At 38.1% G+C, this 144179-nt stretch overlaps 2 protein-coding genes across 2 annotated transcripts; both read left to right on the forward strand.

Annotated features, from left to right (window-relative positions):
* The first annotated feature begins 23752 nt into the window (after positions 1-23752).
* LOC149180698 (putative methylesterase 12, chloroplastic) lies at positions 23753-103791 on the forward strand. Its single transcript, XM_089416234.1, has 5 exons — positions 23753-25165; positions 76097-76336; positions 76511-76654; positions 76807-76941; positions 103167-103791. The coding sequence occupies exons 1-5, from the start codon at positions 24878-24880 to the stop codon at positions 103443-103445; spliced, it is 1086 nt and encodes a 361-aa protein (XP_089272360.1). The 5' UTR covers positions 23753-24877; the 3' UTR covers positions 103446-103791.
* On the forward strand, positions 31946-70300 carry LOC149180699 (uncharacterized). Its single transcript, XM_089417961.1, has 5 exons — positions 31946-32104; positions 40949-41828; positions 41943-42084; positions 42209-42469; positions 70228-70300. Exons 1-5 carry the CDS (start codon positions 31946-31948, stop codon positions 70298-70300), a joined length of 1515 nt encoding a protein of 504 aa, XP_089274087.1.
* Positions 103792-144179: the final 40388 nt, after the last annotated feature.

Here is a 144179-nt window from a genome sequence, read left to right on the forward strand (position 1 = left end):
TTCAAAATACGTGTATAACCTTTAGCGTGCTCAGCATAATGTGGAATGAACCTCCTTAGAAAGTTAGCTTTCCGTTGGAGTCTCTAAATCTGAAGTAAATTTGAAGGTGGAGGCATGTCAAGGATTGCCTAAACCTTAAATGGGTCGAGTCGAATTCCATCCTTAGAACTACAAAACCAAGCAGTCGACCATAACCAACACAAAACACACATTTGTGTGGATTGAGTCGTATCTTGTAGTGTCGGCAATGTAGAAATATTGCTCTCAGATGTTGCGGATGGTCAGTCTGTTTTCACGAATGAGTTGGCATATCATCGAGATATGGTTGAATGATGTGTTTGATGTCATGGAAGGCGTAATTCATTGCCCTCTGAAAATTTTCCCCTGCGTTCTTCAAACCGAATGGTAATTTACGATATGCGAATGTGCCCCACGGACATATAAATGCAGTTTTTGATTGGTCCTGTGGGCGGATATTGATTTGATTGTATCTAGAAAATCCATCCATGAATGAAAATATTTCGCATCCAGCACATTCATCAATAATCTAGTCGATAAATGGTGTAGGATAGTTGTCCTTCGGACATGCTTGATTTACATCCCTATAATCGACGCACACTTTAATCGTTCCTTGTTTCTTCATTATAGGAACAATATTCGATACCCAATTAGTGAGAGGAACAGGGTAAATGAAGCCAACATGCAAAAGTTTTTCAACCTCTGCTTTAATGGCAGCAGAGTTCTTCGGATGGATAGGTCGAAGTCGTTGTCGTACTGGTTTGACATCTGGACACATCTTGATTTCATGTTCAACAATTCTCAAGTCAATGCCTAGAATTTCTTCATATGACCATGCAAAGAAATCTTTGAATTCGCGAAAAAGAGCGTAGTAAATCTCTAGTTTTGATGGAGAACAAGATTTGCCAATGTGAATATTCTCTACAATATTAGGTTTTGTCGAAATATTAATGGCGATAGTTTCTTCAATGTTGGACAGATTTCACTCGGAATCTACTGTATTTACACAATTTAATAAAAAATCAAAAATTGAAGAATGATTGAGGTCGTTTGAATAATCTTCATTGTCATCTTGAAGGTGGGAACAATGGTGGTAATCTTCCCACGATGTCTCTCCTATCATCATTGATTGGATGATTCCTTCGTCTGTACAATGTATACGAGACCAAGGATCAGAAGAGGTACCATATTCTAATGACCTATCTACCCAAACACTCGTCGAGTGTTGATTCGGGTTTGCTGCCCAAGCCCAAAATATTGATTGCTACAAATATTCAATGGGGCTAGGTGGTAACACCTCGCGATGATCCTCACTATCAAAATGGTCGGAGCTCTTCTTAAACTCAGATGATGTAGAAGAGATCATATGACAGGTTTCCACTGTGGCCACTTCCGCTAAACTAGAAGGAGGCGGGAGGGCAAAAGTACCCATTAAGGACGCGTCTTTTAGGAGACCTACTCCAACATTTTGAAGCAATTGCGAACTTCCAAGGATCAATGGAATGCTTCCAGTAGCTTGTGAACTGTTAGGAAAAAAGGCTAGTTGGTCAATGATTGTTATTCCACCTTGGAAGGGAAATGCAATCTTTCTAAAATATGTAGACACAATGGCAGCCATAGCATAAATCCAGGGCCTTCCTAATAAAATATTGTAATCAAGGTTTCCATCAATGACCTCAACTTCAATCTCTATTGTCTTGCCCCACAGTTCAACTTGCAAGTTACTTAAAATCCCATACGGGGTGTATGTTCTTCCATCGAACACTTTTAATGTTGTTGATGATCGTGACAAGGGTGGTGAACCAAGAGTTTTCCAGCAAATCATTGACATAATATAGGTAGATGCCCCCTCATCAATGATGGTTCGATGAAAATCTTTATTGAGGGATTTTACCTGTATAAGGAAAGCGAGTTGGGCTGGTAATTGAGGTGTATATCCTTTATGATTAAAGGCCACAAGATTGGAATCTGTTGGATCAATCCCACCCTTTGCTGATAACAAAGCCTGCTTTTGGGAGGGACAATTTTGCAATACCTCAAGTGTCGACATAGCGAATGGCGATTGAGCCAGATCCTCCACTATATTATAATATTGAGCAGCTCGAGCACAAGGATTAAATGTCGATTTATGTACAACTCCCTTTGGCGACTTTATTGTTAATTCAGGAATAATGGGCGGAACAACTTCTGGTGAAGTTGTTGTCGAACCGTTAGGTTGATATGTAGCCTGGTTGTTTGACAACGATGGATTCCCATAATCTTTATTCCTTGTCAATATCAAAACATCATTTTTCTTATTTGAGATGGATAACATAAGCATTTGGGATGTGGAAGCATTATCGATAGCAACCGGATTAGTTTCTGGGTTTGGAAACGAATCAGTCAACACCGCTGAGGTATTCGAAGCCTTCAAAAGTTTCGAAATCTCAGATCGATGTGGACAATCTCTCGTATAATGCTCCTCATTACATATCAAACATGGAAAATGAGGAGGTTTCTTTGGCCTAGTAGGGTTCTCAGATGATTTTTCAGGAGTTGAATTCTCTTGTTTCTTCTTATTATTTTTCCCTTTCTTCTTGCCCCTGGTTGCTTTGGATTCTTGCCCTTGTCAGATGACACGGCATTAATCTCTGAGGCAAGAGTTTTGTCATTTGCATTTTGACTAGAAACAACAATAGCTTTACCAGATGGACCTCTTGCGGTTTGTGTGCTTGAGGCACTAATCACACCGTCATCGGCGTGAGAGTCCCTATTCGATTTAAGAGGAGGTGGAATGGAAAATTTTGATCTAGGTGCGTCAGGAATTTTGTCGTAGAGTGTGCCAGACTGAGTATAGATCAAGTCTAAATATTGGGCACAAGCAATGACTTGCTCTTCAGTGACAACTCCTCCTTTCGCCACGTCCTCAGTGATAGATGGCAATAAGGAATTAATAAACCACTAAGCTAAAAGCTGATCAGGAACATACGTCTTTACCATCCGACGATGACGTCGCCACTCATGAATATCATTAGATATGTGAGTGGCCGTGGTCTGTTTAAAATTGGTAAGGAGTTCTGTTCCTGTTTCGTACCTTATGGGTAATTGAAAGTGGGTAAGAAAAGTAGTGGCAAGGATGCTAAAGTTATCGAACGAAACTCTAGGAAATTCAATATACCATTTCGCTACTAGACCAGTGAGGGTTCTTTGAAAAAAGCGAAGCCTAATCGAATCATGATTCAGGGTGTTATATGAGCACCACAAATGAAAAGTCATTACGTGATTCAATAGATCTTCACCTGAATTTCCATTGAATTTAGGAATATTGGAGGGAAGTTTATGAGGAATCGTTGGCCACCAAGGGGCGTATGCAATTGGATCATTCATCAGCCGGTTCAAATCTGGTAATTCTAGAGTTGCTACAAAAGGCAACTGCTAATCCAGTTAGGCGGAGCATACCCAGGATAAGATGGAATCGCCTGAGCAGTAGGTCTTTGAATACCAGCGTAATGTATCTGATGCTGGTAACTTTGATAAGGTTGTTGGACATAACCAGTATAGTGTGTTTGTTGATAAAAAATGTGGTTGTCCATTACCTACAAAGCCTTGTTGCTCAGGTCCTCGGTAGGCTTGATATTGACCAAATCCAGTTTGAGCTTGTAAACCAAGCCCAAAATAAGGTTGGGTTTGCTAGAATTGTGGTTGTTGGTATTGTACCAACCATGGTTGTTGGACCATTTGTTGTTGCCCAATACTGGAAGATTGACCAAGATGCACATTGACAATACCCGTTTGTGCCTGAGTCGTTAAGGAAGCACTAACCTGAGGTTGTGATTGAGTCGTAGAGACAAGTAGTTATTGTATCGCAACCTAAGAGACTTGAGGTTGAGACACAACAGGTTGTGCTCGTGCTTGCGACACAGTCATAATAGTAGGTGTAGTGGGAATATTCGACACAGGCTGGATCAGTTGCGTTGGATATACAACCCTTGGTTGTTGTGGCAGTATTGGTATCCAACCACTAGATGTAATTCCAGTCTAACCTGAATTTTGTTGGAAACTCTCATATGGTTGTTCCCCGGGAGGAAACAGCGAAAAAGCATATTTCCCTCCATATGGCGGTAGTCCATTGTTTAAAGGATATATCGGTCTTTGAAGACTAGTCTGCCCAAATTGATACTAGCATGCAGGATCGAATTGTTGAGTTTCAACATAAAAATACCAGATGGGACTCCGGATGAATAAATAGTGGCAGACCATGTTGCCGAAGCAGCCCCTGAGTGGACTCCAGCTAGTGATTCATAACTAGTTGGAACAGATGTTGTACCAACAAACATTGTAGGAATGGTAGCAGGAAGTTCCACCGTAGCTGCATCAGATGACACATTCCTAGATATTGATGGTTGTTCAAACATGTTTAGTCTATCCAAAAGATTTCCTAGCGATTTGATAGGGACTTGCGATGAAGGATGATTAAAAGAACCAAACTCAGGAGTAGAAGGACACAAATGAAACCCAGTTCCAAAATGTAACAGGGTCCTAGATGGGGGATCCTCTACTATCTCCTCTATAGCAATCAGACCAGGTGGAAGAGGTAGACCGTCAGGTCTGTAAAAGATTTTTGGAGCTGAAGAAGTTATAGCTTCTGCAATGATAGATACTGGAAGGGTGACACCTTCTGAATTCTAAAACTCAACCTCCAGATGTTTAGGTAAGTGAACTTCAGTCTCAAAGGGAGGTTCTTGAACAACTATTGGTTCGAATGTAGCCTCGGTTTGAACTGAGATGGGTTCTGGATCGACTCTAGATGGAGTTGTTTCATGTATAGAAGTGTCTACCGTTACACTAGGATCAGTTCTAATGTCCTCTTATAATTGCGGAACTTCTTCTCTAATGGCAGATGTACCAGAAATCACCGGAGTAACTGTAGTCTCTGATGATGTTGAAACAAAAGTTTCAAATAAACCAGATGAATTGGACTCAGTTAAACAAGACTGCTTTGTCCAGATTGGCTTCGCTTTCGGAGTCAAAGACAGTTGACTCGTTAGTCTCCACAAACGACGGGGTTTTGATTGACTTTCTTCCACGATTGCGGATTACTTGATCAACTCAAAATTAAAGGGGAAAATGATGTTATTCCAAATTCAATTAATTTTAATGACGCTTTGACACAAATTTGCTTTTTTAGTTTTTAAGAGTCGAGAAAAAGCTAAAGATGACTCTAGTCTCCTTTGATTTTTAATGAGCCTGAAGTGACAAGTGCTCAGATGGACCTTTTCTTTTAAAGAGACGAAAAGGAACGAAAGTGACTACTTTGGAAAATTTAGACAGAGGGATTACCAAACCAATCGCAAAACTGAAATATACACCTTGGTGATAAATTAAAGAGAAATTACCAAGGACTTATGTACGGCAGTCAATATTCCTGAATGCTGTGTTTAGTGCATTGCGCTCAATAAGGCGGCAGACTCAGCTTCCTATGGATTAAGGATATAAGCCTATTGTGGTCTCCCAATATATACGCGACGGTATGGGGAGCACAAGTTCGTGCTAGTACTTGTCGTATCAAGGAGGAGGAATCACCCAACCTTCAATGAAAATGATAGCCACTAGTTTTAATGACACCGAAACACGTCTCTAGCCTAGACCTCTAGATGTGTTGCGTTAAGTTCCAAAGCGTTGTTAGGTTCATTGAAATTTATTTTAGAATTGATCTTGTTTAGAGTTTGCCTTTCAATGGTTCACCATGCGATGATGATTTTGAAATTCCTAAAATGCAATCTACAATGATAAGCAATCTTTGTTTATTTTGAGCAATGAAAATCCTAGCTACTAGGAAAAGAAGATTACAATTCTTTCAAACAAAGAGCAAAGAGCACACACTAGTGCATTTTCCTAAATCATTTTTTGCACACAAATTAAAAATGCTAAATGAAAATGCATGTATTTGTTTTTTGTTCTCCTTAATGTGAAAAATGCCAAAAAGGAAAGCTAAATGCAGCAAAGATCTAAAATATTTTACTCAAAGCAACATTTTGGACAATTTCCTTTTCAAAAGAGAAAGGAAGACTAAACGACACTTTTCAATTTTGAATAAAAAATGCTTTCGACACTTCGAATATCAACAAATCAAACCAAATACATGAAGAAAAGTTCAATCGACTATCAAGGGAATGAATAATGCATGACACTTCTCTTTTCGACACAAAACGACAATTACGACACTTTTTGTACCAAAGCGACAGATCGATTTAAACAACCTTTAGACAAAGGATTGTAAATGATGAAAAAATACAAAAAAAAAACATTCACTAATCCTAATCTAATGGAGGCTGATCTATGTGATGCAAGTAGGCTTCAGTAAGGAGTCACTGTTCATAAGCAGCAAAACAACTAAACAAAATTGAAAACAAGGTAAAAAAACCCCCAATTTCTAGAATGGAAAAAGGTTCAGTCAGTCATCACACCTGGGCTTCACAGAAACAGGGATGCATCGCACTTTACACACTCCTGAGGTGCGATGCATACTAGGTTACAGTGACAGACAGTGCGATGGCCCAGGGAGCGCAACTGAAATGGGTTTTGGCTCAGATATGCAACTGTTTTTTGTGAGTTAAGTTGAACTTTGATGGATAGTAAAGAGCAAAGTATAGAGGAATGTCTTGAGAGGTTACTGAGCTACCAAAAGGGCATCTAGAAGTGCTTGTAAGTCAAATGTTTAATTCATAAATTAAACCAGATATTGACTAAAGCAGCATTCATCTACTATGCAATTGCAGAGCAAGAGCAGTTCGAAGGCTACCTAGCTGACTTCAGGCTCTGCCTATAGTTTATAAAACAAACAATAACAAAAAACAAACATCTATTCGATCCCCAGCGAAGTCGCCAATTTGTTTCTGGGAAAACTAGTGTCTTGTCGAACGACTAGCCCTCTAGGTTTGGCAGCTACCTTAGAAACAACATTTTAAAGCAATTCAACGATTTCTTCTATGTGTAACAGATAAGAGAAAGATAATGGAACCAACCTGGAACTTCCGCTTAATCCCTTACTTGATCTCTCTCCCCCCTGACAAAGCTTGCAACTCCTCCCCGTACTTAACCCGCTTGGAGAGTACCTACACAAGTACAGCAACAAAGAACTGTCAAAGCATCGTGATCTATTACAACATAAACATTACAAAATCAGATATATAATGAACAAATGATAGCATTCACAAATGATAACATTCACAATTGCACAATCATATGGAAGAAAACTTGAAGAACTTTATTAAATAGAAGGGAGAATTGCAACCCAGTTGTCTGATCCAACATCATCCTCCCAGCATCAATCCCTCTTCACCTCATGAAATAGCAAGATCACACCAACAATACAATGCTCCTTCCTCAATTACAAACTATCAACACTTCCTTGCAATTCACAATATTCCAGCATAGGAGAAGTTTCTAGAAGATTCCATGATCAACCACCTAGCAAACTGTCTCGGACATTTGTCCATCCTCGCCCATCACACCCTATAGAAGGCCCAAACAGTATGCATCGCACCCTGGTAGTGTACCACTCAGTATGCATCTCACTTTGCCAGTGGAGCAGTTAGTATGGTTCAGTTTAGGCCATTTCTGGATGGTTTCTCAGGTGGAACTTTTGGGGAATGATGTAATTAGATGACTATGTTCTTTTAGGGTATGAAACAACTCTTTTAGGGGTTGATGAGCCATAGTTTATCGACATATAAGCTTGGGGTTGATGTGCCCAAAATATGTCTATAACACCTTCAAACCCTGTGACAACACAAATTGTGTGCCAACTTGGAGAAATGCACATTTGGCATGGGTCAGGTCCAATGTTTGGGCTACATCATTGATGAGCAAGGTGTGCATATGGATCTGGCTAATATCTAATTCATTCGGGATTGGCCAACCCCGACCACTCTAATAGAGCTTCGAAACTTTTTGGTCCTTTCCAATTTCTGTCAGAGGTTCGTGTTGGGATTCTCTCATATCATTCAACCTTTGAGTCAAGTTACCAAGGGTGAAGAGAAAGCAAATTTTTTCGAGTCCAAGTCCCAACAGAAAGCATTTGTTAAGATGAAGCACCAACGGAGCTCAACCAGTGCAAGTGGCTCACCAAGAACCAAGTTCACCATAAGTTTCCCCATCTCATGGAGGCACTCAACGTAATGGGGACCATTGCTTCCTAATGGGGGAGGACTTATCTAGGTGGATATTTGTGGCCTCCCATATATTCCACTTGGACCCTGACCATTGTTTCTTTCAATTTCCTTAATTATAGCACAATTTATTATTTTGGGCAGTTTTTCAGGTCCTAAACTTCCAGAGTCGTTTTGAGATCCTAAACGATGTTGTTTTGGAAAGCGAACAAATTTGTGGCATGTAACAAAATATTGTAATCAAAATTTGTATTCCTTAGTTAGATCTTTCTAATGAGGTGTCGTATGTGTCAAACGAAGATAGTATGCCAAACTTACAACCCCAGGAACTTGATGTATCAATTTACCCCAACGGGGCCCACAGAGTTTTGGTGCTTCATCTCCTATGGTTAGGTTTTTGGATGTTTAGGGTTTTCCACTATTTCTCAATAATAAATAGGAATTAAAGCTTCATTGTAACACAATTCAGAATTCATGTAGCTACTACATATCTTCTCAGAGATAAGCTACCATCACCTGAGCTCGTTTATTCCCATTCTGCATGTAAACAATTTTTAGTACTTTGTTATTAATGAATTGAAATATTATTTTCACTGTATATTTGTGTTCCTATTTATATTTGTATTTCATTTCATTCCTTCATAAATATGGATTAGTTGAGATCTTCGCATTAGACAGTAGTGCCACCTGTTAGAGTCGGTCTGGTCATCCCTTCGTCAGAGATCAAAACTCTTTTTGCATTTCATTTTTAGGTGTCCCATCTCACTCGATCAGTTGCATTCCACTAGGGGCATGCCATAAACTCTGTCGGAAAGGCTTTTGTCATTCATTCCCCTCATGCTTTGCATTGCTGGCTCATGTTTATCCATCAAAATCAAGCTTTAAAAGTTATTTGCAGTCCTGTTTCAGTTTCTAGATCATAACAGTCATTTTAGTCATTAGGTCTAGGGTTAGTCAAGCTGTGTCTTCACAATGTCTAATAAAGCCAGTAGGCCAGAGGGAGGTTCTTAATAAGTTATTATTTTAAAGATTTTTATCGTCATACGGATGGATTATGACTTTTCTTCAAAACTCTGTTTTGAAGACAAGTCGACATTTCCTTTTTTTGTAATAACTTTCCAAAATTTTCAGTTCTTGAAATCTTCAGGCGCACCCCTGGTCTCCTTTGCCAAATTCTATGTCAGCTATTCCTGCAAAAAAATTCCAAGAATTTCATCATTTCAACCAAAAAAATCAAGGAGGAAACAAAAAGACAGAGTTGTATTAATTGTGAAAAAGTGCCAATTTCAAAACATTACAAAAGTGGGTTTTGAAGAAACAAAAATCAAATCAATGTCTTTATAAAGGTTTTTCTATGAAGATCAATGTCATTCTGCATGCCAAGGTCAAAGAGAAGCATTTCAAAGTGAATTGGGTGAGCAAGTGCGTGTTTTGGGGTGAAATTGTTTGCAACTAGCCAGCACGCGCACAGAACAGGTGGCGCGGCGCACTAGGCGAAACTGCCCAATGTTATTCTGAACGGGCGCGGCGCACTGGGTTCTTGGTGCGGCGCATAGAGGTTTTTTGCCCAATTTTTCACCTTCGAGCTTAGAAATTCGGCCAGTTTGACTAGTTTTGCTTTGTGATGTAATTTTTGATTTAACTTGATGTAATTGGATAAACATGATGTAATTTTGGCACTTATTTACTTGTTCTAGAGGATTCATTCACCAAAAAGTGAAAATTTAATGAATGAATTAGTTTCCTACCTTATAGAGGCAAGTTGTTTTGACTGCCTAGATTTTAGTGCTTTGTTTAGAATTGGTTCAAACAGCTCCTAGAATGATGAGCTCAACCCCTAGAGGCAAGGGAATAGGTTTGGCTTGACTATATTATGTAATTTCTAAGTCATTTTCAGGGTTGGACTCTTGGGAAAATTTTGGCACTCTATTGTACATTCATTTCTGCATTTTTGGCAAAGGAAAGACTAGGGTTTTGCAGCACTGTTTGGGATCCATGTGGCTTTATGTTTTGATGGTGTGCTTCTCTGAGTAATTGTAAGTTCATTAGTGTTATGTGTATCATTTTATTGCTTCTTCTTCTGAATTTGAACAAATGAGTGATTAAGGTAGAATCCATAACTGCTATGCTCTGCCTTTGAATTTGTTTAAATTTTCATGTTTTCATCTGTTTAAGGAGAATTCTCGAGATTCTCTTGCTCTCCTTAGCTCCTCACCAGTCTGATCTATCCATCTCACTCACTTTAAAGCATCAAAACGATTGCCTTCCTTGCCCCAATCAGAACTCTGCAGAAACTGTGCCTCATCCCCGAGCCCAAATTTGCCTTTCCCATTTTTCCAACAAAACCCTCAAAAACTCAAATCAAAACCTTTGCACTTAATACCTAGCCTAAAATCAGTTGCTAAATCAGTCATCTCCAGCAAGCCCCATTGATTATCTTTCGCTAAGATTGACCCGGAGAGAGCCCTCTCCTGTCCTCGTAGGGCTAGCTATGAGGCTAAGCGTGGTTTGATGTGGACCTAGAACCTTGTCTTTTAAGCCTGAGGCAAATCTAGGCTCTAACACCACCTTCCCTACAACATCACACCTTTCATGAATGAAGTATTGTGTGATGATTCTCCCCTTGAAGTTCGTGATGTTTTATTAAGCCAACCATACTTGTGGAAGTGTTGTGTTGTGTATGAGTCTAAGCCGTGCACTGTTATTATTACTTTGGTCAATAAGGTATAAAGGATACCGGAGGTAGCCTCGCTTACCACCATTTTTTTATTATCTATGCTAAACAATGTATTAAGATCACCTCCCAAACTTGGAAATTTGTTTTCTTTTTTATTCACTCTCAAAGTAAGGGGAAGATCTTGGCCACATCCATGCCCCCCAAAAAGGGTTCCTCCATGCAGAAGAAGCAAGTTAATAATGTCATGGAAGAGTACAGGTACATCTTCTCCTCACTCACATGGGTCCCTTTGCACTGTCGGGTCAAATATTCAATCGATCTGACCCCCGGAGCACCTCTACCTAATGGACCAATATATCATCGCTTTCTTCTAGAAAACAAGGAAATCAGATGGAAGATCCATGAGTTGCTACAAAAGGGCACATCCGACCCAGTTGATCACCTTTTTCAATCCCAATTGTACTTGTACAAAATAAATATGGGACATGGAGACTTTGCATTGATTATCAGGCACTGAATAAAATCACTATCAAGAACAAATACCTAATCCCATGGATTGATGACCTTCTTGACCAACTCAAGGGGGAAATGTACTTCAACAAGATTGTTTGAAGTTCGGCTAGCACCAAGTCCCAATACAACCCATAGATGTATGGAAGACCGCCTTCAAGCCCAAGGAGGGTCTCTTCGAGTGGTTAGTCATGCCCTTCAGATTAAGGAATTATTGACTAGCTCAAGGGGGCTAAGTACTTCAAAAATATTGTTTTGAAGTCCGACAAGCACCAAGTCCCAATAGAGCCCACATATGTATGGAAGGCCGCCTTCAAGTCCAAGGATGGTCTCTTCAAGTGGTTAGTCATGCCATTCAGATTAAGGAATGACCCTACCACTTTTATGAGGTTGATGGATGATATATTGTAGTGGTTCACCAACTCATTTGTGGTTGTGTATCTGGATGACATCCTCAGATTTAGAAAGAGTTGGGCAGAGCACTTACAACATATTCGATAGACCCTTCAAACCCTGTGGCAACACAAACTATGTGCCAACTTGGAGAAATGCTCCTTTTGCATGGACCAAGTCCAATATTTGAGCTACATAATTAATGAGTGAGGCATGCATATGGATCCAACTAAGATCCAAATCATTTGGTATTGGCCGATCCCGATGACTCTAACATAGCTTCGCAGCTTCTTGGGCCTTGCCAATTTATATGGAATATTCGTGTTGGGGTTCTCTCATATCGCTCAACCTTTGAGTCAAGTCACCAAGGGAGGAGGGAGAGCAAATTTCTTTTGGTTCGAATCACAACAAAATTTGTTCCATGAGCTAAAACACTGCCTTTTCTCTGTGTCAGTCCTCATAGTGTTAGACCTGCAACAACCATTTTAGATTAAGACAGATGCTTCTGACTATCCTATTAGTGCAATTCTTAACCAGCAAGGACATTCGATGACCTATCAGAGTGAGATGCTCTCTGATACAATTCATAAATACCCCACATATGATAAGTAGATGTATTTCACCATGAAAGCTTGCTGAAAATGGAAACATTATATTTTGGGGAAGGAAACAATCATCCATACATATCACCGACCTCTCAAGTTTATGTAGACACAAGGAAATTTGCAGAAAGATCGTCATCATAAATGGTCTACATATCTGCAACAATTCCATTTGAACATTAAGTACAAGAAGGGCAACGCCAATAATGTTGTAGATTGCCTCAATCGACCACTGGATGTGGCACTGACCACTATTCTGAACTCTTGTGGTTGCAAGACTTCTGGAGAGTCCTAGTTTTACAAAATTTATCTAAAATTTTCCACCACATAACAAATGTTGACGGATGGCAAGGAAGTTCTAGACTTCCACCTTTGAGATGCATTGTTGTGCCACCTAAGACACCTTTGCGTTCCTTCAAGTGAGCGTGCCAAGATGATTTGGGAGGTATAGTACAGTTGCGTTGAAGAACACTTTGGTGTAGAGAAGATAGTGGCAGTACTGCAAATGAGTGCTAAGTGGACTATTCAAAAATCATGAGAAATTAGTCAGTTACAACTACCTCTCATGGAAATTGTCATAGATGAATGACTTACTTAACACATTTGAATCCCAAAAAATGATATCTAATATAATGCACTACGAAAACCCCCAATATTTAATTCAAAAGAGTGAAGGGAACTCTGCTTGAATGGTTCATGAGGCACAGTACTTGTTAAGGTTTTGCAAATGAGGTAGTAAGCTAAGTGGGCTTGATTGTGGGGAAAACTCCACAGTTAAGCGCGCTTGAGCCAGAGGCGATATGGGATGGGTGACCTTCCAGGAAGCCCTGGTTACCGGGTGCAAACCCCGGAAGTGATGATTGATGATATGTGATTTATTTCACTAGTTTCAATCCCACTTCTTCACCTTTCTGAGCATCATCAGATGCAATGAGTGCTAAGTGGACTATTCAAAAATCATGAGAAATTAGTCAGTTATGACTACCTCTCATGGAAATGGTTATAGATGAATGACTTACTTAACGCAGTTGAATGCCAAAAAATGATATCTAATATAATGCACTGCGAAAACCCCCAATACTTAATTCAAAAGAGTGAAGGGAATTCTACTTGAATGGTTCATGAGGCACAATACTTGCTAAGGTTTTGCAAATGGGGTAGCAAGCTAAGTGGGCTTGATTGTGGGGAAAAATCCACAGTTAAGTGCACTTGAGCCAGAGGCGATCTAGGATAGGTGACCTCCCGAGAAGTCCTGGTTACCGGGTAGTCTCGGAAGTGATGATAGCTAGTTTCAATCCCACTTCTTCACCCCTATGAGCATCACCTGATGCAATGAGTGCTAAGTGGACTATTCAAAAATCATGAGAAATTGGTCAGTTATGACTACCTCTCATGGAAATGGTCATATATTAATGACTTACTTAACGCAATTGAATCCCAAAAAATGATATCTAAAAGTATTTGTATTGGCCAAAACTTCAACAATATGTTGCAAAATATATCAAATCTTGCATTGTTTGTACCATCGCCAAGTCAACTGTTAAGAAGCATTACTTGTACACTTCTATGCATAATCCTAGTCGACCTTGCAAATTCATCTCCATGGACTGTATGTCTTACCTTCCTTCTACTAAGAATGGCACGAATGTGTATTTGTGGTTGTCGATAGATTTTCTACGATGGCCATATTGGCAGCCTGCAGGAAGAGTAACACAACAAAAGAAACTACCAAACTCTTTTTTGAATGAATGTGGGTACATTTCAGGATCCCATAAACCATTATATCATATCAGGATAACGAGTTCCTAAGCGCCTTCTGGTGGAGCCTATGGTCATTGTTGGACACCAAGCTCACCTAATTGACTGCATTCCACCCCCAAATTGATGGCTTGACAAAGGTCGTCACTAGGATGATAATGCACATACTATGCGTATAAAACTCTAAGCATCCGCGAACATGGGATGAGATTCTTCCCTACGTGCAACACAACTATAACATAGCTCTCCATAGATCGAATGGCCACAACCCCTTTCAAGTGGGCCTGGTATTTCAACCATTATGTCCCATTGATGTTGCAATGCCTCTTGCAACTACACAGGAAGAATCTACACATGTTTAGTATGGAGCTAGTAAAGCCACTAGGTTTATTGAATGCATTTAGCACATCCACCAGTAGGTTTATGACACCTTCGATAAAGTCAATACCAGGTAAGAACAACGACATGATCAACATCGGGTGCCACATAAGTTTTAAGTGAGCAACAAAGTCTAATTGCATTTACAGAAGGAACACATTGTCAGAGCCCATAAGAAGCTTCAACCACTCTGATACGAGCCTTACACCATCACCAAGGTTGTGGGAGACATTGCTTTCGAGCTCAGTATCCCCCCATTCCTTGTCCTGCACCTAGTATTCAATGTGGAATTCCTTCAACCATGCTTTCCACCATTGTTGGACACATCAGACATTGTTGAGTAACTGACACCAATAGAGCTCAACCAGGACTACATTGAACATGCCACAATTGATCGAACCATGGACATACAAATTAAGAACACTTGCCAATAGAGGATCCAGCTATATCAGGTTATCAAATTTGTCGAGCTCTTGCACCAAGGAAAGTGGCTCATCAGGGACCAAGTTCAGCAGAAATTTCCCCATCTCATGGAGGCACTCAACACAATGGGAACCATTGCTTCCTAGTGGGGGAGGATTGATCCAGGTGGATATTGGTGGCCACCCACCTATTCCACTTGGACCCCCAACACTATTTCTCTTCAATTTCCTATTTTTCAACACAGTTTCTATTACAACAATTTTTTTTTTTGGTAGTTTTTCATGTCCTGAACTTTTGGAGTCGTTTGAGGCCTTAAGCGACATTTTGTTGGGGGAATAGGGTACGTAGTGGTGGACAATCCATCATTTGCAATCAAAATTTGTTTTCCTCGGATATATCTTTCTAACTAGGTATCGTGCATGCCAAACAAAGACCGTATGCCAAAGTTATGACCCCGGGAAGTTGATGTTCCAACTAACCCGAGTGGGGCCCACAAGCTTTTGCTGCTTCATCTCCTAGGGTCAAGTTTTTTGGATATTTAGGGGTTTCCATTATTTCTTGATGATAAAAAGGCCTATGAGCTTCATTATAACACAGTTCAGAAGGCATGTAGCCATCACCTCTTCTCGGAGATAAGCTACCATTGCCCGAGCTAGTTTGTTTCCATTCTGCATGTAAACAATTTTCAACACTATTTATTAATTAATTGAAGTTCAACGTTCACAATATCTATGTGTTTCTATTTAAATATGTATTTCATTTGTTCCTTATAAATTTGGATCAGTGATACCAAAGTGGTTTGCTCTTTCTCTATTTTTTTGTGCATGTCCCCAATGAAGCCAGGGTACAAGGAGTTGGGACTTGAACTAGTTGTGCCCTTTTAAGGCTAGCCTCACCGATCCCAATGGCCTCCCATGGCAGAAGAGAATAAAGACGAGGGAGAAGGAGATCCTTTCAAACTTTTGCTCAAAGAAACTCTTAAGCGACCAAGGAACGAGATGATGGATAATTTTTCCTAGATCCTTCAATGGATACTAGTGGACAAAGCATCTTCATCTAACAGTCACTTTGAAGGCACCACCCCATTTAAGGTACAAGTTAACTTTGACATTCCTATATTTGAAGGTCAGATAGACGTAAATGTTATAGATAGATAGTTAAATCCGATGGAAAGATATTTCTCAATCCATAGTTTTTACGATAAGGAAATGATTACTTTTACACTCCTCATGAATGCCCCCATGTCAAGGACTAGTGGAAAACTCACTGTGAGAAAAAGGGCGAGGAGGCACCCTCACTATTTTTAGTCACACCCTCTTGGGGTTCTTTCTGAGACGTCATCAAGGAACTATAATACCTCGTTGGAAGCTATGATGGCAAGTATATAAAATGGACCACTCTACTACAGGAAAGGGGATAACAGGTGTCAGAGTTCACAAATATTTTTCATACCTTACGCAAAAAATCGGGTATCAAGGACTTTGAGCAACATCTGGTACTCGAGTACCATGGTTGTCTGCACAAACAAATCCAAGCATAAATGGAATTATTGGGCATCTCCTCACTTGGTGCAACGTACTAATATGTTGTCAAGAGCGAGCATAAATTTAAACAAAAGAAGCGAGACTTTGGATTTGTGAATCCAAAGCAAGGCAAAAGCACCTCCAAACTGCAGAACAAAGGATTGATCCAAGGAGGAACGACCTAGGACAACCCATCAAATCCGCAATCAAAGAAAAACAATAGGAATATGAAGAAAGACATAGGAAAGTGGTGTGAGTTCCATACGAGCCTCACACACAACACAAATGAGTGTCGCACAAAGAAGTCACTAGTGGCCCAGCTAAAAGCTTCAAAGTCATATGTGTGTTCTGACTCAGAGCCAGAACCTGAAAAGGGGAAACAGATCATAGATACAGAACCCAGTGCCACTGTTGCCACCACCAAGGTTGAGATGATTGAGCCCGGAGATCCAAAGGAGGGTGAGTGTCTCTTCCACTCAAAATATGGGTGAAAGGTTTGTCGTTGCAGTTCATAGTCGACAACAGAAGTTAAAAAAACCTCATATTAGTCGAGGTCATGAAGTGGTTGGGCCTACTGACAACACCACACCTGTAACCATACACCATCGGGTGGCTCCACCAAGGGAGAGATCTTTGCGTCAGCCCGTAGTGTCGCCTTCCCTACAACATCAAGACTTTCACGATGAGGTATTGCGTGATGTTGTTGCCCTTGAAGTTTGTGATGTTTTATTAGGCCAACCATACTTATGGAAGCGTCATGTTGTGTATGAGTCTAGGCCTCACACTGTTATTATTACTTTGGACAGTAAGATATACATGATACCGGAGGTAGCCCCACCTACTATCATTTCTTTGATCTCTTCTAGGTAACTCAATAAGATATGTTCCCAAACCAGGAATTTTGTTTATCTATGTAGGTATTGGTGTCCTTTTTATATTATTTGTTGTTGATTTATTCTTCATTAGAGTTTATTTTCTTGATCCTTTGTGTTTTTTTTATGTATTTTATTATCCTATTGGTTCTTAACTCCTTTTAGTATTTTTGTTATTTGTTTAATGGGCATCGGCCCCATATTTTATTGTTGACCCTGTTTTATTTATTGATTATTATTTTTGAATATATATAGATCTGAGTTGTCTTTAGTGCGACTTTTTAGACTTTCCGGTGTCGGAATCCGGTGGAACAATTTGAGGTGAAATTTTAATTTGTGTTATTTAAACTAGTTTTTGACTGTATATATGGATTCAACACCTTGGAAAACCCCTAGGGCACTTCGATTGCATAGGATTACCCATCAAGCTTGTGATTCCAATAAATTCCTGACGGATTTTAGAGAAATTAGACTGGAAAAACCCAACGTAAAAGTTTCAAAAAAGTCGCACTAAAGACAACTCCTATATATATATATATATATATATTTGACTTATGTATATTTTTGTTTTATTTTATTTATTTTTTCATTAATTATTTTATTTATTAAATGATCTTGTCTGGATTAGGGTCTTGACTCGTTTTTATAATTTTTGACTTCCCTCTTTGTTTAGAGTTTGACTTTGATTTTATATATATATATATATATATATATATATATATATATATATATATATATATCATTTTTCAAAAACTAGCTGCACTGGTTACTTATTAATATTTGTTGTTAATAAATTAATAAACTAATATCATAATTTAAATATTATTTTTCAAAAACTAGCAGTTTAATATAGCGGTTACTTATTAATATTTTTAATAAGTTAATAAACTAATATCATTATTTAAATATTATTTTTTAAAAACTAGTAATATTTGGTTTTAATAAATTAATTTAAATATTATTTTTCAAAAACTACCCATTTAATATACTAGTTACCTATTAATATTTTTAATAAATTAATAAACTAATAAGATCATTATTTAAATATTATTTTTTTCAAAAACTAGCCGTTTAATATAGCCGTTACTTAATAATATTTTTTTAATATATTAATAAATTAATATCATAATTTAAATATTATTGCTCAAATATAGAATTATGTCTCTACATTGCTCTCTATTTAAGCCTTTGCCATGGTCTGCCTCTTCATCTAGTCATGATGATGAATCACACTTGTTCGTTCGAAATGCACTGGCCAAAAATTTCTCTTATGTGATTTCTACTGAAAGGTTTTGCTTAATTCATTATGGATCACAGAAGAAGCTTGAATACAGAAAGTCTATAATCTACACAACTTAGAAAATTGAAGACTAATTTCATTTTCTTTTAAAATACCATTTATATAATGACATTAAATGTACTCATAATACTTACAATTAAAATTTATCTTATAAAATTACAAATTAAAATAACTAAACTTAAATATTAAATTTTAATGTGAATTTAAACTCACATTTGAATAAAAGTTTAAATAAATAACTTATAACTGTAATTTAATATTCTTTTTCTTAAATTTTCAATTCAATGTTTTTAAGACATTAAATGACATCACCACTATCACTATCAATAAATTTTAAATATGTATTAAATATTTGAATTCAAGTTTCTGTGATCCATATCATATTGTATAAGATTTTTTGGGAAGAAATCACATTGAAGATTTTGGTTGACGCGTTTCGAATCAGCGAGTGTGGTTCATCTCTCGGTGGTCGAACCAGCGAGTGTAGTTCATCTCTCGGTGGTTCAAAAAGCGTCAACCAAAATCTTCAATGTGATTTCTTCCGAAAAATTCTTATACAATATGTATTAAATAAATAAATAGAATAAAATAATTAAAATATTACTAAGCCAAGAGGCTCATTGTACAACCCAATATCATGTGTAAGCCTGTTTGTCATCAAAGTTGATTTTTTTTTTTTTTCATGTCGGCCAAAATAAAAAATTTAAAAAATCTAAAAATTAAAAAATTAAACAACTATACAAGATCTAAAAATAAAAAAATTAAATAACTATACAAAACATTTAAACAATGTCCGTTCATAAAAAAAAAAAATTGCATGTGAAGAAATTTGATCCCTCTCTGCTCATGTTCATGTTAGATCCATATGATGGATCTATGCTAGCAATAATAAAATAAATTATGCTAAGGCAAATCTTTTTCTAAGAGATTTGAGATTTCCACAATTATAATGTTAGAAATTTTAGGAGAAGAACTGTGTAATGGATGGTTCCTCCATCCATCATCAAGACCACAAGAGAACTTCATGAGTGAACCAGGGCTTGAAGACCTTTATATAGGAGAAATATATAGGAGAAAAGAAATATTAGTCGTTAGGGAATGGGTCAAAGTTAAATAAAATGAACCAAAAATAATAATTGAATTTAAATAATTCACATAAGAAATGAACCATTGCTGGAAAATCGAGATATAAAATTAATAAATAATTACTTAAGAATTGAAATATTGAGAATGGGTGAAAACATATAATAGTAACGAATTAAAAATCAGAGATAAGTAATAATGTAGTCAACCTATTAGTTAAAGATTAGAAAATTTAAAATCCAAATTAAATTTTCAAAAATTAAGAATTAGGAATTAGAAATTATTTGAAAACCAATAATTAGTAAAAAAAATATAATAATGCAGTAAAATAAAAGATTAGGCAAAAATTCAAAATAAATAATTTTGAATTTATTTATGATTATAGAATTTGAAAAATTAACTTAAAAAGAAAAAGTTATTAGATATTTAAATTAGGAATGAAATAAATATTTAATTAAACTAAAAACCAAAATAATGATAAAACAAGATTTTAAATTTTTATTTTAAAATAAAGACTTCTAGTCAAGCTGACCAAATGAGAGAAAATTGAAAAGTTTCAACAACCCATAGGGTCTAAAAGAATAAAGATAATAGGAGGTTGGAGTTCAAATTATCAGAGGGCAAGATGGTGGATGACAAGCTTCCATGATTAGCTAAGTCTATAGCCATCCTCTCTATTAAAATTATTAGGGTTCTTCTCGATTTCTAGGGCCTCTCGGATAACCCTAGAGTTATAATAAGGAACCGAAGCTAGGATTTTTGAATGATCAAACTGAATAAGATGTTTGGACTTAAAAGAGTGGTCAACGATGACTGGTTTTTATAGACAATTGTGGTTTGTATCAACAATGTGCTCTTTTAGCCTAGCTTTGAAAGGGCGTCCAGTTTGGCCAATATAGGACTTCCCACATGAACAAGGAATTTCATAAACCCTTGATCCTTGCATCGGGTCTGATTTGTCCTTGGCTGACCAAAATAATTGCTTGAGGGTTTTATGGGGTTTGAAAACGGTTTTAATGTTCTTTTTGGCCAAGATCTTTGCTATAAGATCTGTGGTTCCTTTAATGTAAGGGAGTGTGACTTGGCCACAAGATGGAGAGGGATCAATATTAGTGGATCTAGGGTGAGAAACAACTTGAAAGGCTTTTTTGATTTGAGCGGTGGAGTAGCCATTGGATTTGAAGGCTTGGACCAAATGGGATTTTTCAGCTGAAAGGAATTGGGGGGCAGAGATTTTTAGAGCCCTAGAAATGAGGGTTTTAAGAACACCTGAATTTTGGGCAGGGTGGTGATGTGAAAGGGCGTGAAGATAACAGTCAGTGTGAGTCTTTTTCCTATAAACCTGATGGGATAGAGATCCATTTGGGAGACGAGTAACAAGGACATCCAAGAAAGGTAGGGATTTATTTGATTCAATTTCCATTGTGAATTGAATATAAGGAGAAATATTATTGAGATGAGAATGAAAAACATCGAGCACGGGTCAACTGTGTTGCTCGATGACAAATGTGTGGTCAACAAATCAGAACCAACACTTAGGTTTGAGATGCCAAGAGTTTAGGGCACTGACTTCAAAGTGTTCCATAAAGATATTAGCAACTACCAGAAAAAGAGGGAAGCCTTATATTGGATTAGGGGTTTATGAAATTCCCTGTTCATGCGGGAAGTCCTATATTGGCCAAACTGGACGGTCTTTTAAAGTTAGGTTAAAAGAGCACATTGCTGATACAAACCACAACCATCTATCAAAATCAGCGATCGCTGAACACTCTTTTAAGTCCAAACATCTGATTCAGTTTGATCATTCAAAATCCTAGCTTTGGTTCCTTATTATAGCTCTAAGGTTATCCGAGAGGCCCTAGAAATGGAGAAGAACCCTAATAATTTTAATAGAGAGGATGACTATAGACTTAGCCAATTATGGAATCCTGTCATCCACCATCTTGCCCTCTGATCATTTGAACTCCAACCTCCTATTATCTTCATTCTTTTAGACCCTTGGTTGTTGAATTAGTCATATTTATATACTACTTCTCAATTTTCTCTCTTTTGGTCTACTTGACTAGAAATCTTTATTTTAAAATAAAAATTTAAAATCTTGTTTTATCACTATTTTAGTTTAATTAAATATTTATTTCATTCCTAATTCAAATATCTAATAACTTTTTCCTTTTAAATTATTTTTTCAAATTCTATAATCATAAATTAATTCAAAATTATTTATTTTAAATTTTTTACCTAATTTTTTATTTCACTGCATTATTATATTTTTTTACTAATTATTGGTTTTTAAATAATTCCTAATTTTTAATTTTTGAAAAATTAATTTGAATTTAAAATTTTCTAATCTTTAACTAATAGTGGTTGTTTCACTATATTAATAATTATTTCTAATTTTTAATTTCTTACTCTTATACTTTTTCACCCATTCTCAATATTTCAATTCTTAAGTAATTATTTATTAATTTTATATAAATTTTCCAGGAATTATTTATTTTTTATGTTAATTATTTAATCCTTCAATAAAATTGGTTAAAATTCAATTATTATTTCTTATTCATTTTATTTAACTTTGACTCATTCCATAATGGCTAGTATTTCCTTTCTCCTATATAAAAGCTTTCAACTTTCTTTAATGGAGTAGCCATCCCAAATGTTAGACGAATTATAAATCCATGACACCGCTCTCCTCCTTAAATTTATAACCTTTTTTTTTCTTTTAATTATGGACCATAACCTCAAAAATGTTAACTAAAGCAATTTAAACTAACCCTTAAAACTTATCTTAAAATATCTAATTTTACTTTCCAACCACAAAAACTAAAATACTATAATAAAATCCAAAACTATTTGATAAATAATATTTATGTTACCTATCCATTACGTCTTTATTTTTATTTCAGCATAATATAATAAATTTTAAATGAGTTGAAAACGAGACAATTATGCTTTTTTATTTTGTTTTTTCTATGATCTTTCTCTACCCAAATTTCTAACACATATACTTTAGGTATATCCTTCTATATGTATCCTTTTACGTATCCCATGCTTTTTGCGTGCACTTCGTAAAGCCAAATTTCAATACCTATTATAATAATAATATATTATTATTATTATTATAATATTATGCCATTTTTATATATACTTTGTATATATTATTTTCTATTCGTTAGAGTATCCCAGGTTAACCAGAAGGGCAGTAACCGCCACATTAAAAAAAACAGGGACGTCACATGCAAGCCGAGCCTACCGGGAGAAAATTATTGGAATTGATTATTATTTCAAAACTTACGTGGCACAAGAAGCGGCCTTGTTGAGAAAAGAACTTTTGTAAGGTCGGAGGCCAGCATGCGGTTTAGGACAACGTGAGACTTGAGAATCCATCGTCTGATCCTTATCAAGATCTTGGACTTTCAAAGGTTAAAAAAGAAATACAAACCAGTCTTCTAGAATCACAACTTTACCCATAAGGGCTTAGCTGGAAGATACCCCCTGTTTGTCTTAGCTGTAAGATACCTTTAGTTTACCCAATAAGGACTTACCTCTAAGATTACTTGCTTTCCGGCACAGTGGACGAGAGCTACATCATTGTCAAAGTTGACAAAACGTTATTAAAATATCAAAAGTTAGCGTACAAATGTTTAAGTTTTAATCGACTATTTAATAAAAGATCGTCATCTATAATTTAAGAGTTCTTTAGAAAAATAGAATTAACGTGATTTTTTATCATCGGATTCTATGCCATCTTTATAGGAAAAGCTGCATCTTTAAATTTTGACAGAGAAATGTGACCAAACATTTTTGTTTTTCACCGTGACTCATCTTTTTAGTTTAAAGCCAGAGACGTGACTGAATTTTGGACATTCAGTTGAGCAAGGACCATTTTTCACATTTTGGACATATTTAATGTTAATACAGGTACGGTCCGTTGAATACATTCAAAATACGCTATATATGCAACAAGCATACGCATACGGTGTATCGCTGCGTCACAGCCGGAGGAACGAGCATGAGACTCCGGAAAAGAACTATTCGGAGCTTAAAGATGCGTATTTTTCACTGCAGATGGACGAATGTGCTACTGGATCGGCCACGGAGAAGGCTGTATAAGTAGTTGATGCATTTTTCCCTCAAGAAATCGGTCAGGTATTCAATCTTTTTACGGCGTTGCCCCTTGAAATGGAATGTTCCACTAGAGGAGGACAAAATATTGTAAATGTGAGAAATTTCAGCGGGATTTCTGGTCAAGTGTGTGCAAGATTTTCCTGCGTTGAATATCGGCTGGGATCTTGCTAAGTTTGGACCAAAGACATAATAGACGACAAACGCGTTCTATTTAATTTCATTTAATTGCCGGAAGGCAGTTGATAGAACATTTATTTCATCTGGTGGAATTCATGAGTAATTCTTACCCAGAGATCTGTGGCGACAGTAGAAAGGAGCGAAAAATTGGGCATTTACACAACTTTGATGCACAGAAGTAAAGTCTGTCCTGTTTTTATCATCTTCTACACCAAAGAGAAGGGTAGATTTGAAATTTTGTCCACAGCGGCTACAATTTGACCGCACTAATTGTGTCCACGTGGAGGGATGGTTGGCGCAACTGTATCCATTGATGCTGCCATTACATAAAATGTTTTTACGGACATAATTATCTGAAGTCATTAATATATGTGTTGCATAATATCTTTATCAGTGTTCAGCCATATTTCGGTAGCTAGCGAAGAAAAGAAAGTGAAAAGCTCCCATCCCATGCCTCCAAGTGTGACATTCAAGTTTTGTGCAGTAGCCGGTGGACTGTATTGATGCCGCATATCCCTTTTCTATGTTCTTTAAGGCACTAGATTAAGCTGTTATGATTTTTCGAACCACGGGTGGTGCCGATCTGATCAAACTACTTGTTGAAAAAGAAGAGCTTTTTCTGGTTCTTCAACCACTCATGGAAAGCTGGTGGTTCGCGCTGGAAAAAAACTCTTCTGTATTTTGCATCGACGCATGCCATTCAATGCAGTATTTTTGCTGTACCGGTGGAAATGAATGAAAATTTTCACCATCACTTGGACTGCCTCATAAAATAATTCCCCGAAGCGTTCATGGTTTAATATTTATTTTTTTGTAGTACAATTGGAAGTGGTGTTTGCTGGGAAGGCTTGCTAGATTCTCAGATTTGAGTTTCTTCAGTGAAGAATCATGGGAAATCAACTAAGTTGCATCCCCAAGAAGCGAGAAAAACATGTTAAAACGGGAAATAAGGTCAGGGTTATGTCAAAGAGGAAAATGGGATTGGAAGAAGAGCTCTTGCATCAGCAGGCTTTAGCCATGGCTCTGTATCAACAACAGATGACACAGGTGAGATCGATCTCGCAGCGTTTTCCAGCCCCTAGTTCCAAGCAAGGCCTTCCTAGAAGTTCAAGCGCGCGCCCTAGAAGTCATTCAGATCTTCTTGTGCCTTCAGACCAGCTGTTGAACAAAAAACAGGTTATCTGCTAACACTTTTTAATTTTATTTTATCATGAATTGCTTTAGGCCTCTGCTGGTCATCGTGTTAATTCATAAGAAGAGGGATTCCCCTTTCTTGTTCTTGCTTTTTGACTGCCAGGGTTCTCATTCTCTTGTAACTACAGCCGTAATTGGTTCTAGTCAGTACTTATATTAAGGTGTCCGCCTATTACTCCCGGATATCCTGGATTTAACATGTATGCATCCGAAATACTAGTAATACAGAGGCTTCATAAGCTTAAAATGATTGGCATCATTATATAAATGTCGTAGAAATAGTAGAATTATGACAGGATGCTAAGGAACTCCCAGCTATTATACAAGGTTGAAACTGCTTGTGGCATTCCTGCCCGGATTCCTTGGTCAGTGGGTACCCACTTCACCAAAATTATATCAAACTGTAAAACCAACTTTAACTCTACCCAAGAGCTTCTAACAACTCATAAATCGGATTTATGCAAATGTAAATGTGGAATAGAGAGCGTACACATTATATTTATATCAGCAGCAGTTAGTCTGGAATTTTATGCATAGCAATAAGGGTATAGAGCCCTTGAATGTGAGAGAGGGTAGGTGTTTGACCTCCCGATGTTGGTTTCCCTATGCTAATAAAAGGAAATAACACAGTTCCCAGAAACCACATTGGTTTAAGTCGACGCTAATAGGATGCTTTATCCTTCTTCATTTCATAGACATTTCAGGTGGATTTTCCCATACAATTTTGGATTCAAGCGCAGCATTTATAACATACAAACATTAACAACATAATACAAATGATCGTAAAACAATTATCTTTTATCAAATCTGTGCGTGTGGAACTGACTGCTTATGAGCTATTTTCCTTTCAGCCTTAGGTATGCATTCTGGATACCAGCACTGAGCTGGCGAGACCACCTCTGTGCTGGGAGATTAGGCAAATGTCTGCATACAGGTAATCTCAATCAGACACAGCCCGAAAACAGTGCTGCGTGATCTGAGCTGGACAATAGCAGTTGTCATTGAATTCTAACGCTGGCCAAACTTGTGCAGTTTGATGTAGCACTATCTACCAATAATCACTCAAAGTACAAGACTCACCCCATGCCAACACTCGCACTAGCCTGATGATTCCACCATCAAAACTCTCACTGCACCCCATGCGACACTCACACTAGCCAGATGATTCCACCATTGGAACTGTCACTACACAAAGGAAACCTTCTTAGCTGGGCTACAATTCTGATGCAAAGATTTCAGCGAATCTACAAATCAGTAAAGATTTTACTCAGATAGTGTGGTTAATTAAGAATCCCATCACCATATCCCCTACTGAGCAGATTTGAGCAAAAGTAACAAATCTAGGATGATCAAGAACTCAATAAGGTTTGTGTCAATGGTCAGAACCCCTCCTAGGCTTATATGCTGACTAAATGGCAGTCATATCTCAGCAATAAAGTAGTATCAGTTTCATTACTACCAAGAACCATGGAATCACCTTGATGGTTGGCATTCCAAGGCAACCTTATAATAAAGAGTGCTGCTTAATGCAAAAACCGACCAAGGGAGAATTGAAGCTTGTGAAAAAGAAGGGCAGTAGCATAAGAAGCGGGCATGAAGAGGCAATCTGCTGAAAGATTGAAGGATGAAGAAGATGCTGAGCCTGTCCATGAAAAGCAGAAGATTGTCCATGAGCCAAGACCTTAGCTTATCTTGCTACAGCACTAGCATGAATGTATGGCATTCTTGCTTGGGTTCCTCATCCAATGTGAGATCGCCAGTACCCCGGTTGGTGAGATCTCCGGCATACTCTTGCTCTGCTTACCTGCTATGGAACCAAATGTTAGAGCTCAAAATGATATGGAATTCCCTTTATTTGAATCATACTGGCACCCACAGGCCTATATGTTGGGTATAACTGCATTGAGCTTACCACAGTGGCAAAAACATTGCATTTGCCAGTTCGTTCCCCACAGAAGCAACACAAATCGGCTTGGATTGTGCTATAGCAAGCTACAGCCCAATAACTCGCCTTGAAGCTTGTAAGTGTAGGCATTTATTACAGCAACCCCATACACATACATATAATGCATTTACGTTTATTCTAATAATTGAATGCTGTCTTTTTGCCATTATGCACCAAGGAGCATGTAAATCTTCCATCTCCTAGTGAGCTGCAGTGCTAATAAGCTACAGTCACACACTGTCAACAAATAGCTAGAGATGGTTAATACGTTGCTGATTTTGAGCAGCTCATTATAGCAGAAGATATGTATATGTATATATTCACTTATGTTGTGAATGAGGAGATGTGTGTGCACATATATTTGCAACTAAATATGCATATACTCAGCTGGTGCGTTGTTCACAGAGGGCTTGAGTATATGCAGATATATCAGTTGCATTGATGGAGTAAGAGATCTGTTGTTGTTTGACATATTGCACAGCAGAATATTATTTTGTTTTTGGCATTAACTGAATGCAGTTATTTTCTACTGCTGGCATTGGCCTTGGCATTACAAAGCCATTAGACCAAGCCTTGAGCCAAGAAACAAAAACTCTCTTTTCTGCCTGTTGGTGATTAGAAGCAGAGGAGGTTTGTCCACAGAATCTCACAGAGAACAAAGAGAAACGATCTGTGTTGGTGAGGCATGTGGGCTATAAATATCGTGTTTACCCATTGTAAAGTCAAGGTTGGGTTTTGTATCAAGTGGCAAGCCATGCATGCCCAATATGAGGTGTTAAAAACACCCCCAAAGGTATTTGAACACTTTTCCATGTACTGAAGGGAAGTTCTCATGTCGACAAGTGCTAGGGTCAACTACTCACTTGATCTCTCAGCCCCCTTCCCCTCTGGTCGCACATTAGTGCGAAAATTCCTAGACTCAAAGGAACCCCTACTACAGAAAATCTGAATTTACTTCACTTACTTGATTTTTAAATTACATTCAACAAGTTATTCTTCTGAATACTGAAGCAAATTACTTCTGCAGCCTACACTAACTAAATATTTGATCTCATGAATCAGAAAACGGAGCAAAGAACAAGATACATAGGACACACTTATTTTTGGACACAAGAATCCCGTAAAAACCCAATGCGGGAAAACCGGTGCAACAGTTCTGAGGGTTTATTATTATGCAGGAGAAATATCTGAATACAAATCTAGGATGCTCATCTAGCAATCCTTTACAGAGAAAAATATTGGCAGAAAATCTGAGTGAGTTTTACCTCACTTCACCTGGCAGAATTCCCGCTGATACGGCACAACAATGGCTAACCCTAGCTATTTCTGCGCTGGCCCTGCGTCAGCTCTCCTCGCTGTTCTGCCAGTTCTAGACAGTTCCGACAGTTTTGGATTCTGCGTGACAGGCAGCTTGTCTGCTCTGCGTGGTCCTTCTGGCTCTGTGTCAGGACTGCGTGGGCCCATATTGGCCCAGCGTCAGCCTTTTCTGGCTACTGCGCTGCCTCTCTGCAAGCTCTCTCCGCTTCTCTGTCAGTATTCTCTAGAAAGTCCTCTCGGATTCTCACTGCTCCTCTGCTACTGAATGATCACTTAGTTCAAATTTCTCAGCTTCTTAGCCCTAGAAATCGAACTCCAGATCAATTCTCTCTCTCTCTCTCTCTTTCCAAATGTTCCAAATGAACCCCAAGCCTCCATTTTATACTTTTCCTGTTGAGTCTTCACCTGCCGAGATTAAGTCTTTAATCAACGGCTAAGATTAAAACATGACTTGATCCGCCTTCTAGATCATTCTCACCTATATTTTGATTAATACCCATTAATATTTTAATTTCCCTAAGTTTAGACTTACGAACCCCATTAAAAATATTAATTATTTTAATAAAATACAATCCGGGTGGAATTTCACCAAACAGTTTCTGGGTTCTTTAGAACTCACATGCCTTAGCGTCTCCGATGCTACCAACAACTAACAATTAGCTCCGTCTTGCTGCTAGGCAAGTCAACACCACTTGCACTTTATGCCATATTTCATGTCTTATCTCTTTAAATCATAATCACTTTTTAATATTTGAAGTTTGAACTTAGGAAGAATGCAAAATGCGCAAGTCTAATGTTATCTAGTGGGGCCCTAGCCTTTGGTTCTCACTAGGAATGTTTACAAACACATGTACAGATTTGCATCGTTGGTGTTTATATGTACAACCTGAATGGCTTGACATCCAAACAAAATGGCACTTATGATTCCACACTCACACTAGCTTGTGTGATTCCACCATCAAAACTCTCACTGCACAACGAACCCTCCATAGTGAGGCTACAATTTTGGTGCAAATATTCCAGCCAAGTTACAAATGCAGTAAAGCTCTTACTCAGATGGTGTGGTTTATTAAGAATCCCATCACCAGATCTCTTACTGGGCTGATTTGGGCAAAAATAACAAATATAGGATGATCAGGAACTCAACAAGGATTTGTATCAATGATGACAATCCCTCCCAGGCTCATATGCTGACTAAATGGCAGCCATATCTGTCAGATTCATAACAACCAAAAACCATGGAGTCACCTTGATGGTTGGCATTCCAAGGCAGCCCTATGTTAAAGAGTGCTGCTTGATGTAAAATTAATCCAGGGAGAATTGAAACTTGGGATGAACAAGGACAGTAGCATAATAAAAGGGCTCAAAGAGGCTGTCTGAAGATTGAAGGATGAAGGAGATGCTGAGCGTGTCCACAAAAAGCAGAAGATTGTCCATGAGCCAAAATCATCTGCAAATATTGCTAGAGAGTAAGAATGCACCAAAGTCACCATTGAGAGTGCATGGCCCGCCCTTTGTATATACTATAATTTCCTGAGTAAGAATCAAATCGCAGTGAATGCTGGTTTTCCAATTTGGGTTTCCATGGTAAAATTCCTGTTGTTATAGTGTTGTTCAATTACTGTGTGATACAGTTTTTATGATTTTTATGACTGATTTAAAATATGCTTGTGCTCTGTTATGTCAATAATAATCACTTGCAAGAATTGCTACAGAACTGACATGAATGTATGTGGTTGTTGCTTGGGTTCCTCAGTCAATTGGTAGGTTAGTGAGATTGATGATATCCCCTTTCTCTGCTTACCTGCTATGGAATTTTAGAGCCCAAAATGGCATAAAATTTCCTTTATTTGAAATTTACTGGCACCCACAGGCCGCTATGTTGGGACCATCTGCATTGAACTCTGTGTATTGCACACTACCATTTGCCAGTTCATTCCCCACAACAGCAACACAAATTGGCTCAGGTTGTGCCATAGCAAGATACAGCCCAATGACTCACCCAGAAGCTTGTGAGTGTGGGCATTTATCTCTGCAAGCTGCAACCCTATACACATACACATATATGCATTTACATTTGTTCTTTTAATATTGTGCTGTCTTTTTGGCATAATGAACATAGGAGTATGTAAATCTTCCATCTCCCAGTGATCTGCACTGCTAATAAGCTACAGTCACACGCTGTCAATAAATGACCAGATATGGTTAATGCGTGGTTGAGTTTGAGCAGCTCATTATATCAAAAGATATGTATATGTAGTGAATGAGGAGCTGTGTGTGCACATATAAAACTACATAGTGCATGTTACTTGCAAGTTTGCAACTACATATGCATATACTCAGCTGTTGCATTGTTCATAGAGGGCTTGAGTACATGCAGCTATATCAGTTGCATTGACAAGGTTAGGGATCTGTTGTTTGGCATATTGCACAGCAGAATATTATTTTGTTTTTGGAATTGACAGAGTGCAGTTGTTTTCCACTGTTGGCATTTTGTTAAAATTGGCGTCTAGGGCCAAACCCCATGTGGGTCATCTTATTTATGGCAGCTGATATTTTTTTTTGGATCCCTCTCATCAAGAGGTACAGGATTGATCTAAAGATCATCCGATTCCGATAAGTATTCATGGAGTTATGAATTTATTTGTGTTATAAGACAATTCGTCAAGGTCGGCCAGCAACTAAATAACACCCACATGTGTTCAACGTTTTAGTATAAAAAGAGATGACTTGAGAGTCATTTCACACACACTTCTCTCTTGATTTCTCTCCACTCGCTTTGGGTTTTAGTGAAAGAGAAATCTAGAAGTGGAAGCCCTAGATGTTGGAGGAAAGGAGGCTTCCCTAGCTGCAGCAAAGAAGATAGGCCAGCGAAGCTATGGAAGGGATCTAGACGCAGTCCTAAAGAAGCCCTAGACACAGTCCTAAAGAAGCCCTAGACGCAGTCCTAAGGTAACCCTAGCCGCAGTCCTAAGGATGCCCTAGCCGCAGTCCATTGTGCAACACACAAGGAGGAAGAGAGCTCGTTGAAGGAGGATAATTCTCCGTGGTAGCTGCAACAAGAAGAGGCCAAGGCAGCGAGGGAGTTAAGGCCTGTTTCAGGGCTAACCGAGTTGCTGTTAGAGGGTTGAGAAGCTGAGCTTGGACGCCGAGTTGAAGAAGGGTGAATGCAGGTCTGTTTGGGGCAGCGAAAAGGTAAGGGAAGTCCGTTTTGAGTGGGCTGTAGGTGACAGCGTGGAACTGTGGTAGGCCGCAGACCTAACCACTTAAAAACAAGGACAACGTGGAGAGGTTTTGGGCCAGATTTGTGCCCAGAACAGCAGCACGTATGTGGAAGACTCTTCCATAGTGGGGCCACAAAGATTAAGAGCTGTTTTGGTGAATGGTTAAGGGCTGTTGCTGCATGACCAGAGGCCCTAACCAGTCACAGTATAAACAACAGTGAAAGCAATGACGAACAATGGGACAGCTAGGCAAGGGTGCTTAGTACAGCATGGTAAATGGGACAGCTAGGCAATGGTGCTTGGTGGAGCATAGAAAATGGGTCAACAAGGACATGGGGCTTAGTGGAGCATGGTACATGGGACAACAAGCAATCACAGTGCAACAATGAGATGCAACATGATGGGCATGGTGAGGAACAGGATGAGGCAGCATTGGTGAGTGCACTGTGCAGCAAGATGATAAGGTACAGCAAGATGTTGCAGTACCGAAAGGTGTAGCATAAGGTGCAACAGTATGATGTGTGCAGCAGTATGTTAATGAGGTCCAACATAGTGATGATGGGTGCAACATGGTGCAACGCAGTGAGGTGCAACATGATGACGAGGTGCAACACTATGATGTGTGATGAAGTCACCCGGGAGAATCGGTTGAAGTAGTATGTCTTCAACTGAGTTCAGCTACCTCATGTATCATCTTCTTAGAGATGATCTATGCTATTATTTAGATAAGTCAAAGTGTTGACTTCTGTTGTAAATGTACAATCTCTCTCTATTTGTTGAACTATTGAAGAACATATAAGAAGAATTGATCAAGGGTTTCCCCACATTGGGGTTTGTCCCTGGCTAGCGCCACATCTTGTGTCATCTTGTCTTGGCTTGTTTTCTGCGATCTATGTTGATGTTCTATTTGAAATTTACTTTAATGCTGATGTGATTGCTAATCTGGAAAAGATATTGAGCTAATCGTAAAATTGAAATAAATTGCTCTAAGCATAGAACATACCTAAAATTAACATGGTATCAGAGCTGAGGTGAAGACAAAGCCCAAGCAAGAGTGAAAGAGCAATCACCGAAGACAGTTGGGAAAGGACAAAAGGATCAATGGATTCTTCATCCCTCTTCAAATTCACTAAGGGTGAAGCCGAAGTAGAGAACATTATCAGAATGGCGCAACGGAAGCTTCTGATCGCCTACCTAAAGATCACTTCAATGGGAAGTCCAGGTCTAAGGGTGGAAGGAAAGGCAGATGCCTTGTTTGTAATAAGTTCGACCATTATGCGAAGGAGTGTCCGAATAGCAGGGACACATCACTTGATGAAGATAACAATCATTCCAGGGACATCTTCAATGATCGAAGGAATGACAGGTAATGCAGGTCATCAAGGAAATAGCCGACTCTTCAAAGAAAGCAAGGAGCCCCAGGTATGAAGAATCAAATTTTGTTTATGATAAGATAAAGAAGCATTATCTTGTATTGACCCTCTCCTTCAGACTCTTTGGGAATTTGGCTTATTGATTGTAGTGCTTCAAGGCACTTCATCGGATAGAAGGGTGCTCTCTCCAATTTGGTAGAGATGGAAACAATTGTGGGATTATACTTGGAGTCAATGCCACCTATCCCGAAAATAGTGTAGGGAATGTTACGCCTCAATTGAATGAGGGTAACTCGATTATTTTACTAGAATCTCTTTTATGTACCTGATCGCAAGAAGAACCTGGTGTCCATTTCGGCAACGAAAATCAAAGGTTTCTTGGTGGCATTCATCGATGGAAAGGTATGTGTTTGAAAATAGAATTTTCAAAGATGCTTTTACTCATGGGTTCAGGGTTGGCAATTTGTATCAAGTTGCAGGAAGTCCATTGGGGACCATGTCAGTTGACACATCTCATCTATAGCACCGGAGGTCTACTTTATGGGGCCCTACCCGATGTGAGTTAGATGGTGACAGGGATGCCTGAATTCAAAAAGAGCATGAAGGTACATGTTTGAGATGTACCGAAGGAAAATCTTACAAGGGGACCATTCCCCTCATGTAGCAGGTCCACAGGTTTGGAACAACCCGAGGGGTTTGAGATTCATGATCAGGAATCTCATGTATGCAAGTGGAAGAAAGCCCTCTATGGCTTGAAGCAAAACACCCCGGGCAGAGTATGAAAGGATTGATAGGTGTCTGATGAAGCTGAGATTCACTAGGAATGAAGCTGATCCGAACCATTACTTGAAGGTTGTGGATGATAGACCTCTCATACCGGCACCTTCTGAGGACGGCCTCTTTTTGACAGGTGCAGACCCTCTCATTTGCAAAAGTAAGAGGGAGTTGGATTCCAGATTTGGAATGGTAAACTGCAAGCCTGTGACTACCTCGATGGATATTAACTTTCAGAAGTTATGTGGTAGTAATGCCGGACTAGATTTGGGAAATGCCTCTGAGTTTCATAAACTCATTCGCATTGATGTTCTTGGTGAACTTCCGTCCGAATATATGTTTTGTAGTTAGCATGTTGGGCTCATATTTGGTTGAGCCTCACTGGATTGGTGCCAAGAATCATTTGAGATATCTTCAGGGCACAATCTCTCATGGATTAAGATACACTGCCGGAAATGTGAAGCTGCATGATTATTCTGATGTTGATTAGGCAGGCAGTGTGAAGGATCACAAGAGCACTTCTGAGTGCTAGTTCTCTTTGGGTTTTGCTCGATATCCTAGATGAGCAGGAAGCAGAAGACGGTTGCTTTGAGCATCGCTGAGATCGAATACATAGCTACGAGTATGATCTCGTGTGAAGCTGCCTGGTTGTGGAAGCTCTTCAGTGAGCTGTTTATACACATGATGGATACCACCGTGTCTTCTGTGTCAACTAGGGGGGATTCAATTGTTGAGGACTCCCGTATTCTATGATTGCTCCAAGCATATAGACATCAGATACTACTTTATTTGGGATATGGTACATCGATGAGCGAGAAGGCTTCATCGCATTGGGACTGATGTGCAAGTCGCAGAAGCCTAGGGAAAGGTCAAATTAGTGACTTTCCCGAACGACTTGGAGTCATTGAGAGACCCTCTTATGAGGGTCCTGCATGATGCATACATTGAGCTCTGGGAGTTCCAGGGGGCTCGGGCTACTTCTTGGAGCAACAAGCGACCATAGGGCGACTCAACCTCCCCTAATGATGCACTGTGTACAGGGTGAATGGTTCAGCCTTCCCCTGTGATACCCCGTGGCGACTTATGGACAGGATGAATGGTTCTCCTGTCGAGGCATCCTACCCATGTAGTCTGGGACTCATGGGAAGTACCTCTCATCTGACCAATGAGCAGGGAAATGGGGTTAGGGACCATAGTAGTACTATCGATGGACGCATCGTTGTATCTACCGTACTCCCTATGCTAGGATGACCTCCATTGATCTGGGATCAGTATGAGTGGTTTGAGACACTCTCTTTTGATATTGATCTGGGATCAATTGGAACTGACTTCGGGTCAGTAAGAGTGATACGACTCACTCTCTTGGAACTGATCTGGGATCAATAAGAGTGGTATGGCACACTCTCTTCATATGGAATTGACTTCGGGTCAGTAGAGAATGGTATGAGACATTCTCGATCAATTCTTCTTCTTCATGGTTCAGCAGAGAAGTGTAGGGCACTGATGGCAGAGATAGTACAGTCTGGCAGATGGATCAACAAATGGAGTTCTCCCTAGTTGAGAGGGAGTGTTAAAATTGGCAACTAGGGCCAAACTCCATGTGGGTCATCTTATTTATGGCAACTGATATTTTTCTTGGATCCCTCTCATCGAGAGGTGTAGGATTGATCTAAAGATCATCCGATTCCGATAAGTATTCATGGAGTTATGAATTTATTTGTGTTATAAGACAATTCGTCAAGGTTGGCCAGCAACCAAATTACCCCCACATGTGCTCAACGTTTTAGTATAAAAGGAGATGACTTGAGAGTCATTTTACACACACTTCACTCTTGATTTCTCTCCACTTGTTCTGGGTTTTAGTGGAAGAGAAATCTAAGAGAGGAAGCCCTAAATGCAGAAGGTAAGGAGCCCTAGTATGAGACCTAGACGCAATCAAGGAGGGATACACACTGCCCTATACGTTGGTCTCTATAAGCCCTAGACACAGTCAAGAAGGAAGCCTACACGTTGCCCTATATGTTGGTCTCTACAAGCCCTAGACGCAGTCAAGAAGGAAGCCTACACGTTGCCCTATACGCTGGTCTCTACAAGCCCTAGCCACAGTCAAGGAGGGTTACTATGATGCCCTAACTGCATGTCCATGATGCCCTAGCCGCAGACCACTTCAAGTGACCGAATTGATGGATGGAGGGCCAAGGATCTAGGGCCGAGAAGGCAGACTGCTAGGCCAAGTAGAGGGAAGCTAAACACAAGAACTTGAGTGGCTGTTTGGGCACGTTGAGGAGGCTGAAAGCTACAACAAGCTAGGCCGCAGGCCATAGCAAGCTGTTGGAGTTATTTCATGGTTGCGTTGAGAGGATAACGTGGCATGGGAGGAGCCTCTTCAAGGCTGGCCGCAACACTAGAGGGCTAGTCTTGTTGTGTGTTGGGTTAAGGGCAGTGGCACATACCCTAAACAGAAGTGCAATCACAACAATGCCAACAATTGGGATAGCAACAACAATGGGACAGTAGTAATGATGGGACAGCAGCAATGGTATGCTAACAATTGGGACAACAGTAAGAATTGGGACAACAACAATAATGGGACAGTAAGAATTGGGACAACAACAATAATGGGACGGTAACAATTGGGACAACAGCAATGGCATGCTAACAAATGGGACAACAACATGACATGGTGCAACAATAGCCAATTGGGACAGTAGTATGGTAAGCAAGGTGCAGAAAGCACATGGTGGCAAGCATGGTGCTGCAAGCACATTAGGCAAGGTGCAGCAAGCACATGGTGGCAAGCATGGTGCTGTAAGCACATTGGGCAATGGTGGCAAGCATGATGCTGCAACCACATGGGACAACAGTGTGGCAACATGGTGTAGCAATGGCACATAGGACAACAATGGTACATGATGCAGTACATTGAGGTATAGTATGAGGCAACACTGATGAGCGCAACAAGATGATAAGGTACAACAAGATGTTGCAGTAGGAAGGTGCAACAGTATGATGTGTGCAACATGGTAATGAGGTCCAACATAGTGATGATGGGTGCAGCATGGTGCAACACAGTGACGTGGAGCGTGATGACGAGGTGCAGCACAATGATAGGTGATGGAGTCACCTTGGAGAATCAGTGGAAGCAACATGTCTTCAACTGAGTTCAACTACCTCATGTATCATCTTCTTAGAGATGATCTATGCTATTATTTAGATAAGTCAAAGTGTTGACTTCTGTTGTAAATGTACTATCTCTCTCTCTCTGTTGAACTATTGAAGAACATATAAGAAGAATTGATCAAGGGTTTCCCCACATTGGGGTTTGTCCCTGGCTAGCGCCACATCTTGTGTCCTCTTGTCTTGGCTTGTCTTCTGCGATCTATGTTTATGTTCTATCTGCAATTTACTTTAATGCTGATGTGATTGCTAATCTAGAAAAGATATTGAGCTAACTGTGAAAATTGAAATAAATTGCTCTAAGCATAGAACATAACTAAAATTAACAGAAACACCCTTGAACAAGCCGCACATTGATTTCATGGGTAACGACTGTGCTCTTGTGCAAACTGTGCACCCTACCCTGTAACTGTCACTCGCTTCTGAGAAAAATATACTGCTTTCTAGTCTTCAATCATTCCGTAGCTCTGATACCATCTTATTTTTCTAATACCCAACAACTAATTTGAATAGTTTTCTAAGTTGAAAGAACTAGAAAACTGAACTGTGAAATTCACTGATCAAATATACTGAGTATTCTAACGAATTTGCAGCAGAAAATAAATTCATAAAGACACAAGCATACAATTAACAAAACACCAAAAATACCCAAGAAACCCCAACTGGGGAAACCTGCTAATTTGTGTTTTTATTGATCTGCTCAGAAAAATCTCAATAATTAATTACAAATCACTTAGGAAAAGTTCCCTTCTTCCTCTCTTTTCCTCAACATAATATGCAACACACCCTAGACCAATTCGACCTCTCTCTTGCACAACTGTACCAACTGTACAGGTTGAACTGTTAATTTTAGGTATGTTCTATGCTTAGAGCAATTTATTTCAATTTTCACAGTTAGCTCCATATCTTTTCCAGATTAGCAATCACATCAGCATTAAAGTAAACTGCAGATAAAACATAAACATAAATTGTAGAAGACAAGCCAAGACAAGAGGACACAAGATGTGGCACTAGCCAGGGACAAACCCCAATGTGGGGAAACCCTTGATCAATTTTTCTTATATGTTCTTCAATAGTTCAACAAGAGAGAGAAAGAGAGAGAGAGAGAGATAGTACGTTTACAACAGAAGTCAACACTTTGACTTATCTAGATAAGAGCATAGATCATCTCTTAGAAGATGATACATGAGATCAGTTGAAGACATGCTACTTCAACTAATTCTCCAAGGTGACTCCTTCACCTATCGTTGTACTGCATTTCGTCACCATGCTGCACCTCACCGCGCTGCACCATGCTGCACCCATCATCACTATGCTGCATCTCATCACGCTTCATTAATCATTACTGTACCCATCATTGTACTGCATTATGTGCCATTGCTGCACCATGTTGCCATCCTAACCTATGTGTTGGCTGCACCTTGCTTGCTTTTTGTCCCTAGCATGCTTGTTGTCCCTTGCATGCTTGGTGTATTTGTTGCTAAGTACCATACAATTGTCCCAATGTTAGTTAGCTGTCCCTTGCATGCTGCTCTCTTTCAGAGATAGATGCTTCGGTTGTTTCGGCAGTTCCCGATAGTTCTTGCAGTTCCCGGTAGTTCCGACAGTTCCGGTTGTTCCCAGAAGTTCCGGTAGTCTTGACAGTTCCAGCTTTTCCGGCAGTTCCAACAGTTTCGGCATTTCCGGCTTTTCTTGCTTTTCTGGCAGTTTCGACTTTTCTGGCAGTTTCCGGCTTTTCCGGTAGTTCCGGCTTTTACGGCTTTTATGGCTTTCCGAGCTTTTCCGGCTTTTCTGGCTTTTCCGGTAGTTTCGGCTTTTTCGACAGTTCCGGCTTTCTGCCCTCTGGATCAGGGCAACGTTATTCCTTAGGATCTCTCCTCCTGCTAAAACCCAAAGACAAGTAGAGAGAGGAAAAGATCCCAAGTGTGTTGAAATGACTTGAAGGCCACCTCTATTTATACTAAAATGTTGAGCACATGTGGGGTTTATTTGGTTGCTGGCCAACCTTGACGAATTGTCTTATAACACAAATAAATTCATAACTCCATGAATACTTATTGGAATCGGATGATCTTTAGATCAATCCTACACCTCTCGATGAGAGGGATCCAAGAAAAATATCAATTGCCATAAATAAGATGACCCACATGGAGTTTGGCCCTTGTTGCAAATTTTAACACTCCCTCTCAACTAGGGAGAACTCCATCCGTTGATCCATATGTTCGACTGTACTATCTTTGCCATCAGTGCCCTGCACTGCTCTGCTTTGCTGAATCATGAAGAAGAAGAATTGATCGAGAATGTCTCATACCATTCTCTATTGACCCGAAGTCAGTTTCATTTGAAGAGAGTGTGTCACATCACTCTTACTGACCCGAAGTCAGTTTTATTGATCCCAGATCAATATCACAAGAGAGTGTCTCAAACCCAGTGTTGCACACATCGCGATTTAATCGCGATAAAATCGGAAAATCGCGATTTTTTCAAAATGACGATTCGAATCGCGATTTTTATCCAAAAAATCGGCGGAAATTTTTTTTAACGATTTTTATCGAAAAAATCGCGATTTTTTAAAAAATCGCGATTTTTTCGAAAAAATCGCGATTTTTAAGGAAAAAATCGCCGGGCACGGGGGCAGCGGGCGTTTTATATGGAAATTCGATTTTTATTTTATTCATTCAGCAGTCCGCCGCGGAGGAGAAGGAGGAGAAGGAGAAGAAGGGAGGGAGAGGGTTGCCGTCGCTTGTGGGAGCCGATTTTAGGAGGAATCCAAGCCAAGATCGCGAATTTGTCCATAAACCAGGTATGTAGATTAATTTTTTTTTGTTTTGGTTCTCTAAAAACTTTGTTTTTCATTGTTTTTAAAGAATTTTTGGAAATTTTTCATTGATTTGGGATGGGTTATTTGTTATGACTATGAGAACCAATTTTTGTTTTTTATTTTCTCATTTTCTTTAAACATTGTTTATTTTTTTTTATTTTTCATTGTTTTTTGGGTTTAGAAATTGGGATTTTGGAAATAATTAGCTTGTAATTTTGCAAATGCTAAATTGTAATTTGTATTTACTATTTACTATTATCATTTATGTAATCCTAAATTCCTATTTCCTAATCCTTATTTTTCCATAGGTTTGCAAATTCAAAATTCAAAAACAAACATGCCAAGGAAATTGGATCCTTTCTGGGAATATGGTGACCCTAAAACTCCGAATGATAGACAAAACTTGATTTGCAAGTTGTGTGGAAAGGAAATATTCGGGGGGTGTACAGGTTGAAGTTCCACCTTGCACAAATCCCTGGACGTGATGTGGGGCCCTGTCTAAAGACAAATGCTGAAATTATCCAAAAAGCCATGAGAGCATTGGGAGAATTAGAGCACACTAGAGACGCCAAAGAAGAACTCAAAAGGCAACTAAGAAGGTCAGTTGAAGGAAGTGGGCCAAGTGGCACAGGTTCTACTGCAGCGTCAGTCAATCCGTTTGCTGCATCATCATATTTTGTTCCTCGAACCACACCTGGTTCACAACCAACTATCGGTTCAATGATGAAAAGAACTGAAAAAGAAAAAGCTGACAAGTTGATGACAAAATTTCTCCTCTGGAGTGATATTCCTTTCAGCATTATAAGGAATAATCCATTTTTCCAACCTACTCTTGATGCTGTTGCCAGTGTTGGCCCGGGGTACAAACTCCCTTCTCTTCATGATTTCAGAGGCCGGCTTCTTCAAGATGAAAAGCGTGACTGCACCCAAAGATTGGAGGATTTTAGGGCATCATGGGCACAAACAGGATGCACTGTTATGTCAGATGGTTGGACTGACCAAAAGGGGAGAACCCTTATAAACTTCTTGGTTAGTTGTCCCTTGGGGACTATGTTTATCAAATCTGTTGATGCAACTCATCAAATCAAAGATGCAAAAAATTTATGTGATTTGCTGGATGTGTTTATTTTGGAGGTGGGTGCAGAAAATGTTGTCCAAGTCATAACGGACAACGCTGCAAATTATGTTGCTGCTGGTAGATTGCTTATGGACAGGCATCCTACTTTATTTTGGACACCTTGTGCTGCCCATTGTATTGATTTGATGTTAGAGGACATAGGGAAAATTCCCTTTGTCAAAGAGGCTGTTGACTCATCAAAAACCATCACAAAATTTATTTACAATCACACATCTGTGCTTAGCTTGATGAGAAAATGCACCAACAACAAAGAGTTGGTGCGCCCCGCCATTACACGGTTTGCGACGAGTTTCATATCTCTTCAATCCCTCTTGAATTCTATGTGGGATTTGAAGAGAATGTTTGTTTCAGAGGAGTGGCGTTCTTCGCCAATGAGCCGCAAACCAGAAGGAGAGGCCGTCTGCAGACTTGTTTCATACCAAGAAGACTTCTGGGCGGGAGTGCAGGAGGTGTGCGCTGTCACAGAACCTTTGGTAAAGGTTCTTCGGTTGGTAGATGGTGAGAAGCCCGCAATGGGCTATTTGTATGAAGCCATGGATAGGGCCAAAGAAGCCATTCGGTCCTACTATGATGACAAGGGAGATGATGGGTTCCAGAGACAACTCCTTCTATGGAAGGTCATTGATGAGCGATGGAACAACACACTCCATCGTCCCATTCATGCTGCTGGCCTTTTCCTGAACCCTGCATTTTCTTATGCATGTGGGTTTAATTTTGATGTTGAGGTCGTGGAAGGATTATTAACCTGTGTCCAGAAGATGGTGAAAACTCCAGAAGAACGTATGGAGGTCTCTAGACAAATTGAGCAATATAAGTTGTCAGGTGGCACATTTGGCTTTGAGATGGCTATCAATGATAGGACGGTTAAAATCCCAGGTATTTTTTAGTTTGTAGTATGTACTTTGTAACTTTGTTTCAAATTTCATTGTTTCTTCAAATTCCATTTTTTTCTTATGTTTATTTAAAATTTTCTTTGTAATTTTGTTGTAGACGCATGGTGGAAGATGTATGGTGGCAGAGTACCCCTTTTGCAAAATCTTGCCGTGCGCATCCTCAGCCAAACATGCAGCTCCTCGGGATGTGAGCGCAATTGGAGTGTATTTGAAAAAATACACAACAAGAAGCGCAATAGGTTAACACTTAAACATTTAAAATATTGCAAATTTCCAAATAAATTTTTGAATTCATTAAAGTTTTAAACAATATTTTTTTTATAATATTAATTATTAATTTATTATTTCATGAACTTTGTACAGGTTGGAGTCCCATAGACTTAATGACATGGTCTATGTCTACTACAATCTTCGATTGTGGGTGAAACAACTAGAGAAGACACCTGATACGGAAGCCATCTCATTGGATGGGATTGACACCACTGCTGAATGGAGGGTTGAGACCGAGAGGCCTCTCATGGATCCCACTGAGGATTGGTTAGTGCAGGATGAGGGGGAGGAGGAGGGGGAGGAGGAGGAGGAGGAGGAGGAGGAGGAGGAGGAGCAGGAGCAGGAGGAGGAGGAGTTGGAGGAGCAGGAGGAGGAGGTGACACCGCCTACCCGGGCTACCCGGGCTACCACTACCACCAGTAGAGGACGTGGTCTCCGTCCACCTCAGCCTCTTGTAGCTGCTACTACTAGTTCTTCAGCTTCTAGAGCACTTCAGACTCCACTGCCATTTCCACCACCACAGGCACCAGCTTCTACATCTAGAGGGAAAGAGAAAGCTGTGCCATATTCTCGCAAGAGGGGCAGAGGAAATCAATAGGATTAGACTTTCATTTTATTGTATATGACATTATGACATGATGAGATACATTATCATATTTTTTGTTGATATTTTGAGGCTGAGTTGGACTTGGGACTCAGGACTTACTATTCAGGACATGATTCAATGTTATGTGTGATTTTAGCGCTAGAAATGATATTGAACATCTTATATATTAGTTTTTTTATCATATTTATGTGTCAATGTATTTATTTTATGTTGTAGATGGTTTAGATATTAAAAAAATTGAAAAAAAATGAAAAAAAATGAATATTTTTGTGCCAAACGATTTTTTCCGATTTTTTCCCGATTTTTTCCCGATTTTAAACGATTTTTCCGATTTTTTCCCGGCGCCGATTAAATCCCGATCGCGATGTGTGCAACATTGCGAGTCAAACCACTCATACTGATCCCAGATCAGTGTCATTGATCCCAGATCAATGTCACAAGAGAGTATCTCAAACCACTCATACTGATCCCAGATCAGTTTCATTGATCCCAGATCAATGGAGGTCATCCTAGCATAGGTAGTACGGTAGATATAGCGATGCGTCCATCGATAGTACTACTATGGTCCCTATCCTCATTTCCCTGTTCATTGATTAGATGAGAGGTACTTCCCATGAGTTTGGGTAGGATGCCTCGACAGGAGAACTAATCATCCTGTCCACAAGAGAACAAATCATCCTCTCAATGGATGCCACGGAGAACTAATCATCCTGGCCCATAGGAGAAATAATCATCTTGTTCCACAGTGGCCACGGAGAACAAATCATCCTAGCCCACAAGAGAACTAATCATCTTGTTCCATAGTCGCCATGGAGAACAAATCATCCTGGCCCATAGAAGGACTAATCATCCTGTTCATAGCGCACCACCAGGGGAGGGTGAGTCGCCCTGTGGTCGTATGTTGCTCCAGTAAGTACCCCAAGCCCCCCAGATCTCCTAGAGCTCAATGCAGGACCCTTATAAGAAGGTCTCTCAACGACTCCAAATCGTTCGGGAAAGTCACAAATTTGACCTTTCCCCGGGGCTTTGACAAAATGTCTACGACCTGTACATCAGTTTTAATGTGATGTAGCCTCCTCGCTCATCGACTTACCATATCGTAGATAAGGCAGTATCTGATGTCTATCTGCTGGAGCAATCATCGAATACGGGATTCCTCAATAATCGAATCCCCCCTCTGGTTGTCACAGAGAATCACAGTGGTATTCATCATGTGTACAAACAACTCACTTAGGAGCTTCTGCAACCATGTAGCTTCACACGAGATCATACTCGTAGCTATGTATTCGGTCTTGGCGGTGCTTTATAGCAACTGACTTCTGCTTCCTGCTCATCCATGATATCGAAGCAGAATCCAAAGAGAACCAGCACTTAGAAGTGCTCTAGTGATCCTCCACATTGCTTGCCCAGTCAGCATTCGAATAATCATGTAGTTTCATATTTATGGCAGTGTATCTCAATCCATGAGAGACTGTACCCCGAAGATATCTTAGAATATTCTTGGCACCAATCCAGTGAGGCTGAACCAAATATGAGCTCACTGTGCTAATTGCAAAACATATGTCCGGATGGAAGTTCACCAAGAACATCAACGCAAATGAGTTTATGAAACTTAGAGGCATTTCCCAAATTTGGTCCGACATCACTACCATATAACTTCTGAAAGTTAAGATCCTCGAGGTAGTCACAGGCTTGCAGTTTATCATTCCACATCCGGAATCCAACTCCCTCTTACTTCTGCAAATGAGAGGGTCTGTACTTGTCTGAAATAGGTCGTCCTCATAAGGTGCTGGTATGAGAGGTCTATCATCCACAACCTTCGGGTAATGGTTTGGATCGGTTTCACTCCTAGTGAATCTCAGCTTCATCAGACAGTGATCAATCCTCTCATACTACGCCCGGGGTGTTTTGCTTCAAGCCATAGAGGGCTTTCTTCCACCTGTATACATGAGATTCCCGATCATGAATCTCAAACTCCTCGGGTTGTTCCAAACCTGTGGACCTGCTGTATGAGGGGAATGGTCCCCTTATGAGATTTTCCTTCGGTACATCTCAGACATGTACCTTCATGCTCTACTTGAATGCAGACATCCCTATCACCATTTGACTCACATTAGGTAGGGCCCCATAGGTAGACCTCCGGTGTTATATATGCGATATGTCAATTGACATGATCCCCAATGGACCATCCTGGAACTTGATACAAATTGCCAACCCTGAACCCATGAGAAAAAGCATCTTTGAAAATTATATTTTTTAACATGTACCTTTCCATCGATGAATGCCACCCTAAAGCCTTTGACTTCCATTTCCGAGATGGACACCAGGTTCTTCTTGCGATCAGGTACATAAAAGAGATTCTGTAAATGAATCGAGTTACCCTTATTCAATTGAGAGTTAACATTCCCTACACACTTTCTAGGATAGGTGGCATTGGCTCCAAGTATAATCCCACGATTGTTTCCATCTCTACCAAATTAGAGAGTGCATCCATCTATCCGATGAAGTGCCTTGAAGCACTACAATCTATAAGCCAGATTCCCAAATAATCTGAAGGAGAGGGCCAATACAAGATAAGCTTCTTTATCTTATCAGAAACAACATTTGATTCTTCATACCTGAGGTTCCTTGCTTTCTATGAAGAGTCGGCCATTTCTTTGATGACCTGCATTACATGTCATTCCTTTGATCATTGAAGATGTCCCAGGAATGATTATTATCATCATCAAGTGATGTGTCCCTACCATTCGGACACTCCTTCGCATAATGGCCGAACTAGTTATCTGCCTTTCCTTCCACCCTGAGATCCGGTCTTCCAATGAAGTGAAAATAGAAATAAATTGCTCTAAGCATAGAACATACCTAAAATTAACATGGTATCAGAGCTGAGGTGAAGACAATGCCCAAGACAAGAGGACACAAGATGTGGCGCTGGCTAGGGACAAACCCCAATGTGGGGAAACCCTTGATCAATTCTTCTTATATGTTCTTCAATAGTTCAGCAGAGAGAGAGAGAGAGAGTATGTTTACAACAGAAGTCAACACTTTGACTTATCTAGATAAGAGCATAGATCATCTCTAAGAAGATGATACATGAGATTAGTTGAAGACATGCTGCTTCAACTAATTCTCCAAGGTGACTCCTTCACCTATTGTTGTGCTGCATTTCGTCATCATGTTGCACCTCACCGTGTTGCACCATGCTGCACCCATCATCACTATGCTGCATCTCATCATGCTTCATTAATCATGACTGTACCCATCACTGTATTGCATGATGTGCCATTGTTGCACCATGTTGCCATCCTGACCTATGTGTTGGCTGCACCTTGCTTGCTTGTTGTCCCTAGCATGCTTGTTGTTGCATGCTAGTTATCTCTTGCATGTTAGCTGTAACATTGCATGTTTGGTGTATTTGTTGCTAAGTACCATACAACTGTCCCAATGTTAGTTAGCTGTCCCTTGCATGTTGCTCTCCTTCAGAGACAGATGCTCTGGCTGTTTTGGCAGTTCCCGATAGTTCTGGCAGTTCCGGCTATTCTCGGCAGTTCCGGCAATTTCGGTTGTTCCCGGAAGTTCGGGTAGTCCCGACAGTTCCGGCGTTTCCGACTTTTTCGGTAGTTCCAGCTTTTTCCGCAGTTCCGGCATTTCCGGCTTTTTTGGCTTTTCGGCTTTTTTTGGCAATTCCGGCTTTTCCGACATTTCTGGCTTTTCCGGCATTTCCTGCTTTTCCGGCAGTTCCGACTTTTCTGGCTTTTCTGACTTTTCCGGCATTTCCAGCTTTTCCATTTTTTTGGCTTTTCCGGCAGTTCCAGCTTTTTCGGCAGTTCCGACTTTTCCGACAGTTTCGGCTTTTCTAGCTTTTCCGGTAGTTCCGACTTTCTGCCCTCTGGATCAGGGCAACGTTATTCCTTAGGATCTCTCCTCCTACTAAAACCCAAAAACAAGTAGAGAGAGGAAGAGATCCCAAGTGTGTTGAAATGACTTGAAGGCCATCTCTATTTATACTAAAACGTTGAGCACATGTGGGGTTTATTTGGTTGCTGGCCGACCTTGATGAATTGTCTTATAACACAAATAAATTCATAACTCCATGAATACCTATCGGAATTGGATGATCTTTAGATCAATCCTACACCTCTCGATGAGAGGGATCCAAGAAAAATATCAGCTGCCATAAATAAGATGACCCACATGGAGTTTGGCCCTTGTTGCCAATTTTAACATGAACTGACTCCTTAAGTGATGCACTCTCCCTGACTTCACACATAGATCTAGAACTATTTTCCTGAGCTCAAAACACAAATTCTTGCTAGTGCATAATCATATGATTCACCAAGTCTGCGCTCTTCTCTTTATAGGATCGAACTGCTCTTCAACTCAAGTGAACTGGCTCCTTGAACCCAAGTTGAACTGCCTCACTGAACTCAAGTCTAACTGACATCTTGAACTCAAGCGAATTGGCCTTTTGAACTCGAGTCAAACTGCCTCACTGAACTGAAGTCGAACTGAGATAAAATCTCCATGCATGCTCAGTTTGATTTACTATTTTTGACTATAGGAAAATTAGAGAATTTTCCTAAGTCAACACTAAGAGAAAGTAAGACTGCACCTTAGCTTCACATGCAGGTTCTTTTGCCAAATATAGTGCACTGCTAAATTTAGCAGAACCCTTCCATCTCTAACTTCAATTAACACATTGCAAACTATTTCTAGCATAATGGAAGTGGAACACAATCAAGTTCTGGCCACCATATCTGAGATCTTGAGTTTCTTAACAGATGTAAGGTTCTCGATATCATGCAATCCTTGGAAGTTCTTCACAATCAGCTATAACACCCTTCTTAGAATGTCATCATTGTAGGGGGGAACAAGAGAAATTATCCTTGTGATCTGACTGAGGCAAGAAGCAACCACAAGTCTTACCTCCTTACAAGGGTGTTCATAGACTTGTGTTGGATTATGGCAAACATTGATGGCTTCAAGGCCCAACTCAATATCCTCCAATCATATTGTTCTACCTTGGTCAAACATGCGTTTAACTCCTCCAAACTATGGAGGACGTCCCCTATCTTCATAATATTCCAATTTGACCCTAGTATGAACGACCAATTTCTTGCTTCATTTCCTTTCTGTAGATCCCTCGATTGCTGGTGTTGAAGAGTAGCATCGACTCATTTTAAGAAAGGTTTGCTGTACTGCCTTGTTCTTTTGTCCATGGAAACGTTGTTGTCAATGAACTGACTTGAGTACTGCTGTACTGGTTCAGGAGTGCTGATCACTTGATTTACTGTTAATCTCATCAGGCTGTAAGATATTGTACTTTTCCCTTTTAAATATAATTATTATGCATGCTTTATGGCACCATATATCAATAATTTCAAGCTGACATTAACCCCATCAACAATCTTCCATCTCAAGTATGCCTATTATTTGTTTCCAGTTCTCAATATACATACAGTAAACCGCATATAAAATAACGAGGGACTAAATTTGAGCACTTGTCTGAGGATTCTTAGCTATGTTTATTGAGGCAGAAATGATCTCCTGTAGTGCTTGCTCAACGGTGCATTTCAATACATCAACATTGGTGCTGTAAGGTCCCAATTTCTAACTACATATGTATTATACAAATTTCCCATGATACCCCTGCACCATTGCTAAAGGAGGATGGATAATAATCATTTCAGGTAAAGCATTACTTACAGGTAGAGAATTTGACATGATACCATGAGTGCTTTGCTACTTGTTGATAACCCTGGTCCCTAACTTTTTATACCAACAAAGACAACTATTGTAGCCTGTAGGGTGATACCTTGGCAGATCTGGGTGAGTTTAGATGTCTAAAGTCTGTTTAATTGGGATCTCTCTTTCAAACTAAAACCTCTTACAATGCACCAACAAAACTTGGATTTTGTCCTTCTTGTACAAACAATGATATCTCAAGTATGCCTATTATTTGTTTCCAGTTCTCAATATACATACAGTAAACCGCATATAAAATAATGAGGGACTAAATTTGAGCACTTGTCTGAGGATTCTTAGCTATGTTTATTGAGGCAGAAATGATCTCCTGTAGTGCTTGCTCAACGGTGCATTTCAATACATCAACATTGGTGCTGTAAGGTCCCAATTTCTAACTACATATGTATTATACAAGTTTCCCATGATACCCCTGCACCATTGCTAAAGGAGGATGGATAATAATCATTTCAGGTAAAGCATTACTTACAGGTAGAGAATTTGACATGATACCATGAGTGCTTTGCTACTTGTTGATAACCCTGGTCCCTAACTTTTTATACCAACAAAGACAACTATTGTAGCCTGTAGGGTGATACCTTGGCAGATCTGGGTGAGTTTAGATGTCTAAAGTCTGTTTAATTGGGATCTCTCTTTCAAACTAAAACCTCTTACAATGCATCAACAAAACTTGGATTTTGTCCTTCTTGTACAAACAATGGTTCCAAGGGCTCACTAATGAAATCAGAGATTAACTGGAATCTACTACTGTCACAATCTGGCTGTAATAACTCATGTTGCCAGAAGAGAGAGTGGCCACTGTGACTCTACCCTTTGCAACGCTTCGACACTCCAAAGAGATAACTTGACCCTTTAACAACCAGTTGGATCTCTGTCCATGAGTTCTGCTGCTGCAGGAACTTGAACTATTTGACACTCAAGGAGATAACTCAGATATTTTTTCATCAACTCAGTAGTTACATGACAATGGACTTGGCCAACAATTTAACTGCTACTGAATATTAAACTCAGCCAACTACTATAGGAAACTATAGTTGTGAATTAACCACGACTTAATTTAGCCCCTTCGAGGGTAGTGCAGCTCAACCTCCCACAATTCTGCTCCCCAATCTGCTATAAGAAGAAGTGGCCTTGGTCCGCAATTTTGACCCCTCCTTTTGATTAATTTTTCAGCTGCCTCTAGGGTTTCAATCTTGGCCCTAATGGCTTGATCTTGCACCCAGGTATAACACATGTCCCTTTCATCATGAAATTTCGTGTTTTACTGTGACCCTTTGATGGGAGTCGGCCCTCAGCAGCACATCGAATTACTTGGGAGAAACTTGGCCTCCTCACTTTGCTGGCCTACACAAGGGTTTAATGAATCGACCCCTTGACTAATTGGTGACCAACAAATCTCGACCTAGGACTTTAATAAACCCGACTTGCATAACTCACCGACCCATAATATTAATTTGGTCCCGAGTTTCGACCTCTTCTATCACACCATGAATATCAAATATATTGCAGTGGGCAACAAAATTTTCCCAGGCACACCATACGTATTGTATTATGGTTCCTGCCCATGAAGAACATTCAAATCGCAATTCAAAAGGTCAGTCTGCAGAATAACATCAAGGTCTCTACCAGTCGTGCCTCGAATGTCATTAACGGCTTCACATAGTCTAAAGGTGTCTTCAAAGATGAGGTGAAAGACACCATGAAGTCTCTACTTTAATCTTTGTCACATCACGGGTCTCCCTTCATGGCCAACATCTATCCATATATCACCTACACGGAATAGGCGCTCCATTTATTTGGAATACACTATGTTTAAGTCCACGTCTATAGTGGTGCAAGATAGGGATCGCCAAGTCTAAAATTAATGTTTTGTTTCTTGCGAGCATGCACCAGGTCACTTGCTTCCTTCAAAAGGCCATCATTAGAGGAAATTTCAACCTAAAAATGGCCTCCTACGGAAGAATCAAGAAATTAATAAAAAATTCCATGTAGACAATTTTTTAATATTGCTTTACTTTTATCTATGTCCACAATTTGATTATTAGCATGAGATTTAATAATATTATTAATATAATATTTTTAATTTTTTGTTTTTATCGAAATCTTTCAATATATGACATTTTTATTACAATAACTGTCAATATAATATATGGCACTTTATTTCAATAACTGTATATATATACATATTTTATATTTAAATTTAATTGTCTATATTTATATTTTATATTTAATTGTCTATATATATTTTATATTTAACTATTTTTTTGGTGTTTTTTTAACGACGTTGTCTATGAAAGCCACAATTTCTCTCGGAATATATATATATATATATTTTGGCCGGAATATGGTAATTTGTCCTTTATGGAATACATTTTTTAACTATTTAACTATTTGACTATTTAATTATATTTAACTTTTTGACTATTTTATATTTAACTATATATTCTATATTTTTGGCCGAAATCCAGTGATTTGTCCTTTTTGGAAAATGTTTTTTAACTATTTTATATTTAACTATATATTTTGTATTTTTGGCCAGAATCTATTTATTTTTCCTTTTTGGAATACGTTTTTTAACTATCTAACTATTTTATATTTAACTATACTTATAATTTATTTTTAACTATTTAATTATTATATATTTTATATTTCATCTTTAACTAATTTTTAACTATTTAACTATAATTAGATTTTTATTTTATTTTATTTTATTTATTTATTTAACTATTTTATATATATTTGTATATAGTTATATTTTATATTTAACTGTCTATATATATTGTATATTTAACTGTCTATATATATTTTATATTTAACTAATTTTTTTGGTGTTTTTTTGGGGCATGGTTATTAATGTCAAATGGACCCACATTTTTAATTTATATTTTTTCACTAATATCAATATTTACATTGCATTAATAACTTTTTCGATATTCTAATTCATATGGGTAAGGTAGGTAAATAACATTAATAAAATATTTCACGAATACCAAAATTAAACAATTTAAAATTATTTAGGACATGTACCTCTTTTTAAATTTAAAGGATTTTGATTGGTTTACATATTATGACATGGAAATTACATGAAAATTTCATGGGCTCTTTTAGGCTAAAATTTCCTCTAATGAGGATTCTCTCGCGTTCTAAAACAAAAGTCGATGTGTCCCTAAAATCTTTATTAGTTTGCACTCTACAGAGAATATGTCGATTGCTTGGGCAACAAGTAGAACATAGTTGACTTGCTTAAATTAAAAGGTGAGAATGAGGTAGTAAGTAGAACATAGTTGAGAACTTAGCCATTGCTTCTCATTCAACTTAGGGTTTTGACATTTCAATTAGAAGTTGAGTGGTGTAATGTCCCCATTTTTAGATTTCCTTGTTCTGCAGTTAGAGTTGACTTCCAAGGCCGGTGTCAACCAGGTCAGAGGAGTGACATCATGTTATCAATGAGCTCAAAAACTTTGGAGGAGTTTTATGGGGCCCAACCTAGTTCATTTGTCATTATTCATCATTAGGATCATTTTTGCACAATTCGTTCTTCGTTCTGTTGCATTTCGACGAGTCTAGAAAATTGGGAAGTTTAGTGTGCATAATTTAATTATTTGCACTAAAGGTGTTATTTGGGTCACCTTACTTGAAGAAACACCTTAGTGTGATGGCTTGTTGGCCTCAGGGCAGAAATTTCTGAAGGATGGGATGATAAAAAGTGACCCCCCAATGACTAGAAATGTTGTAAAGGAAAATTAATCACTTTATGGGGTTTTGAAATGACTTAATAATGTAAAAGACTTTATAAAAAAGTCACTTTATTATTTTAAGAGGGGGAAAAAGGTAAAAAGATTCCAAGAAAGTAAAAGAAATTCAAATTGGAGAAAAGGGAGGAAATTGGAAAAAAGGAAACTAAAAGAGAGGAAAATCGATTTCCCTCTCATCATTATGCATTTTTTGTTTTTGGAGTTCGAATTGGATAGTTGGGAGTGTTTGTTTTTGTAGCATCAGATGGTGTTCTAGTTTGGAGACTTTATGGAGAGGCTAAAACACAGGATTTTTCCAAAACCAATAAATCATTTATGGAAATTCCACCTAGAAACAATTAAATTAAATTAATTGATCGATAATTAAAAAATGCCCAAGTCTAACTTTTAGGGAAATCAATTAATTAATAGTAATTAATTGAGAAAGGTGAGAATTCTCTAGAAACTCACATGAATTGACTTGGAGATAATCTCAACCATCGATTAAGTTTTAATATTGGTTGTTGGAGTCCCAACTGGAGATTATAAAAAGAGGGTGATAGGTAGAGATACACACATCATAGTGAGTGAGAGCCAACAGTGCGAGTTCCTTGGGTAGTTCGAGTTAGCCAGTTGCAGAGTTCGAGCTAGAGAGAAGACGCAGGGCTAGAGAGGGGCATAAACATTGATTTAGAGGAAGATTTTCCAGTTCTGGAGAGGCAAGAGAGGAGGCCGATTTGTTTCTCCTGGAAGTAGCGCAAGGTTTGCGTAGTTGCTTCAGTGAGTTGTTCGATTTTGCTGGAGAGCAGGTTATTTAAGTTTCCAGAGGCCGAGAGGATTTTTCAGGAGGCAAGAGAGACACTTTCCCAGTCAGCAGCAGGAAGGACGACTTGATTAGCATCAGTTCCGGGCTGAGTGTGTGGCAGGCTGCGCAAAGGTGACATAGGGCCTGCGTAGAGGGTTTGGATGATGTGCTTTTCAGTTGGTAGTTTGAGCCGTGATTGCTTGGAGACGAGGGTAAATTCCCTCAGGTGATTTTGCTAGTATTTCTCTTAGATTGGATAGCCAGTTGGGCATCCAAATTTATTGTACTCGAAATTCACTGTTGCATAATAATAAAACCCTTAGCTGCTGCACTGGTTTTCCTACATTGGGCTTTTCCGAGGACATTTGTCCAAAAATTAGTGTCAATTTTTATGTGTGTGCTAGTATTTCTCAGTTTCTATTTTTGCTTCCACAATATTTTAATTGGTGAAGAAATGGCAGTGTGAATATTTTGTTATTTTTCCATAAACAAAATAAACTGCATAATTAATTTATTTGTTAGAAGAAATTTTCCAGTTGCTGTATTTCAAGGAATTTTCACATGGTATCATAGCATATTTGACGGACAGGAAGCTTAGAGGCAAAAGAGAGAAAATTTCGCTGTTCAGAGAGAGCAACATGCCGAAATTTTTCAGGGACTGCGCAGTGCCTAGCCAGGTAGTGCGAATTGCTGGACAGGGTTTGATTTTCCAGTTGCAGGTGGCAAGAAAGTTAGATTTGTCCGGGGAAGCGATTTCGACAGGCAGAGGATGCCGCAACTTAGTATTCTCGTAGAGCAGATTTCTTGTCTGGGCGCATAAGGGTTTTGCAGTAGTTTGCTAGAGCAGATTCAATGCCGGGTGGAAGAGAAAGTGCACACACAGAGGGAATTTCTCTCGAAGGGTTTCTTGTTCAGAAATCCAAAGTTTCTAGTTGCAGAGATAGAACCAACTAGCAGGATTGCGCATTTCCAGTAGGGAGTGTGAATTGAAGAGAAGGTAGCCAAGCAGGAGAGGAGGAAATTCCTGTTTATTTTCCCAGTGTTTGAGTTTCACAAATTTTGCAGCTTAGCAAAGATGGTCATACAAGATTGCTAGAGGAGGCCGTGTGAGTTAGCTCAAGTCTGGGCAGTAGATCGGCTTCCAGTTGCCAAAGACAGGTACTGGAGGAAGTATGAGTTATCCAGTGCGAGTTGCAAAGCGAAGAAGTGTCCTAAAAAGGAACCAAGCTCGAAAGGAGATAATGGGGCACCAGATTCAAGAGGAGTATGAAACTCCAATGTGCCAGATGGGCAGGGTCTAGCATATTTACGAAAAAGAGATCAGTCAAATCCGTTCCAGTTTTTTGCAACAAGACCATCACCTTTGCTATAGGAGCCCACAGTATCATAGTAGCAAATTCAGTGTCAGTAGGTACAGTCAGTTATTTAGATGACAACTGCATAGCTAGTTGTAGTCAGTACTTGAGAGACAATTGCAGAACTAGTTGCAGTGACACATGCAATGTGAATTGCCCAGTTGCAATATGTAGGTGCAATTCCAGCCAAAAAATTCCCAACGCGAGCTATGCAGTTTAGTTTTCAGTGCAGAAGGACAGTGCGAGTTGCCAGAAGGGAGCAAAGAGAGTTCCCATAGGGAGATCGAGACCCAAAGGGAGTCTAGCTTCAGAGGGAGCAACCCTATGGAAGGTAGCACTTCAGGATCTGGGGAGATCAGACTCATTATTGCAGTAGTTGCAATAGCAGTGCAGAGATAGTAGCAAAGCAGTCGCACTCGTAGTATGAGTAGATCAGAGTTCAAAATTGCAGAGATTTGGGTAGGGTCCTTCGAGGTAAGAATCAAATGGTGTTTCCTCATGGATCATTACCCTTGCTATAGGGGCCCACAGTATTCAGTAGCAGGAGGATCAGTGTCAGTTGGTGCAATCAGTTCCAGAGTGACAGTTGTAGTCAAATGTGGAGTGCAAAACACTGTTGATAGCAGTGCAAGAGACACAGTGCAAAATCAACAATAGCACAGATTCCTTAGTGGATAGTGCAGAGGCTAGTAACACTCGGAGACTTAGGAGACAATTGCAACATAGAGACACAATTGATTCATTATTTTGGATGCTTGTCAGTTGCAGTAGTAGCAACAATAGTGAGAGGGATGTTAATTGGGGTATAGTGTAGATGCAAAGTTGGCAGCAGTACAAGATGTACGATGCAGTGTCATCAACAACACAGATGCAGCATAGTTCAATTACAGTCAGTGGTAGATGAATCAGAGTTAGTGTAGTGGTTGGTGGACAGTGGCAGGCAACTACAGTTGTCAGACATCAACAACATGTATGGAGGATGTTATGGAGATAGGGTGTTATAGCAGGAGTGCAGCACTAGAGAGAACACCTTCCTCGCTAAGAGGGAGTGTTAGATTTTGTAGCATCAGATGGTGTTCTAGTCTCGAGACTTTGTGGAGAGGCTAAAACATAGGAGTTCTCCAAAACCCAAAAATCGTTTCTGGAAATTCCACCAAGAAACAACTCAATTAAATTAATTGATTGATAATTAAAAAATGCCTAAGTCTAACTTATGGAAATCAATTATTTAATAGTAATTAATTGAGAAACATGAGAATTCTCTAGAAACTCACACAGATCGACTTGGAGATGATCTCAACCATCGATTAAGTTTTAATATTGGCCATTGGAGTCCTAACAGGAGATAATAAGAAGAGGTCGATGGGTAGATGGAGATACACACATCACAGTGAATGAGAGCCATTAGTGCCGCATGCGAGTTCCTTGGATAGTTCGAGCTAGCCAACAACAGAGTTCGAGCTAAAGAGAGGATGCATGGCTAGAGAGGGCCAGAGACAATGATCTAGAGGAATATTTTCCTGTTCTGGAGAGGCAAGAGAGGAGGCTGAATTATTTCTCCTGGAAGCAGTGCAAGGTCTGCATGGTTTCTTCAATGAGCAATTTGATTTTGCTGGAGAGGAGGTCGTTTCAGTTTCCAGAGGCCTGGAGGATTTTCCCGGAGGCAGGAGAAACACTTTCCCAGTCAGCAACAGGCAGGACGAATTGATTAGCATCAATTTCGGGCTGAGCGTGTGGCAGGCTGCATAGAGGTGACGCAGGGCCTGCGCAGAGGGTTTGGACAACTTGTTTTCAGTTGTCAGTTTGAGCCGGGATTGTTTGGAGACTAGGGTAAATTCCTTCATGTGATTTTTCCAGTATTTCTCTCAAATTGTTTAGCCAGTTGGGCATCCAAATTTATTGCACTCAGAATTCATTGCTGCATAATAATAAAACCCTCAGATGCTGGACCGATTTTCCCACATTGGGTTTTTCCAGGGACATTTGTCCAAAAATTAGTGTGCCAATTTTTATGTGTGCGCTAGTATTTCTCAGTTCCTATTTTTGCTTCCACAATATTTTAATTGGTGAAGCAATTGCAGTATGATTATTTCGTTTGTTTTTGTCGTATGCAAAATAAACTGCATAATTAATTTATCAGTTAGAAGAAATATTTCTAGTTGCTACATTTCAAGGAATTTTCACAGAGAGCTTTAGTACTTCCTCCGATGAAACCCCTTGGGAGGAGGATTGGTGTCGGTGGAGGATCATCCACCCTTAGTTGGTATTGAGGGGAGATCATCCAAATCTTCCACTGGGATTCACTGATGAGGCCACTTTTGCGTTGCTAGAGATGAAGAGTTTTAGATTTGGGAAATCGATCTGATTTGGAGATGTGTTTACTAGCTCACTGAGCAGGATCTTCAACAACTAAGCACACATGAGGGGGATCCATTTCTGTTCGTTGTGTAAGTGGGAGCAAGAGAGGGAATTGACTTGTGGAAGTTAATTGCTGGTTGAATTGTTGTAGGAGGATTGAGTGGGTGATCACAAGCGTACAGGAGGGGGCTTGATTGCTAGGTGCAGCGTTGCATGTGTGCACTAGGTGGTTGCACTAGCTGAGATGGCATTGGGAGGGTGCTGAGCAACCTATTGTGATAGCACGTGAGCAAAAGAAAGGATTTGGCTGTTGGTTAGACGCACGGGAGTGCACATTAAGGGGGATCAACCTGCCTGTAGGGCTGACTGAGCTATTCATGGTCAAGTGAATAAGATGTGGCTGATCTGCCTACATCGTGGGGTAAGTGCATTTAGGGAAGAACCGTAATGCTGCTTCGCGGGTACCTATATGCACAGGAGGCTGCATTCGAGGAGGAGAAAGATAGCTAGAAGGTTTTAGAGGCTGTTGGCATCCTAAAACAATGATCAACAATCATACTCAGGCTGGAAGCATTACGTGTTGAGTGTCCACGAGTGTAAGGGGCAATTCGTGGGTCATTGGTGAACTGAGGGGGCCAAAAACTGTTAAGAAGAGCACTATAGTGATAGGAGTTGCCGATGAAGCTGTCCCTAGCAATACACAAACATAACAATATTTTTTGGTACCATTGCACATGCTGGTGCAACCATTCTTGTAGTTGAGGATTTTGGTAATAAACAACAACCAGGATAGAGGGTAAACATACATGCAAGAGCATATTTGCTCTCTTTCATCCATCAACAAACAATCAAGGAAGGACATATCTACACTTATAACATTCCCAGGCATGTAATTTATTCTCAGTGATTTTAATATCTTAGATCAGCACTCGTCAGTCATAGCCACAAAAAAGATCGAGTAGAATTGGTGCTATATTTCATCACTATATTGTTAATGTGTGGATAATCCCCTCAATTGATCAAATCTGTAACTGAAGTAGTGTTCCAGGCATGCATAACTGTTCCATTCCTTGAATAAAATTCAATTCTGTGAGTATTCACTATTGTAGTGTTTTATGTGGGTGATTGTCATTGCAACAAAATATTCATTGATTTAACAAAAAAGTCTATATGAAAACTTGCCAAATATTGTGAACACAAACCAATAACTATTTGCAAAAACGAAAGATTGCAATTAGAAGTTCAGGGGACTTTACAAGTGGACTTATGGTCGAATGTGCCCTAGAATAATATTAAGTGGCTCTGACAATTTTGACAAGAAACCCCTCAGGTTGGCAGAATGCACAACTTTGATACCACTATAATATCATTTTTAATTATTTTATTAATTTCGATAATTTTTCTCTTCTGATTTCCTCAAAATTTTTTCATAGATAATTCCACAGAAAAATGCCACGGGAAAATATTTTTGCTAACAAAATATATCAATCATCATGAGATAGGCAAAAATAAGCAGCAATAGACTTAGCAGTTATTTTATTAATTATATCAAGAAATTACATGCTGACAACCTTTTCTTAATGTAGAAATTGGTTTTACTATAAGCCTGGCTGGTTGATGGAGATGCGAGCTGCTGCCAATTTATGTCTTTGGATTCTTGGAACTGTTATAATTGGATCTTCTTTCCTCTGTCAAGTGTCAGTGGAGAAATCTGAAATGATTCCCCTTTCAGGCTTAGCTAAGGTGGATGTTTCACCATTGAAACTAGTTTTACTGTAATATCCTTGGTAAGGATAGTTTCACCCTCGAAGAAGATCTACACTAGGGTTACCAACCCCCATACAAAGTTCAATGAGCCCACAAAATCAATTAACCAAATCAGCCACACATATCCCTGAATGAGCTCCTGCTTCTCTTTTTATTATTGGAATACCGTGGTCAATAGCACAGATCGTCTGAATATGATGGGTCACCTTTTCTCCTAGCAAAGTGACTTTACGATATTCTCTTTTCTTAGTCACTTTTAATTAATTAATTCTCTCATAGCCCACAATTAATTTTTAATTTGTAGCCTAGGCTACTGAGATCTCTCCTTTCCCATTACTCATAAAAAGGGACATTACAATGCGGGACCCTAACATGTCCTCCCCCTTACAAGGCGGTGTTTCCTTCAAGACTAGAGGTGAGGAACTGGTGGAGAATATCTATTGGTTCCCTTGTAGCATCTTTAGGATGTATATCCTTCCATTGGATCAAAATTTCATGTATAGTGCACTAGTGAAGTCGATGCTCAAGTTTGTCCAAAATGTCCTCAAGTTGCAACCAAATGGAGCCCTCCTTATCTCGTTTGGGAAGGTCAATTTGAACTCTATAATTGAGTTGAGTACTTTCTTCAAGCAGACACATGAAATACTAGGTGGAGCTTAGGATGGCTGGGTAGAGCCAATTTGTTAGCCACTAGGTCTATATGTTTGAGTATAGAATAGGGTCCATAAAACTTAGGGGTAACTTTTGGTGTCTCTTCTCCTTGAGTGATGTTTGTTTGTAGGGTTGGTGTTAATTTTAGGTATGTTCTATGCTTAGAGCAATTTATTTCAATTTTCACAGTTAGCTCAATAACTTTTCCAGATTAGCAATCACATCAACATTAAAGTAAACTGCAGATAGAACATAAACATAAATTGCAGAAGACAAGCCAAGACGAGGACACAAGATGCGGCACTAGCCAAGGACAAACCCCAATGTGGGAAAACCCTTGATCAATTCTTCTTTTATATTCTTCAATAGTTCAACAGAGAGAGAGAGATAGTACATTTACAACAGAAGTCAACACATTGACTTATCTAGATAAGAGCATAGATCATCTCTAAGAAGATGATACATGAGATCAGTTGAAGACATGCTGCTTCAACTGATTCTCCAAGGTGACTCTACCTATCATTGTGTTGCATCTCGTCATCATGCTGCACCTCACCGTGCTGCACTGATGTCCCATGTGTCATAACCATGTTGTCATACAACATGTCTCATGTGCTTGCAACACCATGCTTGCCACTGCTATCCATGTTGTCCATGCTTGCCATGTTGCACCATGCTGTAGATACATGAGATCAGTTCAAGACATGCTGCTTCAACTGATTCTCCAAGGTGACTCCACCTATCATTGTGCTGCATCTCGTCATCATGCTGCACCTCACCGTGCTGCACTGTTGTCCCATGTGTCATAACCATGTTGTCATACAGCATGTCTCATGTGCTTGCAACACCATGCTTGCCACTGCTATCCATGTTGTCCATGCTTGCCATGTTGCACCATGCTTGCCATGTTGTCCATGCTTCACCATGCTTGCTGCTATCCATGCTGCACCATGCTTGTTGTTGTCCCATGTACCTTTGCTACCATGTCACAACTGCCCCATGTATCTATACAACACTATGTACCTTGCTGTCCCATGCATCTATACAACACTATGTACCTTGCTGTCCTATTTACTTTGCTGCACTAGTTAGCAACTGTCCCACTTGTGCCACTGCTGCACAATTGTCATAGCTGTCCTATGTCATTGGGCTGTCCCATCAAAGTTGTCGTCCCAACATGTTGTTGTCCCATTGTCCTATTTGTTAGTGACATTGCAACTCCTATGTGGCAGTATCCAACACCTCTGTACTGCTGTTCATGGATAGAATTCGATCACTGGTTAGGGCACCCTCCTGTAACCTACAACAGTCCAACGATCAACCCATAACTCACCTTGAATTATGCGGCCTCCCTTTCTTTACAAGGTAGGTGACCTCGCTGGTTGAGGAGACACCTACAGCTCCATGTAGAGGGTTGTTTTGACCATCAAAACAATACTTATAGGCCTGCGGCTTTCACACGGACCTTAACATCCCTTCTCCTTCGCTGAAGTAGGCCTTGGATTGCTACCTTCTAGCCCAACTCCTAGGCCCTCCTAACAGCAGCTCAGTCCTCCAAAAGACCCATGACTTTGCTGCAGCTAGGACTTATTAGGGTAGCGTATATCCTTATTTTGACTGCGGCTAGGTTACCCTTGAGATAACGTAGGTTAGGGTTGCCTTAGGATAGTGTTAGGGCTGCCTTCCATCTGCGTCTACGACTGCCTTCTATTTGCGTCTAGGGAAACCTCTTTTCCTCCAACGTCTAGAGCTTCCACTCTTAGATTTCTCTTCCACTAAAACTCAAGGCAAGTGGAGAGAAATCAAGATAGAAGTGTGTGTAAGAAATGACTCTCAAGTCATCTCCTTTTATACTAAAATGTTGAGCACATGTGGGGTTTATTTGGTTGCTGGCCGACCTTGACGAATTGTCTTATAACACAAATAAATTCATAACTCCATGAATACTTATTGGAATCGGATGATTTTTAGATCAATCTTACACCTCTTCATGAGAGGGATCCAAGAAAAATATCAGCTGTCATAAATAAGATGACCCACATGGAATTTGGCCCTAGTTGCCAATTTTAACAGTTGGAGACACAAGAACACTGCTTTGCCTTCTTCAAAGTAATGTTTGGAGCGATGTTGATAAGCTTGTTGCTTCATGTGGTTCTGGGCCAACACCAAATTATCCTTTAGGCATAGTATTCAAAACCAAAACTGGTAACCAGACGGGTCCACCTATCAAACTGGTTTTTGAACCAGAACCAGAGAAACAGAACTGGTCATATCTCAATGAATCGGTCTTTAAAAAAATACACGAAATAATTAATTTTTAATGAAAAATACTATTTTTAAGATTAAAACCATTATTCCAAACCAATAGAGACAAAGTATGCAAAGTTTGCTCATCTATATGCCATGTAAAGGTGAAAATATCAAAATGGCATCGAGTGCAATACATATCAACAACAAAATACATAATCAGTGAGGCTCTAAATGACCTCTAGAGTCCAAAAACAATGCTTCAAGTTGTGGGGCCTGTTGACCACTCAAATTACATTTGAAGACTTATCAGAAGTTACATGGGCAAAGCACATTCAGAACCATTCCATCATCATTAGATCATGCTAGAATTCCATAATTCATCAGTTTTGTATTCCAGATTCAGCAACTCTGCGAGCATGATGTAAAAATGATTCTAGTATGATGAAAATGAGTCATGTAAAAGGCCTAGGTAGCTTAGGACTATACTAGCAAGTGAGTTCACTCTAGGGATTTTTGTTTCCTCAACCCATTTTTTGTGTTTTTCAACCCTTATAATGAATTGAGTTTTTCTCCCAAATATACCCCAAAGCTAGAGTGTGGCTTGATGGTAGAGTCTTAGGTGAGTCCTAGTGTCTAGAATTAATGTATATTACCATACTAGATCATCTCTAAAGTTTCACAGAATTTGGTTGAGTCTAAGTGTCAGTTTTTAATTATTAAAAATTTCCCACTGGTCGGGATTTTTAATAATTATTTGATGTAAAATGTAATAAGTGTTGTCTATAGAAGTTGTAGGGGGTATGAGTAATCAAAATTAGACCTCTACACCTCAACTTTCTATCTAGACACACTTTGAGGGTGGAAAAATATGTATTTACCCCTTGTTGTCGCACAAAGTGTCTAGGCACCACGACAACGCTTAGAGTAAGGGTTGTCACTCTAATCCTTACTCACTCTGTTTAGATTTTCTCCTAGACAAGTCAAGGGGGGGGGAGACCCTAAGGTGAATGAATGAGAATAGCCTGTGGAACACAGGCTTTAGGAGACTTAAGATGTACAACTTGACGAATGTAGAACAAATCTTGGTCAATTGAGATGGATAGATTAAAATAAGACACAACCACAAGATAACAATAATTATAGACTAGTGCCTTTATATTCAATTAACCATAAACTAAACAAAAACAAGTTATCCCAAGCAATTTATAAATACGGCGAAATTGACGATCATGACGATTAAATGTAAACGCCCAAAACTGCAATATATTCTAGCAATTAAATCCCATGAATTATGAAAATTAACTGCTAAGCAATGATTCTAGATGAAACATTGAAAAGTGAATTTCTTCAATAACTCAAATCTAGAAATAATTATCTTTTTCCAATAGGCAATATAATTTTTAAAACATTAATCACACTTGCCAATAGAGAAATCAATACCACAAAAATTAAAATTTTACATTTAACAGCAATGACACCAAGGAACTTTAAATTTGAACTTTAATTATCGCTTAGGCAAATAATTTAATGTGGTAAAATGAAGAGATTAATTTTTTAATGTGACCAAAGTAAAACAAATAAAAAATGGTTAATAAATTGAAATTTTAATGGGCCATAGGCCACATTAAATTTTTTAATGTGAAAGCGCAAATCCCCTTTTGATTTAATTCTTTTAGGAATTTTAAAGTCACATAAATGATTTTTTTTTTTTAGATTTTTAATGTTTTTAATTTTTTTTAAAGCAAAATAAAAAAAAATAGAAGGAAAAGAAATCAAAATCAAAATAAAAAAATCATAAGTAAAAATAAAAAAAAGAAAATGTGAAATCAAAACAAAAAAAAATAAAAATAAAAAATCAAATTAAAACAAATCGAAAAACTATCAATCAAGACAAAAAATCGAATTTTAAATGAAAATGAAAAATACACTAACCCTAATGCATATACAAATTAAAAAATGAAATGAAAAACGTACTAACCTAATGCATATACAAATTAAAAAATGAGATGAAAAACACACTAACCTAATGCATATACAAATTAAAAAATGAGTCGGATGCTTTGTTTTTCGCTGTGCAGGTAGGATCGATGACGAAGAGGAGGGACTCACGAAGACAACGAGGGCTTGTGAGGAGTATATTGCGAACGCAAGGAGGGAAGGAGGCCGCAGGTTGAGGGAAGGAATGGTGCAGGAGAGGGACGCAGGCTCGACAGAGGGATGGAGACGAGCAACACGCAGAGATAAAAACGTAGGTTTGTTTGTAGGTTGGCAAGCTGGGCTGAGGGGAGAGTGATGAATGTCGAGGGTAGGAAAATCTGCAGATCGATGGGAGGCGAAAAAAAACGCAGATGGATAGCGTTGGGAAGAAAATAAAACGCAGGCAAAAGAGTAAGGTGATGAGGAAGAAGGGGGAGAACAGAAAAGAAGATTAGGGTCGCAGAAGGAATTCAAATTTTCCAGAAACCCCAAAACGCAAATAACAAAAAAAATTTCGAAAATTTCTGGAGGAGAAGAACGCATTAGAGAATAGAAGCTCAATATGGCAGAAAATAGGAGAAAAATGGTAGCCAAAAACCCAAGAAAATTTCCCAGAAAATTTTATTTTAAAATGATATGCTTCTGCCTTAGTTTTATTCGCGAAACTCTTATGAAAATTTCTAGATTTAAAACTTTTAAAACTTTGGATTGCAAAAAATCTGAATAATATCCTTGGAAAATTATGTTGATAAACCCTAGAGATCCAGATCTTACCCTCCAGGGCCTAGATCTGGACTCTACACAAATTTCTTCCTCAGATCTGTAGTTGCATGACAACAAGAAAACACCCAAATGATATATACAATGATAAAAACTAAAACCCAGAAAAACCCACGTTAGAAAAATAATTACAAAATTTACAGACCTATGCACAAAAATGGTAGATCTATCGGATCTGAGGAGTATGAGTCCAACTCCGCTCCCAGATCTGATAATCTAAGGCTCTCAACAACCAGATCTATCAATTTCCCACACAAAAATTAAATTTTTAAATTTTAAGGAGGTGCTAACTCGAAACCCTTCGTGCATCACCAACAAAAAATATTATGATAAGCCCAAGATTAATTTTACTAGGCTCCTCAGAAAACATGGATAAGGAGTTGGTTAGTCCAATTGAAAACTTCCCTTAACGCCTGAGGATCTAAAGTCAAGATTTCCCTGCAAAACTCGATCCAACCATAAAAAATAGAGTAAGAAAATAATAATAAAAGTCAGACAAATAGAGATACCTATTATTACGTTCAAAGTTTAGATTATTATTCAAACCCTAGCAATTGAGCAAGATACCCGTACTCAAATCACTCTTTAGAAGCTATCATCAATGGCGTTAGAAAAAATTATGCATGGAAACAACACATCTTACAGTATTCCCATGAAGAGTAAAACCAACAAAACTTAATCTCAAAGTCTTTCTTTATTATCCAGAAAAAGATTACACAAGAGCTTCTTGCTAAGCACACGACTCAAAGGTCGGATAGATCGACTGACAAATTACTTCCTATTTAAAGATAAATCCTTCAACGGCTAGTTCGAGTGATCCTTGTCAAAACAATCTCGACTATTGATGAAGATTAAAATTTCTTTTAATCTCATCTGTCGAAATATTTAATTCTTGATGAAATTCAAATTTTTTAATTAAATGTATTTTAGTTAACTCAAAAATTAAAATTTTGAGTTAATTTCCCCAGAAATTTGACTTTGACTTAACCCCCAGGGATCAAAGGTTTAAAATTTAGCAAAATAATTAATTTACCTTAGTCTTGGGACCTTTTAAAATTTTATTTTTAAGGACTGACGAATTTTACCTTTGGAGAATTTAAATTTACCTAGGACCTAGAACTAATTAAATCTATGGCTTAGGATTTTAACTAATTTTTGGCCAAAAATTTTAATTAGTTAACCTATGAGGAGATACATTATTTTTCCAACTCTCAAGACACTTTACATCACGATTTTCATATTTTTTATATCATAAGGGGGAAATCCCATTTGTAATAGACCATCACAGACTACCCATTTCTGTGACACAAATATAATCTAGCAGACCAAACAATTTGTAATAAAATAACCTAACCAAATAGTTAGGATTATTCCCAAATCACTTTTACATAGAATTGATCTAAAACACTAGGACTTGCCTAAGATCCTAGCGACAAAATCCATTCCAGCTTTGGGGTAAGATTGGAGGAAAACTATGTCGACCATCCGAGAACGGATCAGTGAGACAAAAAACCTCCTAGAATGGAGATCGTCACTAGAAAAATAGGTTTACCTAGGTCATTACATACATGACACGTATTTGCTGAGATTATTTACATTATACACATGCAGAAAGGGTTTACATAACATCTTGGAAGTTACGCTGATGATGATAGCTGGACAACACAAACACATCGATCAAGTGCTATCCCTTTTGCAAAAAAAGGGGGTGTACTGCTATGGGTTGTTGACACGTAGTGGTCAATACCCCTCAAAGACTAATTTTTATAAATTTTGGAAAAAAATGGCAAATAATTAGCCAAAAATAAAATGAGAGAAAAATAAAAATTCTCTCCAAGTGAAAATGATAAAAAATGAGATGCAAATTCCCAAATATTAAAGTCAAGTAAAAAACATGACGAAAATTTCATTTACCAAGAAAATATGGCCCAAGGAAAAATTCGATGGTCTAGAAAAGAAGCCAATGACGCAGCAAAATCGAAATTTTTAAGAGGGTGGTCTGTGATGGTTAAATTGAATGAGAGCTTTTCGAGAAAAGAAGGATAGGAATATTTTTAGTGGTCCAAACCACTCCGGGATCAAATATTTTCTCCATTTAGCATCTCCTTCAAGGAAAATGGATTTTCCTCCTAGAGATTTGCATTGGCTCATCAAGGGTTCAAATTTTTTTTGGGTGAGACGGTAGACCTAGCCGTTAGCCTGGGATATCTAGACGTTTCACTTGGAGAGGGGTCTCTCTCTCTCTCATTTTTTCTATTTAAGGACTCCAAGCTCCTCATTGAGGATCAACATCAGTTGTAATTGAGCTCTTGGCTATTGAAGCTCTGCTTTGTACTGTAAATTTTTCTGAGCTAACAATAAAGAAAGTCGTTGATCTAAATCGCTTTGCTTCATTGATCATTAGCATAATCTAATCTCATATTAATATCATAATTTGTGCTCAAAGTGCTAATTGCTAATTTGATCATATAAGTGGAATGGTATTTTGCTATTGATAAATCTTAAGATATTTCACTTTGAAGCATTTCATTTTAATTGTATCTCACTTGAAGCAATTGACTAATATGCATTTTAGATCTAGTTTGCATATTGCATTCTTTAAAATTTACCTACAAGCATAAGCTTGGTTGATAGACACTTAGGACAACCTTCCCTAACTATCATTCAATTTCCTAAAATATTTGAGTTTGGAACGAAGGTTAAAATGTGTGACCTCGCAATTCTCTTATGGCCGAGTTCCTTGTATGAACGAAGGCGCACGGGTTGTACAAAAGTCTTAAGGGGGTACCGTTAATGAGGTCTTTGCCTTCTGACATAACACTTCTTGCAATCACCTCACTCCTTATCAAGTTGAAGGAATTGAGGGGAAGTCAAACCACAGATCAGGCATTTAATAAAATTTACCAAGACCACTTTGCCTCACACACTTTACATACACTTGTTTGCATCTTTCACACAATTGGTTATTGTATAAGTTGGGTTGTGAGCATTTTAACAAATTTGCAAACATTTCATTTATATTCTTGTACTTGTTCATTTACATGCTCTTATCAATTGACCTTCAATGTTATTTGATCATAATTGAGCATATATCTCTTTAAAAGTACAAACTCTATTTCCTTGCAAGTTCTAAATCCATTTATTGCTCATATCTCAAGGTTATATATAATCTCTTGTGTGGTTCACTAACCTCTTGCTTTGTAGCTTCTCTAATTGTGCAACTTGTTGATCTTCTTGATATATCATATTTGCAAGTATTGTGGATTTATTGATGAGCATACATTTCTTGCAAGTATATTTGGCACTAGTCTAATTATATTTGTCTTGCAGGGTACCTAGTGAGTATAAATGGTTTACCTAAATTGTTGAGTGTTATATGCTCTTAATTATTCATGCTTGCTAATCAATCTCATTTCAACTTGTTAAATTAGTGAAGCCTTAACTAATTTAATTAACATCATAATCTCCTCGAGCTTGTTATCCTTAGCAAGTTTTCATATTAGAATCCTATTATGGACCACACCCCTTGGTTTAGCTAGGAGAGAACCTAAATGGAGAGAGTTGGGAATAGTTGACAACCCCTTCTTTGAGTGTTTCACCTTTAAGGCCACACCTGGTGGGATTGGGGACTTTTCCCACATTAATCTAGGTGGGCATATTAGGTGACAACAGGGCCATTGGCCTACTACAAGTCTATATATCAATGATCAACATGATCTCTTCTCATCATGATCACACTCATCACCACTACTAGACATGGGATCATCAACAAGAGATACATAAGCATCATCCGACATAGAGTCTAAGAACTCCTCAGACTCTTCTACAACCTCAGTAGTAGTAGTAGCAGCAGCAGAACTAGACGTCAAAGCTACAAATCATTGATCAACATGATCACTCATCCAACTCATCATTTATTCAACATTGTTGGAATGGGATCATCAATAAGAGGTACATAAACATCATCTAGTTCAAAGTCTTTAGACTTGGATTACTCAACCTTATAATATGGTAGAAATTGAAAAAGTTTAACACGCCTAACCAATGAGTTTGGTTTGGTGAAGGGTTCAGCCCTTCAACCTTATAATATAGTAGAAAAAGCTTAACATGCCCAACCAATTATTTTCTTTTGAGTGAAGAGTACATTTTTGTTAAGTCCATGGTAGAGGAGTTCAACAATCAATATCGCCAACATCAACGAAGTTCGACAATCAATGCCACCACCAACATCATGGTACTTAAAGGGCTTCATGCTCTTGACCATGAACTAGACGTCAAAACTACAAATCATTGATCAACATGATCACTCATCCAACTCATCATTTATTCAACATTGTTGGAATGGGATCATCAATAAGAGGTACATAAACATCATCTAGTTCAAACTCTCTAGACTTGGATTACTCAACCTTATAATATGGTAGAAATTGAAAAAGTTTAACATGCCTAACCAATGAGTTTGGTTTGGTGAAGGGTTCAGCCCTTCAACCTTATAATATAGTAGAAAAAGCTTAACATTCCCAACCAATTATTTTCTTTTGAGTGAAGAGTACATTTTTGTTAAGTCCATGGTAGAGGAGTTCAACAATCAGTACCGCCAACATCAACGAAGTTCGACAATCAATGCCACCACCAACATCATGGTACTTAAAGGGCTTCATGCTCTTGACCAAATGCCAATCTCATACCCTCACGCATGGCAGAGTCAAATGGAAGCATTGCAATCCCCCAAATTTTGAAATCCTGAAAACCATTAAGTCTGTTGGATTTTGAGTGAGATCTAAAATTCTCGTTTCTCCATATGAAATCCAACGAGGTTGAAACTTGAAACCACTCTCAAACATCCTGTGTCATTTCATGGTAATGTTAAAAATTTAAGTAAAAAGATGAAAATTAAAGATAAAGGAAATATCACTTTTATTTTAAGAATTTAACATTACCATTGATTGCCAACATTGCTAGGGTTGAGTTAGGTTTTCTGCTTTTGTTTAGGGTTTAGGAGGGGGAGGGTTAGTTTTATGGCCAAGCAGGGTTGTTTTGGAAGGAAAACCACCCCGAGTTTCCTCCAAAACCACCTGAAAAGCCACGATTGATGATCTTAGACTCCCTAAACTGCGTGGGTAATGAATTGGCCGATTTTTTGATGGAACTGGTTAATTTATGGCCAAACCTGTCGTTTTTGTCATAAATCGATCGGTTTATTACCGGTTTGATGCCAAACCTAGGCTTGCAAGGGCATGAACTGGGTTTATTGGCCGGTTTGGTCACTGAGGCTAATGAATTGGCCAGTTTGACCTGTTAGCGATTTGACCTAGCCGGTTTTGAATACTATGCCTTTAGTGTATGAAAACTGTTACAGTTTTGTACACCTCCTAAACCTTAGAGGGGTCTAGTAAGTACGAGACCATTGACAAAGATGGTTGTTAATACCCTACCTCAAAGGGGGTCATTTTATTTGCGGCATGATAGGTGGTACTAGTATTGTATCACCATTCAGCTAGGGGTAACCTTTGGACCCATCGGGCTTCTTGGTACTAGGCAAAACAACGTAAATACGCTTGCAAATGCTTGTTGACTGCTTTTGTTTGGCTATTTGTTTGTGGGTGATATGCTATGATGAGATTCAATTGGGTACCTTGTGAATGATTAACTCCTACTTGTGATATTTGATAATATGTGAATGAAGTAGACAATGTATAAAAGTCTACATATGAATCAAAGAATGAGGATAAGGAGAGACGTGAGGATGAAGATATCATAGAATCAATTGAAAGATTTATAGGGAGAGATACTGTGGGAGATAGGCATATGGTTGAATAGAAAGATTGAGAACAAGGAGAGAAGGTGGGGATGAAGATCTCATAGAATCATTGAGAGATTTAGGGATAGATATTGTGGCAGATAGTTATGCATATGGTTGAATAGAAAATATATTATGGTATGTTTGTTAGGTTACATCATGTTATGAAGGAACATTATGTACTATATTGATGAGAGAGGTTTATGATAAGTGAGAAATCAATACAGCGTTATGTTTAAATGATATTTGTGTTTTTCTGATGCAGTTTTTGTGTGTCAATGTTTAAAATGGTTGTGTGCATATTCCGAACAAACAGTATCAGAGTATTGTCGTCTTAAGGGTCCGGTGACTACATTAGAGGCTGTCGAAATTCCAGTGGGGCAACCCAGGAGATGTATGTATGGTATCGCAATTTATGGAGTATTGGGTCAAAGATAATTTCAAATAGGAGCTCCATTGTTGTCAAAAGGAAAGCTGAAGCAATAGCTTAATAGAGCTACTGCTAATAGTGTCTTCTCTGCTCAAATGTCAAGCATCTTGTTGTTAGTTTGTTTCAGTAGCTTGAATCGATGGATTTGCAGGACATACCCAACAGTTTTTTGTTATAAAATTGGCACTTCCCACACAGTTCTAAGCTGGGGGATTTGGACAGGAATTTTGGAACTATTTGCATAAAAGCTGAAGGAAATGCATGCGATCAGAGGAAAAATGTTAAGTGGGTCATGGAAAAAATGTGCTAAATCAGCAGCATCCTGTATATTTGATCTTGTTCAGCTTTCTATGATGCTATTTAAAGGACTTGGCATTCGATATTGTTTGGTTCGACATAAAATGATGCAGATGGCCGTTTGTGAGTGCCTGACTTTCTTATAATGGCAGACTTAAACATTTCAAGGAATGAACATAGTCTTGACTCTTTACATTGAGTAATTTCCATGGGTGATAGCGGAAGCAACATCATCCAGATCAAGCATTTGAAATTGGATCAACCATTGTGTAATATTCCCTATCTTAGAATTCTGTTCTGGTTTCATGTTAACTATGGAATCATCCTCGACAAGTCACACAGTATCTAAATAGGCAGTCTTGATATGTTCCTTATTAAGAATAGTCTCGGCATGAATCCACTTCTAGTGACACATAAATGATTTTGTCTTGTCTTGCTTTAATAGATGGATGAAACATTTCATCATGTAGCCATAGTAAGATTAGTCTTAGCTTGGTGTACCATTTCTTCTGACAGTTAAATGAACAAATTTTCTATCTCATATAGATTCATCTCTTTAAAAGAGACTTTGGAAGTGCTGATTAATTTTTACTTGAGAAATTAGTATAGGACAAACCTACCAATGATGAGGAAGAAACTGTGTGAAGAAAAGATGACGAAGAGACAGATTTTATCAGCTTGAGCACAACATTCTAGGATGGAAGTGGATATAATGTAATATCTTCACAATATGAATTAATAAAGTCATTTGGTGAATTTTCAACTTGATATTTAAAAAAGTGGTTTTTTTATGTTGTGGGGGGGGGGGGGGGGGTGTGGACTGATGTCAACATTATCCTTCATTTTTCATTAAAAGAAAGGATATTCTCTTCTTCTAACTATGTTTTGATGCATCCATCTTTGTACTCAAAAGATATATATAAATATAGTGTGGTGGTTGTTTCCCAATTCTGGACAAAAGGGCTTTGTGAAATTGTAAAAGATCTAAACTGCTTTATGAAATACGAGCCATGTATTAAAAGCTCAACATTTTGTAAAAGATGAGGGTGCATGATTGGTTGTACCTGACACCCCATATTTGTTGTGTTGATTCTTTGCCAAGTGAGCATGAATCATTTTGCACTTTAAAATGGGTAAAAGAGGAAAAAGCTACAAAATGCTACTTGTGAAATTGAACTACTTCAACAAAATCTTGAAGATGCTCTCCAAGAGATAGAGAGGTTATAGAAATTTGATAATTCAATAATGGGTAAAGTCGCTGAACTCAGAGTACATGGTAATGAGATCTATCAAGAATTTGTTGGTTTCATGACACAACACATAAGTTGACTAGAAGAAACGTTGGAATCATTGGATCAATGGGTGAAAGATGAAATGATAGAATCATTGAAGCAAGACTTATTGGCAAAGGAAAATGTGTAGCTAGTATTGGAAAGTGGAGTGAAAAAGTTGAACAAAGAAAAGATAATGTGTGATGCACTTTGTGACATAGGTGATTTGCTTAAAAAACTTAATAATTCTTGTGATATTGGTAATTTGCTTGATGCTAACAATAATGATATACATGTGTTTCTCTCATACTATGAAACTCAGAATGATGACCTAGAAGGTGAACCTCATATTGAAGATGATGAAATTGGTTGTTTTGAAAAGCATACAAAAGGAATTCACTCCAAACTTGTGAATTTAAATGGGTTTTGAAGCCAACAAGTTTAGGAAAAAATGCATAAGACATCCAGATTCCAAAGGTCCATACATATATGTATAAAGCTATGAAATGAAGGCCTTGGTTATGAATGTCACACAAGTAATGGTGACATCAAATTTTTAAGAGTAGAAAAATCTACAAAAGGTGAATTATCTATAGGTAGTAGTACAATGAACCAGGTGTAGAAGCAGGAGCAATATTGTAGTCATTTTGGAAGAAAAGGACATGTACAATCTAAGAGTTAAAACTTGCATCCACGTAGTAATTGTGGCTATATTAATCATGATAATCATATATGTTGACAAAGGCAAATATCAAAACCTCACATATAGGTGCATTGTGGTTGCATAAATGTGTATGAATGGCAGATGCCAGAAATTTAAGTTTATGTTGAAAGGGTTCTACAAGGTAAAATCTTCCAATGTACAACATCATCTATCACATAAAGAAAGTTTATGAGTTAGTCGGTCTTCAAAAGTCAGTCGTCACTAAGGAGAAGTCGAGTAATTTAGATTTCCCATTCGTAGGAAAGAATTGTCAGTTTATTTGTTTGAGTAAATCAAATCATAAATATTTTCATCTTGTAATGGTTTGCGGTAATCCAAAAACCCTCTTGTCATGTTGAAGTGTAAACTAATGAAAACTCTTGATGATCTAATGGTTAAGGGTAAGCCACAAAAAACTTTGGATATGATGTATTGGTTGAAGTTAACCCATATAAAACCCATGAGATGGTTAAGGGTAAGCCAAAGGTAAAAGATTTATAGTGAATATCGGTCAATCATCCACATCACCCCTTAATCCATGTTATGTTAGAATGCCTAGAACATTAAGTACAAGAACATGATTGCAAAATGGTTAAAGTACACGCCAAATGGTGACCCACCTTCCTTCAAGGGGAATGTTGGATGGTGAGAGGTGTCCGATAGATGCAAATGGCGGAATGTGGCATATCTTCATGTGCTGAGCAATAAAGGCCTGCAAGCTGGTTGGGTGTCCAAAGAAGGAGAACAAATTTCTCCTATGGGTTTACCCACTTTTTGTTGATTAACAAGACCTATTGCATGCTAAAGCGAGGCGCCATAAATGAGATCTCCAAATAGGTGTACGCTGTTGTGATCTGAATCTTTGACCTTCAATATGTAGGTTAGAGAAAAATCTCTTTGATTAATTGAAGATCATAACCTTGGTTTTCCTAGATTGATCATTAGTTGTTGAAGGTCACAAAGTTTGGCTAAGGCATCGACTTGTCACTGTAGGCCCTTGGGGGTGAAGGCCAACATGATAAAGCCATTGATAAAGAGGAGTAAGGAAAGCAACACCTAACATAGAAGGAAACCATCTCCCTCTTGAATGTGCTTCTATGAGAGATTCTAGTTTTTTATGTAGATCTTGAAAGAGGGTTGGCAAGAGGGGGCAACCCTGCTTACCCCAATGGTTCTTTCGATGAAGTCAGAGAGGTTGTGTGCCTTTGGGAAACAACCCAAAACTGACTCGTGCAATCTCATGATGGTTGCAAGGAGGGTCTTTGAGATGGCAATGTAACGAAGCCTATGGAATAGGGCTCTATATTAGGACATTTAAGAAATATGTACAATCATAAAGCATATATGATACATTCTAATTTATTACATTATGATTAAATTGTCAATCGCCAATGCATAAAATATAAGTCTCTAAATTTACATCACATTTACTCATGAATGATCACATAATGAAAATAGCAATATCAAAAATCAACCACGAGAAATTTCTAATTTCTTGTCTCGTGCTTGATTGGGAGTCTCCTACATAGTCCAACGACCTTAGTGCTCTTGATTAAATACAAGTTCCATACCCTAGTACCCTACGTGCTCTTGATTATTGGGAGTCTCCCCTGCATAGAGGGCTTGGTTCTCTTGATTAAATACAAGTTCCATACCCTAGTACATGACAAAATCCAATGGAAACATTGTAATCCCCCCAATCCTGAAATCTTGAAAAACAGATAAGTCTGTGGGATTTTGAGTGAGATCTAAAATTCTACTTTCTCCATATGAAATCCAATGAGGGTGAAACCACTCTCAAACATCCTGAGTCATTACCATGAACTGCATATCAACACTAGGGCCATAGGCTTGAACATTAGGCTGCCCCACTTAGAAAATCCTCTTTTTTATAACTTGAGAGGCATCTAGAAGCATCCAGAAGATATTTTAGTCGCCCAATAAAAAATTAGAAGCGAAAACATAAAAAAATAATACAAGAAAAAGTCAAGTTAGAAGAGGAAACTCCACCATACGGCCTGGAAACGCGTTTCTGGCCGTACTGGCCACGTTTCCTCCTCGAGAAACGGGCTAGTACAGCCGGATACGCGTTTCCAAGCTGTACGGTACGAGTTTCCTTGTTTTCGTTTCGTTTCCGGCCGGAAACGGACCCTTCTCCAACATTTCCTGCGACTTAGCTTGGGACCATTTCAAATGCTGTTTTCCAAAAGTCCACAAAGCAACATAAGACTTTCAAAGAGCAATGGAAAGTTTCCTCAATAATGGATATAAGTGTGAAGATGTGGTCAGTTGTTTGGTACTTTGGGTGGAAACTGACCTATCCTGTATCCTTGAAGTGTTTACTCTCCAACAGTCAACTCCTCCGGAAGCCACAAATGGACTGTAGCATATGGCTTGGAGAATTTGTCCAACCATGATAGTCTGGTCGACGGAATGTGTGAATCGAGAGAAGTATTGGATGCCAATTTGACTGATACAAGTAGGCTTTTAGGAAAGATGGAACCATCATATATAAGCCTAATTTTCAGGGGTTGGATTTTGAAAATGGAAGAAATTTCTCTTAGAAGAGGATTAAACTTTCATAATTTTATTTGGCAGATAAGTTAATTTTATTAATGTCCAACGAATGGCCTCTATAGCAGGTCAGTGGGACTCAGAGATACAACCAGTGTGAGAACATAGTGTGAGTGTGAAAGCAACTTATAACCCTAATCTACAAAAAACAAAATGTAAAGGTTATTTTGTTTTGGATGAGTTTTGGATGTTTGGTTCCATTATTGCTTCTACACAGGTTCACTCTATACATTCAAGTGATACTTCCTAGGATCATGCAACCAGGTTCTTTCACCTTGGGCCACATCCAAGAGAACGTCATTAGACAGTGCATCAGATTCTTCTCTGTGCTTTAGTCTGTGGAGGACACTCCTTGCATTCTTCCTCTTTATCTTGCCTTAAAGATCTCTAAACATCTCTTCTCATTCTTCGTCTTGTATGTAGTATTTAGTTCATATTTTCTTTGATCATGTTATATTGTGCATTTTGTAGTATGCATCTGAGATAGCTCAGGGAACCCTTACAGATTGGCATCACTGATTGTTCTTCTAGTCCCATTGACCTTTCTTTTGGTTATTTGTTGGACATTAATAAATTTAACTATCTTATCTTTACCACTGATAGAGATCATAGTAAAATGTACCTTGCTCTTGCACCCCAGCAAGTTACATGCTTTGATTCTTAAATTTGGGATTACTCGTTTTCATACTCTAGATATTGAACATGCTCTCTTACACCAGTTTTGTTCACTGTTCCACTGTTTTATGGGTTGCTTAGATTAGAGCCACTATTATTTCTACAATTTTTAAAATTCTGTAATTTTTGCTTTAGTTTCCTTTTTATATCCATTCTTTGAAGTAGAAAAATCTATTTTTTGCAGGATGCAAGTGTTTTGGAGAATTTAGAGACTAAACACTTTGTCCTTATCCATGGTGGGGGATTTGGAGCATGGTGCTGGTACAAATCGATTGCCTTACTGGAGGAAGCTGGTTTTGTAGCCACTGCATTGGATCTTACAGGGTCTGGGATTGATCACACAGAGACAAATAGCATCTCAACATTAGCTCAATACGTGAAGCCTCTTCTTGATTATTTGGAAACTCTTCCTGAGAGTGATAGAGTAAGTAAATTGGTAACTTTTGATGATGGCATAGATGCAAAGGACTATATTGTTCTAAATACTAGTGTCCTACAATGTTCTTTTTGGTTTAGCCTGATAGTGACTACATGGATTTCTGGTTCCTATTGTAGTGCTCAATTTCCTCATATCACGAGGATATTTCATGTGGTACAGGTAATTTTAGCTTGCCATAATTTCGGTGGGGCATGTATATCTTATGCAATGGAGTGCTTTCCAAAAAAGATAGCAAAAGCAGTCTTCATAACTGCAACAATGGTGAAAGATGGACAAAGGGCATTCGACGCCATTGCCGAAGAGGTTTTGATTTTTCTCCATGGCTTTTCCTCTGAAGCAAAATATTATTTTGTGCATTATTATCTGTATGTCCTATTTAGCCCCAACGTAACTACAGCCATATTTTGACAGGTTAAATATTATATATCTAAAGTGATCATATTTGATTTCTGCAGATAGCAGCTGCTAATGAGCTCATACAGGATGCACAAGTTTTTATTTATGGGAATGGCAATGAAAATCCTCCAACAGGTCTTGAGTTCGACAGGAACCAAGTGAAGGAGTTATTTTTCAACCAAAGCCCAACCAAGGTATTTTGCTAAATTACTGATACTAAATATTTCATTAGTCAGGATTTTTTGGCACTTTCGTGTCTCGTTCTTTCCTGTTATAATGAACACTGCTAAGAAACGTAAGTTTTCCTCATTGTAGTTCATTGAAACAAGTGTCCAGTTAGAAACAATTAAAGTAGATCATCAGCAAAATAATTATTAAGAAAACATCAAGCTGAGTCCTAAAGGAACTTTTATGAAGAATATCTGCTATTTCTTGTTTTGAAATCTTGCATTGAAATCAATTTTGTTATGTTAAACCCCGGTGGATCAGGGGAGCATGATGCTTAATAGAGACTAATAAATAGAAGATTGCCATCCCTTGCATTGGAAAATATTTGCTGAGGTTACATGAAATGCCTGATGTAAGTGGGCCATGGATTTCTTGCTGAGGATACTCAATGCAGTGGGCCATGGATTTCTTGTTGAGGATACCCTGCCAAGTGGGCCATGGAACTGATGTTACTATAAAAAGCCCATGGAATGCTTTGAGGTTAAAGTATAAAGATTGCTTGTGTAAGTCCTCTGAAACTTAAATTTTTTCGTTATAAAAGTTAGCTAGAAATATGTTTTACATTTTTTTTTGGAAAAATACTATTATATTTACAGGAAAATATTTACAAACAGCGATTCAAAAAGTGGAGGGGTATATACATTGGACATAATAACCTCTTCCGAAGAGCTACTAAAAGTGTAATAAAATCTGAATAAGCTAAGGGGTGAAGGTTAAGCATCTTTGATCAACAGAGTGCCCTTAACCAGGAGCTGACGGCATAACTCATCCCACCACATAGAACAAAAAGAAGATAATGAGTTAACCTCATTCTCAAAAACAGACTTACCCCTGATCTTCCAAAGAATGAATAATGTTGAAATCTTCAAGCACTGCCATATCTCAAAGAGAGCAGTACAAACAAGAAAACAGCTGTCTCCAAAAGATGCAGAACATCAGTGCAACTCATCTGAAGAGACGAGCTGAGGCCAAAGCCTTGGATTCGAAATCTTCCAGAAAAAGGTTAGCAACAACTGGAGACAGGAGGGAGCCCATGGCAACACCACAGGTCTGTTCATAGAACTCACCTTCGAAGCTGAAAAAAGTGGAAGTGAGATAGATCTCAACTAACCGAGCGGTATCAGGGTCCGTGAGCTGGTTAATAACCTCAATGGCCTCATTTATAGGAATGCACGTGTAAAGGGAGACCACATCAAAACTCACAAGAATGTCCCCCGGGTCAAGCTTTATGCCCTTAAGCTCTTCAACAAAGGACGCAGAGTCTTTGACGAAAGACCCTGTGAGGCCAACTAAGGGCCTAAGCTTCAAGGCAAGGTATTTAGCAAGAAGGTAAGTAGGACCACCAATGGTATTGACAATGGGCCTAAGGGGAGCCCCCTCCTTGTGAATCTTTGGAAGCCCATAGATCCTCGGAGTAATGGGGCTACTCTCCTTGGAGCAAGACGAAGAGCCTTACATAAAGGCACCTACAAAGAAGAGCAGATCAAAGACGGACCTACATCATCTACAAGTCATCAAGCAAATCTCATCATCAAGCAAGTCCACTTGGAGAGGGCAACTTGAAGGACATCAAGATCCTAGGAAGGCAAGCCATCAAGTCTTCAAGGAGAAAACAAGTCTACTACATCTCAAAATCTATCAAGTAAGTGTATGCCCCCTTCTGAATATACATCAATGTCTTTTTGCAAGGAAAGCAACAAATTGGTAGGGACCAATAACTTTCTTGCATGGAAGAAGAGGATTGATTTACTTCTCAAAGAGAATGAACTTCTAGAACATGTCAAGGGGAATGTCACCATCCCTGCTAAGGAACAAACCCAAGCCTTAGCCAAGTACAATAAGGATGAGACAAGAGCTCAAAGGATTCTAATAGAATCTATCAAGGACTCTCTCATTCCTTATGTCTCCAAATTTGAAACATCAAAAGAAATCTATGATAAACTAGTAGAGCTATTCTCGGTAACCACAGCTGGAGAAGTGATATCTCTAAGAAATGAATTGTACAAGATGGAGATATCAAAGGAAGGAATAACTCCCTACTTCATGGAGATCTCTAAAATGAGAGATCAACTTCAAGAGCTAGGGGAAGTCATGTTCGACAAAGAAATGACAACTGTAGTACTCAATGCTCTACCTGAGGATTGGGGCAACTTCAAATCTAGCAAATATGCCAAGAAGGAAGCTACCACACTAAGTGAAATGTTGTTTCTATGCAAAACAAAGGAAACCAAACTCAAAGTCAAGGAAGATGTGGGATCAAAGGAGCAAGCATTTACTACCATGGCCAAGAGAGACGGGAAATTTGGCAAATTTGGTCCACGAAGAACAAACAACAAAGATATATCCAAAATCCAATGCTATGGATGCCAAGAATATGGACACTACAAAAGGAATTGTCCTAAACTTAATAAGGATAACAACAACAAAAGAAAGAGGGAAGAAGCTCACATGACTCAAGAGGTGAAAGAAGAAGAAAAGAAGAAAAAGAAGAAAAAGAAGGAAGATACTTCGGATCTCTACTATGACTAAGTCAAACTCTTTACTTAAAATCTTCTTTCAAAGTTTTGAGTAGGATAGGAGCATGTAGGAATAAAATAAAATTTCATGGCTAGAAACATCTTTTAGAATCTAGAAGCATGATGCACATAGAGTTCAAAATACTCATGTAGAAGAAGCATTTATAATTGAATAAAATGCATGGTTAGAAATATCTAGGAGCATGATAGATATAGCTCAAGATATTCATATAGGAGCATACCTAGTAGAGGACCTCATCCACAATGAAAGCAAATTGATCATGATTAAGAATCTTAGAAGACCTCCATCATCAAAAGAAAAAAGAAACATTTGTAGGGTAAGGGTCTTCAAGATCCTATGATGGAATCTTCAAAAGAAGATTCATAAACAAATGCAGATGTCTCATTTGGAATCCCATTCATAGGATTCAAGAAAAGGATGATATGTAGGCAAGCTAAGATGAAGCAAGAAGGGTCACACCAAGGACAACCAAATGAAGCTAAGATGATCAAAGGAGAATCAAGATGAGGTATGTATGCATCAAACTTTAGTCATGTTATCATTTGTATATTATTGAGTCATGAGAATAGTTCTATAACATGATCAAGAAGGAAAGAATCTCTTTCACCAATGACATGCTCGAATGCATGTACTACAATGCATTGAAGGTCAACAAAATAAATACTCACATAAGGAGTATAAGATTGTTGACTAAGAAGCAAGTGAAGAAGGAATGCTGACTAGTCCTAGAAGCAAGCAACGAAGAAGTGCTCTCACAAGGAGCATAAAGAGGTTGACCAATCTATCCAAGAAGAAGCAAGTGAAGAAAGAGATTAAGCATGTGAAGAACACCATGATCACCAAGAATCACTATCTGACAAGATCCATTGAAGATATCCCCCGAATGAAGGCAGGACAACTCTGACAAAGGAAGGAAAAACCCTTGACACCTATGAAGACATTGGAGATACAAAAGGTGCATATAATTGATTCTACTCTACAAAGATGTCATGATGAAGAAGCCAGCCAACAAAACTTAATGTTGAAGCAATAACAGGATGAAGTCATGGAGGACTACTCAACCGAAGCATGGGAACAAGCCAGTTCAACGATGCATCCATGAGAAGAGTATTCTGAAGCATGGACAAGATGACAAAGGAGTAGCCAGATGACAAGAGACCTTGATATATGACAAGAAGACCACTTTCCACAAAGGAAGCAATCACATGACAAACTAGGAAGGAAAGTGATCGATGGATGGTGCCCTACCAAAAGGAAGTTCGAACCAAGACTTCATGACATCGAAAGAAAGAAGAAGATCAAGTAGTTGAAGGACCCACGAAGAAGAAGTTGTTGATGAATGGACAAGTCCCTAGCTAAGAGGGAGTTATAACAAATTCCCAATTACAAAGGAACTTGGACAAGTACTTTGGTAGAGGATAGTTGGGCATGTCTTCCTCAATTGAGAGGAAGTGATAGACACAACATTCTTGTCTTCACTTGGGAAGAAAGAATGGGAGGATTGGGTAATCATCTGACATCTGATACTCTTTGAGGATGTGTTGGGCATCCAAGACAAGAGTAGGCAAGAGGACCGATATTCTTTGAGGGCTGGGAACCCAAGACAATAATAGTCCTAGAAGGTCATACTCAGTGAACACCCGGGTGGGTATGTACCTTGAGAGACAATGACTAAGGTGTCTATAAGTCATTGGTCTCGCCAACATTGTGCTCTGATCTGTTAAGAGATAGAGTTGTCAGTCAAGGCCTTGCTGTGGAAACGATGTTGGTTATTATGATGCTATAACAAATGGATTGCAAATCCGGTTTCTCTTATGTGAATTCTTCAAGATTGAGAAATAGCCAAAGACCTTATAATGATTTATGAATACCTCCCTAGTTAAGAGGGAGCGTTGAAGAAAGTGTAACTAGGTTTGGTCTTCATAAATGTATCTTTGATATTTGTATTTATTCAAGAAAAGAGAAATTATTTTTATGATATTTGTCAATGAGTTTCTTGCTCATTGAAGTAGGTCAAGCACATGTTTAAGTGCTTCTAGGAAGTCAAAGAGTCAATGTATTTATGTAAGACCCTTTGAGGGCATGTTACACTGTATGAAATGGTATAAAGGTCAAAGGAATACCTCCCAGCAAAGTCAAAGTCATCTCCTTGCAACGAAAGCCTTCAAGTAGCAAAATAATGAAGAAATAGTCGAGTCAGCCTAAAGACAGCAAGTCGGCCTAAAGGAGGGACAATCCTCTATATATAGAGGCTGTCTACTCCCTCCCAACGTCAATGAAGCAAGCTCTGAAATCAGCGAAGGTAGAAGCCGAGGAAAGTGAAGGAAAAGGCAAGTCTAAGGGTCTCCAAGACAAGGGAAGAAAGGAGGAAGAAGACCAAAGTAAAGAGGACTGTTTCTAGGGCTAGAAACAGTCACACGTGCGAAGAAAAGGAGGGCAAGTCTGCGACATAACAACAACTAGAGAATAGTCCATGAATTATCATTGTTTGGGTGAGAAATTAAGTCTACAAGGCCTCCCAAGCCTAGCGAAGGAGTCTCAATCTCTAGCGAAGGAAAAGAACCCTAATTCTCTAGGGCTTTTACCACACGTGGCAAAACTAGGGTTGTTGTTCATTAGTTTGCAGACCTATCTCTAGAAGAACCTCGTTGGATCAAGGGAAGGGTGTCTTCATAAGTGAAGATCATCTCTAAGTAAAGAGGGAGCATATCTCATCAAGAAGCTCACATAAGAAAGGTCTATCTCTAGACAAAGATCGAAGGAGGACGAAGTGCTGGGAAGCAAAGTGCCGGAAGGAGGAAGTATATGTGCCGGGAACAAAGTGCATAATAGAGGAAGGACTTGAATTGTGCTTGGAGGACATCCTATTCAAGGGTCTAGGGTTTGGCATTGATCAATAAGAAGCTTCAATAAGAGAAACTTACCAAAGGGTTTTCCTCTCTAAGAGAGAGAGGTTTTGGCCTTGGCAGAGAGCCAACATCTGTGTTCTTGTCTTTATGTTTTTGGTAGCAGTTTGATGAAACACACACTAATAATAAGAAGATCAAGCTAAGATAATTGTAAAAGTGCTTCACAAATTGTTATCAAGTCAAGAAGAATCACACTAGACCTAATTGCCCTAGATTCTTCAACAATGTCCTCATAACCTTTGTGTATTCTACAAGCTTTCCTAACCAAGGAAAAGTGTAAAGAAAATGTTAGTAGTATACAATACAAACAAATCTCGATGTGAGGAGGAAACAAAACATAAAAGAGGAAACAAAGAACAAGATCCGGATTATCCACAGTTTCTAGTTCATTCTGCCAACGTTTCAAACCCCAAAGGGGGTCCATCATCAGGACAAATCAGAAAGAATATGAGTGAAAGATTATTGAGAGAAGAGAACCTTGCGACCTGGATATAAATAAACCAAGAGCCCTAATTTTCAGAAAGAATATGAGTGAAAGATTATTGAGAGAAGAGAACCTTGCGACCTAGATATAAATAAACCAAGAGCCCTAATTTTATAAAATTAGGGCTCTTGGTTTATTTATATCCAGGTCGCAAGGTTCTCTTCTCTCAATAATCTTTCACTCATATTCTTTCTGATTTGTCCTGATGATGGACCCCCTTTTGGGTTTGAAACGTTGGCAGAATGAACTAGAAACTGTGGATAATCCGGATCATGACACTACAAAAAACTTCCACAAAAGCTTAAAATCTAACAAAAGAACAAGATACTTATCTTTTGGTAAAATGGTGAAGGCTCCCTCTTAATCCAATCCTTTTGAGGGATGCCTACAACTTTTAAAAATAATTCAAAAATCTCTAAAAATATATATTAGATCTATGAGCTCTAAAAGTCAAAACATAAAAGAAAACATTGCAAAACTTTAAAGTAGAAGGATATACAAGGGATAATATCAGAGACTTTAGCAAATAAGTCTTTGACTTCAGATTCTTCGATCTTGTTTTTCTTTGGCGGAGCTTCATCGACAACATTTTCATGATCTCTATCTCTCTTCTTATTCCTTGGATTCTCTGGACCTTGACTTTTGTAGTGTCCCATTTTATGACAATTGTAGCCCTCAATCTTTGATAGATCAACCTTCTTCTTTGGTCCTTTGAACTTCTTGTATGTTCCCTTCTTCTTGTGACGAGCAGAGTAGGCATTTGAAGTGTTGTCTACTTCATCCTCCTTGTTATTTACTAATGAGATATGGGTTTACTGCATGCATTCCACATTTGTTCAAAGGTTGGTGTATCCTTCCCACTGCTAATTCCTGATGCAAAAGAGCTCCAAGATTTTGGTCGACCTAGTAGTGCAGTAATTATGAGTTCTTTCCTCGGTACAACTTCATCAATCGCTTGGAGTTCATCTCTTATTCTAGATATCCTTACAAAATATGATGACACAGTATCATCTTTTGCCATCTTCATTGTCCTTAGTTCATTCTTGAGGCTAGCTATATGACCAATGTTCTTGATGGTAAATAACTTGGATAGGGCTTCGTACATTTCTTGAGCAGAATTTATATTGGATATGTACGAGATTATATTATCCTTTACTCCATCTACTATTAGGTTCATGGCCAAGATGTTTGTTTCCTTGTACTTCTCCTTTCTTGCATAATCTATAGGTTTCTTAACTTTTCCTTGAACAAAATCCAAAACTTTATGCTTAGCAAGAATGAGATCTGTCCTCTTTTTCCATGTCCTGTAGTTTGAGGCTCCTTCTAGATTGTTTTCTTTCTTCATTGAGGTTTTCATAGTCTCTATAGATAGTAGTCTTCTCTTTTTATATGATCCTTTCCTTAATGACCTTTCAATAGACCTTCAAGCTGCCTTTTCCTTACTTCTTCACCTTAGCTCTGATACCATGTTCGAAAATTAGAAAGGCAAAAATATTTTCTTATATTGATAATTACTTGTGATATTCTTGTAGTCTTATTATCTTCTCTTTATGTTCTTTTATTTTTGTTTCATCAAGCAATAATCAAATCAAAACATGAAGACCAATGACACTAGATGTAGGCACTTAACCAGGGCTAAAACCTCTCTCTAGCTGAAAACCTAGTCAAACTCTTCCACTAATCAAATTGAGATAGACCAAGACCTAAGACACAAAAGACCTTCCTCCTCCACAAAGTTAGCCTTCCAAGATGATTCAATGAACTTCAGTAGTCTCTTCTTGTCCAACAGCTTCAACCCAACAACAATCTAGAATTTCGGCCTTGCTGCAAATCTGAAATTTCAGCGTCCCCAACAACTTCAGAATTTCGCATGTGAGAGAGAAGAGAGATAAATTTTGACTTCTTTTTGCTTGACAAAGACTGACTTCTTCTTCAGTAGGGTTTTCTTCCTCTTCCTTGAATTTCACATCCTTTTTCTTCAGCAACAACTGCAGATCAAACTTGTTGTAGATGTGCTTCAAATGAGGTCGAGTCGCTGCCTTTATATAGTAGATTTTGCCTCTCAATTAGGCCGACTTGGTGGAGGAGGCCTAGAACACTGATTTTACATCAAAATAAATTTCTTCTTTGATAGATAAAGCCCAAGAAGGATATTTCACATATTGACAAGGACAAGGACACTTGATATGAACCCTAGAAACCTACAATGGAGACTTTGACCTAAAAATCATTAGACCAAGCACGAAACCCATCCTTTTAATAAGTCAATTTATTTTATAATTAAATTCCTTTTTCTTTCTTTTGACAAATACATTACATCATGACTCAAATACAATTATGAAGACCGACACTAGCTACATTTTTCAACATAGGGAGGCTGAATTGCCTAAAAATAAAGACACATAACTCTACCTCAGATTCGGCCTTGTGGCCAGTCTGCAGCCAGCCTGCGGTCTCTGCAGCTAGATTGCGGTATCTACGGCTCCTGCGGCCTTTGCAGGTTGCCTAAGGATGCCTGAATTGCCTCAGAATGCCAATGAATTCCGCCTCAGAAATGCCACAAATCCCTGTTGTTTTTCTAGATAGATGAGTCCCATGATTTCTAGATCAGAATAGAAGATAGACGAGAATTTTACTAACTAGGGTGGAATATTTCACCATCAAAATTAGTAGAGGAAAAGGGGTCTTAAAACCCTCAGAGCAATATAGCTAAAAAAGACAAGATGTATTTCATTCAATTCGATGTTCCTAATTTGATTCCAAGTCTCCTCTATTTATAAATTGCTCCATGGGCTCCCAAATGTGAGGGGTTGTGAGTGCAAACCCCAATTTTGGGTCTTTTTGTCCCAGCCGACCCAACTTTTGCACAATGTTGCCCCAACATTGGAAAAATTGGGTTTTAACTTTTACCCCTTTATCAAGACTATAATCTACGGGGTTGGATATGCTATTCAGTCCTCCCGTGGGCAATTAATCAATAGGGGACATTACATGGTTGAGTGGGATCCAAGACCAACCTCTATCAACCAACTAGTGTGGAGTATTCTCTAGGCTTTGCCTATAGCACTAGGTCTTGGCCTAGATTCAAGACGCTAATGGTAAGGAAAAAATGTCAAGGCATTCTACCTTGTTGTCATTACACCTACAATCCTCTTGAATTATTAAAAACGAGACATCTACAAAATGACATTTAACAAGTTGGTTGATATATGGCCATGGGAGAGAAACAACATGAATAAGGCCTTGGCCTATCTTCTGGATAATAAGTTATCCTTGTGATTTGATGATCATAACATGTTGGTCTGGAATGCACGAGCAACCCTGCGTGATAGAATGAAATTTCCAACACCTTAGATATACATTTGTTTATAGATAAATATGTTGAGGCATTTGCAAATAAAGTTTCAACAAGTCTGAGAAATAAATGTTTTTAGCATTGCTAGGATGAAGGGAATACCCAAAAATTTAAAGAGCTACTCATGTTGAATCCAAGACTAGCCTTTATGACCCAATCGATACAATTATCGTTGAGGGTTTGCCTATAGAACTAGGAAATAGCCCACTTGATTCAAGATCTGGATGCTGAACAAAAAATGTTAAGACAATTCATTGTGTTGTCAATCGACTCATGATCCTCTTTGATTTTAAGAAATAATCATTTGCAATATGACTGTTAAGATATTGTTTGGCATCTAGTTCTGGGAGAGGAATGCCATAAACAAGGCCTAGTCCCGCCTTTTGGGAAATGAGGTATCCTAGTGGTTTAGTGGCCACTGCATACAAGGTTTAACACATGTGGGCAACCCTATTTAACAGATGTTGATTGGGGGTAGCATCGGATCTGCTCTAGCCATGAAAATTGGTGGAGAGGCTAAAGCACATGAGATCTCTGTTGAAATATGGTATGTCCTATGCTTACAACAATTTACTTCTTTTCTTCTTATTAGCCACAGATTAGCAATCACATATACATTAAGTAAAGTGCAGATAGAACATTAAATGATCAACAAAAAACAAGCCAAGACAAGAGACACATGATGTGGCGGCTAGCCAAAAACAAACCCCAATGCGGGGAAACCCTTTGATCAAATCTTCTTTTATCTTCAATAATTCAGCAGAGAGAAATAGTACAAAATCAGAATTCTGTAATTTTATATTAGCAGCAACAAACCCTAGATCAGCAAAGTCAAACTTGGTTAAACGAGTTGAAATTGACCTCCAATATGCATGGTCAATTTCCGGTCAAGTAGCCCTCGAAGAGCCTAAAGAAACAACCCTTGATTAGCCCCAAAAACACAGTGAAACTGCTGTTGACTGAAGTCAACTTGCTGCCCAAAACTAGGGCAGTCAACGCTGGTCAAACCTGTGGACGGATTGCCTCGATTTTTGTGCCAAAATCTATGGCTTGCCTAGGAGAGGCAGCCACACCAAAACCGCACTCTTGATGAGTCAACGCTTGCTCCTTCTCACTTGTGAGCTGCTCCTTGTATAACCCAAATGTTGAATTATGGTATGTTCTATGCTTACAACAATGTACTTCTTTTCTTCTTATTAGCCACATATTAGCAATCACATATACATTAAGTAAAGTGCAAATAGAACATTAAACGATCAACAAAAAACAAGCCAAGACAAGAGACACAAGATGTGGCGGCTAGCCAGGGACAAACCCCCATGCGGGGAAACCCTTTGATCAAATCTTCTTTTATCTTCAATAGTTCAGCAGAGAGAAATAGTACAAAACCAGAATTCTGTAATTTTATATCAGCAGCAGCAAACCCTAGATCAGCGAAGTCAAACTTGGTTAAACGAGTTCAAATTGACCTCCAATATGCATGGTCAATTTCCGGTCAAGTAGCCCTCGAAGAGCCTAAAGAAACAACCCTTGAATAGCCCCAAAAACACAGTGAAACTGCTGTTGACTGAAGTCAACTTGCTGCCCAAAACTAGGGCAGTCAACGCTGGTCAAACCTGTGGATGGATTGCCTAGATTTTTGTGCCAAAATCTGCGGCCTGCCTAGGAGAGGTAGCCACACCAAAACCGCACTTTTGATGAGTCAACGCTTGGTCAACGCAGGTGAAAGATACCTTCAGCTGCTTTTGCGTCCTCCTTGCCCTAATGCGTCCTCCTTCCCACGTGTGCGCTGCTCTTTGTATAACCCAAAGCTAAGGAGAGAGAGAGAAGAATGAGTGAGATGAGATGATGAGAAAATGAATCAAACTCTCTTGTATTTATATGATTCATTGGGCATGTGTACTACACATTTAACTGTTGCTCGACTTTGACAATTTGTCAAGTAAATACAAATAAATTCATATCTCCATAAATACTTGTCGGAATCGGATGATATTTAGATCAATCCTACACCTCTCGACAAGAGGAATCTAGGAAAAATATCAGCTGCCATAAATGAGGTGACCCACATGGAGTTTGGCCCTAGTTGCCAATTTTAACACTCCCTCTCAACTAGGGAAACTCCATCTGCAATCTGTCTGACTACCACTACTATCCCAACCATCAAATGCACTGCCCTGCATTGCTTGGCCCTGCTCTGCTCGAACTATGAAGAAGAAGAAATGATCGAGGATGTATCATACCATCCTCCACTGACCCGAAGTAAGTCTCAGAGTGTGTCAACCACTCTCACTGATCCCAGATCAGTATCATTGATTCCAGATCAGTGGAGGTCATCCTAGCATAGGGAGTACGGTAGATACAACGATGCGTCCATCGATAGTACTACTAATGGTCCCTAACCCCATTTCCCTACTCATTGATCATATGAAGGTACTTCCCATGAGTCCCAAACTGCATGGTAGGATGCCTCGACAAGGGAACTAATCATCCGGTCCACAGGAGAACGAATCATCATATCCAACAGTCGCCACAGGAGAATTAATCATCCTGGCCCATAGGAGAACTAATCATCATGTTCCACAGTCGCCACGGAGAACTAATCATCTTGGCCCACAGGAGAACTAATCATCCTGTTCCACAGTCGCCACGGAGAACTAATCATCTTGGCCCACAGGAGAACTAATCATCCTGTCCTACAGTCGCCATGGGGTGTCACAGGGGAAGGTTGAACCTTTCACCCTGTACATAGTGCACCACCAGGGGATGGTGAGTCGCCCTGTGGTCGCATGTCGCTCCAAGAAGTACCTCGCGCCCCCCTGGAGCTCCTAGAGCTCAATACATCATACTTGACCCTCATAAGAGGGTCTTTGAACGACACCAAGTCGTTCTCGAAAAGTCAAGAATTTGACCTTTCCCAGGGGCTTCATCAAAATGTTGGCGACCTGTTCATCTGTACCGATATGTTGGAGCCTTATTGCTCCCCGCTGCACCATATCCCGAATATAGTGGTACCTGATATTGATATGCTTGGAGCGATCATGAAATACGGGATTCTCCGATAAACGAATCCCGCTCTGGTTGTCACACAGGATCACGGTGGTATCCAATGTAAATCCAAACAGCTCACTGAAGAGCTTTCGCAACCAGACCACCTCACAAGAGGCCATACTAGCAGCAATGTACTCTGCCTCGATGGTGCTCAAAGCCATCGACTTTTGCTTCCTGCTCATCTAGGATATCGAGGCAGATCCCAAAGAGAAACAACACCCAGAAATGGTCTTTCGGTCCACCACATTGCCTGCCCAATCAACATCGGTATATCCAAGTAGTCTCACATCTCCGACAGTGTATCTCAACCCATGAGTGATTGTGCCACGAAGATATCTCAACAGATTCTTGGCACCAATCCAATGTGTGTGGTGAGGCTCAACCATATGTTGACTCAACGTGTTGACTGCAAAGCATATATCTGGACGGGAGTTCACCAAGAACATCAAAGCTCCGACGAGTTGACGATATTTGGTAGCATTTCGTAGAACAGGTTCGGTAACACTACCGCTTAACTTCTTGAAGTCAAGCTCCATCGGGGTAGTCACGGGCTTGCAGTCCACTATACCGAATCTCTCCAATATTTTCACCATGTATTTTCCTTGAGATAGGAAATCTCCCCTGGTTTCTACCAGACTTCCAGTCCTAGGAAATAGTGCATCAGTCCTAGGTCTTTCATCTTGAACTCGGAAGCCAACTCCCTCTTACATTTGAGAATGAAAGGGTCTACACCTGTTAGAAAGAGGTCATCAACGTACAACACCAGTATGAAAGGTTTGTCATCTTCAACCTTAAAGTAAAGGTTAGGGTCGGTTTCACTCCTAGTGAATCCCAACTTCATCAGGTAGCTAACGATCCTCTCATACCACGCTCGGGGTGCCTGCTTTAGCCCATAGAGGGCTTTCTTCAACCTGCACACATGAGATTCTCGATCATGAATCTCAAATCCTTCGGGTTGCTCCACATAGACCTCCTCTTTGATCGAACCATGCAAGAACACGGTCTTGACATCCATCTGATGTAGGTTCCATTCTTGCGAAGCAACAAGGGCTGTGATCGAGCAGATGGTGGTATATCGGGCAACAGGTGCAAATATCTTGTCATAGTCTATACCTTCCTTCTGAGAGAAGCCACGAGCAACAAAACGAGCCTTATATTTTTCCGCACTTCCATCAACTGCATGCTTTATCTTGTAAAGCCATTTCGAAGTGACAACTGCTTTGTCCTCGGGTCTGGAGACCACATTCCATACATAGTTTTTCATGATGGACTCATTTTCCTCAGTCATAGCATCCTTCCATACTTGATGCTTGACAGCGTCTGCGAATGATGAAGGCTCATTTTGGATGATCGTGTTCATGATGGTCAAATATCCTTGATACCTGGTCGGCTTCTTACTTTCTCGGAAGGTTCCCCTGGGTGCAACGTGCCCTTCAGCATCATCAAGTGTCCCCCTTAGCCATGAAGGCCTCTTCTTAGAAGAGGAAGGCTCTTGCAGAGGCGGATCGATAGGATCCATAGGTTCTTCCACATCGGGCATTGTCTCATCTTCCTTTTCCTTTGGTTCCCTGGTGTCAGCTTCTTTAGATTCCCTTTGAGTAGGAAGATTTTCAACTTTGCTAAGAGCCATATCTTCGTTAAAGGTGACATCATGGCTAAACTTGATTTCCCTTTGACCAACCACATAGATTCTATAGCCCTTAGTGTTTTCGCTATAGCCCACGAAGATTCCTTTCTTTCTTGATGCACCCAATTTATTCCTCTTCTCCTTCGGCACATGAAAGTATACCGGACTTCCAAAAATTAAAAAATGAGATACGTCAGGTTTCTTACCAGTGAACATCTCTTCAGGAGTCTTGGAACCTAATGCTTGATGAGGGCATCTGTTTTGCACATATACGGCGGTATTCCCAGCTTCGACCCATAGAAACTTCGAAAGTCTTTGATCGTGAAGCATAGCATGGACAACTTCCACAATCGTATGATTCTTCCTTTCCGCCACACCATCCTGCTCAGGAGTATATGGTGTTGTGGTCTCCCTCTTAATGCTACCTTCTTTGCAAAATTCATGGAACTCATTGGATTCATACTCAGTCCCATTATCAGTCCTTAAGATCTTGATTTTCTTTTCGGTTTGATTCTTGATCAAGGCTTTGAAGTGACGAAACCAAGTGAACACTTCATCCTTCTTTTTTAAGAAGTATATCCAAGTCTTGCGAGTATAGTCATCTGTAAAAGTGAGGTAATATAAATATCCTCCCAAGGAGTTCATAGCCATCATACCAGATATGTTTGAGTGAACCAATCGCAATATATCGGAGGTCTTGCTTTGGCTTGAGGGGAATGGTCCCCTTTTGAGCTTCCCTTCGGCACATCCCGGACATACACCTTCTTGCTCTACTCAAAACTCGGGCATCCCTTCACCATTTGTCTCGCATTGGGTAGAGCTTTATAATGAAGGTGAGCAAACCTCCGATGCCATAGTTCAGACTGAAGTGATGTGTCACAAGACATGACACCTAGCGGACTTCCTCCGACCTAATATAATGAATCGACTTGAAACCCAAGAGTGAAAGCTTCTTTAAAATTCTTTTTCCATACATGTACCTTGCCATCGATGAAGGTTACCTTGTAGCCTTTGTCTTCCATTGCCGAAATGGACACCAAGTTCTTTTTTAGATCAGGTACATATAGGACTTTTTGCAAATGAATTGTATTATCCTGATTCAATTGAAGAGTGACATTCCCTACGCCTTTCACGGGATATTTAGCGTTGTCCTCAAGAACAATTTCCATGTTGGTCTCCTTCTCTATCAGATTAGAGAGAGCTTCTTTGAAACCGGTGAAGTGCCTCGAGGCACCACTATCAATAAGCCAATTTCCCAGCGTGTCCGGGGGAGCAATAGTAGAGAGGGCCGCTGGTAGACAATATTATCTTGCTTATTGTTAACAACGTTGGATTCATACCTGGAGTTTCTTGCCTTCTTGAAGGGTTGTCCTCTTCCTTGATTTCTGACATTTCTTTTACCTCAGCCATTGTACCTGCCATTCCTTTGATTGCCTTGAGAGTGATTTTGGTCATCGTCATGGTGTGAGTCCCTTTTATCAGGGCACTCCCTCGCATAGTGGCCCATTTTATTGCAATTGTAACATCGTCCTTTTCTTCCACACTTTGGTCCAACCTTTCCTTTGAATTTAACCCCAGAATTGTTTCTTCTTTTAGCATGAGAAGAAAAGGAAGAGGGATGGCCATTAAGTGAGGGCATTTCTTGCTTTTCCATCCTTGTCTCTTCTTGAATACATCTAGCGATCAATTCCTCAAATCCTGGGATGACATTATTATTGAGAAGAGTAGTCCGGAATATATACCATTCAGGTGGCAGTCCTCCAAGAGTTGTGATAGTCATTTCCCTGTTAGGAACTACTTCCCCAATAGATAGGAGATCATTCTTGATCTCGGTGATCCTTAATAAATATGCTTGCATACTCTCATCTTTTCCCTTTTTAATTTCCTTCAGCTTATTTCTAAGGAACAGAACTTGATTTTCATCATTAACTTTAAATAAACTCACCAGTCTATCGTAGATTTCCTTGGAGGTTGTCAGCTCGGAAACATAGGCCACCAGGGGCTTGTCGATAGAGTCCCGGATGATCTTCCTTGCTTTGACTTCTCCCTTGGACCACTTGCTTTTGGCGGCAGCAGATGCATTTGATGGAGGCGCAACAATATTGCCTCTCACATGGTCCAACACTTCCTGATCTTCTAAAGTCAGATCGAGAGACATCTTCCATCTGTGATAGTCAGACTTCTCATGGAGCTTGTCTTCAGCGGGGACGAGTGTTGAGGACCCCCTAAAGTTTTTAGGATAGCCTTGCCAACCTTCTCTTCGGTGATTGCTCTTGCTCTTGCTCTTGCTTGGGCTTTGTCTTCACCTCAGCTCCGATACCATGTTGAATTATGGTATGTTCTATGCTTACAGTAGTTTACTTCTTTTCTTCTTATTAGCCACAGATTAGCAATCACATATACATTAAGTAAAGTGCAGATAGAACATTAAACGATCAACAGAAAACAAGCCAAGACAAGAGACACAAGATGTGGCGGCTAGCCAGGGACAAACTCCAATGCGGGGAAACCCTTTGATCAAATCTTCTTTTATCTTCAATAGTTCAGCAGAGAGAAATAGTACAAAATCAGAATTCTGTAATTTTATATCAGCAGCAACAAACCCTAGATCAGCGAAGTCAAACTTGGCTAAATGAGTTGAAATTGACCTCCAATATGTATGGTCAATTTCCGGTCAAGTAGCCCTCGAAGAGCCTAAAGAAACAACCCTTAAACAACCCCAAAAACATAGTCAAACCGCTGTTGACTGAAGTCAACCTGTTGCCCAAAACTAGGGTAGTCAACGCTAGTCAAACCTGTGGACGGATTGCCTCGATTTTTATGCCAAAATCGGCGGCCTGCCTAGGAGAGGTAGCCACACCAAAACCGCACTCTTGATGAGTCAACACTTGGTCAACGCAGGTCAAAGATACCTTCAGCTGCTTTTATGTCCTCCTTTCAATGTCCTTGCCCTAATGCGTCCTCCTTCTTCCCACATGTGAGCTGCTCCTTGTATAACCTAAAGCTAAGGAGAGAGAGAGAAGAATGAGTGAGATGAGATGATGAGAAAATGAATCAACCTCTCTTGTATTTATATGATTCACTGGGCATGTGTGCCACACATTTAACTGCTGGCAGACCTTGACAATTTGTCAAGTAAATACAAATAAATTCATATCTCCATAAATACTTGTCGGAATTGGATGATCTTTAGATCAATCCTACACCTCTCAACAAGAGGAATCTAGGAAAAATATCAGCTACCATAAATGAGGTGAACCACATGGAGTTTGACCCTAGTTGCCAATTTTAACAATCTCCAAGACCCAGAAATGGTTTGGGGAAATTCCACCCAGTTAGAGAGATATTAAAATAATTAATATTTTTAATGGGTCCCTAAGTCTAAACTTAGGAAAATAGAAATGTTAATGGGTATTAATATAAAACTGGGTGAGAAGGTTCTAAATGACATGGATCAAACCAAATATAATCTTAGCTGTTGATTAGAGGCTTAATCTCGGTCGTTGAAGACTCAACAGAAAAAGTATAATAGGAGGCTCGAGGGTCAATTGGAGATAGACCAAGATTGATCAGTGAGTTCGATTTTCTGGAGCGGGGTTTGCTGAGAGAAATTGAACAAGTGATCAGAGTTGCAGCGAGGGGCAGTGAGTGCATAGCAGAGAGGCTGAGATAGTGCCGAAGGACCAGCGCAAAGGCAGAGGAGGCTATGTAGAGCCAGCAGGAGCCACGCAGAGGGCCAGAGTGACTGCGCAGAGGCTAACAGGGCTTGCATGAGTGACGCAGAGGGCCAGAGTGACTGCGCAGAGGCTAACAGGGCTTGCATGAGTGACGCAGAGGGCCAGAGAGCTAGCACAGGGCAGCAGAAGGCTGACGTAGGGGGTTTCTGAGTGACGCAGAGGCCAGGAGGGATGATGCAGAGCTTCAAAGAAGCGTTGGAGAGATTTTCGTGGTGCAGACTTGTTGAATATCTGCTTCCAAAGTGAGGTATTACTTCTAGATTGATTTCTCTGTTGGGTGAGCCAGTTTGGCACCCTAGTTGTACTGAAAAACGTTGCTTAATAATAAAACCCTCAGAACTGCTGCACCAGTTTTCCCAAGTTGGGTTTTTCCATGGACGATTGTCCAAAAATAACGGTGTCCCTTGTGTGTTTGTTTGCTATTTTTAGTTGATGATCTGCAAATGGTTGAGACTGCATTTGTGTTTATTTTCAGTATTTATATGGTTAAATAACTTGTTAAAGGAATAAACAAGTAGGTGAAATAAACCAGATAGTGCAGGAAGAATTTCTAACGGGTTAAACTTAGAAATTTCAACATGGTATCAGAGCGTTGCAGATCATAGGAGAGCTGAAGGCACAAGCTGAAATCAGAAAATTTGCAGCAGAAACAGGTGTCCTGAGAGAAAGAGTTGTTCCTAAGCAGAGAAGGAGTGATGCAGAGGGCCTGCGTCATCAGTTCGAGTCAGAGAGAGGGCCAGCATAGAGGCATAGGAAGGCAGAAGAGGCTCACGAAGAGCCACGTCATCTTGCTTAGCTAGGTAGGAGTGACACAGTTGGTCTGAGGAGCGATTCAGCCTTGCCGAGATTGCATAGAGGAAAGAGGCTCAGTTTCTTCAGCTGCTGGGGCCTAGGGAGTTGTGGATAGATTGTGGATTGTGAAGCTGGTGGGGTGTTGTTGCTGTCGAAGCAGAACAGTATTTAATGGGACAAAACCAAGGTAGACGGAATCGCTACCTAGGCAGATTTCTAGCCAAGAAGTCCAGATCAGTGTTGCAGGAGCAAAGGGGATCAGAGAGGAGCAGTTCGACAGTTGGCAGGAGTATTTCCAGAGGGAAATCAAGACTTAGAGGGAGTCGAGGAGAGGATTTCCAAGAGGGAAATTGAGACTCAGAGGGAGTCTAAGAGAGAACTTCCAGGAGGGAAGTCGAGACTCAGAGGGAGTCGAAGAGAAGAGCGGAGATGGCAATGAACAGACTGAGGGATCAGGACAGGTTGGACGGGGCATCCAACTTTGTCATCTAGAAGGCCAGGATCCTGTTTGTTTTGGATAGACATCGCATCAAGGCCTTCGCCTTGAGAACCGTGGCTATCCTAGTTGACCCAGCTGATAACGAAAGGTATGAGGATGCAATGGCCAAGGCAAAGTGCATAATCCTTGATGGGGTCAAGGATCATGTAGTTCAGCATATTGCCGAGAAGAACACAGCAAAGGAGATGTGGGATACCTTGACGACATTGTATCAAGGCACTTCCGTGCAGAGGAAGATGCTACTGGAGAATCAGCTGCGGTCGTATCAGATGCAAAAGGGGGAGCAGATAGATCTATACCTTAGCAAGTTGCAGGAGATTTGGGACCAACTTACTTCCATAGAGGCCACGACGGATCAGGAGTTCATGGTGAGGACCGTCCTGAATGTAGTCTCCAAGGAGTGGGAGACATTTGTCCAAAGCATTTTGGGCAGAGCTAATCTTCCAGGATGGGAAGAGATGTGGGCAGCTTTTCGCCAAGAAGAGATCAAACGGTTGACCAAGGCGGGAAGTAGCAACAAAGGAGGTCAAATCAAGAAAGAGGAGGAGGATGCGGCTCTGGAATCTGCGGGACAACAGGGGAAGAGAAAGAAGAAGGACATCACCAAGATAAAGTGCTTCCCTTGTGGGGAATTGGGTCACTATGCAACCCAGTGTCCCAGGAAGAAGAATAAGGGAGAAGCTTCTGACTCCAAGGTAGCTCCGACAAAGGTGGAGAAAGAAGTCGAGACAGATGACGGCTGTGCCATGAGTGCTCATGCACCTCTAGAGAAGAGGTGGGGTGACATCAAGATGTAGTCAGGAGGACTACAGAAGATGTGGGGTAGGATCCTTGAGGTACCCAAACTCTTGGGTCATAGAGACAGTAGCAGGATGACGGATGTTGGGTAGAAGCAAGATGCGGATGGAGCGACAGAACAATGCTAGAGTGCAGTGATCTGTAGCAGCGTAGTGAAGGTTGTAGCAGTGCGAGAGGCACAAAGGTCGTTGCAGCTGTGCAGAAAGCCACAAAGGTGTTTGTAGCAGTGCGAGAGGCACAAAGTTGTCGCAGCAGAGCAAAGGCAATAGAGGGAGCATAGGATAGCAACAGAGGGAGCACAGGATAGCAACAGAGGGAGCTTCAACATCAGGAGGGCTTCTAGCCTGACAAGGATGTCAGTAGTTGGGTAGATCAGTTACTTACTTCTCAGTAACTGAGTTGCAGTGCAACAGTAGCAGTGGTAGTGCTATGGGCAGCACAATGCAGCATGATGAGAGAGAGCTGTAGTGCAGATGTAGTGTTGGGAGGAAGGACTAGCAACAACACAGATGCAGAGGGAGATGCAGTACAAATGTAGCAGTGGCAGTGGCAGAGCCATGGGCAACAGTACAGGAGGCAACAATGCAAAGGATGTTGGGTAGCAGGCCAAGCATTAGCACAGGCATTGGTGCCGGATGATCAGGGTGATGTTTAGTGGTGGAACAATACTAGAGCACATTCCTTGCTAAGAGGGAATGTTGATTTGCAGTAGCATCGGATGTGCTCTAGCCATGAAAATTGGTGGAGAGGCTAAAGCACATGAGATATCCAAGACTCAGAAATGTTTGGGGAAATTCCATCTGGTTAGAGAGATATTAAAATAATTAATATTTTTAATGGGTTCCTAAGTCTAAACTTAGGAAAATAAAAATATTAATGGGTATTAATATAAAACTGGGTGAGAAGGTTCTAAATGACATGGATCAAGCCAAATCTAATCTTAGTAGTTGATTAGAGATTTAATCTTGGCCGTTGAAGACTCAACAAAAAAAGTATAAGAGGAGGCTTGAGGGTCAGTTGGAGATACACCAAGATTGATCAGTCAGTTCGATTTTTTGGATCAGGGTTTGTTGAGAGAAATCGAACAGTGATTAGAGTTGCAGCAAGGGCAGTGAGTGCATAGCAGAGAGGCAGAGATAGTGTTGAAGGACCAGCGCAAAGGAGGCTACGCAGAGCCAATAGGAGCCATGCAGAGGGCCATAGTGACAGCGCAAAGGCTAACAGGGCCTGTGTGAGTGACGTAGAGAGTCAGAGAGCCAGCGTAGAGTAGCAGAAGGTGGACGCAGGGGGCTTCTGAGTGACGCAGAGGCCAGGAGGGCTGATGCAGAGCTTTAGAGAAGCGTCAGAGAGATTTTCGTGGAGCAGACTTGCTGAATATCTGCTTCCGAAGAGAGGTATTATTGCTAGATTGATTTCTCTATTGGGTGAGCCAGTTTGGCACCCTAGTTGTACTCAAGAAAGCTACTTAATAATAAAACCATCAGAATCACTGCACCGGTTTTCTCAAATTGGGTTTTTCCGGGGATGATTGTCCAAAAATAACGGTATCCCTTGTGTGTTTGTCTATTATTTTTAGTTGATGATCTGTAGATGGTTGAGACTACATTTGTGTTATTTTCAGTATTTATATGGTTAAATAACTTGTTAAAGGAATAAACAAGTAGGTGAAATAAACCAGATAGTGCAGGAAGAATTTCTAATGGGTTGAACTTAGAAATTTCAATAACAGAAACAAAGAGTCTCATGTGTTGAGATTTACATTTTTTGATGGATAAACATGCCGAGAATGAATTTTCAACAAATTTAAAAAAGGCAGGCCTGAATCCTGAGGCTTATAGCATAAGCCAAGATTAAGGGTCATTCCACTTTTTCAAAGGATTTCATGAAGATGATCTTAATATAAATAATGCGTGGGATTGAACACCTCACTCTTCTGTACCTTCTCAGAGTGCAATACTATTATTGAGAATGAAGTGGTTGTGGATGAATCTGATCTGTTACTAGTTGATTTTTGGAAGGATGTGTTGAACTTTCAACATGATAGTCTCAGTGAGAAATTTATATGAGGCATTCAGAAGGGTGATGGCCCTCTAACTGGTGATTAAATTGGGATCTCTGGCCTTGGGAATAAGTTCGATGATTGTCATCTCCGATAGGGATATGGTCAGCTCAGCCAATGCCAATGAATGATCGCATTCTCACTTGCACGTCACTCAATTTCTCCGGGATCATGCCCACATAAGTTCACATGGCCATCCTACATTTTTTGTTCATACCTTGTGACTTAAATACCTTCTTATAATCATTTGACAATTTTTTTTCAATGTCTGCCTGCTGGGTTAAGTTTCCCATTCGTATTTTAAGGGTCAAAACATTCTCCATGGCTTCCTTTGAGGCCAGTGCTTTCAAGAAATATTTTTGGGGCATATCCTCAGTGTTCAGCTAATGAATCTGGTCTCTCAGTTGGGCTCCCTTGGCACTTCAAATCATGGAAAAGTTCTTATGGTTCCGGAGCAGAGCTTTATGACCTGAAGATCGTTGTCAAAGGGACTGTTCTAGAGTCTCTGGCTCATTTGATCCAGCTCCTCCTTGACAGCCTTGTTACATTTCATTTGAATGGGTGTGATTTGATGCCTAAAACCTTTGAGAATGAAATAGTTCCGGTCATTGCTGCCTCCCACAAAACAATCCACCCATTTTTTCCACAAGGTTCAGCAACAAGATTCTGGAACTTTCTAATGGAGTTGAGACGACCCTGATTCTGAACATGAGATACATTGATAATATATTGAGTTCGGGAGAACACATTCTTTGAGGTGTCCAGTAGATGGAGAAATGTATTGACTGGTGGTTTGACAGGATTATCACAGTTAACACTTTTCAAGTCAAATTCTCAAGCTGTCAAAAGATAAAATATGCTGTTCTGAAAGCATAGTTCTGTTAATTCACTTGAGAACCTTCTGAAACTAGAAACACATAAACCATACCTCCAGGGAGTCATTTCTCCTGAATTTGTTAGATTCATAGAGACACAGGCCCTAAGACTAGACCAGGCTTCCTTTTCTGTTACAGAACCTAGCTGGAAGCACACCTTCTTTCTCTTCAGCAGCATCTGTAGGGATGAGCCAATGGGCATTTGGCAGCTCATTATAACGCTCTTTTTACCATAATCCTTAACATTTTGTAATTTCTTCTTGAATTAAATATTGATCTCGCATATGCTCATTCACTGAATAGGCAATGTAAGCTGCATCTAAAAAATGCGTGTTTCTGTCAGCCAGTTTATCCAACTCATTCTGCTACGAGTCTTGTACTTAACCTCTTTTTCCAAGTTGTGTGCTTCCAATTCTAAGTTGAGCAGCCCGCCCTTTTCCTTATAAATCCTATACAAACCTAACCTTCAGCATGATCTCTTGTATGTGTTAATTCCTTTATCATCAAGGGCTCCCTGGAGAGTCTTTTCTGGGAAATCATGCTATCAGTGTACATAGTCTTCTTGTGGTACTAATCAGTTTCTATTTCTTCTGAGAAGAAACCCCCTGGAGAGTTTGTTCTGGGCAATCATGCTATCTGTGTACTTAATCTTCTTCTTGAGGTACTAACTTAACAGTCTATTTTTCCCAAGAAGAAACTCCCTGGAGAGTCTATTCTGGGCAATCATACTACCGATGTACCTATCTATCAGTGTGCATTTCTCTCGAGGAGAGGAAACTCCCTAAACCAAAGCCTCCGCCTTATCCTTCACAAAGTTGAGCATTGAATATATTATTGGGCTTGCTTCGTAGCCTATCCATATCCACAGTGCTTTTTGCAGAGAAGACTGTAATTGCCTGCGATTGAAGTTGCTGGATAACCCATGTAAGTCTTCACTGTCTCATAAAGCAGAGCAGAATACTGGTAGAGCACTTCGGGGTATCAGAGCCTTAGTGCTGTGACTGTGGGTGAATAAATGAACTCTGAACACATTATAGCGCATGTAATATCTATTACACTTCTCTCTCCATCTCCTCACTTTGTATCATTTTATTCTGTTTCCGTGTCATATTGAAAATTCTTTCATTCCAATGTCGTTTTATTCCGAACCCAACTTCTTTAAATGGTTATATAAACTGATATTATCCCAGTTCCCAACATCCTCATAATTTACTGTTTAAAACCTCAATCCTCTAGTCTATCCACTTGTACTTATAGTGTAGACACCATGCTTTTGTTTGTCGTTGTATCTATCTATATTTTTCTGTTGTTCGACTTTCGTCTCTATCCACTGTGCTGCCATAGATCATTAGCATCTCTTTTTCGCTTGTTCACTCAAGTGTCAACATTCTGAACGTATTGACCAATCAACAATTTCTATCTGGGTGCCCAATTTTCATCCAGGGCCCACACTATTATGGACCTAGATAATTTAAAACGCAAGTCATGATTTGGCATAACGTCTGCAATGCAATTTCTCAGGCTCTAAAGAATCCAGGTTGAAAGATTTAGTATTAAACAATGCAATGCCGAAGATGATATTGATAACAAAAGATGATTCCTTCTGCAGGTTAGATAGCTAAACAAATTAGGTCATTTATAGATTATAGTTAAAAGTATTGCAGGAGAATTGGAACCTGAATTTTAAATGAAGCAAATTACAATGATTTTTTTCTTCACTACATTTTTATTTGTATTGGAACTATTTTTCAGTGTTCTATGGGGATGCGTCCCCTAGAGTGGGGTGTGCGCTCCTCACATTTGCCATGCATCTAAGGATGGGAGAATACTTGAAGAAATGTTTCCCCCATGTCTTCCTTTTGGAGAAACTTGGGGAGATGCAAGGGGAAACGTTTTCTCAATGTGGGGGATGCATTCCCCCAAAAGCAGTGCTTGTGGGTGTCTCCCTTCAAAAAAGGTTGGGCATCCCTTTGAATTTTGCTTGAAAACAATAACTTATAAATGGGAAAGCCTAATATTCAACCCTAAGCCCTATTAATGCTATGCAATTAATGATAATGTTAAATTCAATGTTCTCCTTTATCTTCATTTTCATCCTTACCATTAAGTAATAGGATGAAAATGAAGATAAAGGAGAACATGGAATTTAACATTACCATTAATTGACTCAGGATGTTTGAGAGTGGTCCTGACCTTGTTGGATTTCATATGGAGAAAGTGGAATTTTAGATCCCACCAAAATCCAGCAAACTTAACAATTTTCAAGATTTCAGGATTTGGGTGATTGCAATGTTTCCATTGGATTCTATCATGTATGAGGGTATGGAATTAACATTTAATCAAGAACACTAAACCCTCTATGTATGTTGATGTTGGTGGCATTGATCCCTGTGTCATGACCCTAGTAAAATTGCACCTATCGCTCAAACAAAATCCCGACTTGACTTGTTAAGCTTTTTATATCTTATTTTAATGCTTAGAGCGTGATATTGATGATAAGGATCCTAAAGTACACAATGATTTTGATGGTATGTAGGTATTTGTTGTAGCATGAAATTTTTTGGACTATAGAGGACATCTAGAGCCTCTTTGTTGATGTATTTTTGGATCGAATATGGATTATACTTGATGCTATTTTGGTTATATGCACCTTTGCTATATATATGAGAAACTTTGCGTATTTGTGTATAATGGTTAGGATTCATATGGATGCACATGAATATTTACGTTTTTTTTGTGTTTAATTTTATTCTATTGAATTTGAATATTTATGTATTTTTTGGTTGACCGATCTAGTTTGTTTGTTTGTTTGTTTGCTTTTTTTTTTGTTTCTTTGTAATTAGTCTAGTTCCCAGTTTGTAGTTGACAAGTTAGATCACCTGTCCAGTTCTAATAACTTTGGTTTATTGTCCATTGTTCATTTTTAGTTTTAACTTTTGAGTTTTGAGTGTTAACACTGACGACTTAGACCAAGTCTTTGTCTTGTTACTTTTTATTATTTTTTGAATTTAAGTAATTTCAATTTACTATTCCAGTTTTTACACTTTAATACCTGCTATTTTGCTTAGTACCAATCAGATTGTACAATAATGAATGATGAATTTAAATCAATGTATATAATAATATTTACTATTTTTATTTCATTGAATCATATTTATGATGTATGAATAAATATATTTCATTTAAATTTAAATCATATTTATATACACTGTGATGGCGGCTCATTCCCCTGAATTGCTCCAAAATTTGGGGGTGCTCCCACATTTCCCCCTATGTGGTCTCCTCGTTCCCACATCCCCATCCCAGAAACTTGGAAAGAAGAAAGAAATAAATTATTTTAACCTACACTAAGCTAAAGATAGCCTATGGTGAAACATTGTAGTTTTATCTTGTATTTATTCACTGGGAATATAGGACATTCACAGACATTAAACTAAATGCTAACTAATTTTAATTCTATTTTACAGGATGTTGCCCTTGCGACTGTGTCCATGCGGCCAATTCCTTTTGCACCAATCTTGGAGAGGATTTCTCTCACGGAAGAGAATTATGGCAGTGTAAGACGTTTCTTCATTCAAACATCTGATGATCATGTTTTGACTCCAGCTGCTCAACAGCGGTTGATTGATGCAAATCCTCCAGAACGGGTTTTCAAGATCAAAGGCAGCGATCATTGCCCCTTCTTTGCAAAACCACAATCTTTACATAAATTGTTAGTGGAAATTGCTCAGCTGGAGAAAATCTGATGGAGGCACGGATGTGATTATGGTACTTCAACTAAGGTCTTCTATCTATGCAAAGTGACAATCGTAGAACCTATCATTTTAATCTATATTGAGAAGGCAGACATGGAGATGATGCAGGCGGAGTTCGGAATTGTCTTTTGGCCAGCTGTTACTATATTGTCTTTTATATTGCTAATTCTGAGGTAGCTTTCAGAGGATCACAATGGGTTTGTACAATACTTTTAGGTACCTTGCCTAAATTTGGTATATTTGTGCATTACTCATAATAAAGTCAAATGTCGGGGGAAGCCAAACGTTTCCCTTCTGCCATTTTAGATATATCATTATTTCCCTAATTTTGTGGGTATCCTGCAAATTTCACCAATATGTTATAATTTATTATGGAACCAATGGTTTTGATTTCAAACTTAAATTTGAAGAAGAATGCAAATTCCATTACCGATCACAATGGTTTTTATTTGAAACTTAATTTGTTATGCTGAAGATTGAGGTTATGCAGTGGCGAAAAAGTTGTTCTCAGCCCATTTTTTGTTTGTATTTTTTTAGCTTGACTGTCTAGCCTTTAACCCATTAATTGGAAGGATTTTCTTTTACCTTTCTTTTCAAGCTATTTGCACAGCAGCCTTCTACTTTCTGACGTATATCTAGATTTGCACTTTATATTTGCAAGTTAGTATATCCAGATTTGCACTTTATTTGTGCAAGTTATTGAAATGTGTTTTTTTAATAGTTAAATGGCCCTTTTTTACGAGAGTGGCCCACACCTCCACATACACATTGTCATTATAGTACGTTACTATGTTCTGTTTGGGCAGCCACTAAGCGGTATCTATTTTTGTTAAATATATCCAGGACTTGCATATTAGCATAGAGGCAAACCTACTAGGTTTTGATAGGCCACTCCAACGCATTGTTGATAGACCACAACCTGATGGACCCAGTTTGCTAAAATCTTCTACTAAGACTTTGAATCTGGAATTGGATATAGGTAATTGCCTTATGTGACGAATATAATTTTCTGCAATGTGATGGAAGGCCACGCTACCTACTGTTGAAAGACCCCTCTAAATTTTCAATTATCTAAATCTCAATCTTTATTCTATTTGTAAAAGTATATGTATGCATTTCTAAATCCAGTATCACCATGCTCTTTCTTTGTCTTCCGTCTCTTTTCTCCTTTCACAGGCAATCTCTGTGTCCTTATCTCTTCTTCATAGGTAAAAAGGGAACTATATCGCTATTGAGGAAAGTGTAGAAAACTGTGCTGCAATGTTCTGGTCTTTTAGTCTAGTTCTAGGGTTCCAGATCTTAGACGGACAGAAATGGGCATGTGACGATGTAATTTACTAGACTTATAAGGAGCATATTGCCATTTAACAGAACCGTAGAAGGTAAATATGTCCTGTATATGCCTCATTTACTGAAATCATTACGCTCAGCAGTTCGCTCCTCGCCTGTATGTAAAACTGAAATACTTGCATCAAAGTGATCATGCTGTAAAGCAAAACTCAAATATAAGCTAATTTCTACCATTTATTCGGCTTGCACTGTTGTAGGTATCCCAGTCCCTATACTGAATATGTGTTGTAGGTAGTCCCGTCTGTATACGGAATATGTTAAAATCAATAATCCTTGTAGAGTTCGAAAATGTTGGTCAGAATTTTTTAGTTTTCCACTGAGTTGTCTTGCTCTGGTTACAGGAATGTAAACATTGAAGTAGTTTGACATTATGGAGTTACTATCAGCCTGCCATTACTGAGTCACTTACAAAAGTGATTAGTTGGTGGGGCATCTCTTACATTAAGTGAATGGTTAGAGGAATTGTAAAGGTATGTATGATTGATTTTGGTAGCAAAGAACATCCATTTAGCCACTAAGGAGTAATTGCTTTCGTATGAGTATATATCTTTGAGTGCGAGGTTCTAAGCCTTTGTTTTCACAACATTATATAATGTTTTGTTCAGGAAACATCTTTTTGATAAATTGTATTACAGTTTATATCATATTTTAAATTTATTAAAGCTTTTATAAATAATATATAAAATTTTAAAATTTATTTTTTATTTAAAAAAAATAATAATTAATATTTATATTATTTAATTTTTTTTTTTTTAATTTTTTTATAAAATATATATATAAGAGTACAATTTTTGAATTGTAAACTTATTTGAAAATGTAGAACTTGAAAATGGTTGGCTATATATATATATATGAAGTGCATGCTAAAGATTTGTTGAATTTTAGGCTATAACTTTATGTAGATGATTTTAATGTGAAGTTATTTGTTGTGAATGTATTGATTTTCAAGGTTTAGTCAGTGTTTTGGCTTATAATTCAAACTTAAAAACAAAATATGAATTTAATGTTTAGGATTGGTAGAACTTAATATAGGTATAAAAACTGAAATAATGACAATATGATAGACTTGCATGCAGTGAAGAATTTAGAACACAACCCAAAGCATATTTTTGACCTTGTATGTATATATAGAATACTAAAATTTGTTTTAATATCTATTTATTGCAATACATATATGCATTTTAACTTTGTATTTGTTTATCATATACAAAAAAAGCTCAGGGTTATTAACTTTGTATTTGTTTATCATATACAAAAAAGCTCAGCGTTTTAACTTTGTATTTGTTTATCATATACAAAAAAGCTCAGCGTTATTAACTTTGTATTTGTTTATCATATAAAAAAAAGCTCAGCGTTTCTCTTCCTTTAGTTACATTTAAAATACCTTTCACCTAGTTAGTTTTCATCAAAATTTAAACTACTTTTCCATTTATTAGTTTATATATATATATATATTTTTTTTTTTCAGATTTAATCCATTTGAAAACAATTCAGATTATACTACGTGATTTTAACTACTAATATCAGATGTTAAATGGATTTAAGCGAGTTATGCTGTTATTTCTAAGCAAAAGATTCGGTTTCTTTGCTAAAAAATTACATATCAACTCTTTTTCTTTCAGATTTGGGTTTGGATCAAGAAATATCTGAAGTTAGATCTTAGGATTTTGTGAACCATAATGTATTAAGCTTGTCTTTCAGATTAATCACATCAATATTATTTGGTCAACGTTTTGAACTAGCTTATGTGGTTCATCCTTAGGACAAAGGTGAAAAAATCCAAAGATCATAATGAATAAATATAAAAAATGCATAGGGATCAAAATTAGCCGTTAGAAACTAGTCGTTAGAAAATTAGTTATTTAATTAATAAAATTAATATATCTTTATTTTTAAAATCCATTCAAACGACTAATTGTTATAAAATTAATGGTTAATTATAAATATTTACTTATATAATAATAATAATAATAACCCATAAAGGAATTATTATTTAATAAAATAAAAATGATCGAGTCAAAACATATTAATAATATAAATTAATAAATCAATGAATGGAATAATAAAAAATATATTAAGTTATTATATATATTTTTATTTATTACTAATCTTTAGATTATTATCTATGATTTTTTTTGACTAACTTTATTTTTATTTCATAAATAAATAAATCAATAATTATATAAAAACAAATGTAATATTTAAGAAATTATTTAAAAGTAAAATATTTACCAATAGTTAAAAAAAAAATCAAGATAAAACAGTTGGAATCGAGCTCGCTCTTAATTTCCACCCATAATCTCTATTGAGATTTTTAGCATGTTTCTCAATCTCAATAGCCTCTCTTAGCTTCCTATGGTGGAAATGATCATCCGTGGCAATGACCTTCGCCTCCTCAATACAAACATGGTGGTTATGTTTCTTTGCATGCTCTGTAAAAGCTTTGGAGCGAGATTGGTTGTGCCTGATGTTTGCAACATGCTCTTGGATTCTCTGTTTAATAGAGCGGCCAATCTCCCTAATGTAGGGAATTCCACATGAACATGGGATTGAGTAGACACTTTTCATGTCTTTGGGGTCAATAAAGTCTTTAACTGATATGAGATAATTTCTAATGGTATTAAGGGGCTTGAAAGTGGATGAGACATTATTCTTTTTCAGAATATGGGTAATCTTGTCAGTAGTCCCCTGGATAAACGAGAGTTGCACCTTAGAGATTGGGTCTTCACTAGGAGGCTTAACCCTCGACTCTTTACGGGCTCTTTGGAAAGCCTTGAGGCCTTGAGACCTGCTATAGCCATTATTTTCAAAAACTTTAAGAAGATGAGATTTTTCTTCTTCAAGGTGCATCTCATCTGAAATTCTTAAAGCACGGGTGGCTAGAGTACTAAGAACCCCTAGCTTTTGCACTGGAAAATGATGAGAACTGGAATGAAGATATTGCTCTGTGTGCGTTTTCTTGCAAAAGACTTGGTGAGAAACAAAACCATCATTCATCCTGGATAGAAGGATGTCTAAGAAAGGAAGACACCCATTCACTTCAACCTCCATTGTGAATTTGATAGAGTCTGATTGAGAATTAAGATGGTTAAGAAACATATCCATTTTTTCGCGACCGTGAGGCCAAACGACAGAAGTATCATCGGCAAACCTCTTCCATTTCTTAAGGTGAAATGGCGCTGAAGCCAAGGCCTTAGCCTCAAAATCCTCCATGAATAAGTTAGCAACGATAGGGGAAAGAGGAGAACCCATTGCTACCCCACAGGTTTGTTCAAAGAACTCACCTTGAAAACTAAAGAAAGTAGAGGTGAGGCAAAGGCCAACTAATCTGGCAGTGTCATTGTTAGTGATCTTATTTATGACATCAACGGCCTCTTGAATAGGAATACATGTATAAAGGGAGACAACGTTGATGTCATAAATAAGATCATTGACAATGACATTGCGAAATTAGTTGGCCTTTGCCTCACCTCTACTTTCTTTAGTTTTCAAAGTGAGTTCTTTGAACAAACTTGTGGGGTAGCAATGGGTTCTCTTCTTTCCCCTATCATTGCTAACTTATTCATGGAGGATTTTGAGGCTAAGGCCTTGGCTTCAGCTCCATTTCGTCATAGGAAATGGAAGAGGTTTGTCGATGATACCTGTGTCGTTTGGCTCACGGTCACGAAAAATTGGATATGTTTCTTAACCATTTTAATTCTCAATCATACTCTATCAAATTCATAATGGAGAACAATGTAAACTTTGAAACGAGAACTATAAACTCAAAATGGGAACTCTACCCAAAAAAAAAAAAAAAAACATGAAAAACAATGTTAAAAACGAAAACTGTTGACGCTGGAATAACACTTTTTCTTTTCTAGGGTAAATTTTCAACATGTTTTAAAAATGGCAGTTAAAACCAATTTTTTGTGCAAAAATTATGCGAAAAAACACCTTCAAAACTAAAAGTGTTAATGCTAGAATAACACATTTTTTTTCTAGGGTAAATTTTCAACATTTTGAAATAATGGTCTAAAAGATACATTAAAATTTCAAAAGAATAATGAAAATATAAAATAAAAAATAAAAACAAAAATTAAAACAATGAAAAAAAAGAAAAGAAAGAAGAAAATTAGCAAAAGGTAAATAAAAATATATATTAAAAACAAAACATAAAATAAAATAAAAAAATCGATAAAAAAAAACTTATATAAGATAAGAATTAAAAAATTAGAAAGATATAAAGAAATAAATAATAAGAAAAACATATTTAAAAAAAAAAAACCATTTTTTTTATAATCTAGTAAACCATAAAAAAGAATTGGAAAACAAAAAAAACAAACAAAATTTAAAAAAACTATAAAATTAAGTAAGTAAAAGTAGAAATTTTTTAAAAAGCATTAACAAAAACTAAAAAAAAATTAAAAACAAACTAGATTAGAAAGAGTTAGAAAATTAACAATTTTTTTTTAAACTATTAAAATTAAGATTAAAACCATTTTAAAAAACCCTAAAAAAACAAAAATATGCTGAAATTAAAAAAATTAAAAAACCCAAAAAATAATTAAAATTTAAAAAATATACATATTTGCATCTTAAAAAAAATAAAAAAAACATTTAAAATTAAAAAAACCAATATATTTTTTATTTAAAAAAAGAAGAAGACAACATTTCAAATTTTATATTAAAAAATTTAAAATTAAAATTTAATATTTAATATTTAATATTTGGATTTCACATTGATTTAGAATTTAAAATTTCAATTTAGAAAAATAAAATAAAAAAAAACATTTAGAATTAAAAAAAGCTAAATATATTTATGTTTTTTTTTTAAATAACATTTAAACTATTTTAAAAATATATATTTTACAAAATATATAAAATTAAAAAAAAACATTTATTTATTTATTTATTTTTTAAATACAATTAATATATTTAACTTTTTTTTTTTTTTTTTGATCGACTACCACTCGACCACCCGTTGGGGTGGCTATCTGATTCTCGAAATCAGATAGCCACCCCCACGGGCGGTTGGGCGGTCGCTAGCCGATTCTTAGAATCGGATAGGCACCCTCACGGGTAGCCGAGCGATGGCTATCTGATTCCGAGAATCAGATAGCCACCCCCATAGGCAGTTGGGCGGTGGCTATCCGATTTAGCCACCACCACGGGCAGTCGGGCAGTGGCTATTTGATTCTCAGAATTGGATAGCCACCATCGACCGCCGGTGGGGGCGCTACCCTAGGTGGCGGACCTGTGTGCATATATGTTTTTTAATGTTTTAATCGTAAATATATGTTTTTTTTAAGTTTTAAATGTTTTTTATTTTTTAAAAATCGAAAATATATGTTTTTTTTTTTTTTTAAATGCAAAACATATATTTTTATTTTATTTTATTTTATTTATTTTTATTTTTATATTTATTTTATTTTTTTGGAGTATATTTTGGTTTTTTTTCTTTTTATGATTTTAATCTTGATTTAATAGTTTTTTAGATTTTTATTGCTTTTTTATTTTTTATTTTTATTTTTTAATTTTTAATCTAGTTTGTTTTCATTTTTTTTGGTAGTAGTTTTTTGTTAATTTTTTTTTAGTTACTTAATTTTATAGTTTTTTAATTTTTTTTTTTTTGTTTTTCCAAATCTTTTTATGGTTATATATATATATATATATATACAAATTTTTATGTTTCTTTTGTCATATATATATATATATATATATATATTTTTTTTTTATTTATTGTAAAAAAATTGACATAAAAAATATTTAAAATGTAAAAAAAATATAACATTTAAGAAAAATATCCACATTTATTACATTAAAAAATTTAAAGTGTTAAAAATTGTTAAATTTAGAAAATAATTATTTATATTTCATACGTTATAAAATTTAAACTCAAAAAATAGGTCTTTTAAAAAAAGAACTCAAAAAATAGGTCTTTTAAAAAAAGGGCTTAATGCAGAATCACCATTTTTTTAAATCAGCGTGCAAATCACTAACATTCTAAGACGTAATGTACATAAAAAAAATTTAAAGTGCCAAAAACTATGCTCTAAAAAAAATATGTGTATTGTGCATCACCCCTTTTCAAAATCGGGTCACTTTTTTGCTATCTCCACGAAACGGGTAATAGTACCAGTTCTCGTTTCAAAGTTTACATTGTTGGAGGTTGAAGTGAATGGGTGTCTTCCTTTCTTAGACATCCTTCTATGCATGATGGATGATGGTTTTGTTTCTCACCAAGTCTTTCGCAAGAAAACGCACACAGAGCAATATCTTCATTCTAGTTCTCATCATTTTCCAGCGCAAAAGCTAGGGGTTCTTAGTACTCTAGCCACATGTGCTTTAAGAATTTCAGATGAGATGCATCTCGAAGAAGAAAAATCTCATCTTCTTAAAGTTTTTGAAAATAATGGCTATAGCAGGTCTCAAGGCCTCAAGGCTTTCCAAAGAGCTCGTAAAGAGTCGAGGGTTAAGCCTCCTAGTGAAGACCCAATCTCTAAGGTGTAACTCTCGTTTATCCAGGGGACTACTGACAAGATTTCCCATATTTTGAAGAAGAATAATGTCTCCTCTACTTTCAAGCCCCTTAATACCATTAGGAATTATCTCAGATCAGTTAAAGACCCTATTGACCCCAAAGACATGAAAGGTGTCTACTCGATCCCATGTTCATGTGGGATTCCCTACATTGGGGAGACCGGCCGCTCTATTAAACAGAGAATCCAAGAGCATGCTGCAGACATCAGGCACAACCGATCTCGCTCCTCAGCTCTTACAGAGCATGCAGAGAAATATAAGCACCATGTTTGCATTGAGGAGGTGAAGGTCATTGCCAGGGTTGATCATTTCCACCATAGGAAGCTAAGAGAGGCTATTGAGATTGAGAAACATGCTAAAAATCTCAATAAGGATGATGGGTGGAAATTAAGTAAGCGCTCGATTCCAACTCTTTTATCTTGTTTTTTTTATTTTTGTTTTTTGTTATGATAAATATTTTACTTTTAGATAATTTCTTAAATATTACATTTGTTTTTATATAATTATTGATTTATTTATTTATAAAATAAGAATAAAGTTAGTAAAAAAATAATAATTCATATATAATAATATAAAGATTAGTAATAAATAAATAATATATATAATAATTTAATATATTTTTTATTATTCCATTTATTGATTTATTATTTATATTATTAATATGTTTTGACTCGATCATTTTTATTTTATTAATTAATCATTTCTTAATGGGTTATATATATAACAATTAATTTTATAACAACTAGTCGTTTGAATGGATTATAAAAATAAAAATATGTTAAATTTATTAATTAAATAACTAATTTCCTAACAGTTAGTTTGTAACAACTAATTCTAATCCCTAACGCATCCTTGCTATTTATTCATTAGGATCTTTGGATTTTTTCACTTTTGTTATGAGGATGAACCACATTCGCTGGTTCAAAATGTCGAACAAATAAAACTGATGTGATTAATCTGAAAGACAAGCTTACTAAAATATCTGAAGTGTCATGTCAAAATAATCAATTATAAGGATTGTTAGTGAGTGTGCTGCTAGCGAGCTTCAATACCCTTTAGTTTTGATCTCCAAAATATAAGTGTTAGGGAGAACCCTAGAAAAGTTGTTCTAATTTCCAAAATATAAAATTGTTGTGGCAAATCCCTAAACAAACTGTTTCTTTTTGCAACAAAAACCTAGATAACCTGTTATGATCTCGGGCGCAACTGTACACTAGTTTCGAAACACAATCCATCTTTATTGAGAACATGCAATACACATATCAAAGGATTATCAATATACCCATTTGATAAATCTTTGGGTAGTAGAGATATCAGAGCAATTCGTAGCCTTTCTTCTTTATTCCTTGTATCAATATACCCATTTGATAAATCTTTGGGTAGTAGAGATATCAAATCAACTCCTAACCTTTCTTGTTTGTTCCTTGCTTTGAATTTTGAGTTTTGGGATGGAATATATAAGTGTGTGTGTAATGTCTAATGGAACAAATTATGTGTAATTGTTCGAAGTATAATTGAGCCAACTTGTAAGTTTTTTTAATTATTTATTATTAAGATTTTTAAGGTAATGTTAGATAAGCTCATGACAACATCTCCTTTGTATTGTATTGTTGAGTGCCTCTTGGTGCAATTAAAAATAATCAACATTACATTCTTCTTCATGTGCTTGTAACATATATAAATAAAATTTATTAACCATTTAAAAATATCCAACTATATAGATCCTAAAGTGAATAAAAAAATTATTTACAATAAATAAAAAATTGAAGAAATCCTCATTCCTTCCTTTTTTCTCTTTCTTCTTTTTTGACCTTAATCCATTCCCCGACAAGAGTTTCATAGCAACCATCTGTAAGGTGGTTTCTTAAGGCCAAAAGTGCCTGCTTCTTATCTGATTTGGAACTCTTTGCCATAAGCTCTCATCTTCCTCTTGTTAAACAATCCATACTTACCATGACCTTGGGAGGGTTAAGGGAAAGGTGTTTATCCTCTTGATTCTACTTGAGAGTGGTTTCCTTCATTCAAATTTTTAGGACCAACATTTTCATCCTTATCTAGTTTTGAGTGTTTTTTTGTCAATCCTCATCTTTTCCATCTAGTTCATTGGACTTCCGTTGCTTAAGATATTATTGGTTCTTTGTCTTTAAGTTGGACCCTTTCTTTCTTTCTTATAGGATGGGGTCAACCTAGTGGACAAGTATCATGAGGTGACTTGCTTGTTGACAATTGTGATGCCAGAAAGTTGTAGTCTCATAATCCAGAATTTGAGTCCCCTTGTAATTTTCCCATTTGAGAGTCCTTTTATCTGCTAAACTTTTACTAAGATCTACTTTAATAAAAATATGAGCATATGTGGCTAATGCCACCTTAGCTATTTCAACCTTCATTTAAATATTACTCCTTGAAATATTTCGAATGTCCTCCAAAATTGGTAAATGCTAAAATTGTAATGGCAAATTGGGCAAACGAACCCATACATGCATTTTGACATTGAAAGAGTGTTAGGGTCAAGTTTTGGAAATCATAACATTCTAAACAATCCCACTCTTATCCCAAACTAGTGTCCATCCTCTATCACTTTTTGTTAAACATCATGATTGGAAATATAGGGAGTAAAACATCCCTTAGAACAAAGTGATCAATTACACTCATTTGTTCAGTCATTATGTGTCCACTCATACAAACATGTAGTAGGCCAATAACCATTAAACCTATAAATGTCTACTTTATTTTTTTAATAGTTAGAGTGGATATAATTGACTTCTTGTGAATATATTTCCAACAACGACACCCCTTATAACTTGCCCATTATATATGCACTAGGCATAGAGAGATTTAGATAAGAGGGAATGAATGATTTATTTTTGACACATCTTAGAAGAAGGGTTTGGATAATAAGGCTACTCCCTTTACTCCACACAATCTGATAGCCAAGTAAAAAGCAGGATCCTTGACAATGCCATATATATAATAAGCTAATTTTCAAGCTACTAATCTTCATAGATGAAGTGATGAGATGCCACGAGGTTTCCTACTTTGTCTTGATGATTATCCTTGAGAGAAACAATTCAATAAGAAGAATTTCCCATAAGAGAAATGGATTTCCTTTTGATAGTTCTCACAAAATAATGATATCACTTCTCACAATAATGACCTAGATTTGAGAAAACATGCTGACCCACAGGGAATGTGAGAACCGTCCATATTTAACTCTATGCTGTTAAGGATGTGCCAAACAAATGAATATTTTTCTGACCCAAGCTCTAGCCTCCTTAGGCTTAACTATCATTTTCCATTTGACTAACGGAATGCTCTCACTCCCCTTGCATCTTGACGAAATAAATCTAAATAAAATAATCTTTCTAACTTTATAATAGAACGCCTTTTGGAATATGAACCTAGGATACAAGAACACATGAAGAGCTTCAAGTGTTGACTTCACCAAAGTTAGCCTCCCACCAATTGGCAATAATTTGTTACACAAAGTTTTTATTCTGCCCTTAATTTTCTCCAACTACTACATCTGGTCTAACTTTTATAACCATTAAGATTTAATTACTGAAAACAAAAACTATTAAATTAATCTCTAGTTTTTAAACTAACAACAATTAAGGTTTTTTCTATCACCATACGAAAAAGAGATTATGACATCGAAGAGAGATAAATTTGTGTAGGATAGTTACAAATGTTGATGATACATATCAATCAGAGTTATGATGCATCATCTAAATTGAAAATTTGTGCCTCGAGCTTTGTATGCTTTGCATTTCTCCTTTATGTTCGCATAATTCAAGTATAAAATTATGATCCATGTTGAGAAATCAATGTATGTAGTTATTAGGTTTTTGATTCCTCTTTTCTGGATAATTACTTGTGATATGTGTTGGCTTCTTTACTTCTTTATTATGTCGTCTTTAATCAGGAAATTACCAAATAAAAAATGCATGAATATCACAAGAACAAGAGACACAAGATGCAGTCACTTAGCTAGGGAAAAACCCCTCTCTAGGGGAAAACCCAGTAAAACTCTTCTTCAATAATCGAACCAAGTCAAAATGAGACAATCCAAGACCTTTTGACCTAGACAAAGACCTCCAATCACCAATTCAACTATCCTTCCAAGTAGATAGATTATGTCAAAGTCAATGAGAGTAACTTCCGTCAAAATTACTTCAACCTGGACTTTCGCCCCCCTGCAACTCAGATTTTCAGACTTGTAATCACTGTAGAAATTTCGGCCCTTGCAACTTGCCCAGAAACCCTAGAAAACTCACATACTTGAGAGAGACATGCGTAAAAAACTTCAATTTGATCTTTCTTTGATTTATTCTTCCTTTCCCTTGACTTCACATTCCTTTTTCTTGCTCTTGTACTGGAGATCGAACCTATGGATGAATGAATTCCAAATAGGTCGAGCTCTTCTTCTACTTAAACTGCTTCCACAGGGTCAAATAACCCTAATCTGGGCCGACCTCTTCAAGGCAGGGCCGACTTGGTGAGGAGGTGATAAATTCGGTCATATGTCAGAAGTGTTTCTGAGATATGGGGAATTAACGGAACCAAGGAAGGTCAGTCAAGTCCCTCACCCTAGCATGAAAATTGGCGAGCCTATGATGGGAAGTACCGACCAAGAGTGGGCATTCGTCGAGCTGTAGCAGTCAGAATAGGGAGGGGCAAGAATTTCTTACTGTCAAGGGCAGAACCAAGTCAGTGAAGCTTTCGAAGAAATTTTGTCTCGGAGCGCTGGAGCTCATCAGATGAGCGGAAGTGTACCCATCAAGGGGCGTTCCAATTGGGCCCTCAAGGTTCTGTTTCGCAACACGAATATCCCGTTTCTTTAGCGACAATGGAAATCAAATCAAATCAACGAAATGATATGAAATCCACTCGTATCATACCCTCCCGTCCTACCTTCTGTTACTCACTTCATCTTGCCCGATGTCCCATTTTGCGCCCCCTGCCTTGGGGAGACAGATGACTCGTATCGAAACCCATGCCCTATTCATCTGTAGCTGCCCCCAAACTCTTGAAGACCCGCTAAACTAAAAAATAATTTTCTTTACAAGATACAAAATCCCAAGAAGGGTCTAATAAATATGACAGTGACTCTTATAACTCAAGAGAAACCCTAGAATCCTATAATGGAGGCTTTGACCTAATAAATAAATAAAATGAGCATGAAACCCGTGCTTGAAAATAATATTCTTTTTCTTCTTTTTCAATTTTACAATAAATACACGATGAAAAAATATAATAACAATTATGAAGATCGACCATAGTTATATTTTCAACACTCCCTCTTAACTAGGGAGGTATTCATAATTATTCTAATAGGTACAAGGATATACTCAAATTGACATTGTTTACTAAAGAGTTACAACATTTGCAATCCTGGGGATACCCTAACTGCCAAGGTATCCACACAATAGGGACTAAGGTGTCATCTAGGCATTTTCCACTATAGGTACCATCAAGCTACAACCATTGCATCCATCCAACAAGATGTAGATACCATCTAGGCCTCCATGCACTGACACCAACCCTTACAGGGATTGAGGTATCAACACTAAAATGGAGCTCTAACCAATACCCTCCCTCTAGGAACTAGAAATCAACTGAGATCTCAATTAAACAGTCCATGATGTCCTCCCAAGTACCAATATGCAGAGAATTTTATGGTACATCATCTCTCCCTCTCTACCAAATCAGAGATATCCACTAATCTGAGCATGCTCCTAAAATAAACTACTTGTTGGGAATAAATTTCGTCAACACATCAACTACTTGTTCATCTGTTGGCACGTACTGTAGCTTCATGACCCCATCTTGAACCAAAATTCTAATGTAATGATACTTATTTTTAATATGCTTAGTTCTAGCATGGAACACGGGGTCCTCAAACATCTTGATGTTTCTTTGATTATCACAATTTATAACTGTGGGATCCAAGGGCCCTCCAAACAAATATGATAGAAGTTTCCTTAACCAAACTGCTTCTTTTCCAACTTCACAAGCAACAACATATTCAACCTCAACACTACTCAAAGCAACTGAATCTTGTTTACGACTCATCCAAGAAATCATAGCGGATCCCAGACTAAAACAACCACCAATAGTGCTTCTTCCATCCTTCTCACTGGCACCCCAATTTGAATTGGTGAAACCTGTTAATTTGATCTCCTTTCCATCATATTTTAGACAATGATGAATATTCTCACACAAATACCTCAAAATATGCTTGAAAACTATCTAATGATCACGACGTGAATCCAACTGAAATTGAATTAGAACATTCACTGCATAACATATATCGGGTCTAGTATTCACCAAATACATCAATGAGCCAACCAACTGACGATAACATGTAGGATCAATGAGGCTAGAATCTGAACTTTTCAATTTCTTTAAATTTGTTATCATTGGAGTTGTCATAGGCTTGGAATCCATCATACCAAACTTTTGTAGAATCTTGATGATATACTTTCCTTGACTAACATAGATTTCTCTGGATTTTTGCCAAACTTCGAAGCCCAAATAGTAATACATAAGTCCTAGATCTTTCGTTTTAAATTCTGCTGCCAACATTTTTTTGCATTCTTGAATTCTATGCTCCACACCTGTAATGAGTAAATCATCCACATATAATAGAATAATGACTAGTTCATTCTTTACTACTTTTATGTAGAGATTTGGTTCTGCGGATATTTTAGCAAATCCAGTCTTTAAAATATATGCATCCATTCTAGCATACTAAGCTCTAGGTGCTTCTTTCAAGCCATATAGAGATTTATTTAACTTGTAGACGTGAGATTCCTTGCTATGTATCTCAAAAGCTTCTGGTTGTTCAATGTACACTTCTTCGTCTATGGTCCCATTTAATAAAGTTGTTTTGACATCCATCTAGTGGATGTTCCATCCCATAGTCGCCGCTAAAGAAATCAAGGATCTAATGCTAATGTACCTGGCTATCACGAGCAAATGTGTCTTCGTAGTCCACTCCTTCCTTTTGAGAGAAACCCCTTGCTACGAATCTTTCTTTGTATGTATCTATGCTCCCATCAACTACATGTTTGATTTTGTAGATCCATTTAGAGGTGAGAAAAAACTTGTCACTAGGTCTAGGAACGATTTCCCAAACTCCATTCTTCATGATTGATTGACATTCTTATTGCATGGATTTCTTCCATTCATCGTGATGACCGACTTGATAAAATGTGGTTGTTTCTGCTTCAATTAGTTTTGACATATAAGTTGCACGCCGTTGAAAAATGTTTAACTATGTTCACTCTTCATAAGTATGAAATATATTCTTGTAAATTATAAAATGAAAAGAAAATGTTAGTATTGGAGCATGGGTTTCATGCTCAAGTTCTTTTATTTTATAGGCCAAGCACTCATTGAGTGCTTCTAGGGTTTGTCCTAGGTCGAAGAGTCATTGTCATATAATGAAAAAATATTTTTGTCCTTAAAGTGTCGAAATTCCCTCCAAGATCAAGTTAGCCTAGAAGCTGTCAACTTTGCCTAATTGAAGATCCACGTCTACCCCTTAAAGAGGCCTATATAAAGAGAGAAAATCGTCCTCCAAAGAATTACTCACTCATCTCTCATTCTATGTGAAGAAGAGGTTGAAGGAGAGGACGAAGAAGAGGTCGAAGGAATTCAAATTGTCTGGGCTAGTACTCTCTCCCACATGCAAGAGAAGCTAGGGTTTCTGCGCAAGGGTCAACTCTAGTTCGATCTTGGAAGGAAGAGAGGAAAGAAATCAAATGAAGGTCACTTAGGGAATATCTCTAGCCCTAAGTCTCAAGGAAAGGCAAGCGAAAGGAAGAGGAAGGCCCTAAGAAGAAGATCAGAGTTTTCTAGTGTGGCAGCAACAGCCGCAACAATTGCCGAGGAGACAAAATTTCGGATCTGCAGTAGGAGGTTGAAGTTCTTGCAGCAGGAGGCCAAGCTAGTGGTTGATCTTGATCTTGATCTTGGAGGTTATTTGTCTGAGTCACAAGGTCTTGGTATTCATCAATTGAAGGATCTATAAGAAGAGAAGAGATTTAAGGTTTTTTCCCTCAAGAGGAGGGGTTTTGGCCCTGGCTTGCAACCTATATACCATGTCACTATTCTTATTGTTTTGGTAGTTGTTTGATGTATCTCATCTTATAATAATAAGGAACAAAGCTAATAAGGAAAAAGGTAACAAAAAAAGTTATCAAGTTAAAGAGAATTAACATATTCATTGCCCTATTGAGTTCTTAACATGGTTTCAAAGCCAAGTTTGGCAAAGGGCATCATGAATATCTCCTCTACAATGAAGAAGTTAATCAAGAAGTGTTCCAAGATAGCAAGCCATATCAAGGAAGGTATCAAGAAGCCATGCCGTCTCTTATTTTCTTCAAAGAAGGTATCAATCAAGGAAAAGGATGAAGGTATCTTCTCGGCTCTCTCTGGCACATTCCAAGATGAAGACATTTGGGTAATTGATAGTGGTGCGTCAAGGCACATGACTGACCATTCCAAACAATTGAAGACCTTATCAAAATTAAAATTCACTTATTCAGTGGAACTTGGAGATAAAAAGAGCTATCCCGTAAAGGGTATTGGATTGACCTCTATAAAGTTGGAGAATGGAAGCAACATACACGTCAACAACATCCTATTTGTTCCAGGTTTGCATAAGAACTTACTTTCCATTTCAATTTTAGAAGATAAGGGTGATAGAGTATATTTCATTGATAGAAGGGTTGTTGTATGGAGTAAAGACTCAAGTATAGAACAAGTTAAAGTCATTGGAATTCGAGAAGGAAGACTCTACAGACTGATATCTCCTGGTGCCCAAGCCCCAGTTCACATTGAAATTAGGCTGTGTGAACTCTAGCATAGAAGATTTAGTCACCTACATTTCAATATCCTTCCAACTCTAAGTTCCATAGTAGATGGAATAGCTGAACTGAAGGAAGATCATAAAGGAGTATGTAAGGGATGTGCATTGGGTAAGAATACCAAGAGACAATTTGGAAGAAATGCTTCACGGTTAAAAGAAATATCGGATCTCATTCACTCTGATGTATGTGGACATATGAATCCTAAATTGCTTGGAGGTCATCTATATTATGTCACATTTATAGATGATCATTCAAGAAAGACTTGAGTTTACTTAATGAAAACCAAGGACAAAGTATTTACAAAATTTCAAGAATTCAAAGTTGAAATGGAGATCCTTACAGAAAGAAGAATCAAGATACTAAGATCTGATAATGGAGGATAATATACATCCAAATAGATTATAACATTCTATAAAGAGTCTGGGATGAAGAGGGAGATGATAGTCCCATATAATCCCAAGAAAAATGGAGTTATAGAACAGAAGAATACATCCATTAAAGAAAGTGTAAAAGCAATGTTACACGATCAGGATCTACCTAAGTTTCTATGTGGAGAAGCCACGAAGAAAACTGTTTACATTCAAAATCGAAGTCCCCACAGATTCCTAGACAACAAAAATTTGGAGGAAGTGTTCATTGGAAAGAAGCCATCTGTAGATCATCTCTAGATATTTGGTTGTCCTGTATCTATTCATATACCAAAGGACAAAATAAAGAAGCTAGATCCATCAGGAATGAAGGGAACATTTTTTGGGTACAACAACTCATCAAAAGCCTATAGGATCTACATAAAAGAAGGACATCACATAGAATTCAGTCGTGATGTCATATTTGATGAAAGCATAGCATTCAATAAATTAAAGGAACTTTCCATAGACTCTGATGATTAAGAAATTTTGGTATTTGAGGAAGAATTTGACAAGGGAGTAGAAGAATCACACCATGAAGAAGAAGGTCCTAGTGAGCCTGTTCAACCTGTGGTCTTCCTTGAAACAAGGGAAATACCTAATAATTGAAATCTACACTACTTGATGCAGAAGGTCATGGGGAAATGAAAGGATCATTTAGAGAAAGCAAGAATCCCAAGAGATATTATGGGTATGTTGCATACATGACAAAACTAATAGAAGAAGAACCATCCAGTTTTGAAGAGGCTGTAAATAATAAAGAATGGAAATATGCCATGAATGAAGAGTATCAATCTATAATAAAGAATGGAGTCTGGGAGATCATACCTAGGCCCAAAGACAAATCTGTGGTAACTTCCAAGTGGATCTACAAGATCAAACATGTGGAAGATGGAAGTATAGAAAAGTATAAGGAAATATTTGTGGCAAGGGGCTTCTCTCAACTAGAAGGAATTGACTATAAGAGACATTTTCTCCAACAATAAGATATACACCGATTCATTCACTAGTCTCTCTAGCAGCATCGATGGGATGGAACATCCACCAAATGGATGTCAAGACTGATTTTCTGAATGACACAATAGATGAAGAAGTCTATATAGAGAAATCCTTGGGATTTGATGTGGAAGATAGGAAGGCATATGTTTTCAGATTGAAGAAAGAATTATATGGCCTCAAGCAAGCACCAAGGGCATGGTATGCTAGAATGGATGCATACCTGCAAAGAATAGGCTTCACAAAAAGTTCTTCTGATCCAAACCTTTATATCAAGGTTGTAGATGGAGAACTTGTAATCATTCTTTTGTATGTAGATTATCTTCTCTTGATAGGTGTAGAAGGTTGAATTGAATAATGTAAGAAGAAACTAGGAACAATATTTGACATGAAGGATATTGTGATGATGCATTATTATTTGGGATTAGAAGTTTAGCAAGGACCTGATGAATTTTATTTGGATTAAGGAAAGTACGTGATTAAGATGCTGAAGAGGTTTGACATAATGGACTGCAAACCTATGACCACTCTGATGATCACAAAATTGAAGAGACTAAGGAGTTTTGAATCAATCCCTGTGGATTCTTCCAAGTATAGACAACTTATTAGCTCACTGATGTACTTGGTGAATAATCGACCAGACATATGCTTTGCAGTAAATGTTCTCATTCAATTATAAGTGGAGCCAAAGCATGATCATTGAATAGAAACAAAAAATGTTCAGAGATATATGCGAGGAACCATCCACTACTGTTTGAGTTGTGATAGAAGGAATGATGTCCAACTGATTGGATATACAGATTTCGACTGGGGAGACAGTGAGCAAGATGGAAGGAGCACTACATGAGGATGTTTCAGTTTGGGATCCTCCATGGTTTCATGGATGAGCAGAAAGAAAGACACAATTTCTTTGAGTAGTGTTGAGGCTAAATATGTTGCAGCCTGTGAAGTAAGAAGAGAAGCAATATGGTTGAGGAAGCTTCTATCCAACCTGTTTGAAAGACCGATGAACCCTACAATGATACTTTGTGATAAAACTAGTTGTATACGTTTGTATGAAGATCCAATGTTTCATGGAAAGACAAAGCATAGAAAAAACAAGTATCGCTATATTCAAGAGATAGTACAAAATTGTGTGCTACAACTACAATATATATCCACTGATGAGCAGGTAGCTGATATATTGACAAAGTCACTTTCGAACAAGAAGCTTGTGTACTTGAGAGGAAATCTTGATTTGGTTGATGTATCTTCCCTAATTGAGAGGGAGAGGTAGACACTACATTCTTGTCTTTACTTGGGAATAAAGAATTGAGGATTGGGTAACCATCTGGCATTCGATACTCTTTGAGAATGTGGTAGGGAATTCAAGGCAAGAGTAGTCGTGGATCAATATTCTTTTAGGACTAGTTATCCAAGATAAGAATAGTCCAAATAAGGTCATTCTCGGTGAACACCCGGGTGGAGTATATACCTTGAGAGACAATGGTGATGGTATCTATAAATCATTGGTCTCTCCAACATTTTACTATGATCTTGTGGAGAGATAGAGATGTTAGTCAAGGCCTTGCTATGTGACAATGCTGGTTAATATGATGCTAAACAGATAGGTTACCAATTCGACTCTTTTTATGAGATCTCTTCAGATTGAGAATGACCATGTACCTCTTATAAATACCTCCCTAGTTAAGAGGAAGTGTTGAAAAATGTGTAACTAGGTTTGGTATTCATACGTATGAAATGTATTCTTGTAAATTATAAAATGAAAATAAATTACTATTATTGGAGCATGGGTTTCATGCTCAAGTTATTTTATTTTATAGGTTAAGAACCCATTGAGTGCTTCTATAGTTTGTCTTAGGTCTAAGAGTCATTGTCATATAATGAAGACCGCAATGGGCACATTGTATCTTATAAATATTTTTATTGTGTCTTTAAAGTGTTGAAATGTCCTCCAAGATCAAGTCAGCCTAGAAGCTATCAAGTGAGCCTAATTGAAGAGCCATTCTACCCCTTGAAGAGGCCTATATAAAGATAGGAACTCATCCTCCAAAGAATCACTCACTCATATCTCATTGTATGAGAAGAAAGGAAAAAGAAGAGGTTGAAGGAGAGGATGAAGAAGAGGTCTATGGAAGTTAACATGTTTGGGCTGGTACTCTCTCCCACATGCAAGATGAAGCTAGGGTTTTTGCGCAAGGGTCATCTCTAGTTCAATCTTGGAAGGAAGAGAGGAAGGAAGTCAAGTTAAGGCCACTTATGGCATCTCTATAGCCCTACATATCAAGGAAAGGCAAGCGAAGGGAAGAGGAAGGCGCTAAGAATAAGATTGAATTTTTCTAGTGTGGCAGCAATAGTTGCAACAGTTACCGGGGAGACAAAATTTCGGATCTGTAGTAGGAGGTCGAAGTTCTTGCAGCAGGAGGCTGAGTTAGTGGTTTATCTTGATATTGGAGGGTATTTGTCTAAGTCACAAGGTCTTGGTATTCTTCAATTGAAGGATCTATAAGAAGAGAAGATATTTAAGGTTTTTCCCCTCAAGAGGAGGGTTTTTGGCCCTGTCTTGCAACCTATATACTGTGTCATTGTTCTTATTGTTTTGGTAGATGTTTGATGTATCTAATATTATAATAATAAGGAGCAAATTTAATAATGAAAATGTAACAAAAACATTTATCAAGTTAAAGAGAATTAACATATTCATTTCCCTATTGAATTCTCAACAAATCCCTTGAGTACCTCTTTGGTTTCTTTGTCTAAAAGTATATTTTTTCTACTCCATGTCCTTCGACATCTTCAAGTGTGGCCTTTAACCAATTTGGTCTCTTCTTTACTATGGGAATGGTTGTAGGTTGAATGGGTTCACTTGGTCCTTCTTCTTCTTGAGTTGTAGGTGCTTTGTCATGTTGGTCTTCTTCTTCAAAGATTGGGATATCTTTTTCATCAGATTCAATGAGAATATCTTTAGACCTTTTTTATGCAACATTTTCATCAAATTTAACGTCTCTGCTAACTTCAATTCTGTGAACTTCTTTTATTTAGATACCATAATCATTTGATAAAAGGATATATCCAACAAAGATACCCTTTAAACTATTAGAGTCCAACTTCTTTCTTTTTCTTTAGGATTGTGAATGTAGGCAAGGCATCCAAAAAATACGAAGATGATCCACAAATGGATTCTTTCCTGAGAATGCTTCTTTTGGTGTAATATTCTCAAGAATTCTATGAGAAATTCTATTTTTTATGTATACTACTATCATTTCTGCTTCTCCCCATAATAATTTTGGAAGGTCTTGATCAAATATCATGGTTCTGATGCATTCTTCAACTTTCTTTCTGCTACTCAATTTTGTTAGAGAAAATATGAGCTCCCTCTTAATACTTGCTTCCTTGCAAAAGGATATGAGTTCCTTAGATGTATATTCACACTCGTTGTCAGATCAAAGAGTCTATATCCTTCTTTCTGTCAAGTTCTCCACTTTTGATTTGAAATCCTTGAATTTTTCAAAGACTTAATCCTTAGTTTTGAGAAGATAAATCCAAGTCTTCCTAGATTGATCATCAATGAAGGTGACATAATATAGATGGCCTCAAAGATATTTTTCTGCCATTGGACCACACACATCGGAATGAATGAGGTCTAACACTTCTTTATACATCGAGTCACTACTTGAATATGGTTTCCTAGTATTCTTCCCCAAAGCACATCCCTTACATACTCCTTCATGATCCTCCTACAAGTTGGGAATTCCTTTTATCATTTTTCTTAAAGAAAACAATATCTTATAATGAAGGTGGCCATATATTATATGCCAAAGCTGAGAGAGACTAATATCCATGTGAACAAGAGCTTGATGAGAGTTTGTTAAAAGTCTATATAGCCTTCCTTCATGAATCCCAATAACCCTATCTTTTTCAATACCAGAGTCCCTTCCCCAAATAAGAACTTTTCCATCTACAAAAGAAATCCTATCTCCTTTATCTTCTAGACAAGAAATAGAAAGTAAATTATTTTTCAAACCTGGGTCATAGAGGATGTCATTGAGATGAAGTTTTCCACCATATTCTAGTTTCAACGAGGTAGATCCAAGACCTTTGATTGCATAGCTATTATTATCTCCAAACTCCACTGAATGAGATGATGATCCTTTTGTTAAATTTTGTAGTTGTCCACTTTCTCTTGTCATTTGTATTGAGGCTCCATTATCAATGATCCATGCATTGTCATCATCAAATGTGCCTGTAAGTGCTGCTATGAAACCTCCACTTTTGATTCTCCTAGATAGATTGTAGATGATCTTGACACCATAACTTCTTGCCACTTTTAAGAGATATTTAAGGGTCTTGAGTCCCATCTTCAAATATTTTTCCATTGGTGAGTGAGATATTACTTTCGATAGCGCTTTCCTTTATTCAAATGATAGACAACAAAGTGGTATTCAAATAGTTCTTCCTTCACCTTAACTTTGATACCATGTTGAGAAATCAATGCACACAATTATTAGGTTTTTTATTCCTCTTTTCTTGATAATTACTTGTGATATGTGTTGGCTTCTCTACTCCTGTTGATTTTTCTTAGGGCTATATTGTTCTTTGCTTTAGATAATTGCATTTCATCATTTACATATTGATAACATTAGTTAGTTTTACAAAATTATTCATCAATATATGCAATTATGTAGAAAGAAGAATATCATCATAAATGCAGTGGAACATAAAGGAACAATAAAATAAAATCATTCACACATAGAGACACCAGAATTGGTCAGAGATTAGGGCAAAACCCCACAAGGGGGAAATTTTTTTCAACTTCTTATTAGATTCTCATTGAATTTTCAACAAAGAGAGAGTACAATGATCCATATCTTCAATAACAAAACTATCCAACAAAATCAACTAAACAACATCCAAGAGATGAACCCAATAATGTTGATAATTGAAATCCTAATTCAGAAGCCTGCAATCAACTAGCAAACTCTGCGATCAACTGTCAAACTCTGTGGTCCACTGCCAATCTCTGTGGTCAACTATAAAAATCAAACCCCAGTTTCTAGTTGCACAGAGAGAGTGCACATGCATGCGGCTGAAACCCTCCAACGACACTCATGAGCTTGTGTGCATGTGGTTGTGATGTAAAATACCCTATAGCATCTCTGTGGTTGGGAACCAAAAAAACCATAATCACACGTGCAAACTTCAGACCTTGAAATTTCATACCTGTATGAACCAATCTCCGCGAACCACCTCAAACCTGTGAGAGCCAAATCACAAAGAGAGAAGAATATGCTTCATAATTATTGTCCAAATGAGGGCCACTTTAATTGAATTTATAGCCATCTAATGGTGTCCAGATTATTCTTAGGGCCAACCTGAACTTTTGTGCACATGTCGACTTTAATTCAAAAATACACTTTCCCTTGTCCAAATCAAGTGCTTCAAAAGTCAAAATTGGTCCTCTCGAAAAGAGGAATCTAGTCCCATGATTGGAGTTTGACATTGAGTTGCCAAATTAACACTCCCTCTCAGCTAGGGATAAATTTCAACTACATCATGTAATCATCGCAAGTATCTTGTTATCAAATCATGTTTGATCTCCAGTATCTCATCATCAAAAGTTATCATCGCTCATCTCTATTCATCTTTGCCCATATCTTTCTTATCTCTTCTTATCTCCGCTCATATGCTGGACACTCTCGAATCTAAAAGAAGAAGAATTTGATATTGGAGTGGAGTCTAAGCTACCACCCTCTATTCATCGGGGATCCATTGCTACCTGGAACCACATCGGGGATCACATCTCAACCCAGAATCTAATGAAAATGAGGAAGGTACTATGGGACACTCTCACCTCATGTCATTTCATTGGGGAGAAAACATATTCCACCCTACATCGAGCAATAATAGTCATTGCATAAGGGAGAAAACATCTTCCATCCTATGTCAATCAATATCTCATCCATCCTATTGCACACTAATATTCCCAAAAATGACCCTCAAGAGTCATGTCGTAGACACTTGCATCATAATCCATCTTGGGTAAGTATCACACACCTCCAAGCTCTCTCAACTCGTTGGCCAGATGGCGAGTGACAATCCCAACAAGCCCGACTTGTGTGTATGATGCCAAATGGGGTATACTATGCTAGACCAAGATAGGGGAGAAACATTTTCCACCCTATGGGTGATAGATAAGGGTGATACCCTATTGTCCAAACACCCATCAACCATAGGAGCCCTACATCTTAATTCCTCACCCTGGGAGCTCAGACAAAGGGGAAGAGCTAATTCAGTGTCCTTGATAAGCCCAGACCCTTACTCAGGAGGGTCACATCCATCAATCCATGTCACTCTCTTTAGATCATAAATATATCAATGTGCTTATATATGGTATTGGCTCAAATAATTCACTGAAGAGTTCAATCATACTACTTTGTGCAGTTCTTTCGAGCAACAATCCTTTGTTTTCGTGTTCATGTAGTACATCAAATCAAATATCATGTTAGAACAAAAATATATCACAAAAGGATACCTTATTCTTTCTCCCTCTCATGGAGGAAACAACCAAAAGCCTAAGCTTGTCTCACACAACAACACCATCTCAATATATGAAGATATCTTAGTCTAGCTATATATGGGATTCTCTTCTAATAGGATCCCACTCTTTATTTTCACAATGTATCATTGTCATTTCCAGACCTTGCTCAAACAACTCTCTAAACATTTTCCTCAACCAAACTGCCCCACAATGAGCCATACTAGCAACAATGTACTCAACCTCAACTATGCTTAAAGCTACAAACTTCTATTTCAATCCTATCATGGCAGATATCGAGTTAAAACAACACCCATATGTTATTTTTCTAACAATAATTCTTTCCAACCTAGTTGACATTAGTGTATCCATGTTTCCATACATCTCAAGAAATATATATTAGATCAAGATTGATCGTCCCATGTGAATATCTAAAAAATGTGCTTGTTGGAAACCCATTGTTTGTGAAGTGGACCTATCATGAATTGAATCTGGTTGTTCTAAAACATATATCCAGACGATGTTCATGCGAAACATCAATGCTTCAATTAACTGTTAGATGCCAAGTCAGGTTCAACAATATCTCTGCATAACTTATTGAAATTCAATTCCATCGGGGTGTCCAAGGATTTGCATTTCCCCTGTCTAAAATCTCTCCAATAAATTCACGATATATTTTCCTTTTCCAAAGTAATGCATTGTGCCAAGGTATTCCATCTCGATCTCGGAGGAAAACTCCCTCATAATTTAATCATCAGAGGTTTGTTACTTATCAAGAACAAATCATCAATCGCATAAAACCAAAATCAAAGGCATACCTTGGACCACTTTTGAGGTAGATGATTGGAATCAAAATATCTTCCAGGATTCATCAGATAAATGTCAATGTGTCCATGCTAAGGAAGCTTCCTTCAAACCATACAATACTACCTACAAACATAATACTTAGATGCCGAATCAAATTAATATCAAAGCCATTAAAAGTTCTTGCCAATATCACTGTTAAAATTTTCAATTCAAGTCCCCAAGTAGGGCTCACATCCGAGTACCAGGTTCCAACCTAACTTGTCAACAACTGTCATTTATAATATTAAGCCATACTTCATCAAGTCATCCTCATGATCATAATTATTTTTGCCACTAAGTGTCATATAATTTCCATCCATTCATTGTGAGAACACTGCATATTGAATCACAACTGTTTAAATCTCAATTAATGTGCCAAAGCTAATAATTTTAATACAAAATCAATGCTGGATATCGATGTTAATCATTGAGAGTCATTATGCCCATACGATCATGTCACATTAATGAAAATCATCATTGTCAAGTACCAAATATGATCAAAACTCTAACTTGTTATCACTATGACTTTAATCGATCAATAAGCCAAAACACATCTATGTCAAACATCATGTTCAAAATTTCAATACATCATCAATTATCCAAGCCAATATTTCTCATCTATGCTAAGTCAAGCCAATAAGCCAAATCTTGTCAAGCCCTTGCAATTGTTACCAAATACTATCATATACTAGCTCAAGTGATCAAGTCAAAGGTAAACAACATATTGATATGTATATTTCAGTTCCCTAAAAACGCAAGATTAATTAGGTTAATTCACATTCTCTATAATAATTCAAACACTATGTAGATCTCACCGTTCCTCAAACTTACCTGCTCATAGAGCTCTCTATCATCTAGTCCATATTTGTAGAACTGCCATACTCTTGGTGCGCTCCTGGTCTCGTTCATAAGGTTTTAATTTTTGTATCCTACAAGCTCAACCGCGCCTATAGGCCTTCTTCTGTGTGGTTGGGAGGCTTATAACCACACCCTTAAGCCTTTATCCTAATGGTTGGGGTTTGGTCAAGGAGAAACATTCTATGCTTAGATAAGAATTGTTAAATTTCACACTACTCTATGCTGATTCAATTACTTTAGCCCAATTCAATTCTTCAATTAGAAATATTTTCAATAAAAAATAATCTTTCCAATCATCAATAGTAATTGAAGATAGAACAATAAATGCAATAACAAAGGCGACAATCAACACATCAACAACAGACACCATATTTGGTCATAGACTAAATAAAAAATCCACAAGGGGGGAAAACCCTTTCAAAATTATTCTTCTATTAGATTATCATATAATTTTCAATAGAGAGTATAATGAGCCCAATACAAAACCATCCAACAAAATTAACCCAACAAAATTCAGAAATATGTTCCCATCATCAATATATATCAAAGACAACTTTTCCTGTTCGTGGTCAACTACAGTCAGATGTAAAAATTTATCCCTAGAGCCCAAATGCATGGAGGAAGAGCTGTGCATGCAATTGAGACCTTCCAACCACATTCTTGAGGTTGCGGTTGTGACCCAAAACCCTAGAACACATGTAAGCTTCGAACCCTATATTTTCGGACCTGTGCGAACCTCTTTCCTCGACCTATCCTCAGACCTATGTGAACTAATCAATGAATAAGAGAAGATGATGATGTTTGGTGATGTCCAAATGAGCTTGAGGTCACTTGTATTTATAGGCTTCCAAGGGTGACCAATTTCCTATTAGGGTCGGCCTCTCCAAATATGCATATGTGGGAGTTTCTTCATAAGTACACTTTCACTTGTCCAAATTGAGTGCTTCAATAGTCAAAATTGGTCTTCTCAAAAAGAGGAATATAGTCCCATGGTTGGAATTTGTCAATGAGTTTCCAAATTAACATTGCCTCTCATCTAGGGAGAAATTCGAACTGCATCATGTAATAATCATATGTATCATGTCTTCATACCATGTACCATTTATACTCAACTCTATTTATTGAAACATTCTCAAATCTAAAGAAGAATAATCATCAGGGAGAATTAGCTACCGCCCTCTATAAATTCAGAGAACAAATCTCAATCCGAAACAATATCAGGGAGAACATCTCAACCTGAAACTACATCGGGGATCACATCTCAACCCAGAATCTCATGGGGGAGCTAAACATTTTCAACCCCATATTGAGCAATAGGTGATATATGGGATCACATATCAATCCATACTATTTCCCACTGATCTTCCCAAAAATGACCCTCAATAATCATGTGGTAGAACACATGAGTCATAATTAGCTTGGGTTGTACACCCCCAAGTACACTGTTAACCCGTTGGACAAATGGGGAGCGGTAATCCCAACAAGCCCAACTTGTAAGTATGATGAAAACTGGGGTATACTATGTAAAGACCAAGATATGGGAGAAACATCTCCAACCTTATGGGTAATAGATAGGGGAGTGTTAACCAGTATTTTGTCACACCTCTCGCACTTCCCTGTGACATACTCCGAAGTGCCCGAAACATGACCATCATGCAATGTACTCATCTAGATATGCAGCTCAGATCCTCCCTAAAAAATTGATGGAAAAATGCCTTCAGCTTCCCTTGAAGAAAAGGGCTCTAATACCCTAATTTGAGGATCATCGCTCCCACGATAATGTGAACCCATGCTAGTTTCTAGCTGCACTATACTAACCTCACGATGCCAAAACTCTTTTGGCTTGGATACACACGATGATACCTAAAAGGAAATTTTACCAAAGAGGGAAAGAAGCTTCGTGATCTATAGGCTTCCAGAACGACGAGTTGGAGGTTGTTTGGCATGGATGAGGTAGAGTTATCTCAACTCGGCCCTTTAGTATTATCCCTATGAGCTACCTCCTTGAGATGAGGGCTTTCTCCTATATTTGGAGAGATCCTAACTCCCTTTCCCTACCTATATATTCATCCTCTCCCTTTCCCAAATGGTTAGTATTTGTCTATTTTCACCCTCATGCTGAGATTGTGACTACATGCTACTCATTTTTCTTGGAGAAGGAGTGCTTGGAGAGCTTGAGCTTGGACTTGGACATTCACTCAAGGGGAGCTTATTGACATCAAGTCTTGGTTGTATGGTTCCTCCTTTATTCTATTAATATATACAACTACTGGTTCACTTTCCATAAATGTGTGTGTTAATGCATTATTTATCTTAATGCTCCTTGATATGTATAGTGGATTACTTTCGATTATGCTATTTGTATTCGTATGCTTTGTTGTGTCTTTGATATCTTGTGTAGGCATTCAAACGCTGTGAGCAGTAGGACTGAGCGCGAGGCGCAAGTGATTCGAGGTCTTCAAGAAAGGAGGAAGTTATAGCATTGGAACGAGGTAGGCCATCTTCCTCTTCTCTCATTTCGATTGTAATTTAGGAAAGTTTCTTGTAGATTGTCACATAGGTTGCTAGTCCCACTCATTGGGCTAAAGGGATCATTTCTGTCTGCAGAGAGGATTTTCCTAGACAACAAAATGGTGACCTCATTGGGGAAGCTATAACCCTTTCCATCCATTCCTTCAATCAGATTCTATGATGATTTTGACCAACCATCAGTTTCTTGGCATGCTTTCTTCTATGTATCTATTTTCACTCACTGGTTATTGCTTGAGGACACCTAGTCTATTCTAGTCTTGAAGATTTTTTATTTTTTCCCTATTTTTCTCACCCATCGCATTTTTTTCTTTAACAATCGCGCTGTCATCACTGATTTTTTAATTATAGTTGTGTTGATATCCCTTGCATCGCCCTTTTGCCTATAACAGGTGCGCTGATCCTAGAGGATAAAGAAAAATTAGGGTTTCTTATTGTTTTCAATGTTTGTGGCCTCTGTCAATGATTTTCCAGTTTGTCTACAATATATTTGTCTTGGTTTTTATGCTTGTATGACTGCAATTGTCGCTTGACATTTTTAATGTGTGTTTGAGGCTTGATTGATTTCTAGGGTTTCTAAGGATTCTTGGTCACCCTCCACTCATTATTTGGTCTTCTTTCATGAGATTGATTGCTTCCATTCAATATTCTTCCTGCAATCAAGACATCTTTTTCAAGTTTCTTTTGGTTCATTGATGTGAAGTTATTTTCATTAGTGTTGAGTCATCTTGATGCTTTGAACATTGATTTGGTTCCACTGTCAAGCATAGATTACAAATTGTTTTCTTTGGTTGGACTGAAAGAGAGTACTTATTTCATTGTTATGTTTCGAAAAGAAAAAGTGAAAGATTTCATCATTTAAGTATTTTTGAGATATTTTTTGCATTCGAAACCATAAAGTGAAATAAATTTTCATTTTCATTGAGTTGATTGCATTTTCCTTTGCTCATTGCATTAGTTTGCATGATTGGATCAAAGTGAAAGAAAAATCATTAGTGAATCTTAGTGAAAGGAAAGTGATTTTAGTTTCTAATAGGATTTCATCTTGGCATTGCATTTGTTAGGGAAATTAAATATTAGATTTCCTTTTTACATTTTTCCTTGGAAAGAATTGTGTTTTGATGCATTTTTCTTGTTTGATGCATTATTTGGTTCTCTCTTGCTTCGTTAGTTTATCCTTCATCGAATGAAAAGGTTTCATTTTCATCATTTAGTTGCATTATAGGAACATGTGACATCGTTGAGCCATCAAATTGAAACTTAATCCAAGATAAACTTAAAATTTACCTCAATTAACCTAAGGATCATTTGTCACCTAACACAAATATCTAGAGGTCTAGGATAGAGATGTGTTTCGACGTCTTTAAACATATCACCTGTTGTTAACTTCCTGCAGTGTATCTCAGGGGTGAAATCCCATCCCAGTATGGAAGTATATAGAAGGTTCTCTAATACTTTCGGGTATATAGGAGGCACTTCAGTATGATAAGTATATAGGTATGCTCTCATCGAACGGTTTTGCATCAGACATCACTAACATGGACTTGTGCTCCCTGTACCGTCGAGTATATATTGGGAGACCCCACTAGGTTGCAATCCTTTAGCCACAAGTAACCGAGTCAACCGCCTAGTAAACGTGATACACCGAATGCAACATTCGGGGAGATTGGCTGTCGTACGTTAAGTCCTTGGTTTCGACTAAGGTGTATATAGTGGTTCACGAATACTTGGTAAACCCTTTTGCCTAGATTACCCCTTTTTGATTTATTTTTGTTAAAGTTCCAAAATCAATTAATTGGCTGCGGAAACATCCTTCCTATGGAAATACTCTTTGTAGATCTTAGGTTGATACTGATGGAAACATTTCCTGAGTTTACCAGTCTAGGAAACCTCTTTAATGGGAATCCTAGTCCTTTTCATTCTTTTGGAAATACTGGTGCTCCTTATATGGCAACATTGGCCCTTCCTGGACTGACCATTGGTCTACTAGTTTGGATATTTTCGACCGCGGTGATTCCGAGGGTCCAAACTACTTTTCAACCGAGTTCTCCTCCACTTGAAAAACATCAAACTCATGTTGATCCTAAAGTTGACCCCTTGCCTTCTTTGCCTATTTCTTCACCCCATTCTTCCTCTTTGCCTGGTGAAAGTCTGAATTCTAGTAACTAGGAAACTAAGAAGAAGAAGAAGAGGATGAATAAGAAGATGCAAAATAAGCCAGGGGGAAACCAAAAAACTATTGTTACCGATGCAACTAACGAAGAAAAATATTCCAGCCAACCCTAGAAAGTAAAATTCCCTTACATGTTAATTAAGGGTGACCACCTTCTTTGGAATTGTCCTGGTATTCCCAAGGTCTTAGAAGTGTGGTGCATAGGTTCACATCGACCTTTTTCATCAGCCTCTGGCGATCATGTTGGTGATGAACCTTCAACTAGTGATAGTAAAGCCTATGGGAAAATGGGAAAAGTCAAATTTCCCTGTAAGTTGTGTGAAGGTAATCATCCCATTCACCTTTGTCCTCTTATGGATGAAACTTCCAAAGAGTTGGAAAACATTACAGCTTCTCAACCTCATCTTCCCATTGGTTATCGAAGCTTTCCCTTGATCCTTCACTAGTTGATCTAGCGATTGATTAAAAGTCATCTTTGGTCAACCTCGCTCTCTCTGAAAATTAGTCTCGTGAGTCCGTTCTCAACCAACCATTGGTTGAGAAACCGGTAGACTTGACTCCACCTTCAATTAACCGTACCTTTTAGGTAGAGAGTGAACTCCATACCGCTCAGGTTCTTCTGGTTTCTTTAGTTTCGAATGAACTGGAGGGAAATCCTCCTTTTCCCGAGGTGCATGAGAGCAGTTCTCTTATTCCCATAGAGAAAGAGGGTAGCTCTCCTGTTCCTACGACACCCCCTCCAAGCAATTTGGTCAGTTATTTTGATTGGATTTAACTGGCAGGATATCATCTTTTGTCTTATGTGCCTTTCCAGATTATGGTACAGGCTTACCATATGGATGTACCTAGCATAGTCATAGATGAGGGCACATCTATTAGCATTCTGTCTTCAACTGCTTGGCAAGCTTTCGGTTCTCCGCAACTTGTCCCCGTCACTCATAATCTATTATATTTTAACAAAGGAACTAGTTAACCATTAGGAATCCTTCCTAAGTTACCTATTAATTTGGGAGGAAAGACTGTATATATAGACGTGATGGTTGTCCAAGCCCTTTAGATTTTAATATACTCCTTGGTCATGACTATGTTTATGTCATGGGAGCTCTTGTCTCTTCTCTCTTTCGTGTGATGTGTTTCACACATGAAGGAAAGATTGTGACCATTGATCAGCTTACATTCATTGGTCCTGAATCAAATCCCAATCAACCATCATACCTAAATGGTTCTTATATGAAAGTACTATCACCCCCTGCCACAGGTTAATTACGTGGCCACCTGTTTCATGCCCACATCTATTGATGATCTAGTAGGTGATGTAGTACATCATGTACTGGGGGCATTGGAGCCCGATTTTTCATTTGGATCCTTAGACATGTATCCCTTATAGAGTGATTTCTCCCATATGATGAGAACCTCTTGGAAGCCATGGCCTCTTTTGGTCTATGATCAAGAGTCTGGCGCAAAGTTCCTTGTCTTGTGTCAAGCTCGTTAAAAATGAAACAAGGGCTATGAGGATAGTTCTTTTACTATGTCAACCTTGTTAAAAAATGAAATAGGTCCCATGAGCATAGTTCCTTTACTTGTGTCAAGCTCGTTAAAAAATGAAACAAATCCCCTTCCAATTCGAGTCTTTGATTAGATCTCGTAAAATCCCAGTCGAGTCTTTCACTTGATCTCGTAAGTGAACCTTCATTCCATCTACCTGTTAGTAACTAGTAGTCTACTTAGGTGAATGAAATGAAGCTTGGGGGGCATGTACCTCGAATTGAGTCATTATGCTGGGGGCATGCAAACTTATCTCAATCATAGTTTATCTTTGTTTCAAGCTTGTGTAAAAATGAAACCAAATCCAAGCATAGTTTTTCTCATGTTTCAAGCTTGTGAAAAATGAAACCATCCTCAAGTATACTCAAGCATAGTTTCCCATGTTTCAAGCTTGTGTAAAAATGAAACCATTCCCACTTTACATCTCATGATTGCCATTTTTATCAATCGATTTTTGCCAGATGAGCCTTGGTTTTTTCATTCCATCGTCACCATCTCTTTGGCTGATCATATGCTTTCACTTGGTTGTTTTACCCTTGCTTGAGGAACATCTGCGATGAGTGGTCTTATTAGCCAACCTCTTGACCATTAAATGTTTTGAGAATTTCCATTATGACCAAAACCGGTTGCTATCATTTGATACCACTCGTTCTTCTAGGTGGAGTCATCTTTAAGCTCTTTTCGGACTCTCGAAAAATGAAAAGATCGCCGAGTACTTGTCCTTTCAAACTCGTAAAAGTAAATGAATTGACGTCATCTCAATATACGTCTACCCATTTTTCAGGCTGAGATTGACTATTTATGAAAAAGGTACACCTTGGTCGACATGGTGAAGAGGTTTTCTCGAATATGGTTTTCTACCTTTTCGGGTTCGAGGTACAAATTACGAAAGGGGACATAATGGAGTTTTATTTTTTGTCTCTTTTTCAAACTCTATAAACATGAAAAATATACTGAGTTATCCTTTCGTCGGGTTCATTAAACATGTTTATGACGAAAGATTTTTCACCATGACGAGATTGAGTTTCTCCTTCCTAGGACTCATAAACTTACTAGGATGGATTCATTTGAAGAATGGACTTATATGACAAGCATATGCTATCCCCTTCAAGATTGTGATTAAAAATAATTAGGGTACTTGCTAGAAATAGTGGGGAAAATGAAAGTGAGAGATCCTTTGTATAGGAAGCATGTCGCTCTTGAACATGACACTCATCTACTTCTCATGTTGGGTTTGGGATATCCTTGCTCAGTCACTTGTCCTTGTAGGTTTGGATGATCCATTTTGCCTCTCATTTGACTATTCCATTTCGTCATGATAACCCTTGGTCTTATGTTGAGTCAAATGCTTCCACACTCCGAAGTCGTGTCGCCAATGTTCAAGAGAAGTCCTATCTGCAATCTATTACCTATACATTATTTGACCCTTTACTACAGCCTTGGATCCTATTCATTTCATTTCAATTTATTCCTCATTGGGGGACTCATCATGACCCTCCTTCGATGGGTAATTTCCTGTCGACTTCGGCTCATTATCCATGAAAATGACTTAGAGACTCCCTTTCAGTACCTTAGAGATTGCATGCCTTAATGGCAAGTTCTTCACATCCAAGGAAAAGTTTTCATCATTGGCCTTTGATCGGATTATTCCACGAGTGTTCGACTTCAACTTCATTTTCACATTCATGGGTTGTACTGTAGTACCTTGAGAACCATTGTCATTACTGGTGGTTTCTCTCGTGCCTGTTAATAGTCCACATCATTGACCCATAATAAGGTGGTTTTCTTGCATGTTCGACTTCGACACATTCATCCACATGTTAGAATTCGTACTTTGATTCGGCTGGGATGGAGCGCAAGACCTTGAGTTTTGTTTGATATGACTTAGGCTGTGGGGAGTTATGTATTGATTCATGATTGTACACATTTTTCTTCTATACAGATGACTGTGACCATACCGTGGGACTTTATATTTATGATGATCCTTCTATATTAGTTGGTTGCGTTCATACCTTGGATCTTAGATTTACAGATGATCTTTCTCATTCAGATGGCTGCGCCCATGCCGTGGATCTTTTTCATAGTCCTTACTATCCGGATGGCTGCATCCATACCGTGGATTCATGTTTTGATATCAGACATGTATATGCGTCCTTGATTTACAGGTCTCCTGACAATATTTGTTCTCGTCCTTGCAAATGCTCGTAAAGCATCTCAACCATCACTCCCTATTCTGCCTTCATGCTTTAGGGGGCATCTGTTACACAATATTTTGTCACACTTCCCTGTGACATACCCCAAAGTGCACGAAACATGACCATCATGCAGTGTACTTATCCAAATATGTAACTTAGATCTTCCCTAAAACACTGATGGAATAATGCCTTAAGCTTCCCATGAAGAAAAGGGCTCTAAAACCGTAATTTGAGGATCATCATTGCCCTGACACTGGGAACTTGTGCTAGTCGCTAGCTGCACTATACTAGCCTTGCGATGCTAGCACACGTTTGGCTTGGATACCCGTGATGATCCCTAAAAGGAAATTTTCCCAAAGAGGAAAAGAAGCTTTGTAATCTAGAGGCTTTTAGAATGATGAGTTGGAGGTTGTTCGGCATGGATGAGGTCGAGTTCTCACAACTTGGCCCTTTGGTCTTATCCCTATGAGATACCTCCTCGAGATGAGGGCCTTCTACTATATTTGGAGAGATTCTAACTCCCTTTCCCTGCCTATATATTCATCCTCTCCCATTCCCAAATGGTTGGTCTTTGTCTATTTTCACCCTCATGATGAGATTGTGCTTACATGCTACTCATTTGGCTTGGAGAAGGAGTGCTTGGAGAGCTTGAGCTTGGAATTGGACATTCACTCAAGGAGATATTATTGACATCAAGGCTTGGTTGCATTCTTCCTCCTTTATTATATTAATATATACAAATGTTGGTTCACTTTCCATAAATGTGTATGTTAATGCATCATTTATCTTAATGCTACTTGAACTGTTAAGTAGATTACTTTCGATTATGCTATTTGTATTCATATGATTTGTTGTGTATTTGATCTCTTGTGCATGCATTCAAACGCTCTGAGCAATAGGACTGAGCTCGAGGGGCAGGTGATTTGAGGTATTCAACAAAGGAGGACGTTATATCATCAGAACGAGGTAGACCATCTTCCTCTTCTCTCATTTCGATTGTAATTTAGGAAAGTGTCTTGTAGATTGTCATGTAGGTTGCTAGTCCCACTCATTGGGCTAGAGGGATCGTCTCTGACCACAGAGAGGATTTTCCTAGATAACAAAATGGCGACTCCACTGGGGAAGCTATAACCCTTTCCATCCATTCCTTTAATGAGATTCTATGATGATTTTGACCAACTGTCAATTTCTTGGCCTGTTTGCTTCTTTGTAGCTATTTGCACTCATTGGTTATTTCTTGAGGACACTTAGTATATTCCGGTCTTGAAGAATTTTTATTTTTTCCCTATTTTTCTCGCCCATCGCGTTTTTTTGCTTTAAGAGTTGCGCTGTCATCACTGATTTTTTAATTACAATCGCATTGATATCCCTTTTGCTTATAATAGGAGTGATGGTACCAAAGGATAAAGAAAAATTAGGGTTTCTTCTTGTTTTCAGTGTTTGTGGCCTCTGTCAATGATTTTCTAGTGTGTCTACAATATATTTGTCTTGGTTGTTATACCTGTATGACTACAATTGTCTCTTGACTTTGTTAATGTGTGTTTGAGGCTTGATTTCTTTCTTGGGTTTCTAGGGCTTGTAGGTCACCCTCCACTCATTGTTTGGCCTACTTTCCTAAGATTGATTGCTTCCATTCAGGATTCTTCTTGCATTCAGGACATCTTTTTCAAGTTGATTTTGGTTCATTGATGTGAAGTTGTTTTCATTAGTGTTGAGTCATCTTGATACTTTGAAGATTGATTTGGTTCCACTGTCAAGCACATATTACAAATTTTTTTCCTTGGTTAGACTGAAAGAGAGTACTTGTTTTCATTCTTATGTTTCGAAAAGAAAAAGTGAAATATTTCGTCATTTAAGTATTTTTGAGACATTTTTTACATTCGAAACCATAAAGTGAAATAAATTTTCATTGAGTTGAGTTGGTTGCATTTTCCTTTGCTCATTGCATTAGTTTTCATGATTGGACCAAAGTGAAAGAAAAATCATTAGTGAATCTTAGTGAAAGGAAATTGATTTTCATTTCTAATAGGATTTCATCTTGGCATTGCATTTGTTAGTGAAATGAAAGATTAGATTTCGTTTTTACATTTTTCATTGGAAAGAATTGTGTTTTGATGCATTTTGCTTGTTTGATGCATTATTTGGTTCTCTCTTTCTTTGTTAGTTTAGCTTTCATCAAATGAAAAGGTTTCATTTTCATCATTTAGTTGCATTATAGGAACATGTGACATTGCTAAGCCATCAAATTGAAACTTAATCCAAGATAAACTTAAAATTTACCTCAATTAACCTAAGGATCATTTGTCACCTAACACAAATATATAGAGGTCTAGGCTAGAGATGTGTTCCAATGTCTTTAAACATAACACTCGTTCTTAACTGCCTGCAGTGTATCCCGAGGGTGAAATCCCATCCTAGTATGGAAGTATATAGAAGGTTCTCTAGTACGTTCAGGTATATAGGAGGCACTTCAGTATGATAAGTATATAGGGATGCTCCCATTGAACAGTTTTGCATTAGACATCAGTATCATGGACTTGTGCTCCCTGTATCGTTGAGTATATATTGGGAGACCCCACTAGGTTGCTATCTTTTAGCCACAAGTAAATGAGTTAGTCGCCTTGTAAACGTGATACACCAAACACAACATTCGGGGGAGATTGGCTGCCATACGTTAAGTCCTTGGTTTCGGCTAATGTGTATATAGCGGTTCACAAATACTTGGTAAACCCTTTTTCCTAGATTACTCCTTTTTGATTTATTTTTGTTAAATTTCTAAAATCAATTAATTGGACACGGAAAAAAATCCTTCCTATGGAAATACTCCTTAGTAGATCTTAGGTTGATACTGATGGCAATGTTTCCTGAGTTTACCAGTTAAGGAAACCAGTTTAACGGGAATCCTAGTCCTTTTGCTTCTTTTGGAGATATTGGTGCTCCTTATATGGTAAAGTTGGTCCTTCCTTGATTGACCTTTGGTTTTCCAGTTTGGATATTTTCTACCTCGGTGATTCCGAGTGTCCAAATTGTTTTTCAACCAATTTCTCCTCCACTTGAACAACATCAAACTCATTTTGATCCTAAAGTTGACCCCTTGCTTTCTTCACCTATTTCTTCACCCCATTCTTCCTCTTTGCCTGGTGAAAGTCTAGATTCTAGTAACCAGGAAGCTAAGAAGAAGAAGAAGAGGAGGAAGAAGAAGAGGCAAAATAAGAAAGTGGGAAACCAAACAGCTATTGTTATCAATCCAACTAATGAAGACAAATCTTCCAACCAGCCCCATAAAGTAAATTCCCTTGCATGTTATGTAAGGGTGACCACCTTCTTCGGAATTGTCCTGGTATTCCCAAGGTATTAGAAGTGTGGTCCATAGGTTCACATCGGCCTTTTTCATCAGCCTTTGGCGATCATGTTGGTGATAAACCTTCAACTAGTGACAATAAGGCCTATGGAAAAGAGGAAAAGTCAAATTTCCCTGTAAGTTGTGCTAAGGTAATCATCCCATTAACCTTTGTCCTCTTATGGATGAAGCTTCCAAAGAGCTGGAAAACCTTACAGTTTCTCAACCTTGTCTTCTGTTTGGTTATCGAAATATTTCCCCTGATCCTTCACTAGTTGATCTAGTGATTGATTAAAAGTCATCTTTGGTCAACCCCACTCTCTCTGAAAATTAGTCTTGTGAGTCCAATCTCAACCAACCTTGGTTGAGAAACCATTAGACTTGACTCCACCTTCAGTTAAACGTACCTTTCAAGTAGAGAGTGAACCCCATATCGCTCAGGTTCTTCTGGTTTCTTCAGTTTCGAATGAACTGGAGGGAAATCCTCCTGTTCCCGAGGTGCATGAGAGCAGTTCTTCTGTTCGCATAGAGAAAGAGGGTATCTCTCCTGTTCCTATGCCACTCCCTCCAAGTAGTTTGGTAACTTATTTTGATTTGAGTCGACTGGCAGGATATTGTCGTCCATCTTATGTGCCTTTCTAGATTACAGTACAAGCTTACCATATGGTTGTACCTAGCATAGTCATAGACGATGGCGTATCTGTTAGCATTCTCTCTTCAACTACTTAGAAAGCTTTCAGTTCTCCGTAGCTTTTCCCCGTCACTCAGAATCTTTTAGATTTTAACAGAGGAACCAATCAACCATTACAGATCCTTCCTAAGTTAGCTATTACTTTGGGAGGAAAGACTGTCTATATAGGCGTGATGGTTGTCCAAGGCCCTTTAGATTTTAATCTACTCCTTGGCTGTGACTATGTTTATGTCATGGGAGCTCTTGTCTCTTCTCTCTTTCGTGTGATGTGTTTCACGCATGAAGGAAAGCTTGTGATCATTGATCAACTTACATTCATTGGTCCTGAATCAAATCCAAATCAACCATGATCCCTAAATGGTTCTTATATGCAAGTAGTATCACCCCCGCCACAAGTTAATTATGTGGCCAACTGTTCCATGCCCACATCTATTGATGATCTAGTAGGAGATGTAGTACATCATGTACTGGGGGCATTGGAGCCCAATTTTTCATTTGGATCCTTAGACATGTATCCCTTATAGAGTGATTTTCTCCCATCTGGTGAGAACCTCTTGGAAGCCATGGCCTCTTTTGGTCTATGATCAAGGGTCTGGAGCAGAGTTCCTTGTCTTGTGTCAATCTTGTTAAAAATGAAACAAGGGCTATGAGGATAGTTCTTTTACTATGTCAACCTTGTAAAAAAATGAAATAGGTCCCATGAGCATAGTTCCTTTACTTGTGTCAAGATCGTTAAAAAATGAAACAAATCCCCTTCCAATTCGAGTCTTTTATTAGGTCTCGTAAAATCCCAGTCGAGTCTTTCACTTGATCTCGTAAGTGAACCTTAATTCCATCTACCTGTTAGTAACCAGTAGTCTACTTAATTGAAAAAATGAAGCCTAGGGGGCATGTACCTCGAATTGAGTCATTATGCTGGGGTCATGCAAACTTATCTCAAGCATAGTTTATCTTTGTTTCAAGCTTGTGTAAAAATGAAACCAAATCCAAGCATAATTTTTCTCATGTTTCAAGCTTGTAAAAAATGAAACCATCCTCAAGTATACTCAAGCATAGTTTCCCATGTTTCAATATTGTGTAAAAATGAAACCATTCCCAATTTACATCTTGTGATCGCTGTTTTTATCAACCAATTTTTGCTGAAGGAGCGTTGGTTTTTTCATTTCATCGTCACCATATCTTTGGGCGATCATATGCTTTCACTTGGTTGTTTTACCCTTGCTTGAGGAACATCTGTAGTGAGTGGTCTTATTAGCCGCCTCTTGACCATTATATGTTTTGATAATTTCAATTATGACCAGAACCAGTTGTTATCCTTTGATACCACTCATTCTTATAGGTGGAGTCATATTTAAGCTCTTTTCTGACTCTCGAAAAATGAAAATATCGCCAAGTACTTGTCGTTTCAAAATCGTAAAAGTAAATGAATTAACGTCGTCTCGGTATATGTCTACCCCTTTTTCGGGCTGATATTGAATATTTATGAAAAAGGTACACCTTGGTCAACATGGTCAAGAGGTTCTCTCAAATATTGTTTTTTACCTTTTCGAGTTCAAGGGACAAATTACGAAAAGGGACATAATGGAGTTTTCTTTTTCGTCTCTTTTTCAAACTCTATAAATATGAAAAAGATATTGAGTTATCCTTCCGTCGGGCTCATTAAACATGTTTATGACGAAATACTTTTGACCATGACGAGATCGAGTTTCTCCTTCCTAGGACTCGTAAAACATACTAGGATGGATTCATTCAAAGAATGAACTTATATGACAAGCATATGCTATCCCATTCAAGCTTGTGATTACTAATTAGGGTACTCGCTAGAAATAGTGGGGAAAATGAAAGTGAAAGATACTTTGCAT

Source organism: Pinus tabuliformis, chromosome 3_2, assembly GCF_031772625.1.
Source record: "Pinus tabuliformis cultivar Carrire ecotype Pingquan chromosome 3_2, CPIR1, whole genome shotgun sequence".
Lineage (NCBI taxonomy): Eukaryota > Viridiplantae > Streptophyta > Pinopsida > Pinales > Pinaceae > Pinus > Pinus tabuliformis.

Bases quoted from the DNA above. Each gene is read 5' to 3' on its own strand.
- LOC149180698 (XM_089416234.1), top strand. From the start codon at position 24,878: ATGGGAAATCAACTAAGTTGCATCCCCAAGAAGCGAGAAAAACATGTT. The intron at 25,166-76,096 runs GTTATCTGCTAA...TATTTTTTGCAG, and splicing joins AGCTGTTGAACAAAAAACAG to GATGCAAGTGTTTTGGAGAA. The intron at 76,942-103,166 runs GTATTTTGCTAA...TCTATTTTACAG, and splicing joins TCAACCAAAGCCCAACCAAG to GATGTTGCCCTTGCGACTGT.
- LOC149180699 (XM_089417961.1), top strand. From the start codon at position 31,946: ATGGGACAGCTAGGCAATGGTGCTTGGTGGAGCATAGAAAATGGGTCA. The intron at 32,105-40,948 runs GTGAGTGCACTG...TTTATTTTGGAG, and splicing joins AACAGGATGAGGCAGCATTG to GTGGGTGCAGAAAATGTTGT. The intron at 42,470-70,227 runs GTTGGAGGAGCA...TTTCTGATGCAG, and splicing joins CAGGAGCAGGAGGAGGAGGA to TTTTTGTGTGTCAATGTTTA.